Below are 136,737 nucleotides of genomic sequence, written 5' to 3'. Positions count from 1 at the left end.
GTGTTTCTGTGGGTTTCCTCCAGGTACTCTGATTTTCTCCCACGGTACTGGTAGGCTAATTGGCTTCTGGCAGGATTACCGCCTTGGTGTGAATGTATGTGTATGTGTGATGGACTGGAGTCCTGTCCGGGTCGTATCCTGCCCTGTGCCCATTGCTTGGTGGGATCAGCTCCAGATCCCCTACGACCATGTATTGATGGATTAATGGATGAAACTTTTAGAAAATGGTCGGATGGATTTAGTTCATTTTTGCACTAAGAATGTATGTATGGAAAGTTTTGATCCCATTTCAGTTTTGTCTTTGGGTTTCATCAGAAAGCAATCCAATGGCCATGCATTGTCTTTTTCTATCTTTTTAGATTCCAAAATGCTAGTATTGATCGGTATTATCAGTGTCTTTTATTGCATCAGTGGGCAGACACTGGAAAGCAAGTGGAAGGGAAACCCGCCTCGGTATATCTGCAGTGTGCCTGGGTTACCTGGACCCCCAGGACATCCAGGGTCCAATGGAGCTGCTGGACCTCATGGACGCATTGGCCTGCCAGGTCGAGATGGCAGAGATGGGCGGAAAGGAGAGAAAGGGGAAAAGGGAGACCCAGGTAGGTGCATGACAAAACAGTGGCCGTGTCATTTCTTTTGAAACTCTGGCTCTTGCTGTATTGTGATACTGCATTAAAGGATGTGCTGTTTCTCAGACACCTTTCATATCTCTTAGGATAATGGAGACATTGGTTATTCGTTGTGTTGTTGTCATCACACTATAGGAATTATAATATTCTATCAGATTAAAGAAAAAATAAATATATAAATTAACAAGGTTTAACAGGGCGGCTGCCATTGTAAGGGGAATGTGTTTGGTTATGGTGTCTAGGAGCCATATAAAGGGTTAATTGGGGGAATGGTTAATTAGAAAGACAGGGACAAATGTGTGCAGGTGAGTGTTCTCACCTGTGTGATCTTCCTGTGTGTTACCTCTTGCTACATATATCTTATAGATATGAGGATCAGCTAATGAGCATCAGCTACACCAGCGAGTTGCAAATGTGTTCACACATTTATCTCAATCCTTCTAATTAAACTTTTACACGGCTCTTAGCAGGTCTCTGAGCAGGTCTTCTTGTACCTTCTCCTTTGTCTTTCCTCCCTGTCCTTCTGTTTCAGGTCCAGGCCCAGCCTGCCCGCCCCCCCTACACACATCTATGTAGTCTCACCTCTCACTGTGTGGTAATTGACAGTTGTCTAGGCCAACAGTGTGTGACTCAGTTTTGTACTGATTGTCATCTATTGCGTAGCTTGCACTAAAAAAGTAGGAAGACATGGAAAAGGAAGGAGGACAAGGGAAGAAAAAGGGAAAAGACACATAAGAGAAAAAAACTGTGAAAACACAGGCTATTTTATACTTAACTAAACATAGCTGCCAAAATACTCTTCTACTCCCACTTCTGTCATCCACGACATTAGTACAATCTGTTTGTGTAGCTAAATTCTCAGCCTTAAAAAGGAATAAATAACATAAAGATGCTCTACATTCCTGGTAACAACATAAAAAAGCAACACTTTAACTTGTTTTGATGAAATATCTTAATCCCTTTCTACAATCAAAACTTCTTATATCTGACAGATGAATACAGTATGTGTTAAGATTTAAATATTGTAGCATTAAAAAATAATATCAGAACTTTGTTTAGAATCTGGTCTAGGTTAGTGTAAAAATGTATCCGAGAATATGCATTTTGCTGTGCTCTTTCTGTACAGTCGTACAGCTGTCATTCCAAAAAGTCAGTTTATCTCAGGAAGAAATGGAATAAATGTATTATTTTGGATTACTCATGCTTATATTGTAAAACAAGATTGATGTGTACAGGTTCAATCACTCTCCTTCTTTACAATCGTCTGCTTGAGTAATGTTTAATCCTACAAAAATGCATTATGCATAATTGATCACTAACTCAAAGAAGTACTTTTCTATTCCGACCATCTACTTTGAGAATATATACCGTATGCTCTTTTGAATTCTGCTGTAACATGATGAAAGTATTGTGAGTATATGTTATACTTTATCCAATAAATCCCTTCAGAATTTGAAAAAACTTTTATGTTTCTAGTCATATTGTAATGACTCATGACTACAGTTTGTTGGTATTCAAGTAGTACTGGGTAAAGAGACAAAGTAAAAAAGCTTTTAATTTTGACTTGAAATATACTGAGAATCGTTCAAAGCAAAATAATGGTACTTATAAAGCAACACATAAGCCTCTTATTACACAGTGACAGTCTCACTCTCTTAAACAATGATTTGGTATATGTACCCCTTAAGTGCAATTCTTTGATAAAGTAGAACAGTTTTTAAGGAGGAGATGTATTTTAACTGTATAAAGTGTCTTAATATCGCAGACAATCTGAACAATAACTCTGTTACAGGTCTCAGAGGAAAGGCAGGCCCGGCTGGAAAAATAGGAGGAAGAGGAGACAGGGGGCCTGTGGGGAAAAGAGGTCCTAATGGGACTGGTGGGGAAAAAGGCTTTGTAGGCCCAGCTGGTCCGCCAGGGGAAAAGGGAGATAAGGGCAATCGGGGAATACCCGGGAAGCCTGGCATATGTAAGTGTGGCAGCCTGGTGCCCAAGTCTGCATTTTCTGTTGGCATCACTACCAGTTACCCTGTGGAGCTGACCCCTATTAAATTTAACAAAGTTCTCTTCAATGAGGGTGAGCACTACAACCCAAACACGGGCAAGTTTATATGTGCTTATCCAGGCATTTATTACTTCTCCTATGACATCACGTTGGCCAACAAACACCTGGCAATAGGACTGGTGCAGAACGGTCAGTACCGGATAAAGACCTTTGATGCCAATACAGGAAATCATGATGTGGCTTCTGGATCTACTGTCATGTATCTGAACCCAGAGGATGAAGTCTGGCTGGAGATTTTCTTCACTGATCAGAACGGGCTGTTTTCAGATCCCAGCTGGGCTGACAGCTTGTTCTCTGGATTCTTACTCTATGCAGACACAAATTACCTGGATGCTCTTTCAGAGGATTATGCCTGAAACTTCTGATCTTCTGTCATCTATTTATCATCAACAGATTTAAAACAGCAATAAGAAAGATAGAACCAGCTGAACCCATTGGAATTGTACGGAAATTGTTTACCAGTGACTTGGTGATCTTTCCTTATACATGTTGATGTAAACCATATGCAGTTGTGTATAATGTACTGTATATACCATAGTATCAGTAGAAATACCTAAATTATAAGTGGCTATTAATATTTTTCAAGACTCTCTTGTTTACCCATAAAACATTACTCAGTTTTCGTTAATTTAATGCAGAGAATGTATGCACTAGGAAAAGGTAACCAACACCCTCTTACAACATTCTGCAGGCACAAATACTGGGATTACAATTTATACAATTGTTCATTTATGATTGTTGAGAGCGAAGCACTCCACAGGACAATGTAATGTTTTGTTTTCCTTGATTTGGAAAGTGGTCAGACAACGAGAAGATTGAACCTGCAGAGTATTACATCTAACATACCTTTACGTGTATGTAATGCATGCCATATTTAGAGATGACCATTTCACATCCAAAACACTTACAGAGGTGAACTTACAGTACAGTGCTTCTGTTTTTCTTTTGTGCTTTAACCTCTCCTGCTCAAAAGTGATTTCAGATATTCACATCATCTGAAAGGGGTTTTATCAGTACTAATATCCCTGACTTCTACTGCTCCAGCAATGGATTACCATACTTTTCATTACATATGTTGCTCTCTTTTTCATTGTTTTTCTGACACACAAAAACATCACTTTTTCTTACCCTTGGCTTCTACATGCTGATGTTGAAAATAATAGTACAGGGAATTGTCTGCCAGGAGATTGTTTGTAAATGTAAATCATTGTTTTATAGAACATTCTTTCTTGACAAATGGATAGATATGGAAGGCTGTACAGCACATGTTTTGAGTTTCAGAACTTAAACTATGTAGAGTTATTTTTTAAATTGTACTTACATCTTATTTCTTCATAAAAGTAACATTTGGAAATGAAGAATCTGTCATGATACTTTTTTTAAAATAATGACTAATTTCCAGAGGGGAAGTTAGAGCTGGAAGAGCAGACTTTCAAGGATACAAAGGTATTCTGGTATATATAATATAATCTTTGTATTAATGACAAAATCTTAGTTTAAAATGTTAAAATATTATAAATAAAACATAAAATGAAATATATATTAATTCACTTTCAGATCATAATAGAATGCTAATATATGATGGCTGAAGTTTATGTTCTGGTGTAGATTTTAACAGCTAACATCTTAACGTGGAGAGTCTTGTGCTCTTAATCTTATGTATAACTGATGCATTTTGTTATTCAGTCATATTGATTTTATAAATTGTAAGAGATAAAAAAGATGCAATAATGTTCTTATTAAATACTTTTACAGAAACAAAATCAAAAATAACAGTAGCAGATGCAGGATTCATTGAGTGTGATTGTATGTATTTGTCGACAGAGAATAGCACTGAGAGTCATATGAGACTGGAGCAACATGTGGTATTTTCAGTGCTGAGCAGCATGTGGCATTTTCAGGGTTGAAATTAAATTAATCCTCATGTTTTTAAATTGATTTGGTGTTTTTATTCAAGTAAGGTAAAAATCTATTAGAGAAGGTACAGTGGTTGAAAGTTTTAAACCTTCAAATGTTGTTTCAGGTTTTCTCTATACTCCCTCATTTTACTTGTCACATGAAACACAGTGAAAGTCAATGCTGCAGCTCGCACTCAGCAGTGAGGTGCTGATGTTTATGAGCAGTCAGTCCCTGTGCCATTTTACGCCCTTGTTATGCTGACATGTCTGCTCCAGCTTTGTGTTCCAGCTTGCAGCCCTGGTTTCCATGGCAGCATTTTGTTGATATGTTTAACACATGTTAATAGATGGACAAAGAGGAAAAGTGACTTTGAAAGTCTCACTCACACATTAAACAGATTAAAACAAAATATAATATCAGGTCTGGAGTTTTGAATTGCTGGTGTCCCTCCATTTTAATGTATTGGTATATGCCAGTTAGTTTAGGCTCTTAAAATCGGTCAAGTCATAAGTTATCATGACAGTTCATCATCCAGGTAAGACTAAGAGCCCAATATATACACATGCATAATATATATCAACAATTAAGGATCCCATTCTGACAACGAAATAGAGGATGTGATACATTATAAATAAGGATTAGCAGATGCCAACGCCAGCATGTTATACAAGTAAAATTTAACAATTATAAACCTCCTATTGTAAGAGAATAGTAAGTCACATTTTTTTTGTTACAAACTAATAACCACACCGCAAAACATTAAATTACAAAGACATTTTTATTTACAATAATACACAATGTTTCAATGACTACTTTATACAGATATTAAGAATGCTGCGAACGTTAGAACCTTACTTCTACAGATAAGGGAACACAGAACTCTACTTTGCAGCTGAGGAAAAAATAAATAAAAAATAGATAGATAGATAGATACTTTATTGATCCCGTGAGGGAAATTGCAGAAATACTACTCAGTACTAACTTTCTCTGTAAACCAGATGCTAAAAAAGGGAATCTATTTGCCTGTTCCAGATGATACATCGCTAACATAATGAGAAATTATTTTTAGCCTGGTGGATATCACAAATAAGAAATCGAAACTTTCACAAATATAACACTCTCTTGTTTAAATCCTAATGTCAATGTTTTGAGGACTGAAATTACCTGGAAGCTCTGTATCTTAGTCTATAAAGGGTGATGCTCTCTCATGGAAGTACAGTAACTCCTTCTCCTCTCACTTCTGTTTCTTCAATTTTGTTTCTGTGTGGTCTTTTATCCTGTCTTCTCCTTTGATGCTGTGAGAAGGCTGAAATTATTATTTAATTAATAAAGTAAGTATTCTTCAATTCCTTGTCCTGGATTTTTTGCTATTGTGACTGCCTCAAGGATAAAATATTTTAAAATATTTTTAGGGTAAAATAGAATTCTCACATACTCCCAGATGTTTTACATTTAAAGTCCCCCCTTCTACTGAGTGGGTATTTAAAATTCAAACCTTTGGATACTCCACAGATGTGACAATAAGTCACTGATTGCTTTCTAAAAAATGGTGATATAAAAATGTATATTGTTACTGATTATATTAAAATATAATGCAATATGTAAGTACAATGGTTAATAGTGTAATCTACATATTCAATAAACAAAGATATATAAACAGTATACATATTGTGCAAATGTATATAGAGGACATACACATTAACATGTTTAATATGAAATGTTAAATACATGTCATCTCTGTTCAGTACTAAGACATCCCTTGAAGGATAGAAATAAACCTTCTTGACTCATTTGAACTGATTCCAAAGCAGCAATACCCATATTGTAATATGGCAACCAAAACACAATATTCTAAATGAGATCCTACCAACTTATTATGTAATAGTAACATAACCTAAAAAACATGACATGCAAGTGTAGAATAGTTGTTAATAATCTTTATTCTTTACACTAAAAAACAATTTGTAAGTGCTTTACCTTCACAAGGAGGATGCTATAAACCACCATCACATTTTTTGAAGAGCACAAGTAGCTTATTGCATTGATACAGTACAAATACAGGGTTTAAGAAATGGAAGAAATATAGTGGGATAATCAAATAATTAGAATAAATAATGAAAACCCCAAATGTCAAGTGTAGATACAATATGCCAAAACACATACTCGAGCAGTTGTTATAAGGCACCTGAGCTTTTTATTCTCCTGCACAGCTCTGCCAAAGACCAAACTAGGACAGATATTATTAACAATAATAATACCTAGATGACATACAATGTTATGCACATACTGTATAACAAAAAACGCAATGCTATTTACAGAACAAGACATCACAGAGGCCTACGTTCTGACATCAAACTGCTAACCCAATAGTATTAACACTATATAATGCCTTACAGGTTAAAAAGAGAGATGAACCTACATTCTTAATAAAACATAATACCACCCAGAGCTGAGCTTCTCTTCCTGTAAACCTGGATGCCCTAAATTGAATTGGAATCTTCTTGTTCTGAAAATGCATCACTAACCTGGAGAGCACGTCTTTAGCCTCAAGATTCTATAAATACAAAATTGGAGATTCCTAATATAACAGAACAACAAGCACACTTAAAGAAGGTCCAGATACTTAACTACAAGTTAAACTTTAAGATTGGTCAGAACAAGGTCCTCTCACCTGAAACCTTTCTCTCATTCTGTTCCATTGCTTACTTCTTTTCCTCCTCTCTTCTCTCTGTCTCTCTTGTGTCTTCTTATCCTATCTTTTTCAGTGTTGAATGTTTATTCTTACTATGATTATCCAGAATAATTTCCCAGAAGGTCCCCTTTCTGATCATGATCTCTCAAACCACCTAAAGTTCAGTAAACACCATGGCTCCTGTCCGTTGCTTTTAAGCTCTAAGAACTGGAAGTGTTAGCTTTTATGACTGCTGTAACAATATGATGAGATCAGCAAAGTATGTAGTAAAGTTGAGATTATACTGTATTACTGGCTGATTTAAACTTTCCACACATAAATTGGGATATTGTGATAGGAAAGCAAGTTACTGAACCTGATATGGCTGAGATGTTTAGTTGCCGCTTTTAACATGGTTTGTAAAGGTTATAATTAGGGAAGAAGCTTTTATTGAGCTAATCTTTTCAAGCATTTAATTAAAATGAGTAGATATCATGGAACTTCCTGGGAATTGTAATCACCATATACCATATATGGTATCTTTTTATCTGCACTGTAAAAACTCAGTCTAAAATTAGAATTTTGAATTCTAGGAACTCAGAGTGTTAAGCAGATCATACAAGTAGTGAATTGGGTACAGATGCATACAGAATCACTAGAAGTGGGGACTTGAAAAACAACGTTAAAGGCTCAAAACATATTAAACCATAAAATATTTAGTAAATACAGTATACTGTATCAAGAAAATAGACAGGAGGAAGGATGCAGAGGAGAAAGAGCACAATGAGCTATATGCTCACCTGAAAAAAAACAGTATTACAATGCTAAAAGAACTGTAAAGGGGAAATATATATATATGATTTATATCAAAATTGATATCAAACTTTTGTCTAATAATTGAAGTTAATAATAGAAAATGATATACAGTAGTAAGCATGCTGAAGGAATATTTCACTGTTTTGTGCAGCAGAATGTGCCAATAATATGCCCAGTGTTATAGCTCAAGCTCCAGCACTATTGCATAATTGTAGCACAAAACTAGTTGAGACATAGATTTTAAGAATTTTTCAAACAAGAAACAAACACAGAAGATAACACTAGAGAATGATATATTTAGATTGGTACACCGTATTGGTATGTATTTTAAGCTTGTTCTGATCTATATTATTTAAATCTGACATAGTTAGCGAACTAGTTGAATTTGCCGATGTTAAAAAATAAGAGAGTGAGAAACACAGAAACAGTAAATTAGAAGGGAGTTACAAAAAGAACCAGATAAAACCACCTGACATTAGACAAATTAAAGTAAAAGTAGTAAGGACATACAGATAACATAAGGGTGATTCTAAGAAGGAGGAATCCACACAAGAAAGAGATCTGGGTGTGTACTGTATGTACAGTAGATGTTTTGTGTCCTCATCAAGTCATAGTGTGAGGAAAGCAATAAAAAAGTCTATAAAAACTCAGGCTCATAGGAAAAAAAGTGTGGTATTTAAATCCAGGGAAGTTATGCTCAAGTTTTAAAACCCACCAGTAAGACAGCATTAAGCATATAATGTTGAGTTTTGTTCACCATATTACAAAAAGAATATTATAGCCTTAATGTTGAAACAAGAGTGAGAGCTCAAGGGAACTAAATTTCTTCAGTCTATGACTCAGGAGGTTCAACCTAACGGGTATGGATAAGGACCTAGGTCAGATTTGAAAATGTGTTTAGAACAGATAATAGGAAACAATTTTTGATATAAAGAGTCAGGTTATTTGGAACAGACTTCTTAGCCACCCAGCCAGGTGGTTGAAACCCAAACTCTGGTCTCTTTTAATAAAAGTCTGGAAAGAAGTTTAGCATTTGAATACTTGCCTCTTGTTTGCAACCTGACGTGGATTGTTTTCTGAAATCAACATTTTATTAGGCTTTTGTATTGCTTTACCAAATTGTCTAAACAAGGACATTGAGGATTCAGCATAAGAAACATAATCCTTTCCACGAATTTCAAGCTTTTCACTTTTTCAGGCTCAGCGCTATTTTGTATTTAAAATATATATATATTCCTGCTGCCTCCAACTAATTCATTGCACTTGCCTACATTAGCTTTCATCTATGAAGTGCCGGCCCTAAGTCGGATGGTGTCTAAGTATTTTTGTAGTGCTTTTACTGCTTTCAAAGTGCCTTCTGCTCCCTTGCTTTTCTGTTGCCTGCAGATTTGACAGGTTTGCTGAATATTTCAGAATATAAATAAGGAGATACACTAGGCCTTGAACAGATCCCTCCACTAATTGCCTCAGCCCAGCTAGAATGTAGTCCTGCTGGATATCTACTCACTGTGTTCAATCCAGATTCAGAGGACCTATGGTACAGTCACTGAAAATTGTCTTTTAAGAAGTTGAGAAGTAGGCAAACACTTTATACTGTAAATTATGGCTTACAACGTAGATACAGTAAAAACAACAACCGTCTTTTAAAAATCTGACCTATATATACTGAAAATATGTGCTTTGTTTTCTTAGTGATATATACTTTAGCTTCAGGTTAACATTTGCAGAATGAACAAAAAATGAGGTTGTAGTAGAGAACTGTGTTTGTGGCAGTGTGGCAGCAAAGGAACAATAAAGGTTATTTCCATGCTGTGAAAAGTAGAAAGGAGAAAGACAATTAATTAACTTTTATTTGTTCCAAAACAACTGAGAGATTTTAACTACACATTTCTATAGACTGGATGCTATTTAATTGTAAGTAAGTGAAAATTAACCTTTAATTAACAAATCACAGGGGTTTAATAAGTGAAAACATAAAACGCTAAGACATTTTGTCACAGTAATGCTCTAAACTAGGCAAGTAAAAAATATCACTCACATTCTTATTACTATTGTTATTGTTATTGTTATTACTATTTGTTTCTTATTTAGTCAATGTCAGCTTTAAACACCTGACCCATTTCTGGTGAAAAAATTGAAAAATTGTGCAGTATTCCAGCAGGAGTAATAATTACAGTAGAGTTACTTTAATGGGTACTCCTTCAGTATGTGCCCATGATCCAGCTCTCTGTCAAAGCATGTGTGTTACCTGTTTTCTCAGCTTTTAATTTGAGAATTAACTTTTTATGGGCAACCTTATTAATGGTTTTCTGCAAATATAAATATATCATAACATAAGCTTTTACTGCTGTAACATTGTAACACTTGTAACCATTGCTGCAGTAGGTTGTTTCATTATAATGATAAACCAGACCGAGTATTTTCAATATGAAAATGATGTAAAACTGATTAGCCTGTAGCTTCCTGATATGCTTTTGCACCTTTTCTTATGAATGGATACACTGCAATTTGCCCAAGAGTGTGAAAGTTACATGTTTACCATCTTTCATTTTTAAATGTCAGCAGGTCCATTTGATTATTTTATTCTGAAAGCATCTAGTTCTTTAACATTTCTGCTTCTTTTATGGTAAGACTATTTTAAGCTGGAAAGGGACGTTATTTATTATTATATTGCTAGAGTAAAATAGCATTATGTGCTTTCAATTGAATTTTCTTATCTGTCTGTGGTTGTTATTCTAGATTTTTGAGTGTTGAAAATAATATAAAAAGCATTTCTCCCCGACGGTATTAATTGATCTATTAAATTATTTATGTCACCTCTTTCTGGGAATTGATTTATTACACATTGGGTTAGGTTTCCATTTTATCATGAGCATTACATTTGTCAAATATAACCATCCATTCTTAATCAGACCCTAATCAACAGGCAGTAAAGATTATCTCATTCCTTCACACTTTATGTGAAAATACAGCCCTGATTTTTTAACCATAAATTAGAGATTGTTTGAAAAAAAGTAATACAACGTTGGAGTCACAGTTCCCAAGACCTTCTATGGGAACCCTGTTCCACATATTCTGTCTGCAGTATTTAATGAGGCTCCAGCTTTCCTTAACTATCCTGAATTGGAAGAGGAGGTTAGTAAATGGATGGACTCAAAATGCTGTAACCAGACATCAAGCTGGCTGATGAGTGTCTGACCTTTATGTACTATATATAGTTGGAGCAGATTGTCCCATCAAATACTACAATGTGTGGCTTATTCTTCAGTTTTTTCCTAGGTGCACAAACGTCAGCAGTAAATACAGTTTGTGACTTATATAAACTGTCCCATAATAAACTAGTACAAAAGGGATCATGTACAGCTTGTGCTAGAAGCTTTTTTATTCTTACTATACTATAGTGAATTCTGGATTTTTTCTTGCAAACTGGGCTGAAGCAGAGCGTATCTGTTTACACTACTTACATAATACATTATACAGCAATATATAAACAACAAAATGTGTAAAATAAAGAATACATTATATTATACATTGATATGAGTCCTTTGTTTTAGAAAGAACACAATTCCTTGATTTGATATGATATCCTGTAGCATGTTCCACAAATTATTCAGGCTGTCTGTTTGCTGTTTTAACTTTTGTGGTATTCATATAATCCCAGTACCCAATGATGATGTTCATATCAGGACTTGTTCAGACCAAGGCCTTTTCAACCATTTTCAGACAAGTGGTGAGTGGCATATTTTATGATCTAAGTACTTTTTCACTACGCTGTTCGCTTGGAGTCAGTGTCATGTTGGAAGATGCATCCACGCCTAATGAAATGTGCTTCTGGGGGAATGGCATGATGGATTAGAACCTGCTGGTACTTGTTGATGGCTAGGGTAAGGTGGAGTTTTTGTAAAACTGCCACCTTGTTTTGATTCATATCCAAGGTTCTATTTAGTTGTGTTACGTGGACTATATAATGTGCTTCCTATTCATGTGGCTTTTCATGTGGCATGTGGTCAATTTTTAAAAACCAATTCCAACATGGGCTCTTTGTTTAAATAAGTCTGATAAACAAACAAACTGTGTTTAAATATGCCTGACAGCACTTTGTGCTAAAGTACTGTATATATTTCTGTTTTAAAAAACGTGCTTTACCTTGAATGCATACTGCTTGGATGTTGAGAATGAAACTTTCATATGGAGTTTTAACAAAAGCCTTCTGAAAAAATAAATCTCGTCACATGTTCTGTTTGTATTAATTAGGGCTGATACTCATGCAGTCAAACTTAAGTAGATTTCTCTTCTATGAGATCAGAGGAAACCAATGCATATGGCAAAAACCCATATACGATCAGAAAGAACAAGCAGACACCATACACACAGGTCCCCCAAGTTGGAAAGGAATCAGTTTTGAGGGAGTAGTGCTAACCACCAAGCTCACAGCGGTGTCCAAAACACCATATCCATACCAAGTTTGGAAATACTTTACCAAATATTTTTTACCCAGCAGTTTGCAATACTAGAAGTGTATGAACAAGAGAACTATATGGTGGCCATTCTGATTCCTACATTCTTATGTAGGAAGCCTGTTTCTCTATATTTATTAATTGTATAGAATCTACAATGATAGCTTTCATGTTTGAAGTTAATTGTTCTGTCTTTCAAAGGATCAACTTGCATTATGAAATGTGATTCACCAAACAAGAGATGACATGTTGTACTGTAAGTATATAGGGTATTACTACAACCTTTGAGGGACAATTCTGAAGTGCAGTATGCATATAATGGAAACTGCCAAGTGTCGAGAGAATTGGTGGGGCAGTTCCTAAGACAGTGACAGACTGCATTTTTTAATAAAATGGCATTCGTTTTGTCATTTAACTTTCTGCAAGAACCACACATTGCCATATGTTAACTATTGTCATTAGAGTTGTCCTTAGCATGTTTAGAACAACATGGTCAAGCAATTTTTGCCCAGGAACGACATTGAGTAAGAGGCCACATGGCAAGTAGCAGTTGATGGCCCAATGGGGGTGGGATAATTATGTCAATACTTGTGAGGTGAAAATCACAAGAAGCTTTAACTATTTGTGACATATTTAAATCATGGTAGATGAAGTAATAACAGTGTGACAGATGTTAATGGTATGATCATTATTTGATGAAGAGAAAATGTTTGTGAACCCCGAAGTTGTCCATTATTCTCTTATATTTTGAAGATTAAATGAAATTAGATCCTGAAAGTTCTTTGTGACAACCACTGGCACACACATCACTCTCCCCAAGAAGGATGTCACCTTTGTGTTTTGCATTTTAACGCATAATCATTTAATCTTTCAACTTTTGGACTGCCTCTGTGATCCTAGCTTTTACTTGATGTTTTGCTGTCGCACAGTCTTCCTCCTCCTTCCAGGTTTCTCTTCACTTGGTTCTACTCAACATCACTAGATCTTCCCATTTGGAACTAACTCTTCATCCTTTGTCTTCATTTGACACTAAGCACTATGCATGACTAAAATAGTCATTTGATCTTCTCATTGATTATCCAATCTCACCAGGCACATGACTAAATCCGTTTCCCAATTCTTAATCTTCACTAATTCACTAACAATCAGGCACTAGAATATTCAATTAGACTGAATCCCTGCGGCTCAATCTCAGTCTTAACTAAAATCACTTCAACAACCAGGCACTAGAGTATTCAGATTAAATGTTGACTGAATACAATGTTGACTAAATTCACTTTCACTCAATTCTTTGTGCAACACTTTCACCCCAACCCTTCACTCAATCTTCACCAAGTACCTGATCTTTACTTATAACCAATTACTCTTCTCATCACTACCTAAAGCTGTCCCTGGCCAAACAGACAAACCTCCATGTAGCCCACACTTGCAGCCTTGACGCAGCAGCAGTCTGCTTATGACTCTCTCTCTCTTCTCATAGACCACCAGTCTGTCAATTTATGAAAACCCAGGGAGTCCTCGGTACTCAACCTGTGCTAGCTAGACTACTCTCTCTCAGGAACAGGGAGATGGCATATTTCTACCTTGCCAAGCAATGCCCTACTCCAGGTGCCAAAGACTCCAGTCAGTTCTAATTAAGCAGGCTAGCTCTGTTCCCTAGCAACCGACTTCAATCCCATTGTGCCTGACAAACAAGCTATTATGCCTTAATATTGCAGTACCTTTGGTGCCAATAGAGCAAGAAACATATCTTCCTCATCTTCAGGCTTTTTGGGATAGCATTACACTGCCTCCTTCACATTCATTAATCTTTTGTGTAGTCAATCCTCTTCCTAATTACTATGCAGCACCCATCTGTCCTGCACCTACAACAGCCCAACCTATATTTTCTCAAGCATCCCTTGTTCACTGAGAACTGCAGGTCTGTAAGCCAGCTCAATTCATTACTTATGAGACCCCATAATTTCTCACTTCTCACTTGATTGAAACCTAGACACAGACTGAAATCCTTTTCCTCCTAGCTGCTCTTACAAGTCTACACTGTGCCCATCCTATCAGTTGCTTCACCTCATATGAAATCCCAGGTGTGCCTTGTTTTTAAAGTTTTGTTTACATCACCAGGTGACTTCCCCTCAAAGCCACCTCTCACTACCTTAGAATTATTATATAAAATATTAAAATAACCTAATTGCATGTATAATACAAAAATATAACATATATTTGGATTATTTAACAAAATCCATCCCTTTTCTAAATGCTTCATCCAATTCAGGTTTATGGGAGTGCCAGATGGGAAAAAGTGTACATAAAGAACATATTTCAATGGGTTAAAAATAATAAAATAGCTTGATCAGTCACTTAATTTGGATAAATTCAAAAAAGGAAAGTGGATCGATCATCTTCTCTTTTGAATGTTATATTTTAAAATAAGGAAATGTTATGGGTGGCATAGTGACGCAGTGCTGGATTCCTGGGTTTAATTCCAGACCTGCGAGTGTCACCGAGGATATTTCGGTTAAACCCCCCTCCTCCACAAAAAAACTCGACCCTAAATTGAAAGATCGGATAGAAATGGGGTGAATGGAGAAATAGTCCTAAAACACGTAACAAAAATGAAAAAGAAAGGTTGCTGTGAGATACGTTTAAATCTTGTTTTGGACTCCTTTTGAAATCTAATCGGTTTAATGAATATAGACCCTTCCGAGCCACCATAGTTAATGACCGTTCAAGCCCGCCCTCTGCCCTGATTGACAAGCAAGTTGCTGAATGAGGTGGGTGCAGAGGAGCACTGGGGTTGTTTTTACATCAAGGTATCAAGTTTAGTTGGAAAGTAGTTTCCGTCGTTACTAAGCAGCAAAACTGAACTAGTGTTACAGCCTGCGGCAGTTGATAAGGTGTATACAGCGAAAGAAAATATACTGGTATATGTCTGAATATCGAACAATGAAAGATATGCCAGATGTGACTTTGCATTGCTTTTATTTGAAATGTTACACTCACTGTTTCACAAACGGTATCATGCTTGTTTTATGAGATGTGCATAGATAAATTGCATTTAAACAATGCAAGGCACAGTATATTAGTTTACTTTTTTTATTTGTATAAATAACTTTGCTTATACTGTAGTCTGTTCAATGTGTAATTGTGTACGTACTGTATCTGCGGCTAAAGTAAATTATTTTTTAACTACAACAGCGCATTGGTGTGCTGTTGTCTGTTTATAGCACTTCTATATACTGTAAGTAGTACACCTACCAATTAGATAGTAATTATGATGCAACAGGTTTGCCCGAGGTTGTATTTTTCTTTTGGATAGCTCTAGGGCATAAGAAACAAATCCTACCTTTTATTACAGGACAAAGATTTTGAGTAACCATTAATTAGTTGCTTAAATGACTTCAGTGTTTTTTTTACAGAAATCTGAGACGGGACCCAACAATAGAAAGGAGAATTTTGAAGTGTCGACTTTTAATTGGCATCCTTTCTTGTGATGTCAAACTGCTGTGCATAAGGACATGGCTTCTTCAAGGTAGGTGGAATTATTGGTTGATGAGGCAGTCAACATTTTTTAAATAACTGGGCCATATAATTATAAGAACATAAAAAAGCTTGAAAGAGAATGGAAGCCATTTAGTCCATAGACCTGACTTTGTTTCTAGTATCTAATTGAGCTAAATGTGTCATCCAGCTGATTCTTGAAAGAAGAAAGAGTATTAGCGTATTCCAGACATCCACAATCCTTTGTGTAAAAAGTACCTCCCCCATTCTAAGTTTTAAAACCATTTCCCTTTAGTTTCTTTTCATGTCATCTAGTTCAAGTTTCACTGGCCGTATTGATAGATTTGTCTCTGCGTTTCAGGATGTTAAATGAATAAGTTAACCCTGTGGACTTCTTCAAATTCAGTGTAACTCGTGAAAATCCACTCAATCATTAGGAGAACATGCAAACTCATTAACGTTAAGGACAAAGATATCCAAAAGCATCAAACAGTTATATATTAAAGGGGGTTTACTTTTACAGCAGAGCACATCCTTAAGGTGTTAAAATCAGTTATAAGATACGAAAGCTTGTAAAGACTACCTACAGTATTAGGGTACAATATTACATAGGTGGATGCTACACATCGGTGGTGGAGGGGAGTCCCCATTACCTTCAAAGTGCTTTGAGTGGTGTGTCCCGATTATATAAAAGCACTATATAAGTGTAAGGAATCATTATTGTTTGCAGCTAGTGTTTTATTTTGATATCACTGAATTGGTATTCCAATTCTCTTTCAGTGATCTACGTGAGAAAATTAGAAAGAAGCGGAAGGCACTTCAAGAATCTTTGACAAGAGTTAAAGATGACATTGATAAACAGGTAAAATGATGATTGACTGAAGTACTGTAACTGATAATTATATGAAAATATACAGGGGGGGTAGCCGTTCAATTTGAAAAAAAGGCAGAATGGTAACTGGACTTACATGGCTCATTCTAGGCATGTTTACTGACTGATGCACTGATTTCAAACTTCCCCAAGAGGTCTCTGTATTTATTCCTGGAGTCAGATGCTTTCTGACATTAAACAGTTTTGCTGTTAATTTCCCATAGCCTATGAATCACATAAAGGAACAATAATGTTCATTATGGCACTTATGAATTTTTTTCACTTAGCAGTTACTGTGAAAGATCATATTTTCCCTGTTACTGCTGTGGGCATTGAATAAGCCCCTCAACTCCACCCATCATTTCCAAAAATTAGCATTTGTTCTACAAATGCTAGATGTATCTTCTTATCTTATTAAGAAAATAAATCTTACTGTAAATTTATATTAATCCAGTCTTTTTGGTGAAAAGTAAAACGAAAATGTGTTCAGGACTGGCTCAGTAGAATGATAGCAGGTCAGATAACTTATCAAGGCAGCTCTGTGCAAGACTCAACAGGCCCTGGAAATGAGGTTTGTAGCCCAAGGCGGGAGGAACCTACTCCTCAGAGCTCCTTTTCACCATTAAATGCTGTGTTGTTTTGCTTGCCAGGCTTTGGTCACCACAGAAATGGAAATCAGTAAGGAAACTGAACAGGCTACTGTAGAGGTTGGTGTCTGTTCAGCCTTTCAGTTTGGTATGCTGTCTCTATAGATTTCATAAGGCACATGGATTGTACCTGTCCTTTAAACTATCTTATACTTTTTTTGCTTGTCTCTTCCGGATAAAATAACAACGCTAAACAGCACTACGGTATCTTAGTATTAACTGAATTCATTTGACTTTCCTGTAGCTTTTTTAGTCTAATAGGTAATTCCAAAGTAAAAAAAAAGCATTAATATGAATGATCCCCTTATTTCTTCAATGCAAGTGTGAGCTTGTTCTCTATGGTTTTACCTGAGCAAGTACAGGATTACCTATTGTTCATGGCAATTAATCATCAGTTTTGATTTTAGGGAAAACTGTAAAATAGTGTAAAGAAATCCACAAGTCTGTCAAAACTTCTGATGGACATCTGAAAGCTATTCGTATGAACTGTCTTAAATAAATATAACAAGTTGATTGATGATTTCCCCAGGATTTAATGTGTGCACTGCATGATACCAACCTTAAATAATTTGTCTTTTTGACAAAATTCTCTGTGGTTTGGGCTTTATTTTCAGGAAGATTGAAACTTATCAACATTCTTTTTAAAGATTCTTCCTATATTCTAACTCAGGAAATCGTTGACAATGAGGAAACACAAGTGGAAAATTTAAAAAGAACTTTGAAGGCGCAGAGACAGAGGAGAAAAAAGCCAGTAAGTGTTTTTCATTAAATAGATCACACACTGTATATAATTTCAAATGTGTGATACAGATGTGTTCAGTAAAGAAAATACTTTTATTCTAGTTTCCATGTAAGTTATTGTAGATATTCAAGTATTTACTGACTTTCCTTTCTTTAAGAAATTTTTATTACATTTTTTTAAAATGGCACAAATCTATTCACACTTTTTTGCAATTTGAAGCTCTCTTTTTTTTCTAAACGGGATTTTTCATTTCCTGGTGTCACTCTGAATTCAGCATTTGCACCTCTAATTTCTTAAAACAGCTTCGAGTGTACTTGAGCATTACATTTAATGTTTACAATCATTATAATACAAAGGGATTTTGAAACACTATTTTTGAATGCTTTTTGTCATACTCCCTTGAAGATTATATTCAACCCACACCCTATTTAGTGATAGTAAATCTAAAAAGTAAGTCTTCTGACTTTTTTCTTAGTTGCAGGAGGATACAGCTGACATCATCTCTGAGGAGCCAGTGAGAGACCCAAGTGTTGTGGTTCGTGGTCAGAGAAGTAAGTGTTTACTTAAGGTTTTCACATCAGATTTGGAGGGGGGGGGTTGTTTTGTATAGTGTTTTCATCATATTTATTTCAGCTTCCCATCAAACAGAATAACATTGTCTTCAGTGCAGCACTTTGGTTTCTCCATCCTTCCATCTTTCCTTTCATTTTCTAACTGCTTCTTCCAATACAGGGTTGCAGGGGAGTGGGAGCCTATCACAGCAAGCAACAGACGCAAGGCATGGTAGTATTTTTCTATACTTCAGAAGACTATGAATGGAGTATAAATGGCGTTAACATTGAGAAGTCTTAATTCTCTTGCAGAATTTTTAATAGATGAGAGACCTGTATAACATTTTATAAATAAAATGAACTCTTAATTTAAAACATTTTAATCTTATAACTCCTTGTAAAGTACAGCAAAACACTTACTAATAACCAATAAGTTTCTTATGAGACAAAATGTTATATATACAGTATCATTTTTAAAAGATGTAGTACCTCAAACATTTTTGAAAGTTATAAAATATAACATTGAGCCATTACAAGTCTGAATTCTTACAAGGTTTTTTATTTACATTTTTCTAAGATCTGTCTCCCCATCCTGTGTCTACACCAAGTACCAGCTACGCAGAATTCTCAATGAGAGAACGCATGAGAGAGAAACTGAAAGCTGCCAGGGTAATAAAACCATTACTGATTACTCACCCTCTAAAGGAAACATTTTGAGAAGAAAAAATAATGTGAAGTGTAAAAAATATATTTTTAACTGTCTTTGCTTAATGTGTCAGAAGTCACTGAAAAGACACTAGTGGTTTACAGACACTGAATTTATGATATTGTGATTATCTGTCTGGAATATTTATACAGAAGAAACTTACATCAGCTACAATGTAAAACAGTTTTTCTTTCCATAATAAATTGCTGTGTGCAAAAACAGAAAGGAAGAAAAAATATTAATCTTTATTTTTAGAAAAATAAAATTCTGTATTGGTTATGTTTTTCATTAGTCCAAAGCAGAAAGCATTCTGCAGCAGGAAGACACTTTTGAGCCTACAGGTCGCCTGAGGAGCCTGAGAGACAGAGAGACAGTCACTAGATTTGACAAACAGGTGAATTATTGTGATACAAGTTATGAGTAATGATCAAATCTGGTCTAACCTTAACCATATGGAATCCTATTAAATTTTCTCTCCAAATGAAAATGAAATGAAATGCAGAATATACGATCCTTCTATATATGATCTTCCTCAGTAAAATAAGTACAGTAGATATGTTTTTTGTGCTAAGTTGAAAGTTGACAGGTTCTACACTTCTGTTTTTTTCTTATTCAAATAAGCTATTACAGTCCTGTTTCTTTCCCTAGGAATATAAAAATACAATTGGGGCCTGATGAATTCTACTGTTACACAGGCATGCTTTATATAAATGAAAGCAGAGGCATTTCATTATGCAGTAAACATCTTTGTTTGTGCTCTTGTTTTTTTTATTTGAAATCTGGAAATTGCTAATATACAGTTAGATGACCAAGAATTCAAGATAAACGGAGCTGATGCATCTCCTGGTGGTTCAAAAGTAAAGTTTCGAGATGTTGTGAAAAGAGTCAAGCAGAGGTCTCAGGTAACAGTATTCTTTCAGTTTGTTTTTCTTTTAGTTTTGTTTTAACATCTCTTTACAATTCAGCTGTTCCTTTCGATGCAATTCCCGAAATGAGTATGTACTGTATATACTGTATGTGTTATTCATGTTCTTATATTATTTCCCAGATATAGTATGTTACTGTAATGGTTTTGAAACGACATACCCAATATAAAGATTTAAAAGCAAAAAACCTGCCAGTGACAGTTTAAGGTTTAATAATAGTATAGGTATTTTAAGAGGATGTTTTTTCATTCTTTGCAGAGTAGAAAAATCCTCCTATAAGAACTACATGAAAACCCAGTTCATTTGGTTTTGCTAATAGTCTTACATTTCTGTTAGTGATCCCAAAGCATTTGTTAATTTATATATATATATTATTCTTATTAATGTCAACTACAGAATGCATCTAAAAAAGGAAGCCAACATGTTTTTTCTCAAACTTTTTTATTAAGTACCTTGGCTTGATTGTAGAAAGTTGCTTTTTTAATTTTAGTGCTGTCAGGTGATAAGTAATTATAACATTGCAATATAAAATAATTTAAGAGGAGGAGAGAATAATCCAAAAATGTCAAATAAAGTCGCTTGAAAATACCAAATTCTACAATACACTGCATTTACAGTGCATCTACTATCTGGTATCACAACAAATACTGTAACTTTTATGTGCACAGTAACATACTGTAGATGAAAAAAGTGGCCTTATGAGTTTTTTTTTAATATGGTTTTATGTTATGCAAGAAAATCCATTTCCCTCCATCCTGAACCACAGTTACACATGACAAAAAGCTCCATTCATTTTGTGTCCCCCCGGGTTCACTATGCTTATGTATGCTTCACATGCTTATGTTTGCAAACTTCCGCAAACTGCACTTTTATACCGGGTGGTTACTGTAGTCTGCCAATTTTATCAGGAATTAAATTCAAGTCTGCAGAACTAACCAAAAATAATGCCCAAGCATAAACAGCATTCTCTTTCCATCATGTCATCTTCATTTTCCTGTCTCTCCTGCGCAGGTGGAGACTGGTTTCCCTACAGCAGAGGAAGCCTATGACTTTTTCACCGTCACCTTTGATCCTGAACCCCAGGAAGCCCAAGAGAAGGGTGAAAAGAGGAGACAAGCCGTGGATGAAAGAGGTGGGGAAGAACAGGTGGAGGAGGAGGAGGAAGACGAGACTGGGCTGAGCAGGGACCTGCAGGGGGAAGAGGAGGCTGAAGAGAAGGTGATGAAGATGCATTGTGTAGCTGCTTGAGCTGACTTTCTCTGTTTTATAAAACTGAAAAGCATTACAAAGAGCATATAAACAAGTCAAGTTTTCCACGCTATATACTATAATATAGTTTTCAGAGGATTCATTAGATTTTATCAAAGGTGTGTATATACAAACTATTCATTCCTGCAGACTTTGACGATAAAAATGATAAATCAGCTGCTTAAAAGTTGGTTTTGTTGATGTTAAAATGAATTGTATTGCATTTATGTGTTTTCATAAGTGGTTTAGGGCTCTTGCCACACAGGGCCTAAGGATACAGACACTGGTGGGAAGTAAAGAGTGGGTAATGAGCTAGTGACATGTGAAAATGGGAAAAAACATTTGAGACCCGCTCGATCTGTACCAGTTCTAACAACAGACCTCACTGAAAAATAATAAAACAGAAATATTACTTGCTGCTTAATCTGATATTCCAAGCCAGAATACCTTATAGTGTTTACCTGAATTTTAATTTCCAGGCAATGTTGTCAATTTTTCTATGAGGTGTTCCAAAATATATTCAGTGGAAGACTAGAAATATCAATTTATCAGTATTCAGGATATCTGTACAATAATACAGTTTACAGTTATAAACTCATTTGATTGTGACACAAGTGTCCTTTCATTCCTGTCTTATTAGTTATGCATGAACTGCTAAGTAGTGATTTATTGGTAATAAGCTACTTGGAACACAGAAGTGACAGAGTGAAGGAGTGTGGGCAGCAGGTGTTTAATGAAAATGCCATCAGATGAAGGTGCCGTAAGCCAACAGACTTTTCATTGTAAAACCTTACTGTAAAAAAAACGTTCTCATTGATTACTAACAAATTCAATAACAAAAGATGAAGGAGCAATACATTGAAATTAAAGTGAGCAATATCCTTATAGATGCAATAGAAAGTTTAACAAGTTTTAAGAGGGGCTTCTTTGGGGTACGTCACCAGTATGTGTAACAGCTGAGTGAAACAGACTCACGAAACAGGTACAAACCTTGGCCTGACACAGAAAATTGTCTTTAACTTTCATGCGTGTGTAATTAGATCATGGTGAGCTGCCAGTCACAAAGTAGATGATTTAACCATGGTAGTAGTAGTCCTTTATTATTAACTGCTTACACCAACACTCCTTCTTTTCTGCAGGAAGAAGATGCACCCCTTGTAAGAGAACAGGAAGAAGACCTATTCATAATTGATCAAACAGCACTAGATTTCCTGGAAGTGAAGGCTGCACAGTATGAGAGCTACAACAGCCGCCTTCAGAAGGAGAGTAAGCTGCTTTTCACACCAAGCCTTCTTTCAGGTATTTCAGACACTATTTTGTTGATCTTCATTGGTTGTTGGAATCTACTTATGATTAAATAATTTACAGTAAAATGTTTGCTATCCAGCCTTTTACTAACCACTATAAATGACAAAATCGTCTTTAACAATCTGAGAAAATTTCTAGTTCAATCCAGCTAGAGTCTGTCACTTTCAGGAGAGTGCACTATGTTACTGTAAACATCTGCCATACAGCAGACAAAGTGTATCATCTTTGCCTAGATTTATTATTATTGATTACAGGCACTCTCCAACCTACGTGTAAGGGTTAAGTTCTATACAACTTTGTTTGCTAAACTTTATAGATAGATACTTTATTGATCCCGTGAGGGAAATTGCAGTGCAACACCAGCTTAACACAGTCAACACAGCACAGTGTAATGAAATGCTACAATAATACAATACATACAAAACAATGCATACAATACAATCAGTACAGTCTTTGAGAAGTGCACTAAGAAGAGTTACTCACAGTCCAGAATATACAAAGAACAAACACAAAAAGTTGTATTGCACAATATAAATATAAACATAAATGCAGCAAAGAGTTTACTGTTTAGTCCAAAAACAGTGTTGCCCCTGCCCAGACACAAAGTGGATGCGTTGTACAGTCTTATGGCAGAAGGCAAGAATGACCTCCTGTAGTGCTCCCTGTCACACCGTGGTTGGATCAGCCTATTGGTGAACTTGCTCTTCATTTTCACAAGCATGTCATAGAGGGGATGGGAGATGTCGTCCATGATGGCCTCTAGTTTGGACACCATTCTCCTCCCAGCCACTACCTCCAGGGGGGTCCAGGTCAGACCCAATGACAGATGAGCTTGTTCAGCCTGTTAGCATTCCCTACTCTAATCCCAGGGCCCAAGCATACCACCGCGTAAAAAATGGTGCTCGCCACAACCAACTGATAGAACATATGTACTGTAGCATCCTACTACATGCATTAAAGGACCTGAGCCTCCTCAAGAAGTAAAGTTGGCTCTGTCCCTTCTTGTAGATGGCCTCGTTGATGTGCACTCCCAGGTACTTGTATGAGTCCTCACCACTCCCATGGATGTAGACATGAGTAGGTTGGACCCTTTACCTCCTGAAATCTATCACCAGCTCCTTCGTCTTTTCCACATTCAATTGCAGGTAGTTCTCCCCACAACACTCCACAAAGCTGCTGACCAGTCCTCTATACTCTTCCTCCTGCCCACCCTTGATACATCCCACAATTGCAGAGTCATCTGAGAACTTCTGCAGGTGGCACGACTTTGAATTGAATTTGAAGTCCAAAGTAATAATTGCTCACACTTATATAGCGCTTTTCTGGACACTCCACTCAAAGTGCTTTACAGGTAATGGGGACTCCCCTCCACCACCACCAATGTGCAGCATCCACCTGGATGATGCGACAGCAGCCATAGTGCACCAGTACGCTCACCACACATCAGCTATCAGTGGGGAGGAGAGCAGAGTAATGAGGCCAATTCATAAATGGGGATTATTAGGAGGCCATAATTGGTAAAGGCCAATGGGAAATTTGGCCAGGACACCGGAGTTACACCCCTACTCTTTTCGAGAAACGCCCTGGGATTTTTAATGACCATAGAGAGTCAGGACCTTGGTTTTACGTCTCATCTGAAGGACGGCACTATACTGGGGCATTAGGACCCACAAGGACTGCAGGGTGAGCACCCCCTGCTGGGCCCACTAACACCTCTTCCAGCAGCAACCTTAGATTTTCCCAGGAGGTCTCCCATCCAGGTACTGACCAGGCTCATATCTGCTTAGTTGCAGTGGGTTGCCAGTTGTGAGTTGCAGAGTGATATGGCTGCTGGCTACAGAGGGTGAAGAGGAACGGAGAAAGAACTGTCCCCTGAGGAGCCCCTGTGTTACCCACTACCTGTTCAGACACACAGTTCTGAAGTCTCACAGATAGTCTGCCTGTCAGATAGTGATCCATGAGATCATGGAGGCACCGGCTTGCATCTTCTCCTGCTTCCTCCCTAGCAGTAAGGGCTGGATAGTATTGAAGGCAATGGAGAAATAGAAAAAATGTAATCCTCACAGTGTTGCCAGTGTGAGTAGGCCCTTTGCAGCATGTAGATGATTGCATCTTCCGCACCAACACTGGGCTGGTAGGCGAACTGTAGGGTGTCCAGTGATAAACTGGCCAGGGATCTCAGGTGGGACAAGACCAGCCTCTCCAGTGTCTTCATGACGTGAGAAGTCAGCGCAACTGGTCTGTAGTCATTGAGGACGGAGGGGCGCCCTTTCTTTGGAACCGGGACCAGGCATGATGTCTTCCAGAGCACAGGGACTCTCTCCAAGCACAGGCTCAGGTTGAACAGTTGCTGGAGCACTCTGCTCAGCTGATCAGCACAAGCCCACAAAACTCTGGGACAGACATTATCTGGTCCTGTGGCCTTACTTATGCAAGTTGGAACTCACTTCTATATGGAACATTCAATAATGATAATGATTAAGTAGTATTCCTGTACTGTAAAAACACCAAATTACATTGCACAAGTATTATAACACACTATACAGTACTTTAAAGATAAAACTGTAATGTATGCAAAGAGCATTGCAAAAATTATGTAACGCAGAACTACAGATGCAGCAGAATTTTTTTCAGGCTATACATAGAAGATACACAATGAGGAAGCACACAGCTTTTATGTGAAGTCAAAGTTATGCTTGTTGTCTGGCTTACCTGTTGAAGTTGTGGAATTTAAATAAAGAATTCTATGTGTATTTAGATATTTATATAATATATAAATATATATTAATTTAGGTCGAAGTACAATAACATTGTTTATTTTTATCTCATTGAGTGTGTAATTCTATCTTTTATTTTAAATATTCAAAACATTTCAATTTAGTGCAGGGTTAAATTCGTGTAAACATATTCTAAGTCATCATTCATAAATTTGTTTGATGTTTCTGGAATTTGAATTTGACCATTTGTCGAAAAACATTTTTTTTTAATATTACTGAAGTGGCAAATATATAGTAATAAGGTGGCCAAGAGTGGGGATTCAATTATCTGACAACTGGTAATTGATCATTTGAATATCTTCATCAGTGCCAGCCTCCACCAAGATGTCTGAGAACATGAAGCCTCGCTATCTGGAGGACGAAGGGCTGTATGTGGGAGAGAGACCTCAGGTTTCCGTGACCAACGAGAACATCCTGGAGAACAGAATATTGCAGCAAGAGGAGGTATCTTTGTTTTGTTTTTTCATTTGCCACTTACTGCCTAGGGTTAAAGGAATATTACAACACTAAGATTCACATTCACATAAGACAACATTTTGACATATGTATTGTGATATATTAAAACTATAATTAAATTAGAAATGGAGACGAGAATTGCACATAGCTGACTGTGCAGAGCTAACTCTTATACATTTCTTTACCTCTGCTTCTCTGAGCTGTGCCACATACTGTTTCATCATGCTTAATTACTAATGTTATTGGGCAGTGCGGTGGTTCTGTGGCTAAGGATCTGCGCCTGTGGCTGGAAGGTTGCCGGTTCGTATCCTGCGGTTGGCAGAGGAATCCTACTCCATTGGGCCCCTGAGCAAGGCCCTTAACCCCAACTGCTCCAGGGGCGACATATAAATGTCTGACCCTGTGCTCTGACCCCAAGGTTCTCTCCCTGTCTGTGTGTCTCATGGAGAGCAAGTTGGGGTATGCGAAAAGACAAATTGTATTTGGCCAATAAAGTGAACTTATCTATCTTATCCTTTGCTAAAACAATCTGGCATTTTCTTCTTGCTACTGTCTGAAATTAATCTTCGTGCAATGTTTCTGAAACATGTTTTCAGTGTTTATTTTTTATCATATGGCATCTCAAAAATGTGACTTTACCATGCTCACAGAATGCTACTAATGAAGAAATCTGAACTGTTTAACTTGTGTAATGACTAAGGGTGTAACTGTTTGGATGAAATTTCCTCAAGTCACTGAATCATAAGAATTTGTTTTTGTTTCCTTCTTAATACCTGAGCTCACCAATCTATATGGATAGAAACTGCTTTTTAGTGTTAGTATTTTTATAACACTATTAGGCAGAACTCAAATAAATTCATTTTCTTAAATTTTATTAGGTCTCGTTTTGAATCTCCCTCGATTATATTTTGTGTTATAAGTGTTAAAAAACAGTACTGAGCTTTAGGACTGAGAATAAACCAAAAGTGCACAAAGAAATCCAAAATCCGGGCTTTGTTGGGTATGAAACGGTGAACGTGTTGAGAAAGTTCCGTCATAAGACTTACAAAGTTTTTTTTTATCCAGTGATTTATTTTTAGATTCAAGGTTTTAATTTTACCCTGCTTTATCTATCCTTTCAGGGTAAAAAGTGGTTTGGAGATGATGGGAGAATAATAGCTTTGCCAAACCCCATCAAGGAATCCTCCACAAGGCCTCCAGTATTTTCTCTAGAAGAAGATCTAGATCCAGCTCTTGAAACACTGTACAGGAAGGTATGGCTTTTTAATATATTTGCTATGGGGATCCTCCAGTTGCAACAACCTTTACTGTCTGCGATTTCACTGTGGCCTTTTCTGATTTTGAAGTAGCAGAGGAGGTTGACTTGGAATTTCTCTGAGAACTTTTTATTGTTTACTAGCATGGCTACTTAAGGGAATGTTATGGTTGCGGTAGATCATTTGACCAATCAATAGCCTTTAATCATTGAAATCATTAAAAAGTGATTGAGTATTTAAAAAAAATACTATGCAAAAAAAATGGTTTGCAAAAAATGGAACTGCAGTTCATATATAGTGTACGGTATGTAGACCTAAAATAAGAAATACATGAAACCTGGCCTTATAATTAAATATCTTCATAAGAGAAAAAACATTCACAAAATGTATTCCATTACATTACCATGACATAAAACCAAATGTATTTTGATGGTAAGTAGTAGGCTAGATTAAAAACATTAACTGGCTGAAATTTTGTTTTTTGCTCTAGAGCTAAATTGGTTCTTTATGTTCTGACAGTGAATCTGGAAGAACTAAATTCTACAAAGAAACAATTAGAGTTTGGTTAATATTGGGCTTGCTGCTATATCTAGATATAACAGGTTATAATATTTCTGTGTGAAGTTATAACAGTTATAATATTTTAGGTAATCGGACATACTCTGTGAATTTTACTTAAACTGAATTCTAGTTTACAGCTGTGTGTGAATTTGTTCCTTCTGTGTTTGAAATGGGTACATCAATTATAACTTGCGTACTCTTTTTATTGGTGAAATGTATTTTCATAGTAGAGTCTTTTAATCTTCAGTATATTTCTTTTTTATAAGACATTCTTTTTGTAACCAACAGAGCTTGATTTTGCTGCATACACATGTGCAGAAATAAAACAAGGGACTGATGTTAATTTAAATTTATTTTGTTTACTTTCAAGATTGAAAGGTTTCATTTTAAACAAAGTTTGATGAGCATCTTGGAGAAACATAGCCAAACGTTTCTGCCATTTTTTTAAAAAGTTAGACAACGCTGTTGCTTTAATTTTGATCACATTCTGAAATGTCAAAATAAAGAGACTTAAGAAGGCTAAACCTAATTATATATTTTTTAATTTTTCCAGCAAAGAATGATTGTTTTGCATTTAAATGGCATAATTTGTCTGTTAAAATCTGTTTTTCAGTCCTCAGGCATTTATTTTGCTGTAATCCATTTTTATATTTGGATGAAATCTTGTTATTAACAGTAAAAAAAAAAACTATAAGTATTTTATGTGTTTTCTAACATACTATTTGATCAAATACAGTTTACTCACAATCATTACCTAGAAATTGGAATTCGGCTTTTTAAATATCTCCTTTTTCTCCTGCAGAATAAGTGCGAAGTAGAGTGAAAGATTTCCTTCAACTGAAAGATTGATTGTCGTTGTAGTAATTCCAGACTTTGGTGTGTTTACCTTAAAGCCAGCAAAGTCCAAGTACACGAGCCGATACATCCCAGGGGCAGGAGATCCTCAAGGGGACTTTCAGCTGGATATTGACGTCTCTGGCTTAATTTTCACTCACCACCCCCTCTTCAGCCGAGAGCATGTGCTGGCTGCCAGATTGGCCCAAATGTATGACCAGCACTTGACATGGCAGCAGAAGAATCTGACTGGCCTTCTCACTGACAAGGTCTGTGTTCTTCTTACATAGACATGTTAAACCCTTATCTCAGCAAATTGGTCTTGCTTCTCGGGGTCTTTTCTGTTTGTTTTAATAATGGTTTGAATAGTTCACGCAGATTCATTTAGCTATAGAGCTTTAAGCTGTGTGTTTTAATAATACAATGGTATTTAATCAAGATTGTTAATCATGCCCATTATGATGAAAGAGCAGTGATTGTGAAGATTATGATGCATGCAGTCTTCTCACAGATGGTCAACATGTGGAGATCATTCCTTTGAAATTCTAATGAGTTGCAGAATATTTTGATTATCTTTTTGTATAACATTTGGTATTTAATATTTCTGTTATGGAATTATTTCAGTAGATTAATTTGTTATTTATGGCGTTTCAGAAAGCCGAAATATCTGTTAATCACTTTATGAAATTAGCTAATCTGTTCAAGTAGAACTCTTTTGAAATGTGTACAGTGGAGCAAGGAGATTTGTAAAGGTAAGTGGGACAGTGGAGAACATGTTCCTGTTGACAGCCACAGTACACATCATGGGGCAAGTCGTGAGCTCTGTATGACGACTACTGATGTCTATGAGGGCTTGCTTGCTTGGAAGGGCATGGAATGCAGTGTCATCATTGTACTTGTAATAGTTTTTGCCTATGGGAATGTGTTTCCCCCGATCCCCATTTGTGTGCATACCAAAATCCTTCATTCTATGATGTTGTTTTCACAAACCATTATAAGTAATGTTATGACTTGTTGAATTCATGTAATTCATTTTTATTCTTTAGCTACGAGCTTTGAGGAATGCTGTACGCAATATCGCAGAACAACACAGGGGACAAGACCTTGATCCTGTTACACAGCACAGGATACTAGAGTATAAAAGCGAGATCAGGTGAATCTTTTAGACCTTGGCATTTTAGCTGTATTTTAAGTATAAAGTGATATTTTCAAGTCCTTGAAAACCATTAGTTTTTAGTGTTGTTTGACTATATACAAACTGTCAACATTATGTCATATCTCTTAAAGCTTCCATTCTTGAAGGTTTTGAATGAAAATAGTTCTTACATTTTTTCATTAATTTATCATCAGTTATTAATATATGATGTAATGAAAGTATTCGTTTTTAAGAAAAGGGCCAAATAAGGTATTTTTCCTCATATATCATTTTATTTAGATTAATTTTGTTTTACAGGCACACTCGCAAATTGCGTGACATGGAGCAAGAAAAGGACCGATCCTTATTGAAAAACATTGTGAAGGTCTGGAAGGAAATAAAATCCCTGAGAGAGTTTCAGAAATTCACTAATACACCACTCAAGCTCTACCTCAGAAGGTATGTTATAAAAAGTATCAATATCAATACTGTGTTTCTATTCACACCACAGATCTCTGTCCAATATGGATTTGGGTCCTTCTGACATCACCAGGTTCCAATTGAAAGTGACTCTGTAGTGTTCAAGTATTGCATATGCTTCTTTTTTGGTGCTTACATTGTAGTGTAGCATTCTCAAATTTGTTGATGGAAAATGTGTTATTATCAGCAATACAATGTTTAATTGGTGATATTTCAAACTCTTGCACATTAGATCTATATAATTTTCAAAATAGTGTGCTGACTTATAATGTGACTTTAAATGCTTGAATGAATGGCTACTTTATATCATGACTCTTTTAAAACATTCATAGTATTTTGTCTGTCTGTGGTGGTGATGGTGGTTGTGGTATCTCAGACCTTTCTAAAATGTAAGAGGACTAAAAACTGTGCCATTGATATTGGTTTGACTGCAAAGCCCTTAAATGCACTTAAACGATTTGTATTTGAGGGAGGAAGTGGTCCGGGTGGCAGATGAGCAATGTTATGAATCTGAAATTCAGGCAGAGATCTGTGAGCTCAAGGATGAGTTTGAGGAGGAATATCTGAAGAAGCTCTCTGAATATAAAACAAAATATGAGGAGTGGAAAGCCTGGAAAAAGAAGCAAGTAGGTTATAATTATAAAGAGAAAATGCTTTTAATTTTTTTTGAATGACTTTAATTTTCTAAATTAACTCATTTGGTATTATATTGTCTTAATCTGGGAATTAAGCCTCATATTGTGGACATTATTTGTTATTGTAGCACATTCTGGGTGGAGGGTGCATGTTCTTCCTGTTTTTCCTGGAAGAATCCTGTTTTTGGATACTGTAGTTTCCTCTCCTCTTCCAAAGATGCACTGGCCAAGTTAATTGGTGTCTCTGAATTGTGCTTTCTTCTTTGTGTCCTGCAATGGACTAGTGACCACTCCTTCTTGTTGCCGTGCCTTGTACTCTGTGCTTTTAGGATAGGCGCCAGATAATGACTCTTAATTAGCAACTTTATGGTAAAGCATTTTTATTTTGGACATTTGTATAGATATTATGAGTTATAAAAATGCGCTGTTGTCTCTAATCTGATTTCATGATAATTGCTTTTGAAGGTCTCAATGTGATTACATAAAAAATCTCATTGCTTTTTAAAAATGTATGAGTTCATTGATTATCATTAATCATTTTGTTTTCAAGAAAATGCTAACATTAGCTTGTGTTCAACTACAGTCTAAAGCTGAATGCATGTCAAACAGATTGAGGATCAAAAATGCACAATATGGGACTGAGAGAACCACATTTATCTTCATGCTTTATTCTGCTTGTTCAAAAGGCGAGAAAGAAAAAGAAGAAAAAACAGCAGCTACAAGATGAAGGGGAAGATGAGGGTCCTGGGCAGAGTGACATAGAGATGGGGGAAGAGCCACTAAAACCAACACTTCCTGAGCCACTTGATGAAGAGGCACTGGAGCAGCAGGTCCGGGAGAAAGCAGCCAACATCCGCAGGAAACCAGGGGAGTCTGTCCTCCTCCCTGAGCTGAGCAATACTGGCAGTGTCACACCCAATGAGCAGTGCCCAAGGTGACCACTCGTATTTCAGACTACTGCCCAGCAGAGAGACAGTCAAAAGCTTTTGTAGTCTTGTGGGTTAATAAACATGGAGGCCTGAAAATTGTTTCACTTTATTAATTTCACAAGTACCAGTTGTGGTTAATGAATTCAAGAGGTTATCTGGGAACTGTACTAAACAGCTGACAATGAATTGGCAGAACATGGATAGTGGTGGTGCATTACATCTGGATGAGGTTATGTTTTAGCTTGATCTGAATTTTGTGTATAACTGGTGTTCTTTGTCAAAGCTTTTTATGAACCTCTTGTCAGTTGCATGTTTTCTTTGGATATTGCAGGCTAGTACTTCATCTATAACGTCTGTGTATTTTGAAACTGGTTGTGTTCACATGGAAACCTTTTTTTACTTTCTAGGGGAGAAGTATCAAGAAGGGAAGATGTCCTTAAACGTTCTGTATTTGCAAAAGTTCTTTACAACAATAAGGAAGTTTCTAGGACTGCAAGCCGTGCATTAAACTCAGATTTCAGAGTTCACTTTGGGCAGATCTTTAATTTGAAAATAGTCAATTGGCCAGAAAGTGTCAAGCTGCAGGTAGGTAACAGCTTTGATATTATTAAAGTTCCAAACTTCACAGGCATGGAATAGCGAAAAAAGTAAACAACTGAATCAGACTATGGAGGGGATAGTATTAGTTTAAGAGCTTTGATTGAAACTTGTTTATTTGAACTCAAATTTAATGTTTTAATTTTGTGTTATTATAGTAGTATTATAGTAATAAACACATAAAAAATAATTATCTTATTTGAAACTAAAGCATGGTGTAATTAACATATAAATATTAAAAAGCACATCAAAATTCACTTAGGTTAATTTTAGGCACCATCTACACTGAAGCATACAATCTGATTAAGTTCGGTGTTCTTTAATTTCAACTATTACACATAGCATTTATCAGTGACTTAACATATACATAACATTAAGAAGTAAGAAGGGTTACAAATGAAAGGAGGCCTAAATAAGGATATTATTTTCAACAACGTGTCTATGTAGCTTGTTCCATTCTCCCACATGTCTCTAAATAAGTACCTCCTATTCTCGAATTTAAATGCATGTCCTTGTTTTATTTGAATGGGGCTACATAAAATGTTATGGATATATTTTTAACTTGCAAAGGAACAGATAAAGGTGTATCCCGTGCTGAAAGGAGAAGAAAAGAGACACAATGTTTTAGTTGTGGAGCCTCCACACTTGAAGAAGGCTCCACAGCCAAAATGTTGTCTCTTTTCTTTTCTTTTCAGCATGGAATAAGCCTTTACCTGTTCCTTTCAGCCTATGCATTCTGATGCAGCTACCTACTGGAACTATTTTTAACTTGTTTCATCCAAAAAACTAAATGAAAACTTTATTTGTAGTTGTTGATCTTTGCCTGTCTAATTGTTTTATTTACTTTTAATACACATTAGAACAAATTTACCAGCAGTGAATTAAAGGGTCTATCTAATGTCTTGGATAAAAAAAGTACTCATGGATAAAACTGTTAAAATGCAAAGAGATTTTCTTTAAAGCTTTTCTTAATCCATTTTTATATGTATACAGTACATAAAAACATAGAAATGACTAGCATGTCATTTGAAAAGCCATTTTCACAGTGGCATAAATAAAATGTCCTTTTTTGCTTGTTTGCTTGTTGACAGCCAACACAACAATCTTTTTGAGATTCACATATGGGTATAATGTATGGTTACATTCAGTTTTTCTTTCCTGTATTATTTATTGTGTGCCTTTTGTTTAAACTCTGTAGAGGAGATTTCGAAAAGCTCAAATATTATATATTTTCTCTTGATTTGTTTTAAACACAGGTTATTTTGTAATTCCAGAAACATTGAAGAGAAACGTATACAGATATAAAGAGAGTTTATAAACTCAAACAAAGATGCAGAAAGAGCAGTCTAAAACGAGATCTCAGAGTCTGCGCCCCAGCATTGAGGAAGAATAGCAGTGTTTCCTAAGACAGTGTGGAGAGACAGAAAGATGGTTCAGATACTTCTGAGACAGCATGGAGAGACAGAAAAGACACTAGAACAAAGACAGATGAATATGGCAGCAACAGACAGCAAAGGATGGACACTACAATTTGATCGCTGTGCAGTGGTTCTAAAATTCAATACTTAAGGTTGGCTATAACAAATGTAAATCACTATATTAATCATTTCGTACAGGTATTGCTTGCATTGTTTGAAAACATACAGTATTAATATCTATAGGTGTTTAGTCAAAGGGATTTTTGGTAAAACTTTCTATTTTAAATAGAATGAACTGTTTTGACCTTTTTCAGATTTTTGAGACAGTGGGATCCTCCCATACCTTGCTAGCAGAAGTGTTTGTTCCTGTCCCAGAGACAACAGTCCTCACAGGGAGTGCCCCCTCTGAAGAACTGGAGTTCAGCAGTAACCAGCGTGTTATGTTTGACCATGAGGGGGTAGGCAGTGGTAAGTTTTAATCATTCTCTCAGATTAAACCACAGAAAACTGGAATTCTTATTATCAAAGGGAAGCAGATTTATCTGAATAAATAAAAAAATTGTACATTGTCATGACAAAATAAAACGCTTTGTATTACCAAATGTTTTTACAAAGTTACAAGACATATTTGTGAATAAATATTGACTAAAGGAGTTATAATACCACAAAAGTGTAATTCCTGTAGAATAAGGGTTTATTGAATATTACATCTCTATATATCCTTGATGTCTGGATTTGAAATAATCATAGTTCTGGATTATGCTTTTAATATGTCACAGTATAATAATGCATAAATATATTCAATGGTACTACATTATACACCATATGTTTATCAAGAACAAAAAATAGGTATGTTTCTCCTAATTTTAAGAATATCCATAATTCTCTTGTATTCCAGATGTGCCCTTTTCATTTGAGGCTGATGGCAGTAACAAGCTGATCTTGTTGACCTCTGGTAAATTGTCCTGCAGTGTTTCTTGGGCTGTGGGAGAGAACAGTGTTCCTCTGGTCCCCCCTGTAGCCCAGCAGTCTGGGGGAGTACACAGGTATCTATGTGCTAGCTGACAAAGTATGATATATATGAGAATCAGTCAATAAATAAAGGGAATGTTGTTGTTTCTAACAGTGCATGTACTTCACACAATGTGTAATACATTGTGAGATATTTAAGTACAGTAACAAGTAGTTCTTGTCAGCTGCTTCCATATGACCCTTTAAACAGTAACAGATACAGCATGCTACGCACTATGGAGAACTATATTGAAGTTAGGTCTATTACAGTGTTGAGAGGTTCTCACAGCCATTGTTATTCTGCATCATGACCAGAGCTAGGGTTAGTGTGCAGTGCATTCTGGAGTGTGGTTCGCCCACTGACCTTACAGTCTGGAATTTGCACTGTGCCAATTTAACTTTTGGTCCAAAGAAGGTAAGAACCTTAATGATGACAAAAAGGGTCTTAGGGATTAGTCAATTGAATTTTATTAGGGGGCCATCATTATCGTTGTACAGCTCATTGCAAACTTATGAATGTGCCAGAGGACTATATTGAAAACTGAAAGTCTTCTGAACCCCTGAAGTGAATTTGTGAATAATTCACCAGTGCACTTCACTTACCGCCGTATATTTTTTTCAGTCAATTACCGTTATTTACATTAGAAGACTAGAAAGCACGTATTTGTGTAGCCTTAATATAGACAATAATGGTAAGTTTAATTGAAGTGATGGTGGGACCAGACAGGTGTAAAAGCTATTTTACTGGTTTAAAACTGAAAATGTTTGAAAAACTTAAAACATTACAGAACTACGTGTACATACTGTACCAAATATTAAGTACTATTTGAAAATTGTTTGACAGATGTTGTACTTAATTAAGCTGTTTTAGCAGATTGATTGAATTCAGTAATCTTCATAAACTGATTCTTTATCTTGCCCCAAAATTGAACTGCACTGTGAGAAAAAAGACATTTGTAGAATGAAGTGTACTTTATCCTTTAAAGTATCCTTTTTCCTTTAACATGAATGCATTACAAAATACAATGTTTATGACAAAATGCATTGGGTTCAAATGGTGTTTTTTCTCTTTGAAGTGCACTGAAGCATCTTGATGCTATTGCATGTATTGGAGCCTCTGGATTAAGTGACATGAAGAAGCTGGCAAAATGGGCAGCTGAGTCCCGTCTGGATCCAAATGACCCCAGTAATGCTGCACTTATGCAGCTTCTAACTGTAAGAGATTAAGATTTATCCTGTTATCTACCCATGTACCTGCAGTGTTAGTGAAATGAAGTTAAAGGCATGCTATCTGTCTGCTGCCAGACCTTCATAAACTCTCAGAGTCAAGTATTACATGGAAAAAAAGTATAAACTTTTGTAGAGATTAAAAAAATATATAAATAATCTGTTAGAAAAAGTGTATTTGATTTGTTGTAATGTAGAAGTGGTTTTGGAAGATATTTTATTAAGAAAAATAGTGTTGGTCACGCGTAAATATTATTCCTGCAAATTATTTTGTTTCAGCTTTCTGGAAATGTTGAGCAAGTGAAATTTACAAACAAAAAATATTGTTTTAAAACTCACAGACAACAGAACATTTTAAGAAATTTTGCAAGGTAGTTCTAAACACTAATTTAAAATGTAATTATTCTAGCTCTTCAATTTCTGTAGTTACGTTTCTATAGGTATTTTCATTAAGCAGCTCCTTGACGTGACTTATCAAACCATACAGATTAATCAGTAAGAATGTTATTCTTTCTTTCAGTATCATAGTTGTATTGTAATCTCACTACTGTTGTTGCATCCCTACTATTGTCACAGTGGTAAAATTGTGTGATTGTGTGGGATTAGATTGCCAGCAGTGGGGAGGTCCACGTGCCAGACTTCTTCCGACTGGAGCAGCTGCAGGAGGATTTTAACTTCATCTCTGAAGAGGAGTTTCAGAGATCCAAGAGGTTCAGGCTTTTGATGCTGAGGAACCAGGAAGTGACAGAGTTTCGTAACTATAAGAAAGTACCTGCATTGGACAGGGAGATCACGGATAAGGTGTTCCAGGTTAGATTTGTTTCAGCTATTTTTGTCTTTATTTTCTATATTTCTAATATATTAATATTGTGAGATATTATTTGTTAAAATGCCAAAAGCTTCAGTTCAATAATGTATTGTTAGTCCCGTTGGACATGTCGATAAGTCCCAGAATATAATAATAGTGGGCACTTCTTTTTTTAAATATAGCTCTAACATTTTAACTACATGTTTCAACCTAAGAGTAAAGTGTTAAAAATTAAAATTGCAGTTGAAAATATTTTCTTATAAAGAGGCTGAAAAAATAGAAGTCTTTAAGCGACAAAAATAGAAATGTCAGTGTCCTAAGTGAAGATTCTTAGTACCATTTGTGTAGAATTTCTGTGATAGAAAACTTTTTGCTTTCCATTCAGGAATATGAAAAAAGACTGCGTGAGGGAGAGGTCATTGATATGAAGGATCATTTGGATGCTCACAGAGCACTGGTTGCCAAATATCTGCAAAAGGTGAGAGAAGTGCATCCTCTTAAGTTTTTAAGACTGTGATTTGTACTGTTATTTCTGGGTTACAAAACACTTGTTTCTGTTACACAATTCATGTAAAATATCTAACTTATTAATATGTCTGCACTTATCATCTGTATTTTAAATCTGTGTGCCACTATAATAATCCTAAAAGATAAAAGAACTGTGAGGGGAAAAATGCACACAGTTTGGTTTTTAACTTATTTTGTGTTATGTTTAATCATTCAAAAATGACACTAGTTTTCCCCTGGTTGACAAAGGAATTTGCATGTGCCAGTTTTCTGTAGGTGTCAGTGGTAATTCATATTGTTTTTCTTCCTAGGTCAGAGAGGCTGTGATGAATAGGTTTCTGATAGCAAAGCATCATTTTATCTTGTCTGACCTGGTTGTAGAAGAGGAGGTCCCCAGTATTGGGTAAAAACAAGGATTCAAATACTTCTACTTGTATACTTGTTTGCCATTTTGCACCCAGGCCATCCCGATTGGTTCTGCATTTTCGTGGTGTATCATTTTAGTGCCCTTTATGTTTGGTATAGCAGAAGATGAAAGTATTGTGAATTGAAATACATTTTTTATTTCTGATTGAATCTTAATCTTTTCAACTTCATTAGAAATTTAGTTTCAGCTAATAGACCTGACATCTTTTGAAAGTTGTTGACTGTGTTTGCAATGTCTTATTTTACCACAGGAATTAGGTAGAGTATTTTATTTTAAGTTTTTAATATAATAGGATCCCTTTTACACAGTGCATTTGCTTTTTCCAAGATGTCATGGAATTCCCTTTCCAGTATAAATGAAATGTATATGCATAATTTTCTTGACCCAGATCTTTCGTGGACAATTGGAATCTAAGAGCAAAACATATACAAAAAGACATACAGTAACATTTAAGTTGAGTCTAAGTCCACACAAGTCAAATACTGAATCTACATATATATAGTTATACATATAAATATATAGTTTTGGAAATAATTATGGAAAAGTCTATATATAATTTTAACTGTGCTATAAAATGATTTTGTGTAAAAATAAAATTACAGTACTGAAATATTACAGTGTCATTGGTTATCAGGTAACAGGTAAAATGTCAAACATATATATAGTGCCTTGCAAAAGCATTCAGCCTCTACCAACAATATCACAGTTTGAATAATTACAAGTCATGTATAGGATCCTTTTCAAAGTTCTGACAAGTTTGTTGCAGATAGGAGAAGAACTGCAGTCATCATGCCTCACCATTAATTTTCCATTGAATTCAAGTAAGGACTTGACTGGGCCAGTCAAGGACATTCACTCTCTTCTTGACAGACAGCCTTAGTGTGGCTTTAGCCTTATAAATCTGGCCATTGCCATGCTGAAATTACCCCGGTTTAGAATACTGGGTATCTCTTGTATGTTTTCCTATGAATTCATCTGCGCTTTGCACTCTCCATTTTCCCTCCATCCTGACAATCTTTACAGTCCCTGCTTATAAGAAACATTCCTGTGTACATGATGATGCCAACACTATGCTAGACAGGTGGGATGGACTGACTGGATAATGTGCTGTGTTGGGCTTGTGTCAGACATAATGCCTTTGCATTTACACCAAAATGTTAATTTTTGTTTTGCCACATATCTGCTGTACATCTCAAAAGAGATTGAAGATGAGTCCTGTTCAGTAAAGGCATCTTTCATGTCAGTCATCATCAGAAGCCACCTTTGTATAGGGACCAGGGACCAGGATATTATCAAAATACAGTGTCAACCCTAATCTAAGCTTGCCTGGGATCATATTCAATTTAATGCTTCTTTAACCTTGTTTCAAAAGGTCTTTTTTGTCTTCATGGTTGATTTGTCATTTCATTATGTGCGTTTCTTGAAATTCAAAATCTGTCTTATGATGGAAACTTAATGAGACAGGTTTATTTACTGTGAATTCAAGTTTAACCAATTTGATTATACACAGACAGAGATTATTATACTTTTTCCTGTGAACAATCAAACTATTCTTTTGTATCTGAACCGATTGGCCATAGCCAATAGAATGATCTAATTTTCTTTAAAAGTCCAATTTATATACTATTAGCTTGTTTTATCTTTATCAGTCCTGTTTGATATGATTACAAGCTCAGAACGCCATAAAATGTGGAAACTTTGCAAGGGGTGAAATACTTTTGCATGGCACTGTAGGTATAAGCAGCTCAACGGCAATATTATCACATTTTTTAAAACTCTGCAATACTGTCATATTTATACTTTTTCAGGTTTTGAGGCAGTGTTGCACATCCTGAAGGGTTACCTGATAACTAGTGACCTTATCTACACGTCTTCCTTTGTGTCCATGACTAGATTACAGTTTTGTGAAGTGTATGTTGGCATTTCAAGTAGAAAGCCAAAAAGTATCGAACAAACACAACTACTCAAACCATATATACTGTATACAGTTTACATAATATGTTTATATTCCTAAATTAATATCGTTTATGACCTTCAGACACGTTATGCTCCTCTTCTTTTTATGTTCAGCTACTAAAATTTCCCTTTAGTTGTAAAATTCCATATTAATGTTTAGTATTAAGCAGATTTAAACATGCACAGTAAAGAGATTTTAAATGAAGAAATAATTTCACTAACAACCAGTGCACCACGGGTGCCGCCTGTCAGTTATTTTGGCCAGCTAATCACATACTGCGGTATACCGCGCTAAACTGCAGATAATTCCGTGCAGTACAGGGTTTTACCGTGCATTTAAATGGCTGCATCTGCATGGTGAGAGACTATGCACAAGTACACGTACTGTATTGAAGCGAATGCCACAGACGCTGAATGTAATATAGGAAACAACGCAACTTATTTAAAGCTTTGATTACAGACTGAAAATTCATTTTATATTACTTTAATTGATGTCTCTTCAAATACATAGTGAATCAGGATGTAGAATTTTATTTTCGCCATTTAAATTTTCTCTTTATTTGCAAATGCTACAAAACCATTTATAAATGGTATTTCCATATGAAAGAAAAGATTGATGTTGCTGTCTTTTGTTGAATAGAAGCATTCATTATGAAGTCAAATACATGCTGTTTCTCTTTTTAGTCAGCATGTGCATATATACAAAAACATTTATTTTACAAAGAATCCAGGTTTCATTTAAAATGTTTTATTCTACAGAGTGCTTTGTATTTGATGTGCTGTCTCATTTATGTCCATTCTCTTTTATTTTCCATTTTCTTGGTTTGCTTTGCCTTATGTTTTAGTGCTGAGGGATCTGGGTATGTTATGATTGTTTTTTTTTCCCCACAGTACATTTATATTTATTTCAGTGTGTTTGTCTTGTGTGTAGTTAGTGCTTCACTAATTTAGCTTTAATGGTTTGAATGTATTCTTGTGTTTGTCTTTATATAAGCTTCTTGGGAACATTAGATTGTTTTGTTTTTTTAATATTATCTTATTTGAAAATTATGTTTTGCATAAGTACAGTATAAGCAGAATAAGGTCTTTTTCCACACTCATATGGAAAGGACATGTATCTTTAACAGGAAACAAATATGTAAATTCTGAGTTTGTCTGAAGTATGAGTATTTGATAGTAGTACACTATGGAAAATAGGGTTTGGTTTAGTTTTTAATTTATGTTTGGTTTCTTGTTAGGGTTTTGGGCATCAATCTTTTCAAATTAGCAGAACCCAAGCGTCCTCTTAAGCCCAGGAGAAAGGAGAGAAAGAAGGTGACAGCACAGAACTTGTCAGATGGTGATATTAAACTGCTTGTGAATGTTGTTAGAGCCTATGATATTCCAATACGGAAACCCCAGACAAGGTAGGTGCCAAAAGAAGAAAAAAAACATTATTTAATTTTGTTCAGTACAGCCATCAAGTTATTTTATTCAAATTTGAAAAAGTAAGTAATACTGAGAAGAATCTTTTTTCTTAATCCCATGAGTCAGTTAAGAAAATAAAATATTTGCAATGACATTTACGGACAACAAGCTATTGTTGCCCACAGATAAACAAAACAGTGGAAGAAAGAAAAGTAGTCTCAATAAAATGTTAAAATGAAATAAATTGCACCACCATTTTAACATGCTCATTATTGAATGGAATTGGAATTCAGTTTTAATGTACATCATCATACCTCTCTACGGTTATTTCTCTTGCTTTTGCCTTCATTATAAACTGTGCTGACACCTTCATAATTTTTGCTTTGTTTTTTTAGTAAATCCGTAGCATCAAAATCTGCTCGGTCTTTAACAGAATCGTTTACTGGGAATCCATCACAGAGTCCTGTACAGAATAATGACTGGCCACTAAACCAGGTAAACTGTACAGGAAGCTGTAAAGTGTTCTTACGGGAGAGTTAGCATCAGCTGGAGGAAAAATACACCTCTTTCCTGATTCTTAAAGCTCATAGACATGTGACAATCCTATGGATTGCAGTTTGAGGATGCTCAGCCAATTGTATACCATAGCTTCCCACCACAGTTAGTTCATGACAGCCCCAGCTCTCCCATGAACTACAGGGCGCTGCTCTAGTTTTGCTTGTTGGATCACAAGAAATCCCCTAGTACTCTTATTTTCTGTAGATGAGTTTTATTGGAGTTCCTTGATTTACAGCTTTAGGTTTCAGACTTAAATCCAGATAAGTAAGATAAAAATTATTAAACATGATTTGAAAAGGACCATAATTATAGGTTGTTGTTATTATTTCATTACATACAATTGTATGCCAAAGTTTGGGCACCCCTGGCCAAATGACATGTTTTGTTGATTTTCTAAGTGAAAAGAAGTTGACACAACCTCTGCAGCGAACACAATTAAACTTGACATATTTCTGTAAATTTTGATGCACAGTTATCATTTATTTGCTAAATTTAACAGATTGTGTGGCATGTGCAAACGTTTGGGCACTCTATCAGTCAGTACTTGGTAACACCCCCTTTGGCAGAAATCACAGCTTCCAAATGTTTCTTGTAGCCAGCTAACAGTCTTTCTGTTCTTGCTTTAGGAATTTTTACCCACTCTTCCTTGCAGAACGGTTCTAGTTCAGAAATATTCCTACATCGTCTTGCATGCACTGCGTGTTTGAGATCTACCCACAGATTTTCAATAATATTCATTTTGGGTCTGTGAAAGCCATTCCAAAACCTTCATCTTTCATTTCTTAAAGTACTTCATGGTTGATTTTGAGGTATGTTTTGAATCATTGTCTTGTTGTAATATCCAACCTCTTTTCAGCTTCAGTTTTTTCACTGACTGTGGGACATTAGCTTCCAGGATGACACTTAGTAGAATCCATTCTTCCCTCTACCCACACAATATTTCCTGTGCCACTGGCTGCCACACAGCCCCAAAGCATAATAGATCCACCACCATTTTTAACAGTTGGCAAGGTGTTCTTTTCTTCAAATGCTTCTCCTTTTTTCTCCAAACATACCCTTGGTGATTATAGCCAAATAATTCAATTTTTACTTCATCAGACCACAGCACTTGGTTCCAAAATGCCTCTGGCTTATCTAAGTGTTGTGTTGCATACTTCAGATGTTACCTTTTGTGATGAGATCACAGGTAAGGTTTCTTTCTGATGACTCTTCCATGTAGATCATGTTTGTGCAAGCAACACTGCACTGACCAGTGCAACACTATGCCTGTGCCAGCTAAACCTTCCTGCAGGTCCTTTGCAGTGATATGGGGGTTTTGTTTTGCATTCCTGACCAGTCTACAAGCAGTTCTACAGTATTAGAGATTTTTCTTGGTTTTCCAGATCTTGTCTTGACTTCAACAGTTCCCCTTAATTTCCATTTCTTAATGACATTTCGGACAGTGGAAATCGCAAGCAGGAAGCGTTTAGATATCTTTTTATAGCCTTCCCCTGTTTTGTAAGAGTCAATTATCTTTATTTTCTGATCCTTAGTCATCTGCTTAGAGGAGACCATGGTTGTTGAGTGTAAGCACAACACCCTGAGAGGTTCGAAGAGTCAGAGAACTTATGAAGCTCTGGAATTGTCATCACCTAACTTAGATTAAGGCCTAACGAGTCAATTTAGTTCTGAGACTTACAAAAAATTACGTTAGTGGATCAAATGGAAGGGTGCCCAAACTTTTGCCCATGCCACATTTGCTGTTTTATTTTTCTCAATCTGTTAAATTTATCAAATAAATAGTAACTGTGCATTAATATTTGCAGAAACATGTCAAGTTTAATTTTGTTCGCTGCAGAGGTTGTGTTAACTTCTTTTCACTTAGAAAATCAACAAAACATGTAATTTGGTCAGGGGTACTCAAACTTTTGCACAAAACTGTACATACTTCAGACTTGATTTTTTCCCGTTTCTTTATCATAATGATTAACGATGATTTTCTTTGAGTGATGGTTTTGGAATTCAGCAAAAATCAATAACAATAACCTTTTTTAAAAAAATATTCTTTTCTACCAGGTTTTGATTAGTCCGTTTGTAGAAGTTACATTTCAGCGCACTGTGCGACAAACGACAGCAGCAGATGGGCCTAACCCAAACTGGAATGAGGAACTAGAACTACCCTTCAGGTAACTACGGCAGCAGACTGAGATCACAGCCATCCTCGGCATTAACAACTCGTGCCTTTTTTTGGGCTATTCTGATGTTAAAACGTCCGAAACCTAACTTTCATTCTTCACTCTCTCAATTACATTTGTTGTTCATTAAAAAGAAACCTTTATGCGGACCAGGTGATTTTTATTGTAGTTTTGACTGATGTTCCAGAACAAGACTGTTTCCAAACTGCCAGTAGTGTAAAACTGGCTAGCTTTTGCTATACTTCTATACTTCTATAAATGCTTCTACACCTGAAGAAGTCTCTACGGCCAAAATGTGTTTTCTTTCTTCTATTTTCAGCATGGAATAAACCTATTACTTTTTCCTACATCCTTCTATACTTCTGTTTGTGTCTTTCAGAGCCCCCAATGGGGATTACAGTACAACTAGCTTGCAGTCAATAAAGGATGATATCTTCATCAACGTCTTCGACGAAATCCTATATGATGTGGTACAGGTGGGTGGTAAAACTATGCTTGACAAATGTTGACAATATTTTCTGTTTTATTTGACTGAATATGTCAGTGCAGGTGCCGTTGACCATCAGCATCTTGATGTAATTTTTACAGGATGACCGAGAAAGAGGAAGTGAAATTCATACTCGGATTGAGAGGCACTGGCTGGGATCTGTCAGGATTCCTTTCACCACCATTTATTTACAGTCGCGGGTAAACATTGAACATAATACACCTAATTTAAGATGTATATTCTAAATACATATACTGTACAATGAAACAATTGGCAATCTATTAAACTCTAAGTCCCTTGATATAATGATAACAAAAACATATTGGAATTTGCAGCTGTAATCTGTTCATAAACTGCAGATGTGATGCAGCATTGCACCTCCATTGCACTTTCATGTTGGTTGTAGGTATTTTAACTTTGCAGTCTACTGAACAAGCAAGTAATAATTGACGATTAAGTAGCATTCTTTAAAGACATTGCACCGCAGGCATTGATTACACAGATGATTATATTGTAAGTTCTTGTTCATAGAGTAACAACATTCAACATCAGTGCACCCACCATTTTTTTTTAATTGATGAATGTTTCAATCATTACAATTGGACTGGAAAATGTAATGTGTGTTGGGCTCAAAATGTAATTTTGTCTAAATCATTCATCTGAATTGCAATATTTTTTCATTCTTTTAGGAACAAATAATTTAAAAGTGCTGTAGAAAACAGAGCATGAACTGTTGACGATCAGCATCTAGGTTCTAAATTGGCACTTTAAGCGTAAATTCAGTTTGAACTTTTGTATTTTGTGTATTTTGTATTTTTTCTGTAGATCGATGGTACTTTTAAGATTAATACACCACCAGTGCTGCTGGGATACAGCAAGGAGCACAGTCTGGCTAGTGAGGGAGGTTACGATGCAGTGAGGTGTCTGAGTGAGGGCTCTTACATTACGCTCTTCATAACCATTGAGCCCCAGCTGGTGCCTGGAGAAACAGAGAGAGAAAAGGTACATTCTGGTTGTCTTTTTGACTTCCCTACTACACTGTGTGGTCACAAGGCAATTCCTGTCCCTAGATGGGCTAGGTTCTTCCATTTATTGTTGTAAAATGGCTCTCAATTTCTAAGCTGAACTTACTGTTTGCTTATTTGATTGTCTTTCATGACTTTTGCAATTACTAATTATTACATTTCTGAAACCTGGAGGATTCCTGCTACTGAGAACTAGTGTCCTAGGCTTTTTACCCTTTGTGATGCCTTTGTGTTTACCAGTCTTTGAATGCTTGCTACAGAAGTTGCATTCTGCATACATTTTTCTTGAAAGTTTCTTGGTGCATTTTGGACATAGTCTGGTTTTTGTTCTGTTTTATTACTAACCTGCATTTACAGTATACAATAAAGTATTTTTTCTTTTTACATATGCCAGTCTTAATTTCAAATTTTAAAGTGTCCAGCTCTTAACATTTTGCTGATTTCATAGATGCATTTTTCTTTATTTTTTTTTCAGTTTTTGTTCAGTTTGCTTTGTTTTTCTTTAATTTTTGCTGCTATTCTTTAGATGAAGGAGATGAAGGTAAAGTTTCAAGATATTTGTTGTTTTTAGGAAACAGTTCCTCTTTTTGTACAAACATGTTCTTCTGTGTTGTGCAGTACACACCTGTGTAGTTTAACACATCTTCTAGCTAGTGTTATATAACTTTTAATTTTTATTCATTTAATTTTGATGCAGTGCAATTTGAAGCCTTAATTAAACATTCAGTTGAAAGTGTGATTTTAGAGGTTTTAAATGTTTCTATTGTTTTAAACATGAAGTTGTCCTGGTGTTTGTTTTATCCCTGACTGTTGAAATTCAATCAGTTTGATACCCAGGAAGAAGAGAAGCTTCTGCAAGCAGCAAACACCTTTGAGAAAGAAGCTGCTGCCAAGTTCCCCAGCCGTCAGTGCCTCACTACTGTCATTGATATCAACGGAAAGACAGTCTTTATTACGAGGTACATCAAGCCACTCAACCCTCCTCAGGAGCTGCTAGACGCCTTTCCCAATAGCCTGCAGGAGACATCTGTAAGTGTTTGGATATTCTTGTTTGGGCTTTAGGAGTCAGATTTCTATTTGTTTGTGGAGATAACACTTTTTAGTGTAATTAAAATACCATTATGAGATCATAAAGCTTACATTTTATAAGCAAATCTATTGCAGAGGTCAGAAGTGTAAAGTAACTCCACCATCCTCCTCCTGTGAGAAACACACAAGGAGACTTGGACATTTGGACAGTTTCCAGTATTTTTTCTCTGAAGGGCTCTGTGCTACTGCAACAGCTATTGCTTGATGGCTTTTGTTACTTTCATATTACAATTCGGGTTTTTTAGGTTCTATTGATATTAATGTATAACAAAATCAGACTAATGTGTATAAATGGTAATCTCAGTTGGTCAAATCTGTTGTATGCAGTATCACCAAATTCCGATTATACTGTTTTGGGCTCGATTACTTGATATTATGATTTTAAATGGTCTGTCCACTTTTTTTTTTCTAGAAATACAACCTGCCAATGTTGTATTTAATCAATATGGTACATGGCCAAATAATCTAAGAATCTCTTGCGATTGATTTTTTTTTAAGAGGTTGCTTTATTATCTCTCTTGTACATCTTCCTGTAGGAATTGGTGGCTCACTATGTGTCCCTCATCCCCTTCTTGCCTGACAGCGTTTCCTTTGCTGGCATCTGTGACCTGTGGAGCACCTGCGATGTGAGTAGCTGAACTAAGTGTTCTAATACTTACATGTATAAGAGAAACATAATCATCTTTCAGCATGAATTCAGCTGCAGGAGAGGTTTTTTTACCTTCCATGATCTGTGAACACACCCATCTTTGTGTGGGCATTTTCATTTTTAATGCACATTTTAATTGCAGGAAGTGTTCTGTTGTTTTTACTTCTTTATCAAAACAATGACAGAACCAATAAACAAGTTCACTGATATGGATTCCAATTCTTTTTGAACACCACCATTTTAACATTCCTTTGAATTCTTTTTGTTTCAAAATGTTTTTGGTTTTAATAATAATAATAATTGCTTACACTTATATAGCGCTTTTCTGGACACTCCACTCAAAGCGCTTTACAGGTAATGGGAACTCCTCTCCACCACCACCAATGTGCAGTATCCACCTGGCAGCCATAGTGCGCCAGTACGCTCACCACACATCAGCTATCAGTGGGGAGGATAGCAGAGTTATGTAGCCAATTCATAGAGGGGGATTATTAGGAGGCCAGGACTCCGGGGTTACACCCCTACTCTTTTCGAGAAACACCCTGGGATTTTTAATGACCACAGAGAGTCAGGACCTCGGTTTTACGTCTCATCCGAATGACGGCACCTGTTTTATAGTGTCCCCGTCACTATACTGGGGCATTAGAACCCACATGGACCGCAGGGTGAGCGCCCCCTGCTGGCCCCACTAACACCTCTTCCAGCAGCGACCTTAGTTTTTCCCAGGAGGTCTCCCATCCAGGTACTGACCAGGCTCACACCTTTTACATGAGTTTTAAGGAGGGTCACTACACTGAGTATGTTTGTTGAAGCTGGTATCTTACGCAGCCATACTCATTTTATTCTGAGATGGTAAACCTGATTTAATTTGTTTTAATAATAATAATAAACTTAATATTATATAGCGCCTTTAAATGTGAGTTCTCAAAGCGCAGTTTTCATTATTAACATGGATTTTACCATTTCAAAATCTATCCACCACTTCAAAATTTAGTAATTTCTCCCAGAAGAAATGTATGTTTATCTTTTTTTTTTCACAAATATTGAGCTGTCTGCTTTTGATGTGTTGTCTGTCAGATGATATCCATGTGTTTACTTCCTGCAAACAATAAAATACATAGCACACATCAGATGTGTGAATGGAAATAGAGATATTGTTCTGTGGATTCTTGAGCTGAAGGATGAATACATGTACAGTGTGCGTAATTTTTTTTGTAGCAATTCCTAGACCTTTTGGCAGGAGATGAAGAAGAGCATGCAGTCTTGCTGTGCAATTATTTTCTGGCAATGGGCAAGAAATCTTGGCTCATCATTGGAACTGCTATTCCTGAGGTAAAACAGCTGTTAGATTACTATAGGTTTTCAACATTTACAAGAAGTGCCACTTTTTGCTGGGTGGAATTTGAGTTTTTAGTTTTACTAAGTTTCTAAAATATACTATCTGAGCATTGATATTAAATGCTGATATTAAATTCATTTTAGACAACATTACTCAAGTGCACACTTATGTTTATATTTTACAAAATATTTATTTTACAAAAGTTTCTTTTTTATGAAGGTAGTAGACTATATCTTAATTACTGAATGTCTGACACCAAATTAATGGGTCATCTTACAGTCCTTTTTTGTATTTTTTAAGATCTTTGTACATTATGACCAATGACCCTTGTTTTCTTAAAGCTTTGAGTATACAGTATACAGCAGGTGCTAAAAAATTCTGTAACTATCATATTGTACATATTGTTTTGAGAAAGTACGTGCACTGTTTGTGTCATCTTTTGTTTTGTGTGCTTGTCTTATTTCTATACAGGGGACGACTGCTTATGTACTGACTTATGAACAAAGTCGATATGTTATTTGGAACCCTAGCAAAGGCCAATATTATGGTCAATTTGATACCTTCTGCCCACTGCAAAGTGTGGGGTGCCTTGTGAATGCTGACAATGTGAGTGCATATACAGGATTCTTCAGACTTGATTATTTATGAAAAGTGGTTCAGTTTTTAACTACATTATTACTTTTTTAAACTTTTTAAACTTGAAAAAAACAAAGAGTTTCTAATTTAGGAAACCGTGAATTTTATTGAGTTTTATCTCAAAAACCTTTTTTTATGTCTAAAATTTCATTTAATTAAAACGTACTGGGGCCAACACATTGAGCCTCAACCTCAGTTGAGCTCTATGATCTAGTTGTCACAGGTTTTAGCCTGACTCATGGTAAGAGCTGACAGATAAGATTTCGCAAGAGTCAGCACTCCTGTGGCCGAGCACTACTAAGGATAAGGTGGGATTAGCCGAGCAGGGCGATTTGGCTCTGGACAACATAGCAACACTTGCAGCGTTTAATAAGTGACTCATTTCATGAAAACTTTAAAGCAGGTGGTTATAGAATGTAATTCACAAACAGAAAAAGTAAAACATTGCTAATTATTCAATTTGGAATCTGTCAAAATACTTTGTTTTTAAGGTGTGGTTTAATATTCAACAATATGATGCTCCCATGAGAATAAGTTTTGACATCACTAAATCCAAATTGTGGAGGCCATTCTTTTCAAGAAGCTTTTCACATCCAGGCCTGTCCAGCATTCAGGTGAGGCATGCTGTGTGTTATATATATATAAATAACTATATCCTTACCCTAGAATAAACAAATGCACTTTTCAGTTAAGCTAATCAAATTATGCAATTTATACCTGAACAAGGGTAGAATTCTAATTTTATTCACTTGCTTTAGGGATTTTCAATACTTTGATGTGAAGAAAACTATTCTGTATATAGTAGAGGGTGACATACAGATGCAGCCATTCAAAATGAGCGGTAAAAACCCGCGGTACAGTAATCTACCCGCAGGGCACTGCGGTAAGTGATTGGCTGGCCAAAATGACCGACAGGGGCACTCGTGGTGCATTGGTTGGTAGTGAAAAGATTTAATCATTTAATGTCTTTACTGTGCACATTTTAATCCGCTTAGTTTTGAATATTTATATGGAATTTTACCACTAAAGGGAAATTTTAGTAGCTGAGCATAAAAAGAAGAGGAGCATAACGTATCTGAAGGTCATAAACGATATTAATTTAGGAACATAAACATTACTGTATGTACATAAACTGTACTGTGTATGGCTGGTCTTGATAGTTTAAAGAAAAAATACACACCAGTCTTCCATTTCTCCCTAAACATTTTAAGCATGAAAGTTTTATGAAACGGTACCCAAATATGTGATTGCTGTATAGAATGAATTTTAATTTTTAAAAATTATTTAACACGAAAATTAAGCTGTTTACATCTTCCGCCTGAGAACAGTCACCCGTTGCTACCCAACGCAGAAACACAGCCACTAACTAGCAAAGAAAGGACATTAGCTAGCCAATATGATAAAGAAATAAATGATTATTTTGTTTATTTCTTTTGCACATTCATTTGAACATTTCCATCGATTGTACAAGCACTTGGAAACTGTCCAATCCCTAGTTCATCAGGCATTTACCGGTCTGGTGCAGGTCTGTGTCTTCAAGGATATAATGCCAGCGAACTCTTGTTTTTATGTCCACTATAACTACGCTGGGCAAACGTTCCGAGGTCAAATTCTTCCAGCACGGGGGTACCTTTAAAGCGGAGACGACGGCACCGAAATTTTTTGGCGCGCCTTCTCTTTAAAGCCCTGGCCAAATATGAAGACAGTACGTAAAGTTATAATTCAAACGGAATTAAAAACTACACATCCCAGTTACCATGGTGGTGCTTGTGATCATTGCGTTTAACCAATGAAACAGGGCAAAAAATCAGTCACATGACTTTGGGGCAGAGTTTCGAAAGCTTAACCTAAAAGCAACAAAGCGAAATTTACACGATAGGCTACCTCAAACTGTCAGTTACACGACTGTGTATGTCGCTTAAGCCACTCCTATTTGGCATTTTAGTTATGGAGGCGAGAAGACGCCCCCTCCCCCCCCTCTCTGGGTGTCTGATTTGCCGCCATCTTTAACTGTTCGGTGTCCGAATCGGAGTACTGTAGCTACGCGTACGAAATAAAGTTAATCCCAACTACAAAACATATATTTTTGTGGTAAGAGGGCGCAAAACATCAGTATTTACTGCTATTAATTACTGTACGATTTATAGTTGAAATCTGAGCCTAGATATAAAGTTAGATATAAAGTTAAAATCTCGACAAAGCAATGTAGGAAATACAGAGAAAATAAATCCTTTCTGACATCTAAAATCAGTTTCGATCAAGGTCTCTAAAACGAACAAGAAAAAGAGGATTTTCGGAGGGCAATTACGCTGTGTTTATATAGAATAACTGATTTATGAGCAATCTAATTTCTTGTTCGTTTAAAACAGTGAAATGTCAGCTGCAAAAGATCGCACCAGAAACAGCACTCTCTCTGCCTGTCATAGACGTTCAGGAAAGGCTAAATGAAATCATGTCAAGTACAATAATTCGGTGATCAATAATAACAGTTGTAGGACAGTATATAAGGAGGATAAGGATTTTGAAGTTGACTCGAAATCTGATAGGTAACCAGTGCAAGGACTTGAAAACAGGTGTAATGCATCCCTGATAGGATTCTTGCTGTCATATTCTGAACATATTGAAGATTGCTCAGTGTAGATTTAATTTCCCCAGTGAACAGGATGTGCATTTATTAATTCTAGAAAAAAAAGCCTTTCTTGATTTCTCTAGTTCTTAGTTTCTCTAGTTCCCTTTAAAATAAACTATTATTCCACAATGCAGAGTATTACATGGCCAGTATTTACACATGATATTTGTGATTTAAAGAAATTAACACAAGCAGCTTTTGGAGATTTAAGTGTTGGCTGAGTTATTGCAGGATAAAAGACTAGAGATGTTGGTAAGAAGAAGATAATTTGGGGAAAGCTGAGGAATACACTTATAACAAGAACACTTCCTAATGGGGTTAGGCATACTTTTGATGAAGATGATGAAGTTAACAGACTATATGTTTACATAGATACTGAAATAAGGATTGTATTTTAGATTATGTGTAGTTGCTGGCATTGAACTATGTGTTGGATGCACATGAATTGAAGGAATGGGCAAACATAGGTGATGCGGATCCACAGAGCCAGCATATTAAGATCTTTATAATTAGAGGCAATTTGTTTAAATAACTAGGTATGGATACTGATGTGCAAGAGAGGTGGAAAGGCTGTTTCCTTAAGCCAGCACTATAAATTATTTTATTCTCAGTGAGATGCTGCCATTTCATAGTGGGTTTCTAACACTGTGTATAGTTCCATCCACACAGTGCCTTTACTTCCATCCATTTCTAATCTCTTTATCCAGTACAGAGGATTTGGAGCCTATCCCAGTAAGCAACGGACACAAGGCAGAATACACCCTGGACATAGCGCCAGTCCATCACAGGACAGACAGACACAAACACACACACACCAGGGCCAGTTTTCACATAAACCAATTAACTTACCAGTATGTTTTGGAGTGCGAGAGGGAGTCATATCACACATATGGAGAAAAACCATGTAACCCAGAGAGAACATGTAAACCCCACACACACAGGATCGCAGGAATTGAACCTAGGACCCCAGTGCTGCAAGATAGCAATGCTAACCACTTCGCCACCATTATAAATGGATGGATATCTTAGTTATCTTTCTAGTTCACAGGTTTGCATGCATAATTTAATTTTGAAAGCCACTGAGACATCAGGTACTACTGTTGTATTTTTGAAAAAGAAACAAAACAAAAAACATACTAACAACTGTGCCATCCTACTCCTTAGTTAATACATTTTATTATTCATAAACAGTTAACATTGTTAGCAAAATATTTTGAATTATATTTAACCCTATTTTTTCTTTAGTTTTGTATTTAACTTATTATATGATAGTCAGACTTAATGTATATTTGAACAATGAAAATATATTTTTACAAGATGCGGGGGAAAGTGCAACAACTTATTACAGTGCTAAATTTAATATTATTGATTGCTAATCGTTTACGCTAACACCTAACTTTCTTAATTAGATGTATTTAAAACAGTGAACTAAGTGTAACATACTATTCAGAAATACAATCGAAAATAGTTTTGTGGTGTTTTTATGGATGAAACGTTTCTAAAATGTATAACGTAACAAAATTAAAGACGATTAAAATCTGTAATCTTTCCACTTGTAATGTCATTAGACAGAACAACACGTTTCTGGTTTGACTAAGGATGGTATCAAAATCCACCCCTTTAATTAAGGGACTTAAAAGTAAAAAGAGATGCTTCATATTGCTTGATTAATTTTAAAAACTAAGTTATAAATGCAGACGCAATTGCTGCCATAAGCGCTCCAGGCAGCAGAATGTTCGTTCGGTACTGCTGAGCTCCGCGCCTCCTCCCTCTCTGTAAAATCCTGGGTTTGGTAAAATGTTTCAGGCATTGATGTGAAGGACAACAGAGCTTTCACTGGCCGATTATCATTATTATCATTATAATCATTATTATTAATAATGATATTAATTTAAGGGTCTAAATATCTAAACATATGTATCTGTATAGCAGGTAGTATCACTGTATTCCACTTTCTTTGTAAACACGGAAAAACAGATTCACAACGCAAAGCTGTATCGCTGTGTAAAAAATCCCGGTCTGTAATGAGCTGCTGAGCTAAGAATAGGAATGTTCCTGCTGGCAGAGGGGGTGGAAAGTGCCTGCGGTCATTTAATTAGTATTGCAATTCGCACTGATTCCCTTGCAAAGATATGGACTTAAGAATATTCGTGCCTGGTCAAAAAATGGCATTAAGCACTTAAAATTAATATGGTTAATAATAGTAAACTGTAACATGCTGTAACAAGATCGGCTAAACTGCGAAGAAAATGCTTTCAGAGAAAATGTTTCAGGTGTGAAGAACATAGATCTCCAATGCAATTTCAACCAAACCTGTTCCCACACACCCTGCCCCCACTACCATTAGAATATACACAAAGCACTCAAATCTTTCGAGCTAATGATCAGGTGACCCGAGAGAGAGCGAGAGAAACACCAAGGGGTGCGGAACCAGGGAACTATTTACATGGAAAACGGGCGATCTCCCCAGACTGTCTGCCCGTTTCACTGTTACCTGGATACCTCTTTATTTAGAACTCACTAACACTGATTTTTAGTTTAGAAGGATTCAAGTAGGGTTTTAAATGAAAGGCAGCGACCTTAATCAAGCCCAAATCATAATTGAACCCATTCAGAGCCTACATTACATTTTAGCGTTTCATTCTGAGCAGAAGACCCTCACACCTGAAGAAGGCTTGCGTTTTCTCTCTTCTCTTTTAAGCATGTGTACAATGTGTAATACAATTACAATGTGTAATTACAATGCTATAATACAATTTGAATAGTATGAGGGGGGGGGGGGGGGTGTCTTTCGCTGGAAATCTAGCCTGCTTCTACTTTACGAGTACAACCCCCTCTCTGCCAGAGTGCTGGCTGTGACGAATTAAACCGGTTTCACAGGTATTTTCAAAGTAGGAAGTACAGTGTTAACTGGTAGCTGGTTCAAAACGCGATTCAAATCAATATAAATGTTTATTTTGTAACGCATAGGTGACTATTCATTGTTATTAAAAAGACTTAAATTCGATCATGTTGTGATATTTAGAAATATAAATTTGTTTGGTGCAATGAGGTTTTATTTAATCTCTGACCAAGGGAAACGTTTCATTTTTTCAAAGAAATGTTTGTTAAAAAATAAAGTCATAGTTCCATGGGATTCAATCACAGACCATGTGACATGGGAGTCAGGAAACTAACACACAGCGCCACAGGATTTAATAACGCTATAAAAACGCTATAAAATAATGTGACTAGGCACAGAACAAGTTTACAGCACGGTACAATAATAAATGCTGACCATGACTTTAGAAGTATAAATTACTTAAAATCAATTTAAACACAAGCTGTCTTTAGCCCTCTAAGCTGGTTCATACAGAAATGTAGAGATCCAGGCTCAGAACACACAGCTTCATTAGCGAATACATATGCAGGACAACTAGAGAAGACGTTTTACAGAGGATGGATTTTTAGAAACATCCCATCAGTGACATCACTGAAGTCAATTCCTAGGTACTGTAACTGTCGTGTGGATAGTTTCACAAGAATCAGACAAAGGTTTAAGTATCGCTTGTTCTAGATAAATTTGCAAAAAAAACAAAACAACAACCCATAATGTACTTCTTTGCGGCTCTGTTTGCCCAAATCATATATTCACAACGTGAAATCTAGAAAATAATATTACATAACCAAAATCCGCAATATGGAAACAGAACCTGTGTAATTGTTGATAGATGATGTACTTGTAACATTTTTACAAGACGAACTACAACATTTAAAAAATGACTTGTATGTACTTGATATCTCTAATCAATCCACGGCGACATTGTTAAAAGCAGAGTCCCAGCACAAAACGAAACTAAAACGCATACCGTTTCGCGCTTCTTATTAGTTGCTCAAAAGTAATTTGACCGTATGAAATGCATAATATAAACCTAGAAACATATACGTGAGCAGTATTTACGCACTGTAGTATCGGTGTTAAGACATACCTCTCAAATACTGTAAATCAAGTTAAAAATATCTCAAGACCGATTCTGGTCATAATGAAACCATGTTTCGTGTATGTTTTCTTTAAAGTACCGAGACCAGCCATATACTGTATGTTAATGTTCCAAAATTAATATCGTTTATGGCCTTCACACGCGTTGCAGTATGCTCCTATTCTTTTTATGCTCAGCTACTAAGATTTCCCTTCAGTGGTAAAATTAGATATGAATATTCAATACTTAAACGGGCACAGTTAAGACATTAAATATACATATACAGTACATACTGTATACAGTACAGTTTTCATACGGTAATATGTTTATGTTCCTAAATCAATCTCTTTAATGAGCATGTGAAAGGCATGGTGAATCGATTCTCAAAAATTACTGTACTTTGCATGATTGGAAACAAATGCGTGATTGCGAAATGCTGTGGTGTTACTTTTACAAAGACGGTCAATGAAAAAAAGAATGTTGACCAGGGCAATACTTTGAGTTTACACTTACAGCGTGTCCAAGGTCATTCATTATTAATACTGTAACGCAACGGGGGCTCAGGCGGGCGCCCTTGCCGCATTAGGTTGGCCCCCCACCGTCGGGGGCTCGAACCCGGGACTCCCGCGTCTCTCTGCAGTAACCCAGCCCCGGTGAGCCAAAGAGAGATCTCTCTACAGCCCAGTAGCTGTAGTCCTGCTATCACAGGGAAGGGCGGTGACGTCACCTGCTCTGGTACGCCGGCTCTTACACAGTGCCTGTCGGCCGTAAGCGTTACACTCTCCCCCGCTTAAATCGCCGTCCCCGGCGAAGGGCTATCCCATCCCACTCTGACACCAATGTAACGCAACGGGGGCTCAGGCGGGCGCCCTTGCCGCATTAGGTCGGCCCCCCACCATCGGGGGCTCGAACCCGGGACTCCCGCGTCTCTCTGCAGTGACCCAGCCCCGTGAGCTAAAGAGAGATCTCTCCACAGCCCAGTGGCTGTAGTCCTGCTATCACAGGGAAGGGCGGTGACATCACCTGCTCTGGTACGCCGGCTCTTACACAGTGCCTGTCGGCCGTAAGCGTTACAATACTATTAGTAATATCTTCGTTAAAGACTTTGATGGCCACAGCTCAAACATGAGAGGTTGAGCTTTATTAGCTCCACCTTCCGGAAATTCCGGATACTATTATTTTGCTTGTCGTATTATAGGAGAATTTATGGTAACTCGCGGTATTTACTTCCGACTGTAGACTGCGTACAGCGTACCGGAAAATAATGCGGTATCGCCCGCGCATTTTGAATGGCTGCATCTGTAGCATAGTAAGTCATTGGACTCCCACAAGTGACAGGTTGTGTGTTGTAGTCCCTGCTGTACATACTGTCATTGTACATTTGATGGAGGTTCTTTATACCAGTTGTTCCAGTTGTATAAGTGAGGACCAGCATTGCTGGGAGGTAATCCCTATGATGGACTGGTATGTCTTCCAGAGGGGAGTCATGTGCTCTCTAGTCAGCTTCACACTACAGAAATTAGGATGAACTCTGAGCTGCTGCTTGTCTAGTATGGAGTTTTCCTTTTTACTCTGTATTCAGAATTCAACATGAATACATCATTTTACAATTATTTTCTTCACACTGAGCACTGAAATTGGGCAAATGTTTTATATGTTTGTAGATGAGGGTCTAACTGACAAATGGCATCTTAGAATCCCTGGGAAGTCCATTCATCCATTTTCAATTATTCCTTCATTCATAGAGGGGACAGTATGCGCTGGCAGCAATAGGATTAGAAAAAATGAGCAACCAGTCAGATTTTCAGTTAAACTAAACATAGTACAGTGGCTATATTTTACATAAAAATGCAAACATATACCGTATATTCCTTAAAACAACTCTTTAAATTTGTGCTTTTAGATTTACTAGAGAGGTAGTAGGCACACTATCTACAGTATGTTTTTTAACTTTACTGCTTTCTTTGAATAGCCTGAGGAACTTGTATATCACAAGGCAGACAAAGCTGCTGCAGCAGAACTGCAAGACCGGTAAGCCCTGCATAACAAAAATCTTTTTTTTTATCAAGCATTTTTGACAAAAAAACTCACTTAAGCTGCCCTTTACAGGATTGAGAAGATTCTGAGAGAAAAGATAATGGAGTGGCGTCCACGACAGCCGACTCGTTGGAACAGGTATTGCACCTCCACACTGAGGCACTTCCTGCCCAAACTGGAGCTGAGTGGAGGTAAAGATGTGGGTGACGAGCACAGGATGGAACTGCAGAGCCTGTTGGGAGACTATAGGGTGAGTCAAGCCCCATCTTTAGAAAGTTGTATGGTTTTCAATAAAAAATACAGAGTTCTACAGCACTTCCCTTTAGCTTAGTCTGAACTACATTAGCTGACTGACCAGAAATTTCCAAGTAGTGGTGCTCATCTGGTTAAGTTCTCTGTATTTGGTGCAATAGAGAGCTGTTGAAATTCTGGGGCAGATGGAGGCTGTGGAGAGATGTGCTGCTCCCCCATACAGCCCAAACTCTTCCAGCCTGTCTAATGAAGTATAGCCTTGATGGACTCTCATTATTCCAACAATTACAGTACAATAATTCAAATAACTGCAATTCAGCATGCAGCATTTTGTTCTAATAAAACCTGTCCTTGCTTAAATGTCAGGATTTAAAAATAACTTTTACATACATACATATGTATACATACAAATTGAATTATTTTCATATAAAGCTAAAACTTTTCTTGTTTTGTTTTAGATATCTGGATTTCCAGTGCACATGCCCTTCTCTGAAATAAGACCCATAATTGAAGCTGTATATAGTACTGGAGTTCATAACATTGAAGTATCAAATGTGGAATTTGCTTTGGCTGTTTATGTCCATCCGTATCCAAACAACGTCCTCTCGGTGTGGGTGTATGTTGCTTCTCTTATCCGGACCAGATAGTTTTCTAAAGATTCCACTCTGTACTAATTCATGGGATTTAATGAGAAATTAATGCACTTTTTATCCAAAGACTGTTGTATGCATTTTTTGAATGATGTGAAAAACATGTTTAAAGTCAAATTTTAGATTTAAGATTAAAAATGATGGGAGGAATTATATCCGATTAATATTCTGAAATTACAGCATTCTTTTAAAGCTGTGCTAAAGCATATACTGTACTGTACGTACATTCCTATGAAATAATAATCAGTATTAATTCCACAAAATAAACCTTTTCTTTTGATGTGCTGAAGACAATGGTGGACCAAAGTAAGACCATACCTTTTTTTTTTTTACATCAATGTGAATGAAGGTGTACTGTAGCTGAGGGCAATGATACTGTAAATGGTCAGCAGCAACTCGGCCCACACCTGATAAGCCAGGATCATTTTGAAAGTGCTGACAATTGCATCTTGAAAGATGACAGCCTACCCTGTCATTCAGTTCAGTGTTTTCTTTCACATTAGGAGAAGGTATTTTCTTTTATTTTGCCCGATTGTCCTTTCGATAAAGTATTGTCAAGAAAAGATTAATGTATTTGGTGACATTCCTAATTGTTGATGTGTACTTGAGCCTTGATAGTGGGTTAGACACAGTATAACTGACCGTTCTTGGCTACAGCTGAATTTCTATCCTCACATTTAAAAATGATAGGAGTATTTTGCTCCTACACTAATTTCTAATTTTTGAAACTGCTTTTTCTAAAAACATCATATTAAGGAAAATAAAATGTTGTATTGATTTTCTTCAGATTTTATTTTCAAGTATTTTAAGATCAGTAGAAAAATCCATCACTACTTTTTTTTACAATATAGAAAAGTGTGAATGTCAGGCTGCAAATTTACAAAGCTTTCATTCATTTTAAGATATTTTTAAGATGAATTCATTTTTATTAACATTTTGTTTATTTTATATCTAAATAATAATTTTATATATATAAAAACATTTTTTGATCAACTCAGTAATTTCAAGAGATCGTAAGTGTTATCTGGACACATTCAATTTAAGTAAATTTATCTGCATTAAATATGTGGTTCACTGTGCTAAAACGTTCTGTATAGTATGCTTAAGGTCTGATAGAACATATTTGAGTGCATTAATGTCCAATTTCAGTTCAGTAGCAACACTTGCTTAAAACTGCTATTGTATTTAAAAGCCACTAGGCCTATACATGCAAAATTCTTAAGCCGTCATCAAAAATTATTCAATGCAGCACCTTTGAAGGCACAATGCACTGGAAGTACATGAAAACATTTCAGTCCACCTCCAAAAGAAGTTATGGATTATCACTTTCAATAATTTAAAGACTTGCCTCAAAACATAGTCCAAGAATAAAAGCCTTGGGTGATATTTTCAGTAGGATGATAGCCAAGAAGTCTGTTACACTAGTTTCTGTATAACTACTTGAAAATGGTTACTATTCTTTTCACTTTCATATAACCTACATAAAATAGCTTTTAGCATGACAGTATACTGCTTGAATGTAAACATCAAAATAACTCTGAAATAATTTTAAGAAAATATATTTTATAAATGATTTTGTATAAATGAAACATCAACCTGTAACACTATTGTCACTTTCATGTTTAAAGTCCTTGGATATATTGGTCTTAAATTTCAATGGGTAGTAGAAGAATCTAAACTATCATCTTATGTAAGAAGTTCAAGTAGGTAGCTGTATCAAACAGGTTTCTTCCGTGCTGAAAAGAAAAAGAGGCACAAAGTTTTGTCTGTGGAGCCTTCTTCAGGTGTCAGGTGTTGTTCCTTGACTTCCTCACGTCTGGAAATGAGTCATCTATCAAAAATCAACACAGAAGACAGTACACAGAGATCCTTAACCAAGCCTCAGTTTTACTCATTTCTGGATTAAATTACACTCAACAGAAATCATCATGCAAAATATTTCAAAGGATTCCAACAAATGTGTGCTAATTATTTTGAATTGTGAAATACTGGGCTCCTACCACACAAATGAAATTCAAATTAGAGTTTCAGTACTTTTTTTTAAAGCATACAGTCCTCAAGTTAGATAAGAAACTAATTTTCCCATCACTTTATATGTCAATTCTGCAATACCAGTTGTGGGCTTCGGGAATCAGCCACTAAAGCTTTGAATAATTACATGGATTACTTTAAAGCTTTATTTAAAATTTTACTTTAGTGGACAAACTGTTCAGGCTTTATAATTCTTCTGAACTCAATTTGTAGAATTTAGACTTTCATTCAAACATGACTTTTTCACCAATATAATCGGCTTTTCTGAAAGATTAAAAAAAACAAAATCCATGTGCTGCAACTGAAAAAACCTCCCTATAAAATTGTAAGCAACAACAAAGAAGCAACAGTGAAATCTACATTTTTCCAAATGAACTTCAACTGCTGTAGTTTCTGGAAATTAAAAATGTTTAATTATAACAATTGAACAGAATAATTCTTATCTAAAAAAAACTGTTTTGGAAAAGAAATACTACCCAGATTCATCAACAATCCAACTCATATTTCTCTTGGTAAGGTGATTTTTCTTTATTGAATAAATATTCAGATAAATCAAATTTTGTCTGATGAACCTTAATTACCAGGCAATGTACATGTGCAAAAATGTATTCCCTCTTTATAGCAGGTCTTGCATTAGGATACCATCTGAGAATAATGGAGAAGTTCTCATTTTTCCTAAATAAATGCTACTGTAAGGAATGTGAAAATGTAAAATATAAGAATAATATTTCTAATCCACAAGATGTGACTAGGTAGAGAATGTATAAACTTATTTCTAGTTGCCAGATATGATTTAAATAAATTTGTGCCCTTTACTTTGGTAATGAACTGGTAAGACATCTAGTTATTAGTCATCTACATACTTTAATAGACGTCAATAACCAACTGCTATACTTTTCAAACTAAGACAGTAAATGTAAGTATCCTAAACGGTTTCAGATTTAACAGTTCATTTAAGCAGAAACACATACCATTATTATAAAATGTATTTCCTCAAAGTCACAAAGCTTTGACTTTCCCAACCAATTGGGAATCACCTGTTTTTTTGGGGGTTTTTTTAAAGAGAACTTTAAAACTTTTAGTGGCTATGAATCACATACTGCATGAGAACTGTAAATAGTACCCCATGCAGTAAGGGATACCTCCATCACTTGACATCACTGCAAGCATGAGGGTGCCCAGCCAGTCACAGGTGTCACTTTTATCAAAGGGACTATGAGTGTCCTGGCTGACTAAAATTGACCATATGCTGTCAGTACTCTTGCACATCATGGTTTGAGGAGCTGTGGTAACAGCTAATGATATGCCTTAGGCACAAAACATCAACATCCTATGGCCCCTGGCAGCAAAGGTTCATTTCTAACCCAAAGGGATAAATGAGGATATACCTTGTGAGAACAAAGACATCTGTCATGCCCTTTACATGTGAGCTGAAATAAACATAAGACCTCAAGTAACTAATCATTTTTCTAAATATATTTTTCAAAACAGAGCTGGAATAGCTCTACTTTGAAGTGATTTGAGGCTATTTGAGGATAACCCTTTTCATGTATCAATATAAAACAATTACGGTAAAAGAAGGTACAATGATTTGTATTCCTAATGTAAAGTGCAGGTAGGGAAGCAGGCTCAGCTACACAAAGCATACAGTTAGGAAGGGCAAGAGTGAGTTTACTCTCCAGAACGACAGCATGCCCTGAAACCACACTGCAGATTCTGACATCCACTTGCAGTATCAGCGTGGGGACCTGGGAAAGACACAAAAGGTAGATCATGATTTTAATACAATCATGCAGTTCCCTTCTCTACTAATCCTGAAGTAATGTTTGTTTTAAAAAAATCCCCATCTGGCTTGCATAAACACCAGTCACTTTCTTCAGGCATAAGATAATTATATATATATATCTAATTTACCCAACATCAATGGATATTAACCACTTTTAGCATTTTAACTTCAATATTATATTGCTTGAACATCTATAATGTTCCATACAAGAAGAAAAACACTGAATATCGGTTTTGATAAATCAAACATTAGGAACAGTATAATAAGGGGCAATGGAAATTTTCCCCATGCAGTTAAGAGCCTTATTAGAGATACCATCATGATTCAGACTACAAAATAGTATGAACACACTATAGTTTATGAACAGAGTACTAAAGTTATTTGGTACTTATGTGTAATACAAAATAAATTTGATGTAATATTTCATAAAAATACTGTCTATGCAAGGATAGAAAATAATATGCAGCCCTTCCCCAATGCCTATAAAATTAAAGTACTCAGTACAGACTGATTTGTTTATTCAACTTTAAAGCATTGTTGCTTTTGCCATCTTACAATATTATGAAACAAATTATTCTGTCACAAAATTTTGAGGGCATTTTAAGAAAGTGTAAATACAAACTAATTGAATTACCATGATATCCAAGCACACCAAGTCTAGTAAATAACCTGGAAACAGTTCCAACAGTTTCATTTTCCAAAAATAACACGTAACTCAGTACAAATATATCGTGATAATAAATAACCCTGACCCATAGTGTTAACCTTAGTTGTGAGAAAAAAAAATTGTGAACCCTTTGGAATTCAGCTAAGTCATAATAAATAAAGAGTCTTATTTAACAAACACATACAACATTTTACATTTTCATATCTTTATTGAACAAATAAATAAACAAATCAAGGTAACTGATGGAAAAAGTATGTGAACCTCTTGGACAATGACATCTAGAAAAGAGGGTAATTGGAGTTCGGTATTCCAATCAATGAGTCAGGTGTTCCAATCAATTCAGGTGTTCACAAACGTTTTCTCACAACTGTCTGTATATGGGATTATCATCTCACTCTTGCCTATTACTACTTACCTTAAATCTTCAGGGTTACAGGTCTTCAAATGGGTTCTTAAATAAGGCACTTAGGTTTATATTGTAGAAATAAACTTGTACAAAGGAATGAGTGAAGTTAGCAGAAGGACAAATTAAACATTTAAAGCTTTTTTTATCTAGTATTAAAATAGCATCAATCATTACACTGTTATGAAATTAAAGATTATTAACAATATTTCAGTTTTCATTAATGCAAGTAATTCACATCTATAGTTAGAAAAAAGGAATGCTAAAGTAATGAGTTTTGACTTGCACAATCTATTTAGTTTACTAAATTATATTGCAGTCCACAGATGAAGTATACAACACCGATATCATCCAACTGCTTTAGCAAAGTACTACATATTTCTCTGTGCTTAGCACTGGTATATGAATAATACTATGAGGGGCTTCACATGAAACCTTGAAAAATATTTTTGTTAAATATGTTAATGTTAATATTGTATCTCCAAAATTAAGTGCTTCCATGTTGTTACAAGGCTGTAAAACAAGTGCTCTTTCAAAAGATTTAAAAACTATTTAGATGCTACTTAATGAAAATAATTCCAAACATTAATGCTATTCTGGTCCTACAAACAAAACACAGGGTGTTTTTTTCTTCCAAAACGTAAATAATACAACCAGTGCCGGATTCTAGGACCTACAAAAGTTTTAGTTTCACTAGTGACTCACGAAAAATGAGCTGAAACAAAATGCTTGCTCCAAATCAACAATCATACACTATCTAGCGGCTGTTCTAGAAACTAGAAGTATCAAAGTGATGGTCGCTCGACTCCATCATGTGGTTTAGCATTAGAACAGTTTAGAGTGCTACATGTCAATCGACGCAATTCAATGGGCATTTACCCCCCTTTTTTTTGCACATTTCGGAGTGAACGTGCCCAAGGCCTACGAACACCAAACTCTGGCCCTGAAAGCAACCATATTAAAACAAAAGCCTCTGAACCTGCTTTGCAAAGTAAAGATAAAAATTGCTCTAACTGGCTGCTTACCGTTAATGTTGTCACAATAGTAAAAATGCTCATCATTCAGAGAGGGGCAGGCTGACACGAGATCTTGCAGTCCCACCTCAGTGATGAAGAGGCAACCAGAGAGGTTAAGATGCTCAAGACGAGGGAGGCCTCCACGCAGAGAGAGCACTCTGAAAAAGCCAGAGACCACTGTGTTTATACAGCTAATCGTTAACCTTCATTTGATGAATCTCTATAATATTTGACATTTGTCCTGAAGATGTAAAATGCAATGATGCTCCATTTACAGATGGAGAGGAGCTGTAGAAAACAGCTTTTGAATTGCTTTCAAAAGCTACATGACTCCCACGTGGGAGACTCCTAATGCACCACACTCCGAGTGTTTCTAGTGGCTGAATCAGATGTAGAACAGCTGGCCTTACACTGGCAATGCTCTGTACTGTCAGCTCTACTCAGCTTTCTTGAAAGACATTTTCAGAGCTGCTGAGGTTTTGTCTTTCCTTAAACTGTGAGATTTACAGGCCCAAAGTCTAAGCCAAAGATTTGCCACCCTCTCATTTCTCAGGGAGAAGGAGAGGACCCCACATGTTCTTGGCAGCTGCAATAGCTCCTAATAAATAACACTGCTGGGAATGTTCAAATTACAAAAATTTGAAATATGACTGAACTGTGTTTCAAATTATAAAGATAACTGCTTTACAGAATCCCCGACCTGTGACTAACTTGAGCAAATTCTAATAAATATAACTGAAAAATGAAGACAAAAAAACAGTGAGCTCCAGTTTTAATTTCATGTGGTTATAATGTCTTAACCCTACATTATAAGATAAGATCACTTTTTTGGCCATATACAGTTTCTTGTATTAGGAATTTGTCTAAGTGCTGTCACTTTTCATAACGAAATATTCCTTAAAATAAGTGCATAACTAATCCCTGATTTTATACTCTGGATTAACTCCTACTCCTGATCAGCAAAGAGATTATAACTTCATAGAATGTAAATAAAAACAGAGCACAGAAGATTAAACAGAATGAGAAAACTGAAACTGAGAAAGAAAGGCAGAAAATTCCACCAATAACAATTTTAAAAGGATCCTTTTCACAGAATAATTTGTTGACTAAAAACATTAATGACAAAAAAATATTCAGAGAAACTTTTAGAAAACACCAGGGAAAGGCCCCCCAACAGCTTTAAACATCACATGATAACATTCATTTTATTCCGAACACTACAAATAATAGAAAAAGTGGATAGTTTTTTTTTTTATGTTGCCAACGGAATTGCCTTTTAACATTTTCAATAACCATTTATCCAATTTGCTGTTGCCCAGAGCCTGTCCCAGGGAGTACTGGGCACAAGGCCCAACACCAGAATCCAATGATTTATCCATAATTCAGTGATTCAAACATAAATTAAAATTTGTCCTTAAAGTGCAAAACTGTAGTAGCGAAGGATCTACTAAATTTGCAATGTGTCGCACATTTTCTGGCAATGTTAAGTACCATATTACCCTCAATTTCAAAAGATTAGCAAAATGCTTATTTTAGTTTCTGCCTTTATATATAATCGGATGATAACATTCTAAAAGGCATTTCGACTTTAAACTGAGCTAGAAATATGGACCATAACTATAAATTATACCGTAACTATAATGAAATATAGTGAAAACTATAGTGACAGCCTTCCAACTGAAAAAATGGGTAAGAAATGAGGAAAAGGGTAACATTTTTGCACCGGGATCTTGACAGAGTTCCCAGCAGCAACGTTACACGCTGTATTCTGTTGTTCTTGTACTGGTGAAATCCAGAAAAAAAAAATCATAAACTCACTGCAGGGGCACATCACTTAGGAATCTCAAAGGATTAAACAAATGGCAGCTGTAAGGTCTCATGTCTCTGACAGCCAAAAAAAACAAGCAACAGTGACACTGCTTAAAGGCAGTGTAGAAAGTAAGTGAAACATTTGAATTAGTAGGGGTTGTTAATGCTGCCAACATACCATTAAAGAATATAGACAATGTAAAACCATGCTAATAATTAGAGAAAAACATGGCAGATGGTGGTATTTTTACATTGTGCAAAGAAAAGATGCACAAAATACACAGAGATAATTGCAATAGGTCTTCAGTCTATTAAATTGACACTGGAGGAATCTTATGCAGTTATAGACAAGATAATGGATACCCATAAAAATATGTTTACCATATTTTATTCATATGTGGTTTCTGGAAAAATAGAGATGTTAGATTTTCTCTATGTAGCTCAACTCTAATCTGTATGGTAGAACTATGAATTATGGTTTTGACTTCAGCCACGCTACATAGAATGCAGTTTACCTTTCTTGCAAATCCCCATCTTTAGCTAGAGATGTCTGATGCAAACATTTCTTCAAAGTTTATAATCTGGTGTCAGCGCACAAATAAATAGTGTCTGGCATTGTCCTGTACAAAAACTATGATACCAGGAGCTGACAATGATTCAAAGTGGCAATGGTGTAGCGTCACAGCATTCTGAATCAGTGATTACTAGGTTGTATAAGTGGTTTCATGCAGTTACCTACTTTACCAAAATGGGACGCTACAAGTGCACTAGGCACAGTCTTTGCTTAAGCTAAATTATCTTTAAGAACAGATTAAGAGGAACAACTGGTATCTGTGACTGAGAATACAGCTTCTAACATGGTGTGAATGGCAGAAATAAAAATTCTTCCAAAGTACATTCTAAGATCGACAATCTCATAAATTCATTAAAGGACATGACATTACAAGGACTTTCAGATAAACTGGCTGACAATAACGGCAGAGTCTGCGCTCATCAATAAGTACAAAATGCAAGCTATACTACTGTTCAGCTGAAGCCAAAGTGTTTTAAAGAGCCAGTTGTCTGCTTTATTAGATCCATTTGCATTTTGTCTTTGATCAAGACAACCACAACTCTTTCATTTTTATTGAGCACTTCTAAAAGTTACTTAGATATGAAATGGACTATTTCTCAATATAGGTCCCTGTTATAAGAAACTTTACTGGCATAGGCACTTTACCTAAAATAAGCAAAATGAAAGTTACTTGAAGGTAAAGAATTTCCCTTTTCATAAATGTCACATTTCAAAAGATAGAGTTTGTAGTAGAAGCACTGTTAAAATACTCATCATTTACTCTTATTCCCAACATTTTAAAGATTGAAAGTATAGGTTAATGAGTGTGGCTCATCTAGCTCATTTCTGTTTAAGATCTCTAGTTTTCATGGACATCTAGGAAAAACAAAAATTTGCATGTAATTTAAAAACATTGAGATTAAATATTTAAATCCTCACACAACAATTTGCTTTCTCATATTCTACCGTTTCCTTGCTTGTTCACCTGTTTCAACAGAGTTCACACTTTACCTTAAGCCAAGGTCTGTGACCTGATAGCATCCTGACAGACTGAGAAATCTCAGTCTTCGACAAGCCTCAAGCTGATCAGTCCTTTTTTCACTCCCAGAGCAAATCAAGTCCTTATCCCCCGTCTGTCTAGTCCTTAACAGTGCAGAGGGTTCTGGGAATGTCCCAGTAGTCCTTAGAGCTATTTCATTGCAGCAGAAGGAGTGACCGCAATGAGCCTCAGAAGAAGAGGAAGTATACTGCTGCCAATAGGCACTAGTCCTTAAGCCATACTTGCTTCTTCTGCAGCAACAAGAGATGTTTGATGGCTGACTCTCCACAAAACCAAGTCCATCACTGCTTTTTTGCTTCCATTCTGCTGCATCTTCAATATCAACCAAATCCACAGGATCCAACACCCAGACATGGGACGGAGTGCTTGCTTGTTCTCCAGTTTTCCTCTTGAAAATTAGAGCTTGACGACCACAGGACTGGAGACTACAGTCATCGCTGGTCCGCACACTAACCAACTGTTGTTCCTGTAAAGTCTTTATACACTTGTTTTGACAATTTTTGTGAAGTCTTTCTTTCTCCTTTAGTGAAGTAAGGTCTCCAAGAGCCAGAGAGAGCTTCTTCAAAGTCATGTCAGTAATCTTCTCACAGCCAGAAAGGTCAAGATGTTCAAGTGTCTGGCAGCTCCCAAGAAATGACCAGCTACAGACACAAAAGGGGAAAGGAAGAAAGATGCTGGATAAAGCTCTAATGTGTTGAAAATATCAATAATAGCAATGAATTAAAATTTCACTTTTCATTAGTTATGAAATATAAATTTAAGAATAAGTAAAAGGTTTATTACATGCTGAAAAGAGTAGGAAAAACATGTTTCAGCTGTGAAGCCTTCTTTGGTTGTCAACGGGTATATAAACCTTTATTTGTTCCTTTGCAGCCTACGCATACACAGCTACCTACTTGAACTAATTTAAATTCTCAATCAAATATAAAGACATTTATGCTCAAATCTTTCTGAAACAGATCTCAAAAACAAAATAATTGGTCTCCAAATCAAATTTTATTAGCTTTCCTAATTTTGTAAAAAAAAAAACTATCAAAAAGCAAAAGATGCAACTGTTGTGCAAACCAGGAGTAAAAAAAGATGATACACAATAATTAGGATCTGTGGGATAATCCCCAGGGTTTTGTGATTACCTTTAAAAAAACAAACAGGATTACCTGTCAAAAGCTGAGTCAGTGATGTCCGTCTGGGTGAGATCCAAGTGTGTTAAGTTGGGACACAGACTGAGCATTTGTCTTACCTGTGAAAGTATGATGGAGAAAAATTAGATTTCAATATTTAATTGCGATGGAAATGACATCCATCAAAATAATTTCTTATTTCATACCATTTTGCTGGAGACAGTCGAACTGTAAGCCAAAACGAGAGACTTCACAGATGGTCCGACAACTGGAAGCAGATGCTGAACCATTCCATACAGTAAGCTCTTCTCTTTCTGCACTACATTAACAGCTGGGGAGTTTTCCCAACCTTCCTCTACAAAAGAATCAGATCACAATTTAGCAGAAGAAAAAGTTAAACATTCTGAACCAACATCCCCTTATTATTTCAGGAATACAGCACAACATACAATAAGAAATTACTACCAACCAGATTCATCGATATCTGCATCTTCATCCCATTCCTGGTAAGCTTTATTTTCATCTTCCCTGCTCTTCCTCCACTCATCATCTGGCTCCTGATCCAGGTCTCCTGGAGGTCCTCTGTTAAAATTACCTGAGCAGGGGAAAAGGTTTTAGGATAGGTCAGAACAAACACATTACACACTCTTATAAGACTCAACTATATTAAGCCCTGTATTTGAATATACAACAACTGCAGACATAGGTATGGGTCCCCCTTCCCAAATGAGCAATTATAATTGTATGAACTCTGATAAAACAGAGATCAGAACAATTTAAAAAGGCTTTAGGCTTTTTGAGTGGAGTTTAGTTCAATATAAACAATCTTAATGTTACAGATGTATGGCATTAATACCTTACATCTAGCAATACAGAATAGTCTTTTCATAAGCCCACAGACAAAACAGTTTCATTTACGAAAGTAATATACACTGATGTGCCATTAATCCAAAAAAAACATTACATAACATCTGGTACAACATTAAGAACTACTGTTTGCTGCTTTAAATTTTTACATCTACATAATTACACTGAGATCACTGGAACTTTCTATACAAAGTTCTAAAAAAGGCAACAAAGGTACTAAAGGCATGACATCAAACTTCATTTTCACACCCTTCAGTTGTCTGCAACATCAAACTATTCTGACTAATCTAAATGCAAATGCTCAACTTTATGGGTAAAATTGTTAATTAAACCCGAGCTTGCGTGTTAAAGCATGATTAACAGGAGATAGCAAAATGTAATCCGAGAACTAGCTATTCCTCACCTCTAGCCCAGTCCACTGGATACAGGTGTTTCCAGAGTGATCCAGTTTTAACCACCTGTGACCAAGATGAGCAGACTCGACTGCAGCGGCACAGATCCTCCGGACTGAGATGCCTGAAGACCTTCAAAAGGACCTCAGGTGGAAGGTGGGAAATATTGATTGAACTTGTATTCTTTTCAAAACCTGTAAGAAAAATATAAAGAAAAAGACACTACTTTATATTGCCTATTTTCCCAGTAAATGAAATCACACAAAGAAACATGCATGGATGTTTACAAACACTTTCAGTAAGTCATGGTTGCTTCCAACTATTCCAAGTTATTTACCCAATACCCATTTATAAGAGATATACAAGGTGTGACAGCCTAAATATCTGATATTTTATAAATCTTTGTTGCATCATAACAATGCCACAGCACAAATTACTTGTGAATGTAATGGATTACATTTTAAAACCAAGCAAGTTTACTATGCAGTTTATTTTAATACTTATGACTGTATACTCTTATCTTAACATTGACTATTTTTACACTTACTTTTAGTCTATAAACTAGTTTTCTCAGTTCATGTTCCTTTAGATTAGTGGAAAAATCACCTATGTATTATGTATATTTAATTTGACAAAAAACTGCTTTTAAAATGTTTTAGCAGCCAGAAATTGTGCATCTTTGCATAGCTTTTTTTTCTATTCTTCATTGCCACGTTCCAAGTTTCATTTTTATTCATTTTCAAATTTAAATTAGGTTACATGACTCATTCCTAACGCCCTGGATGTTACAATTAACAGTGAAAGTGAAATTTAATTGAGTGTGTTCAGAAATTCATGATGCAAACTCTAATCATTCCAGATCTTAATGTGATGAGATAAAAATACACAGAAAAAGACTGCAATGGTATTTATATTTTGATCTGGAACCTTATTAAGTGAAGACTTCATACTATCCCCATCAGTCATACCGACATCTGAGAAAATTATATTCTCATTGCTCTTTTACCAAGGTTCACATCTCTAGCAAACTAAAGTACAACATCGTTTTTATAATATCCTTTAATATCCGGACCTTGTAAGTAACTGATGTAAAACTTCTTCACTGTAGATAAAGACGATAAACCCTGTCTGGACAGGAACTCCCAAGAGCACGGACTGGCAATCCACTAGGTCAAATTTGTCTGTGAATGACTGGCATACTGTATAGTAACATTCAATATAAAGTAGTACTATTGCACTACTGATGTATTGTGAAACACCAGAATATACCTGTGTGATTTATATGTTTTTGTGGTAAAAACAGCAGTAAGAGGAAGTGAGATTAAAAAAAAAAAGTCATAATTTGCAAACAGAGCCTCCGATGTCAAAAAAATAAAATGTATTAAGTGCATGGGTAGAACATATTTTGCAACATACAGTTAACTGTCATTAGAACTTCCAACTTCCCTTCAAATTTTAGGAATGCTATTAAAAACTTAACAGAATGAGAAATGATGCACATACCAGTCCTGATTGCTGAGAAGTTTAAAAATAGAGATCATTTGAACACAATGTTACTAAATACCAGTTTAGTCACAGTGGTCCAAAACTGCTCCAAATTACTCACCCTCATCCACCTTTTCATGCACAGAGTATTTGAAGGCTTTATGCAGTTCTGCCTGGTTCCATAGGCTCAGCCCCTTCAAAACCTCCATTGTATCCCAGCACCTTTGTGAGTAATGCTGTGCTATCACCTTTTTCCTAATGTCCTTCAGTTCCTCATAGGTGAAGTACTCCATTAGCATCGGCTGGAACACCTTGAATGTGCATTTTAAAGCATTATATCACAAGTTGCCACAAAGCTTTACATCTTTATTACAGGATTATTAATAGTTCTATAAACCTTCTGGGTTATTTATTAATGTTGTACTGTTATCCTGTAGGTTATATGCTCTTCAGCAGAATTGAATTTTGAGGCCTTAAAAAAGTAATTTTAATGACTAAAAGTAATGAGGTTGTAAGCCAAGTACACAAAACGTTATTATTTTCCTTCTTCTGTAATGGCAATCAAACCATAGCACTGAAAATGGCAGCTTTGACAGTGGAACATATCTGCAGAGACATAATAATTTAAGGGAAAAAAAGCACTGTATATTGGCACCTACCTCCTCCTCTTCTTTCATATGAGGAAGGAAATCCTGTGTAAAAGCCTCCAGTCTTTCTTTCAGCTGTTGTGCATAGTTCAGCTGTTCATATTCATTCTAAACCCAAAATAAAATGCACACTATAAGCTTTCAATCTAAAAAATATGTATTCTAAATGTTCACAGTATTAACAGAAGTGTAGTAAAATAAATGTTAAATGCCACTATCAGCCAACTTGGTACACCAAGTCCTTGGACAAATAATTTCTTTTTGTTAACATTGTCCAACACAACATTCAAGAGCCTAGTACATCTAATAAAAGGTTCTCCAATTTAAAATTGTAATTGACACCTAAACTTTACGTCATGGTACTTATATATAACATAATGATAGACAAACACTTCAGTACCACCTGGAGCAAGGAGTAAAGTATTTTTAATGGACCACTTATAAAATGTTCCTCTTGTGCCCGATTGTAAACCTTCTGGATACCGTCCATACACACAAAGAAATGCAGATTTCCTCATTCTTTCTCGGCAGCAGTCTTACCAACTTTCCTGTTGGCAAATTCTAGAGGAACACAACAGATGGTGCAACAGTAGATTTCTCTACTTCTCTGGACTTTCAGTATTAGGTGTGGTATGAAATGCAGACTCATGCTGAGGAACCAGAACTCATCACCTAGATGGTCATTAAATCACATCACTTTAGACCACCTATACTTTTCCTTAATCCCACTGTGTTAAGAACAGGATTCAGAAACTGCAGTGTGAGATGCTGCTACTTAAGGTATTTTCTAAATATTCCAAAAATGTATGTCATAATTACAGGTCTCAACTCATATGTAGAATGTAACAGTATGACGTTACTACAGATTTCCTAAGCAGTGGTAAACAGAATTCATAAATGATTTGCTTCCATTACATTTTCTTCTTAATCATGATCCACCACATATCTTTCCCTTGACATATGGTGAGTCTTCTGGTAACCTAATATTGTATTTTCACTTTTCCCAGAATGGGAACCAAACAAAAGGACTCACTTCCATTTAGAAGAAATCAACAAAAACTGAATTAAAAAAAAATTACAAAAGCTAAAAAGAACATTTTATTCAAATTTCCCTGGTATATTTCACCCTGTACTATGCTTTGTACATGTTTTTGGTAATGGGTTTATGATGAAATTTTTGGTGGACTGATGAAATATTTTACAGTAAAACCTTTCATCTTACAGTTTTTTGGAATGGAGACAAGACCTAGGAAATTTAAGAAGTGGCTGTTCTTTTACTTTACTCTAACAAATACAGCTCTTGTTATTAACCATTTTTTTCTATCTTGGACCTTTAAAACAGCACATCTAAGATATGACTGAACAATACCACTTAATCTTAACCACTGTCAAACATTTACAAAGTCCCATTACCAGTAAGAAATTAAACTTAACTCCATATAAAACCATTTCATAGCTGAAATTGTTAAAACAGCTATATCAAACAGGTCAGGTGATAAAGCAGCAGAGGGCAGATTATAAGTGTTGAAACCCAGCCCAGGGCACACACTCCTACAGTAAAACATCCACTTAATAAAACTACACATTAGCTGGGAACTCATGCAACCATGTATGGCCAGCAGCCATATCACCCTGCAACTCACAACTGGTAGCCCACTGAAGCTAAGCAGGTGTGAGCCTGGTCAGTACCTAGATGGGAGACGACCTGGGAAAAACTAAGGATGCTGCTGGAAGCTGTGTTAGTGGGGCCAGCAGGGGGCGCTCACCCCATAGTCTGTGTGGGTCCTAATGCCCCAGTATAGTGACGGGGACACTATACTGTAAACAGGTGCCGTCCTTCGGATGGGATATAAAAACCGAGGTCCTGACTCTCTATGGTGGATGCTGCACATTGGTGGTGGTGGAGGGGAGTCTCCATTACCTGTAAAGTGCTTTGAGTGGAGTGTCCAGAAAAACGCTATATAAGTGTAATCAATTATTATTATTAATGTTTCTCAAGATTCATAAGTATGGAATGGACACGATCTTAAGAGAGGAACCAGGGGAAATTGATACCAGGGACAACAAGGTATCATTTTCATATATTTTTTTAGATTAGAGCAACACTAAAACTTTTTGTAGGATTAATTTAAAATATAAGAAAGGAATTAAAATCACAATACATAGACACCAAAAATAGAATTTAGAAAGTGCTAGGTTCCATAGGCAGTTATTGAAAAGTATATTGAAACATATACAGTAAATACATGTGTTGCCCAGTGCAAACTATCCTCACTTCTAAAAGAAGCACAGTAAACCGGAGAGATCACATTCCACTATAAATACAAAGAATACTTTGTCTTAATGGAGTGATTAAATGCACTGAAACATCTCTTTGCATTCACTCTATAAATTATTTCTCTGAGAATTTTCCCGTTTTTTTAGTAAATTTAGGGCCTGTCAACATAATCTCACTTTTTTAGATTTTTATGTAATCCTAACTGAACTGCTTTACCAATATATTTTTCTAATCTTACAGTAGAGACTATTTGAAGATTATTATTTTGCTAATAGAATGATAGTGTAACTTAAAGAAGTTGTTTATGGCATTGTTTAGGCAAGTTGAATTCTTTCATATATACACTATGGTTCTCTAATATCCGATTCCATTAAACGTGTATGGTGTATTTTGTTGCATAACCTTTTATAACAAATATAAAATTTGTATATATTCTACATATAATAATGACAGTTTTTTAATAAATATTAAAAGGATCTTACATTTCTTGTAATGACCCGATTGTTATTAACATTTACTACAATAATGTAAATGGTGTTTTTTATTAAAGCATGACCATATTTAATGAAATCATGTAAAAGCATTATTTTATACATTTGTATAGCAAAGAAATCATGCCTTTTGTATAGATATACATGTATAAAATTCTCTCTTCCTGTTTATAAACCAAAAAATAAAAAAGCACCACTGATACTCTGAGATAATGTTCTTGTTACTGCGAAGAGTAACGTATACTATTCCACAGTTCTAGACTAATGTTTAAGTACTCATGTTCCTTGTTCACGGAGAAGGAGTGGAAAAACACACGCACTATCACTTTGCCTCATCTACTGCCTAAGCCAACATGGGGTTTAGTACAACTCTTTGTAAATATTACAGAAACAATTATTTACCTTAACATTTCTGAGCCCCTTCTCAAAGAGACTGAGCATCTCTGATAGCTTGTTGTCTGAATGCACATTATAGACAGTTTGGCTCCGCTGCTGGAGTAATCCAATGATGTATTCATTCTCAATTTGCTCATGCATTTTAAATTCCTTGAAGGTAGCACATAGTGACTGGAGAAAAGAGCGGAAGTCGTTGTTGTTGGAGAAGTTGGTCTTCGACAGCTGAAAAAGAACAGTGAAAGGGATTATTAGCCCTAATATGTATAAATAATGAAATGCACACCCAATCCTAATTGCTAAATACCCACCAAGAGGAAAGCTGTATTGCATGTCACAAGATAATCTAAGGGTTTAACATTCTGGGCTGCTAAAATGTTAGTTCTTAAAGAGCTTATTTACATATAAAGCAAAATGTTGAATACTTTTACAGTATTAAACACTGAAAATTAAGGGAACGCTACTGTGCTCAGGCTTTATAAGCCACACAACTCAACAACATACTTGTATGTAGTTTAGCATTATTGCCTCGTAGCACTGGGACCCTGGGTTCAGTTCCTGACCTGGCATGCTGGAGTTTGTATGCTCCAAACGAGTTTCCTTCAGGTGCCGTTTTCCTCCCACAGTCCAAATACATACTGGTACAGTATGTTGACTGGCTTCTGGGAAAATTAACCCTGGTGTGAGTGTGTGTCTATCTGCGTTTGTGTCTGCCTTGCGATGGGCTGGCATCCCATCCATTGTGTGTCCTGCCTTGCACTCATTGCTTGCCAGGCTAGGCTCTGGCTTCCCCATGACCCTGAATTGGATGAAGTTGTTAGAAAATGAATGGATGGATAGTCCCATTAACCTTACCCTTGATATTGCATTATTGTAAATTAATACAATATCTGCAGCAGTATCACAGTGTAACATGAATAGTGAATTATTCTTAAGATGCACATAACTAATAAATGGAAAAGTTTAAGATTTAGAGCACCTTACATATCACATTGAACTGTTCACACAGGTGACATTCTAGGTTTGATGTACAATAGCTTTCTGTTAATTAGAACTCTAAACCTGCCTGGGAGGGCAAAAAACTAAACACAGACCTATTTTTTAAGTAATTGCTTTATGTACTTATTATTGACTGACAAAACTAGAAGATGTCACTGAATTTTCAACTTAATATTTTTTTGCATAATGACACCTAAAAACATTAGAATTGAAGGATTACTAATAAAATATGGTACGTAAGCCACATTTAAGTACTTATGTACTTAAGATACTAAGATCTGGACTGCAGCTAATCTGCGTTTTCTAATCCATCCATCCATTTTCTATACACTTACTCCTGGTGAAGGCTGTTGTGGAAGGCTGAGTAGGGCAGACCAGACTTCTCCGATATAATCCCTCCAGCGTGTCCTGAATTTGCCCCGGGGTTTCTTTTCAATGGGTCATGCCCAGTACATCTCTAGCACCCACTTGATCCAGAGGAGCAGCAACCGTACTCCAAGATCCTCCCTTATGCCCGAGCTTACTCACAGAGTAAACCCAGTACCCCTACAGAGTAATCTCACTTCCATATCCCCATCTCATTCTTTCCGTCACTATCCACAGCTTGTGACCATAGACGAGAATGGGGCCGTCCGAAAACTCATATCCCACTTCACCACCATGGTTCAGTACTGTAGCCTCAGCACCGATCCGCTGGTCAATCTCATGATCCCCTCTGCCCTCATTCATGGCCAAGACCCCAGGGTATTTAAACTTCTCCACTTGGGGCAGCTGTTAGCCCCCTCACCTGGAGAGAGCAAGTCAAGCCCTTCCTGGAGAAAACCCATGACCTCAAATTTGTGGAGTTGCTGACCCTCATTCCGACTGTGTCCCACTTTCCAGCGTGTACTGGAGATCACAGTCAGATGAGGCAAAGAGGACAACATCAGCAAACAACAGACAAGGTTTATCATTCAAGATCTGCTGATATTCCAAGAACCAACAAAAAAAAAAAAACAAGAGGACACAATGTACATTACATTTGTTTCCTAGAGTAGCTCAGATCGCAGGAAAGATGTATAGTTTCCATAACAATCTGACCTTGTAGTCTCAAATTCAAGTGTGAAAAGGGGTGGAAGGTGTGGTTTGCTAAACAGTAGTGGAAACAGACAACTTGTCTTAGGCTTTCTGTACTGTGGTATATTATAATGCCCACGTCACAGAAGTCAGACCACAAACAGCTTTACCCAGGATATCGCATTTTAATGAATCACCGATTTCATTATTAGGGTCAAATGCGAACGGTATTTTAATGAAACAATCTCGGTGAAGTACTTTGCTCAAGGATACAACAGTACCGTCTCACTGTGAGTTTTAACGCACTACACACACCCCTCCCCCGAGTCCAAAGACCTAACGACTTAATGGTAGCACTTAATGCATTAAATACATTAAGTAGAAAAATAATAGAAACACTTTCAAATGACTACAAATAATTTTAAAAACAGCTTATGAAAGTGTGAGGTGCGTACTCCACTAAAAACTAGCACAAGATGTTTTCACAATAATACTTCCCTCCGTTTGGACAGCTTTTAACAATAATGTGACAAAGTATACAGTTGTATATGAATAACGTTACTCGGTGCTTGCGGTCTTTCTGCACCCAAGTTTTTACAATGAGGCAAACTGAAAAATGTTAAATTTGAGGAGTTAACACACAGCTGTTAAGACATATTACACCTCAGGTCCTCTGATCAAGAGGCCAGTTACACAGTATCAAAAAAAAATTTGTTCATAAACATTAAGAAACAAAAACAGTGTTTAATTTTGTTGCAATGGTATAGGTTCAAAACAAACCCCAGAATTTCCTAATGCGTAGCAGAGAAGTGAACAAACACTCCCTTGTCTGAGGTAGCTTCGCCTGTCACGTATGTCTTTTTTTAAAACCTCCAGCAGAGCTACAGAAAGAAAAGGCGATCTCACCTTGTCGCAATACAAACCCACCAGCTGCTTCATCCGCCAGTGTGGGCCTGTAAAGACATCTACCTCTTCTGGGAAAGGAGACATTTTCACTCCATGGAAACAGCGGAACCAGATAACTGCGCTTTGAGTCCAGCGGACCTTAGACAGGTGAGGCAGCGCAGGAAGGAACCATGCTGGTTCCCCTCTCACGTGATGAGGGTGAGACTGAGCCTACGTGACCTGCTGTGCGTACTGGAGAAAGAGCGACTGCCAGTGTGCTAATTTATAGTCAACACTAACAGTGACTCATTCGGCGAGTACGTAAAACAGTACTCAAGCAGAATGCTGACATTCCACTGCTATAAGCCTAGATGCTAATCAGCGCCAACCAGTGCTGGTAATGGTTTGTTCATAGTCATAAATTACAAGTGATTAAAACATACGCTTTGTAACAAAATCAATCAGAAACCTGACTGCTGCCAATTGTAAATATATATTAATTTTGTGATGTGTTTTTATGTAATTAATTTGTTTGAAAGCTATTTTGGGAAATAGGATAACTATTTAGGATAGAGATAGGATAACTAAGCAAATAAGCATTATTGCAGGGATAACATAAATTTGCACAAAAATCTAAACATTTGTATATAAAGTTGCAGTACAGTACTTTTGTTTCTATACCTCACATCCTATTTCAGTTCGATATATGTTCCAGGACTCCTGAGAACAGAAGGCACCACTTTTCAAAAAGAGATGTGGGAGTCTGGATCAAGGAACTTTGATGTGGTTTAATTTTTATCTTTTTATCTAACTGAAGGCATTTTGTTCCACTATTGAGGGCAATGTTCCTTTTTTACAAATTTGCTCCCATTTGGCATTCCACAAAGCTCTGGTCTTGGTCCACTTCTTTTTAATGTGTAACCAGTGGATTGAACTTTTCATAGGTGTGGCATCAGCAAATTATTAGTGCATTTATAACATCAAAGCTGGATTTCTGCAGCTCTTTGCTCAACTCTTTGTTGGTTCCCCCAACACTCTTCTCAAAAAGTTGCAGTGGGTCCAAAACTCTGCAGCTAGACTACGAACTCACACCAGACCCTGGCATCATATCACTCCTACACTTAAATCTCTACATTTGTTGCCTTTTAAGTCATGTATGCCTTACTTTTAAGACTTTTTAAAATCTTGCTCCATTGTTCCACACCATCATGAGCTCTTTTATGTCATCATTCTATCTGTATGAACCTGGATGTTCTCGTTTGTGTTCTGGTGTTTTTTTTATTTTACATTTTGTTGTACTTTTTTGTCTTATTCTTTATCACTATGTACCATATCCTTGGCTTTGGAAAGGTGCTTTATAAATAAAATGATTATTATTAAGGATGGTACCCAACTTTATGTTCACAGGACACCTCATATTAATCCCACACTATCTGTCTCGTCACACTGCTTATAAAAACATTTTACATCTGAACTCTGACAAGACCAAACATTAACTGCTTGTCTCTCCTTATTAACTCAATACATTTGACTACTCATCATCCTAGATGGAGTCCAACTCATTGATTCAACTACTTCTTCAGATGAGACATAAAACCGAGGTCCTGACTCTCTATGGTCATTAAAAATCCCAGGGTGTTTCTCGAAAAGAGTAGGGGTGTAACCTGGATTCGGCATCCTGGCCAAATTGGCCCTGACCAATCATGGCCTCCTAATAATCCCCATCCAGGAATTGGCTTCATTACTCTGCTCTCTTCCCCACTGGCGCACTATGGCTGCTGTCGCATCATCCAGGTGGATGCTGCACATTGGTGGTGGTGGAGAGGAGTCCCCATTACCTGTAAAGCACTTTGAGTGCAGTGTCCAGAAAAGCGCTATATAAGTGTAAGCAATTATTATTATTACTCGGGTGGCAAATCTTCTGTTCATTTTTGACACAAGTCTTACACTTCAAAGTGAAAGTTATAATAATGTTTTTTTATTTTATTTTCATGACTTAACAGGCTTGAGTATTGTATTACAGTGCTTGCTTGTCTATCCAAACATGGCCTTCACTATGTTCAGACCTCAGATGGGTAGATTTCATCCAAAACTAAAATGCATCAACATACTGTACTGTATATCACCCATTTTAGCTTATTTGCACTTGAACTGCTGTAAATTAAAAATACTTTAAAAAGTAGCTCACCTTTAAGGGCTTGAAAGGTTTGTCTCCTGACTACATCGGTGAGCTGTCAATTCCCTAGATATCTAAATCGTTTTTGCACACTTTGCACTCTGGTCTTCATTCAGTGTCCAAAACAAGGCTCTGAACACTGGGTGACCAGTGTTTGTTTTGTTGTTCCTTCTTGCATCACTTTCATCCTCTTCCTTTAATGACTGAGCTACCTAAAAGCAAATTATGGATTAATGGACTGAATGGACTGAAAATACCTCCCCTCATTCTCCTGAACTGCAAAGAATAACGATAATTTGCTTTCCGTATTTTTATTTATTTGTGCGTAAAGAGGGCAGCTTGCGTATCTCAACATTAAATGATGGTCAGCTTACCCACAGGAAATCAGGCTACTTACAGTATGTCAACAAATCAATGAAAAAAATGTTTGAGTGTGAATGGAGATACTTGCGATTTATATTTTGGCGAACAATGAGGAAGGTTAGGCAAATTCATGTGCTTCTCTTGCCTTCGACCTATTAATCTTTTAACAAGACACTGATACACAGTTGGAGGTGCAGCATCAGTTGGAGGAAAGGCGCATTACTCATGGTAAATGCATGTAGTCTTGGAGGTCACAGGGGCATTCTGTTCCTAACATAGCCTTGACCAAATGAGTCCTGGTCATCTGAGCCCATCCAATCAGTAGGCCAAAGAAAAATCAATGTGTTTATTTATGGATATCTATTTCTAATGCCAGTCAGTGTCCACAGCGCCATTACTGACTACTGTTCTTAAAAATCATGCAACACTCAAATCCAGAGGACAAAAAAAATTGTTGATCCAATGTAATTTAACTAGAACAATTTAAGTTATCAAGAGATCTAGCAAAATGTGGCTGGAGTCCTTGAAGATGAAGGCTGGGATCTTTGAGATGAGTGTTACACTTCAAAATCTTACAGACAGGGTCTGCAGTCTGTGTCAGATCTTGTAGTAGACCCTATGCAATGCAGTAAGAGCTGGAGGAAAAAGGCGGCGTGGTATGGGAAAACACACAGGGGTTTAATGGTGCACAAAATAACAGTGACAGTCCATGAGACAGTGAGCAGGGGAGACAAAGAGTGGCGTCCAAATCTGAGCAGGTCTGAAGGAGGGTCAGGGCACATTCCAAGAGTCCATTGACCATAGATCCATCCTGAGACCTGATGAGGTTAAAATCCCAAGGAATGAGGAAAACACAAACAGACAACCGACATGGACATCCTGGGATAACGGGGCAAGGTCCTCCAGACCCCGGGCTCAGAACACAGGAGGTGTTGGGGATGAGGTCTTTGCCCTCAGGAGACGGACATGCTAGGTAGGCTAGGTAGGCCTTGTGACATCCGTACCCTAAAGTTGAGCCCTGAGCTGTGAAGGAGCTCAGAATAAATAGGGGGAGACACAACAAGGCACACCTGGAACATGTATAAATGATCACAGAGATCTTTTGACAGGAGTAAAATGGAGCACCATCTAGGGGAGGGATGTCAACCGTAACAGAACAATTCACACTAATATACAGATGGAAATGCAAAGGAACAAGTAATAGGTTTATTCCATGCTGAAAAAAAGAAGAAAGAGAACACAACGTTTCGGCCATGGAGCCTTCTTCAGGTGTGAGAGAGACAGGGCAGTAGGCAAAGGTAATGTAGCGGGAGAACAAAGGTTCGGAGGGAGGAGGAGTGAGAGGCGGGAGCAGGGGACAGAAAGAGAGGTCAATCAAGAGGTGTGAAGTCAGAATGGGTGCAGAGAAGTGTGAAATGAAACTTCCAATGAATGGAGAAAATTTAAAAGAACAGTAGTCTGTCGTTAAGGGAAGGGAGAATGTGTGATCCTAGCTGCAGAATAATTTTAGTTTCGGTGGTCTTTCTGATGTATGAGTTCGGAAAACCATCTTTGAGAACACAGATGGAGAGATTAGAGTGGTCGTGGCCGTCAGAGGTGAAATGAGAAACAATGGGCTTGGAGAGATCTTTAATCTTCACAGCCCTGATGTGTTCTCTGAAGCGGTCTCCGAGTCTCCTTCCTGTTCCTCCAATGTAGATGGCTGGGCATTTACTGCAAGAGATACAGTAAATAAGGTTGCATGTGTAAGAATTTCATCACATCATCCACTAGAGGTCATCTGAAAGCAATGTATTAGTGATCTTAATACTATCATTACATGTTGAGTTGTTGTTACAGGTTGAGTCTAATCTATGTGAATTGTTTTAGGACACTAAAAGAATTAATGGATTGAGGTGAAAATAGCACCTATGGTCCTAATTATGATCCTCATTTCTTTTTGATGAAAATTGGATGTAAATGAACTGGAGTAAAAGAAGAATTTAAAATCTCATTTGAATTGTTAAATTGAAGCGTAAATAGACCAGAGTCTCATGGAATGCAGATGTACTGTATGCTATGGCTTAAAGATATTAGTCCTATGAGGAGGGCACTGAGCTAAATTCCCCAGAAAGATAAGTTTGTTTACAGCAAAATGTGTACCTTATGGCAGTTTTTGTGTCTGTTTTCAGGAGACTTCTGAAAAAAATCCACCTATTGAAAAGACATGGCACATATGATGAGGGAGGTGGCAATAGTTTGTGGTCTTGGAACAACACACTCTTGTGGCCTTTTAGTGAAAAGTGTGAGTATTTTTTGGGGATAAAAAAATGGACTAAGAATTCCAGAACTCCATTCTGGTTAAAGACAGGAGGCAAGAAACACCTTCCTGAAGTAAAAAAATATTGAACTTTTTGATGACAGATGTGTTTTTTTAGAAGGAAGCCTTAGAATAATGTCCTCATACCTAATGAGAGCCTTTGAAACTAGACAGAGAAAGTCTATAAGATAAGAGTGGAATAAGAAATGGCTTCAGATTGCACCAGAGGGGCACCTTTGTGTTTTCACTGTGAATATTATGCACCTGACTGCTTTCATGAAGGAGAAAGATGAGGTCCAAGATGAGGGACCCAGTCTAGAGCTTTTACAAGGAAGTCTGAGGAAGAGAAAAGAAACTACAACAAGCAATTGATTGGGAGAAAGTCCATCAGGAGTACACCATATGGGCTAATTAGCTGGAGGAGAAGAGTGAAGCCTTGCAAGCTGAGAAGCAGCAGAGAAACAAGATGGCTATCTGTATGACTGTAAGAAACAACCACTATTACAGTGTACATGTCACAGTTGTAGTCCCTCCCCCTTAAGGGCGTTCCGGCTTTTTCACATTTGAGTTGATTTTGCGCACCTGCTCCCGGTTCCCACCTCCCTACTTAAGCCAGACGCTCACTCTGTTCCAGTACCAGCCGAGTCCAGGACCTGGAGCGCTTGGTCCCATTCCCCCATTTTCCCCCCGACTCTCTGCTGGATCCCACTCCGGTTTTTAACTCCGTTTGTCTTCTTCTTCATCTGGACATTTGCCTTGTCAAGGATTTCCCTATGGACACTTTTTGGACTGTGTTGCCTTGGACTCACCCCCCAGAACACCAGTGCACCATGGACACGCCCCCTGTTTTCCTTCCAGCCCCCTTGCATGCTTTTTCCCCCGTGTTTTCCTCACTCTTCCCCGGATTGTGTTGTTTGCATAGGGTCCTGAAAGAAACCTTTCGTTACAGTACACACATTACAAAACAAATCTGGATGAAACGTGTTATGAAACGTGGATGAGAAAGAAGTGCTTTTAAAGACTCCTAAGTGGCCAGAATAGGTAACACCAATGGAGCTGCAGAGTGAGGGGGCTGTTGATGTTGACTAATGCTAGAAGAAAGGGTGGCTGCAAGACCTGGAAATACAATGGGCCCATGACCCACCCTCCCTATTTTTGCTATCATTCTGTGGAAGAAGTGGCTGTTTCTCAAGTCGGGCGAGGGTCTCCCACCTGAAATGGCTTCTCTGAAATGAACCACATTCTGCAAAAAACTTTCTAAAAGGTCACTTGACTACCCAAGGCTTTATCTTGAAGGATTCTGCCCCGAACCAATTATTAATGTCCTACATGGTGTTTTGCCATATCCATTCAGCACCCATAGTAATTGCTTAGGTTTGCCCATACATGTTGTGCAAGGAAGCTTTAACTTTAATGTTATTCAGTTGTTTTCTAAAATTTAAAAAGCCCATCAGGATTTTATTTTTTGGTATGATACAAAGGTTCCTTATACATGATGTGTAGTTGTGTAGTTGTGTTTTGATCTCAATATGCTCTAAATATAAGCTGTATTTCCAGTCTTGTCTGATGTGCAATCCCCAAGTTGGTATATTATTGTTATATTGAAGTTTTCAAATAGATGGCTGCTAAGGAACAGATAAAGGTTCATTCCATGCTGAAAGGCAAAGAAAAGAAACTCAGCTGCGGAGTTTCACAATTGTGAAATAGCTGTGGAGCCTTCTTGGGGTGTGAGGGAGGAAGGGAAAGTAGTAAAATAAATAAGGCATAGGAGAACAAAAGAGTGTGTAAGAAGGGGGTGGGGAGCAATGAGGAAATTGGCAGGTGATATTGAACATCTTAACTCAGGGAGAACAGAAGGAGAGGTGTAGAAAGCTGAAATCTGCAAATGAATAGAGAGGATTAAGGAGGACGTGAGGAGCTGTCATTGAGCAAAGGAGGAAAGTGTGATCCTGGTTTGATTCCTGATATCTTTCTGCAATAGGAGTTCCAAGACCCGACCGTGAGGATGCAGACAGAGAGATCAGAGAGATCATGGCCATTAGAGGTGGAATGGGGAACTGTTGATTTAAGGACATCTTTGATTCTCACAGCTCTGGAATGTTCCCTGTCTGTCAGTCTTCCTCCTGTCTCACCAATGTAAATGGCTGGGAAGTTTCTGCATGAGATGCAGAAAATGAGGATGCTGGAAATACATGGTGTCATCTGTCTGACATGAACTGTCCAGAGAGATGTTGAAGGTGTCAGGAAAAAGAGTGCTCTGAAGAATTGCAAAAAAAGGAGAGAGTTTGTAGTACATGTGGGGCACAGGAGATAGCTACTGTATGTGAATCAGTAATAGACTGATATAGACAAAAGGTCATAGACAAAAGGTGAGAATTCTGGATGGTTAAAGGAAAGATTTATTTCCAAAAACAGAAGAGTAGTGGAAGATATGTTAACTGTAAACATAAGGGGTGGGTTAAAGTTGTTAGATTGTGCACTGACCACTGTTCAAGCATAATATCTTTCTTGAAAATTCATTATATCTCTACTTCTGGTTATACATTTAAACATAGGATTTTAGTTTGTTGAACAGATTAAAATTCCATTCAGACAGTAGCTTCATTATATCACATCTTCTCTGTTTATTCAAAGTTCCTGTTATTACACCCTGTCCCCAGGTATGTCACAATATACTGCATAGTTCAAGATCCAATAAATTACTTCAGCATAACAGAGAAAAACTAAGCCTAGATCAAAGTCATCTTCACACTTAAGTGAACTTACAGAAAATAATAATGCCAGAATTGTAGAAGTGTTTTTGGTACAGCAGGTTTCAAATTTAGTCATGGTTATTTTTATTTCCCTTTGTCCTTCCCAACATGTTTCTTCCTCATTGAAGCTTTTCACTTCAGGTTTTCAGTTTCTAGTGAGAGCAGTTATGAATACTACAGTTCTGAATATTTTCTCATGTACATGGTTGCATGGGAGCCAGAGCCTATCCCAGCAAGTCACAGAAGCACGGCTGGATACTGTACATCCTGAATGAGGTGATAGTCCAATGCAGACACATTCACCCCATGACCAATTTTCCCAGCAGTCAGTTAACCTGCAAGGTTGGACTGTGGGAGGAAACCCAGGCAAACACAAGGAGAATATATAAACTCCATGCAGACAGCACTCAAGGTCGGGAATTGAACCTGGGGCCTCAGTACTGTGAGGCAGCAATGCTAAACACTGTGTCACCATTCTGACCAAGTTATGAATATTCTTTATATTAAATGGGGTGGTTTTATCCTATACTTTAACTGGAGGGGCATAAGTTCCCTCAAGCCTTGTCAAACAACTCTGTGTGTTTACGAAAGTTATTATTCAGTCAGCTGTCAAAGGGAATGCTTATCACCTAAAGTCATGCACTTTTTTACAGAACATATTGAGTATATTACTGCTTTTTATCACTGGGAATTGTTTTATTTTAATGAAAATATCAAAATGGTCACAGAGGAGGGGGATATAATATTGCAGCTTCATGATGTGCAGAAACTATGGCTATAACTATGGCTATGCATAAATGTAGCTGACACAAAAAAAAGAAAGACAGAATAACAGGATGTTTTTTAAACTTCAAGCGTGCATATTTTCAATCCGGCTTTTGAGTTCCCGCATAGTCGCATGATTCCAAATAATGCTTATACCGATTCCCTAAAATTATATTCCTACGATTCAGCAAAAACATTACAATTTCAGCCAAAACCATACCTTAACTCTTAAGTTGATGTAAACCTACTGCTCTAATTTTAAACCCTAAACTTAGTTCTACAATACTAGGAGAATGCCAGTTACCATGGCCACAGAATGTTTTACAGCACAATAGAATAAATAAATTGGCACGGCTAGCTCTGTTGGTAGAGCATGAGACTCCTAATCTCAGGGTAGTGGGTTTGTGTCCCATGTCAGGGTGCCAGGACCTCCATGTTGGAGGCTGGGCACAAGGCTAACAACCCCTAAAAAAATAGTGTTACGGAAACAGCAACATCCATATTAAATAAATTGTACCATATGACTAGTACATTGGCATTTGTATATTTAACTGATTCCATAGCTTAATTGATCTAATTAGGTTAATTAGGGGTTCAGTTTTGTGACAGAGCTCAGCTGGCAAAAAATAACCCTTTGTAAGCCTTCCTTCTTATAAAAAAGCCTTTTAGCCAACAGAAATTTCTACTTTGTCATTTTTTAAATTCCTTTCATCCAAGGTATATTTCCTTCCTCACTCAACACACTGGTCACTGCTTAATCATCTTCTCAATCGTGCTGGAATAGATTGGACAAGAGGTCTGTATTTATTCCCAGGATTGGCAGAATATAGTCTTTCTCCCAAACATTTCTAGAAAGTTCTAGAAACAGCAGTTTATCTTTGACTAACATTTCTAGAAAATTGAAAAATTGAAATTTTTGAAAATAAATACATTTGTGACCTGCTGAATCAGCCATCCTTGTCCATTTTGATTTGATTTTGTTTTTGAGTGTTTTCTTGTATGGCTGTCTACAGTATGTGCCATATATGTGTTAATGCGTCAATTTCTATCACAGGACTCATCATATGTAATGGTTGCTGTTTATTTATTATGCGGTGGCTTTTGGTCACTGTGGATTGGGTGCTCAGAGGAGTTGTTGCCATAGAGTATAGAGGGTGTGAGTGTCTTTAATCAGTCTGCTGTTAACATTATTATCCATGGTTCCCAAGGACATAGTAAATCCATTGTATTAACTGTCCGTCTTTTAGGCATTGTGCTTCTGCATTCTTGTTTGTGCTATAAAAATCAGGCCTTTCAATATGTGCTTGAGATAGTAGTCTGAATTAAGAGTTAGGCAGAAAATGCTTGATGGATGTTATGCCATACTGTCTCTACCTTATCAGCATTAAGAAAATTCCACCTCACCACAGTTGAATATAGGCTATGAATATAGGAGTGAATTACGCGATGGGGTCTTAGTCTGCAAAGATTTCAATTTCAGACGGTCTATAGACCCGGAAGGAAACAAGGAAATGTAGACGCCCTCTCCCGAATGCACTGTTTGTTTTTTTCTAGATCGCCCGAGGTCGGGGCTGATCTCAGGGGGAGGGAATGTAAGAGGACCCGGGGAAGGGTCATCTCTAACAGGTATTTCCGAAACGAAACACTGAAAATGCTAGAGATTGACCTTAGCAAGATGGCGGACAAAAAGAATCAGCTGACCAGTAGATGGAAAGGGTCTACCTTAAGAAACAACGAGACACAGCTGAGACGCATCAGGAACCGGAATATAAGTGGCCCGGAGGCAGTGAACAGGGCGGAAGCCGGTAAGGTGAATGCGTTTTGGAGGAAAAGAGTGGAAAGAGGTGGATGTTAAGGATCGGGCTAACGAACGACTGCAAGGAGAAAGGTTTATGATTTTGGATTACGGACACTGGTTTAGGATACATCGCGGATTGTCTTTATTACGAACTTTTGGAACTCGGAACGAATCAGGACAAAGGGAACGGATTACGGACTGTATTAGGAAGACAGTTGTTGGAAGAAACGCCACAGATCGGAGGACAGTAAAGTGTGGTGTAAGTACGACCTTCGTTTACATAAACTATTCCCCCGGAGACACCACTATTCGTTTGAGAGTCAAAGAGCAAGTTTTTTTTTCTTTTTTGGTGTGTGTGCGGGTTTCGCTTTGCGCGGGTGAAGAAACGCTATGGAAGAATTAATACAGCAGTTGTCCCAGGCCACCCTCGCCCAATTCCAGGCATTAAAAGGACAACGAGAAGCTATTGAAGCGCAACTGGAGGCGAACCAAATCCAAAAAGAAACTAACGAACGAATTATAGAGGAGCAAAGATTAGTACGCGCCTAATTGCACAGATTAGGGGAAGAAATCCGTCAGGCCCCGGTAGCGGGGAGCGGCACCGGCCAGGCGGAACAAATTACGCTAGAAAAGATGACTGAGCTTGATGATGTGGAAGCTTATTTAACCACCTTTGAAAGAACGGCCGCTGGAAATGCATGGCCCAAAGAACAATGGGCTGGGAGAGTAGCCCCTTATTTAATTGGAGAAGCCCAAAAGGCATATTATGATTTAAAGGAGGAAGATGCAGAGAATTATGAAACTCTGAAAAAGGAGATATTGGCAAGACTAGGGGTAACCATGGCAATACGAGCAGTCCGGTTCCACAATTGGAGCTACCAGATGAACAAGCCTACGAGGTCTCAGATGTTTGACCTGGTACATCTGGCAAAGAAATGGCTCCAGCCAGAAGAATTAAACCCAGGACAGGTGGTAGAACGGGTGGTGTTGGATCATTTTGTAAGGAGTCTGCCTGTGCACCTAAAAAGGAAAGTAAGTGAAGGGGATCCCCAGACACTAGATCAGGCCGTGGACTTGGTGGACAGACACCATGCCACAGAGGCCCTGATTAGGGAGGAAAAGGGGGATTTTCAGAAGGAGGAGAGAAGAAGCCCCAGGAGTCTGGAAACCGGAATGAAGTATCGGCCAATGAAGTATAGTGATTACCCGGAACTTTTACAATTTAAAAAACCCCTTCGGGGGAGGTCTGACTCGAGGCCCCGGCCATGGAAAGAAACCCGGCGATGTTTTAATTGTCAGGAAGAAGGGCATTTGGCCAGCTATTGCCCCGGCCTGTCCGAACCCATGCAGGTAGACCCCAAAGGTGAAACCCAATGCAACTACCTTACAGCACGGGTCCCGACCCGCGAGGATCCCCATCTTACGAAAATTGAGATAGGGGGAGAACCCGTCGAGGCCTTATTGGACTCTGGCAGTGCTGTGACCCTAGTGACCCCTACAATACTTCCAGGAGAACTAGAGATTCCGAGAACAGAGGGAATACCTATTACTTGCATCCACGGGGACACCAAGGACTATCCGACGGTCGAATTAAGCATCTCTACAGAACAGGGGACCTACCGCTCAAAGGTAGGAGTAGTTGAGCAGTTGCCATACCCTGTCATACTTGGACGAGACTGTCCCCATTTCCTCCAGATTTGGAACACGGTCCAATCAGTTAGGCTAAGACCAATCCCCTGCCCGGAAGACCGTGGTGACGCCCCTACCGACGATCCGGATGAGACGGACCCCCAAGAAGGCGGAACTGAACTTGGAGTTGAGTTTGAAAATATGGAACTACCGAACTGGGAACCCCCTGAACGTCGTGGTAAGTTTGGGACGGCCCAACTAGAAGATGGGAACTTGAGACATGCGTGGGGGCATGTCAAGAAAATTGACGGGGAGTGGTGTACTGATCCTAATACAGTGAGTTACCCATATTTTATGACTAAGAATAACCTCCTCTATCAGGTGCAGCAGAAGGGACAGGAAGAAGTGGAACAACTCCTCATTCCCCGGGCCTACCAGATGAAGCTCCTCAACTTGGCCCATAGCCACCTCCTGGGTGGACACCTGGGGGTAAAGAAGACATCCGAGAGACTCCTCTCTAGGTTCTTTTGGCCAGGGATCTATAAGGCCATTGAGAAGTACTGTCGGGAATGCCCCGAGTGTCAGAAAAGTGCGCCACAACCGTATTATAAAAACCCTTTGATTCCCCTCCCAATTATTGAAACCCCCTTTGAGCGGATTGGGATGGATTTGGTGGGGCCCCTGATCAGAACCACCAAAGGTCACCAGTATATTTTAGTAATAGTGGACTATGCTACCAGGTACCCCGAAGCCATTCCGTTGAGAGCTGCCACCGCCAAAAACATAGCTAGGGAGCTAGTACAACTGTTCGCTCGAGTCGGAATCCCTAAAGAGATCCTAACTGATCAAGGAACACCGTTTATGTCTAAAGTCATGCGAGACTTATGTAAGCTACTGGGTATACAGCAGATCCGAACCTCTGTTTATCACCCTCAAACCGATGGTCTAGTAGAACGTTTTAATAAGACCCTGAAAAGCATGCTTAGGAAGACGATGCAAAAGGATGGGAAAAATTGGGATCAACTGCTCCCGTATCTCATGTTTGCAGTTCGGGAAGTGCCACAGGCTTCAACTGGATTTTCCCCCTTTGAATTATTATACTCTCGGAAACCACGGGGCCTATCGGACGTGGTCAAAGAATCGTGGGAACATCAACCTTCCCCTCTACAAACTATCATTGAGCACGTGGAACAGATGAGAGAAAGAATAAATGTTATTGTTCCCTTAGTGAAAGAAAACCTGGAGAAAGCCCAGGCTCAACAACAACAAATTTATAATAGGGGAGCAGTTGCGAGGGAATTTCAGATTGGGGACAGAGTACTGGTTCTAGTTCCAACCCCAGAGTGTAAATTCTTGGCATCCTGGCAGGGACCTTATGAAGTAGTGGAAAAGGTGGGGCCAGTCAACTATAAGGTCAAGCAACATGACAGAAGACGGCAGCATCAAATCTACCACGTCAATTTGCTGAAAAAATGGCATGGCTCCGAAGTTCTGCTCACCCACTTTTCCCCAGACCCTCTGGAAGAAGAAACGGGTGCGGTAGCAGTGGGAGACCTGGCTCCGGCACAGAAGCAGGAAATACAAGAATTCCTATCCCAAAACAAAAATGTTTTTTCCCAGACACCTGGTCGAACCCACCTTATACAACATAAGATTGTCACGGAACCGGGGAGAAAGGTAAGGCTACCCCCGTATAGAGTACCAGAAGCCAAAAGGAAATTGATTAAAGAAGAGGTAGGAAAAATGCTGGAGATGGGAATAATCGAGGAATCCCATAGTGAGTGGGCTAGCCCGATAGTACTGATCCCCAAGCCGGATGGAACTATTCGATTTTGCAACAATTTCAAGAGGTTAAATGAGATCTCGCGGTTTGATGCATACCCCATGCCCCGTATAGATGAACTAATTGAGCGATTAGGTAACGTTCGATACATCAGCACCCTTGATCTTACGAAGGGATATTGGCAAGTGCCACTGGCCAAAGAAGATAAAGCCAAGACCGCGTTTGCCACACCTGAGGGACTATATCAGTATAGGGTCCTACCCTTCGGTTTGCATGGCGCTCCCGCAACATTTCAAAGATTGATGGACCGAATTCTGAGACCGTATCGGGATTTTGCGGCTGCCTACTTGGATGACGTTGTAATCCACAGCACGACCTGGGAACAACATCTACAACACCTGGAAGCAGTAACTGGAGCGTTGCGAGCAGCAGGATTAACGGCCAACCCAAGTAAATGTTGTCTGGGGGCTAGGGAAGCCAATTACCTGGGTTATACGATCGGGAGAGGATTGATCATGCCCCAAGATCAGAAGGTATACTTAATCAAGAACTGGCCCAAACCAGCTACCAAGAAGCAAATTCGAACGTTTTTGGGACTGGCAAGTTACTATCGACGTTTCATACCAGGGTTTGCAGCCATGGCCGCCCCTCTACACGATCTGACGAAGATGAGCTGTCCGGAGAAAATAAAATGGACCGACTTGGAAGAGAGGGCTTTCCGAGACCTAAAAACAACTCTCGCTTCTCAACCCGTCTTACAGGTACCAGACTTCAATAAGCCTTTCATGGTACAAACTGATGCTTCAGACACTGGGATTGGAGCCATACTGTCGCAAGAAATTGAAGGACTGGAGCATCCTATTCTCTATATCAGCCGTAAGTTGAATCCGGCCAAAAAACACTATTCCACGATAGAGAAAGAATGTCTAGCAACCAAATGGGCCCTAGACTATTTGAAATATTATTTATTGGGAAGACGATTTATATTATACACAGATCATGCGCCGTTAACATGGATGTTGCAAAATATGGATAAAAATGATAGAATTACACGATGGGGTCTTAGTCTGCAAAGATTTCAATTTCAGACGGTCTATAGACCCGGAAGGAAACAAGGAAATGTAGACGCCCTCTCCCGAATGCACTGTTTGTTTTTTTCTAGATCGCCCGAGGTCTGGGCTGATCTCAGGGGGAGGGAATGTAAGAGGACCCGGGGAAGGGTCATCTCTAACAGGTATTTCCGAAACGAAACACTGAAAATGCTAGAGATTGACCTTAGCAAGATGGCGGACAAAAAGAATCAGCTGACCAGTAGATGGAAAGGGTCTACCTTAAGAAACAACGAGACACAGCTGAGACGCATCAGGAACCGGAATATAAGTGGCCCGGAGGCAGTGAACAGGGCGGAAGCCGGTAAGGTGAATGCGTTTTGGAGGAAAAGAGTGGAAAGAGGTGGATGTTAAGGATCGGGCTAACGAACGACTGCAAGGAGAAAGGTTTATGATTTTGGATTACAGACACTGGTTTAGGATACATCGCGGATTGTCTTTATTACGAACTTTTGGAACTCGGAATGAATCAGGACTAAGGGAACGGATTACGGACTGTATTAGGAAGACAGTTGTTGGAAGAAACGCCACGGATCGGAGGACAGTAAAGTGTGGTGTAAGTACGACCTTCGTTTACATAAACTATTCCCCCGGAGACACCACAACCTCTGTTCTGATTCTGAGCCAAACCTAATGATCGGTTGGATCCCTGTCTCCCTGCTGTTACACGGCCACAGATGGCATCGTTAGTAACCTAACTGTATTGCCTGATTGTGCTCTGCAGCTTTCTTGTTCTGTTTTCCTTCTGTCTATGTCTGCCTAGCTCTGCCTGTCTGCCTGGGGCATTCTCCTCCTCACCTGTCTGCTTACCTCCACCAGGACCTAGCGAGTGGATTCCTTAGCCTGTCTGTAGACAGGTATTCTCCAAGTCAGGATCATGTTGTAACACCGAACAATGTCATTAACAAAGAACATTCTTGCTTAGTACAGTACATTAATTAAATATCCACTCCTTTATGATTTTTAAAAACATTTCTATTATCTTCACTCCATTAGTTTTGTAAAGATTGAGTATTAGTATTAATTTATTTTTATTGTTTAAATGAAAAAGAAAACAAAATCGACTGTAGCGATAGGGGAGAAAGGTGCATGATATTTTCTGCCCTTTGCAGCCAAGTGAAGATTTGTGTTCACTGGAGACAACATTTACTGTACACTTTTTAGGGAAATGCTTTTTCTTATTTTATCCTGTTTTTAAAATGATCTGCTTATGTCACAGAGAAAAAAATGCATGCACTTTACAGAAGTGAAAACGTTTTTCTATTCTTTTAACATTTTCCTTAATACGGATAACATGTAAATGATCCATGATTATTGTAATGAAGCGTTCTTTCAGGACCCTACGCGGATAACACAATCCAGGGAGGAGTGAGGAAAACACGGGGAAAAAGGCATGCAAGGGGCTGGAAAGAAAATAGGGGGGCGTGTCCATGGTGGACTGGTGTTATGGGGAGGTGTGGCCGAGGCAAACAGTCCAAAGGAGTGCGAGGCAAATCCATTTTTTTTTGTAAAAGTAGAATTTTTTTACACTTGTTTTACAATCGAGAGACTTTCTGTAAGTAAGAATTCCATTGTACCAGTACCGGCTACATATGGCAATAAAGTTCAAGTTCAAGTTTAAATGAAGACAGAATAAGGAAAGTTGAGGTGTGAACACTTGTAGTATATAGTATATAATATACTCAAGTATACAGGTGGATTTGAAATAAAAATGTTTGCAATTTCAGGAACAAAGACTGAATATAACAGTTTAGGACAGGTAAAATGGGGATAGATATGGAATTGTAATCTTCATTGGAAACCCCAAAACTTAACCTCACCTTTTAGGCAGGGATACAGACAAGTGCAGACAGAAGTATAGTGGTTAGAATTGGTGATTTATTATTTGAAGTAATTTACTTTGATAATTTGATTACTAAATTCACAGGGTACTTTTATGGCTGATAGGAATAGTTCAGTACAATTAGCAATGTACACATGCCCATCCCAATAATATAAGATTACAATTGTATTACAATAGAGTAAGACAATTTAGCAATTAAACTAATTGGACATACAGTATAAATCCTCTTTGAACTACAGTACATACTGAGAAACATAGGGACATTACAGTATATCAGGGTGGTGTCAGTATGGTTCCGATTCATGATGGCTGATTTGGTCTCATTAATAAACAATTCTAAAGGATCTGGTCCAGAGGTATTAACCAGCTCTTGGATTAATTTCCAAGCCCAGAGAAACATTATTATCTTAAGCTTTTAAACAATTGATTCTGATGAAGTAATCTAACGTCTATTTCAAAACACTATGAAAGAAACTGTATTACTTCTCCAAAATATAGGGCAAGAAAAAGTCTTCAAATTTCCCATTCTGGATGATCCCCTACTCTTCTCCCTCCCTGAAGAAGAGACTAAACTATATAAATTTAGTACTTCCTGAGTAGACTATCTGGGCCCTCAACCTAATGGCCTAGTTTTCCTTTAACCGTCTTCCAGACATTCCCAAAACACCATGTATCCAAAACACCATGGTAATTATAAACCTTCCTGAGCACCCCAGATTGTACCGACATTTGTGTTTCTTCTTATTTCATCACCTGAGTATATGTAGTGGACATATTTTGGCCGATGTCTCGTTTTGATGTGATGTATCACCACACTTGCCAGATTAAACCTTTAATCGTATTCAGGAAACACAACACCCCACCACTGAACCAACAACACATCAATCCAGTTGGTTCTGTTGTTCCACACTCAGCCCTTCCCCCTGCAAAAAATAAAGGTACATTTCGTTTTGTACACATTTCTCACTCTGCATGCCCATGTACCTCAACCTTAATCACTTGTACCTTAAGCACTTTGAGAAGCCACCTTTAAAGGCACTATATAAAATAAAGTTTATAATAATAATAATAATTATTATTATTATTATTATTATTATTATTATTATTATTATTATTATTATTTTCATCAACCACCCCTGGTTGCATCTCAGACAAATATCAAGTTCCAAACATCTACAATATCTGTTACAACTACAGAATCAGAATACAAAACTTCTTTACTTGAACCGGTACTTTTTTGCATAGCTATCCAGATTGTACACCCTACTTCACACCTACTGTAACATCTCAAGAAACAGGCTCTACCAACACACAACATAACCGCCGTACTGCACCTGACATAATATATAATATGTACACGTGCTCAGTTAACTCTTCCACCCTTTGAAATTATTGACATCAATGTTGCAATTAATCACATACCACTTAAACACCTTTTCATTGGATCCTGTACCTGCACTCTGTGACATACAGTACATAGATACCACAGAGCCTTTTTCCTATTCACCATATGAGCTTTCAGTTTCCCCAGGTGCTGCAAACTTTCTTGTCTTTGGTGGAAAACATAGCTCTAACACGAGATTATTACATTTGTCCCATGCAACCACTTATCGATTTCTAGGGTCAATAGGAGGGTTACTGTTAAATATATCCTTTATAATAATCCTCACTGGCTCGGTCCCCTCTGAACGCTGTCTCAGACTTCCTTTGTTTAATTCTGAGTAAGCTGATTCGGAACCTCCTGTGACATTCGTATAAGATAACAGTAATAAGAATTATTTCTTCCCACAAATGGAATGAATTTTTCATGGCACATGTGGCCAATGACAACCAGACTCTTCCTTGCCTCCAACCATCAACCTAGTTTCCAATTTCCTCTTTTAATACAGCTTTAAAAGCTTCAAAAGCAGGGTCTTTTCTCTCTCGTCACTGTAACTCCTGCAGGAGTGAGGAGATTGGAGTGAGGAGTATCGTAAAACACTAAAAATGACATTTGAGAAACTAAGACACGACATTTGAAAGCTCTGGAATTTAAAATAATGTACATGCATATGTATATGTATACAGTATGTCTATGTATATGTACACGTATATGTATATGGACATCTGAGCAAGTATGTGTACTATATAGGTCAACCTTCTAAGCAAGGTTTGTAATACAGTATGCTCCTTGTCTGTAACTTGATCAGGTCCCAAGACAGAAGTACTGTTGCCATAGAAAAAAGAGTTCAGTCTCTGCCAAGTGACGGATCACAAACCATACAATTGTTTTGCAGCTCAGAACATGTCACAAAAAACAAGGCCTAAACCTTTTGAAGGAACTTCTATTGAAATCTTACAGCAAACATGAAGAGTGGTGGGGAATACGTTTTCTGCTGAATTTCAATGGGCCGTAGAAAAAGAAAGTACAGTAGGTGTGAAATGCAGCAACACCATTCCCCATCTTGTAAAAAACATTGCTGTAAACTGGAAGTCTGCATAATCCTATAAGGCATCCCATTCAGTGGAAAACTGTAGTCCCCTGTTACCTGATTAACTTTAATTTTATTTTTGCTCCCGACCTTAGAGAAAGACTGTAACCTCCCAGGGAACATTTAGCAACAAATTAAGCTTTCATAGTATACCTCTTGTACTAGGGAATGCTGTCACATCAAGATCATTAGCCTGCTACATACAAGTAGTCTAAAAAAGCTTTTGCTTCACTTGAATTCAGACAGTTCTGCATGTACTTAAACTCTACTGTTCAGCAGGTGAAGGCAATATCTGAAGACTTTTGTTTTGAAAAACATGTCAAGCATTTCACTTTTTGTTGAATGGTTTTGCTTTTTTCAAGTCTCAGTACAGCATTTTGTGACATGGTAAGTCGAGAGGTTAGCACATCAGTTTATCTGTCTGAGTTTATTAATCTGTTCTGCTGTAAAAGATCAAAACAGCTTTTTTTGTCTAAATTGGTGCTCATTTAATGATAGTTATTATTGTATCACAAGGTAACAAATGTTTTTATATTTCAGACTTTAGACTCTGTAGTTTAGTTTAAGTTTGTCACTCGAATGCAGCTAAATGAAAAGTTTATTCAGATGCATAGTTTATTTTAACAAACTTTCATTGTTTACCATGAAAAACTCATCAGGATTTATCATGTTTGTTAAGATAGGGTTTGGAATTGAATTCATGATAAAATATATAACTGAACCATGTTCTACCCTTTTTTACAAGTCAGTATTTAAGCTCACTGTATGTAAAATGATCTGTTTTCTGTCGTTATGAGTTAGAAAGGGTTTCTGTACATTTCAGTGAGCATAGGGAAAATCATAATTGAAACTTAGTTAAGAATATATTGGCAAAAATGAAACATTTTATATATAAATGGTACATACTATATATGTGTGGTCATTTGAAAAGCAGGGATTCCCTGCTGGAGTGAATGTGTAAGTGTTTATTTAAAATGTTTTATCCAAAGCCAGATACAGTACATATGTAAATATAATTTTGAGTTCTGACTTCAAATGCACACCATTTTCAGTAATGGGAATATTTCGCCTGTTTGGCCAATTTCATGAGTTCTAACATGACATGTTGTAATGGAGCAGCTGTCTCTGGGAAGTCAGCTGGAAATCCCCAATCTAGCAAGTCTTGTAGGTCGCAATTTCACAGCAAAAACATGGAACATGGTGTCTTTTAAAAATACATATTTCAGAGATTATTTACGACTAAAATCTAAGTACTCTTCAGCAATCAAAGACTAGTTTTCTCATTGAACAGATTAATGACAGGTGTAAACAGTGAACCTATAAGACTAACTGTACTGGGGCTATCCAGGACCAGAATTGGAGACCCCTGCTCTAGGGAGGAAATAAGTACAAACATTCACATGTGGTTGCAATAGAAGTATACTGTATAATGCAGTTAGTTTCCATTAGATTTCACTATAAACAGGTAGAGGATCCAGGAAAAGATCGCGATGAGATCAGACTAGCTGTATTACTGTATATACAGTAGTCTAGTCTCATGGTGAGACCTAACCTTTTGGTTAGGTTTTTTCAAATGTTGGCACCAAGGTGAGCCAGTGAGGAAGTTCAGCACTTACGCATTGACTCTGGGTTAGTAAGATGAAGTATACCATATGGTAATGTACATGGCACTTCCCACCATTAGGGAAACAGTGGGCTCTCATTTTGCACATTTCTTTTTCTTTTAGCCTGCCAGTGTAGAATATGACCATTTCAATATGCCTTGAATTGAAATTCCAGGTCAGTCTACATTGGATTTCCATAGTTAAAATACATTTCTTGAAATGTAGTTACCAAAGTTGTATATATTATTTTAAATGAGATCTTACAACTACGTAGAAATTGAACAATTTTAACATTAGATTGCTTGCGTTTAAAAAGAAAGCCAGGGATTCCCAGTTCTGGTCCTTGAAAACCCTTGTTCCATCCAAGCCCTGGTTAATGGAATCAAATCCACTATAGATCTAATAAATAATATGCTTAATTTACAGTATGTTCTTTGATTGTTTTGAGCTTGTAAACCTTTTCCTTTTCCTTTTCTACAATTAAATATTTGTAAGTACTTTAATATTTAAGTCTCCAGTTATACTTATATAAGTTATATAAGGAGAGTTATACTTTCAATTAAAGATTCAAGTAAATAATTTAGAGCTGGGCAGGAATAAAACCAGGACCTGTGAGGGTCCTGAGAACAGGGAATTTGGAATTCTTGCTTGGACTTGAATGGTGAAATCTGTGTTTAGAGGCCTAAAACACCACCAAATACAGAACATTGCAAATACAAAATACAGTTGTAAAACTGTTTTTTCATGGTGAACAAAATGCTTGTGCTTCTAAGTTTGTACTTTCTTCACTTTCAATTGTTTTCTCTAAGAATGATGCATTTTATTCTTGTAAATATCTTAACCATATTGTTTATATTGGTTTTTCCTGACATGTGTTACTGTGGGGTAAGTGCTGCTAAAAAGCATCCTCATCCCATCTCCCTTTTCCTCCCCATCATATGTTTCCTTTTCTGCTGAGCTCCTCTTTCCATACTTGTCTCAATCTGTCCTTGTCATTTCTTCTCCCCTGTTAACTTAGAAATCTGCTTCACACCCTCTCACTCTGCACAGCTTTAATTTGTTTCAAAGTCAGATAGTAAAACTATGGAATGTCTATGAATATCTATATTTGCCATTGTTTTTTATTGAGACTGGCTGACACTGAAGAATTGCAGAGCAGTTGTTTAATCTCACTTCCTTTTTGACTTTTGTGTCAGATAGGAGCTAGATGCCCTGAACAATTTCAGGTACAGCTGATCTAATCTTCTTATTGCCTTTGGGAAGGTCGGATGGTGGCAGCAGGACTCGGGGAAATCAGCTCTGAATGTTGCTAAATAAGCTGCTGGGGAAAATATCTACAGTACATTTCAATATTAGACTATACATGTGGTTCTCTGATAGTTGTCATAACATTAAAAAATGTCAAAACCTTTCATTGGTAAGTTTGAACTTTTTTATCTTTAAAATAATTTATAACAAAATGTTTTTTTTCATTGTGCATTCATAATGGTACATTTGTTAACTACTTTATATGCATCATTTGCTAGTTATACAGTATGTTCGAATAATTAGTAGTTAAAGCTGTAATATTTTGGCTTGAGACTATCTCTGTTACAGTACCATTTTATTGTTTGGGTTTACATTCTGAATTTGTTGTATTTTTTCTAGGTGTTGTGATTCTGCTGTTTCTCTTTTCTGGGAAGTCTAGAACTGACAAGGGGACAACCCAGAACATAAAAGAAATAATTATTGGAAGATGTTACAGTTATGTGAAAATTGTTCATCCAAGTTCTAGGTAAAGTGATTCAGTAGTAAGAAACACAAATAAATTCAAGTAATTCAAGTAGGACACTGTTGTTAATATAATCAGATTAGCTTCAGTATAAATAAAAACAAGAAAACTAAACAGAATAAGAGCCTGAGACCATACTATATCTTTTCTTAGAATTAGTGGTTCACATGTGCAAGGCATTTACCACAGAAATGATTTTCCATGCCTTTGCAAGACAGACACCAAGAAGTTGCCGTTACAAAAATAAGAAACACCTCATTCATAACTCCTGATCCTGGTTGATGATTTAATTTTGGAATTGAGTTGTTAGTTCAAACTAAAAAAATAATGAGAAAGCTCAAAATTGTATTTTTAAACCGTGTTTTTTAAAAAAATACTGTAAACACTGATAGTTTAGTTCATATAAAAATAAAGCTAAAGAGGTCTCCTTTCATGAAGAAATGGCTCTGAAAATGTACTGAAAATATTAGACTACTTTCTTACTCCACATACAGTAGATCCAGTCAGTAATATTAAAAAAAAACAACAATTCTATGCTTAATTAAAAGAGCAACTTATAATAATGGCCAATACTTTCTAAATAAAAGAGAGGAATATTTCCATTTGCAAAGCAAAAATGTGTGGTTGATCCATTTCTGAAAGCAACGAGTAAGTAAGAACCTAATGAAGGTCATAAAAGAGAGAAGGTCACTCGTCCCATTTGACTTCTTTTGGTAGTTATTAACTAATTGATCCAAGGTTCTCATGAAGCCGTGTCTTGAAAGGAGCCAAGTTATTAGCTTCTGCGACAGTGGGAAGTGGGAGGCGCTGCGGCGTGCACCAGTAAAAGGTCAACGTCCTGGGTGAGGGGACAGAAGCACCGGTGTGAGGTTAGCAGGGACCAAACATAACACAAAAAGAGGTGAAAAAATAAACCATAAGCAAAACAAAGTGTACCGCTGTGCCTCGCGACCTCCAAGCTGAGCTAATCCTATTTAACGGGGTCCAGCCTGGGAAAAAAAAGAATCACTAGCACAGCGGTGACCAGACTGGACTTACCCTATTTAGTGGGATCCAGTCTGGTAGAGCAAAAACATGGCAAAAACAAAACAAAAACTCAGTGCGTGAAAAATGTGTGCCTGCCCCAGTGAAAACATGTGATAGGACAGGGGAAAAAGAACGCTTTACGTGGGTGCAATCCCCTCTGGGACTGTCAGAGTAAAAACTCCCCCTGCCAGGGGTGTCCAGTGTGCCTTAATAGGACCTGCCCAGCTGTGGCTCATCATCCAGAAGCCGAGACAGCTGGGACTACTAAGGCGAGGCTCCGCCCTTCTACCAGGGCTCCGCCTCCACACTGGGTATGCCCCCACATAATGCCACACTTCCAATGTTCCATTTCCAATGTCTCCTGTTTTTAGTTTTAAATTCAGTTCCATACAGCCTTCACTTGTGTCCTCTGGTTCATGTTTCACTGTTCATTCTGAAGAAATGCCCTGGACTTCCCTGGTTTTTGTCAGTTTCTTTGAGGTTTTATATTTATCTCAGATCCTCTCGTAGTTGTCTTTATTCAAGACTGAAAAGGTTCAGTTCCTCCAGCCTGTCAGTATAGGACATTCCTTTAAGCCCTAGAGTATTTCTGGTTACTCTTTTCAGAACTGAATCAAGGGCAGCAATATCTGTTCTGTAATGTGATGACCAAACTTAAATACAATATTCCAAACAAGGCCTTACTGTGGCTTGGGCGGAGCAGTGGTTCTGTGGCTAAGGCTCTGTGGCTGTGGCTGGAAGGTTGCTGGTTCATAACCTGTGGCTGGCAGGGGAATCCTACTCCATTGGGCCCCTGAGCCTGAACCACTACAGGGGTGTTGTATAAATGCGCTCTGACCCCAAGCTTCTCTCCCTGTGTGTGTCTCATGGAGAGCAAGTTGGGGTATGTGAAAAAGACAAAATCCTAATACAAGCAATTGTATATGGCCAATAAAGTGATCTTGTTTCATTATGCATCCCTACATTTTGTTTGCCTTTTAAATGTTTCCACAATTAATCTCCTGATTACATACTGTAGAAGGTAAGGCCCACCACGACTCACACCAAAGGTATGTATTGTGCTAGGCATTCATGCGTGAGTCCTGTGAAACTGGCTTATAATGCTTAAGCACATACCATATACAGCATATTGAGAGAGATAAACCTTTATTCTAATTGTACAGTATGAAACTCTAGGTACTATTTTGTGTGTTATTTACAAATAGGTACAACTGTGAAGAAATATGGAGAGATTTTCAGGATGCTGTTCTAAATAAAGGTCCTTGCAATGTCCACGTAGAGGACTATGACAAATTGTTCCAAACAACAAAGCAGACTTTGCCCTGCAATAAGGTATGTGTAACAACCTCATTATGTAATCTAAAAGTGATTGTCTAGAAAAAAGAGTAGGCATTTTTTCTGAGTTGTTACTAAAAAAGAAGATTCAAAGTTCTCCACAGTATGAATGTGCACACATTTTTTTCTCTGAAATTGATTAAGGAATTAAATCATATAATACATTTTGAAGGTAAGTTCTAATATAATGGGTTGTTAGAGTACATACTGGGATAGAACTAGGACATAATAATGTTAAAAAAAAACTTGTATAAACTCTGAGCTATTTTGTGCAATGAAATATGTCCGATTTAATAATTTCTGATTTAAGGGACTGAGAACTGTGAATGAAATTAATTATATTATGAAAGAAAAGAAGCAATAAACATTGTCTCTAATTTTTGTAAACTAAGCGCAAAACGGTGCTCTTTTTTTTCTTACACTAAATTCATACAAAAAAGTTTGCAGTTGTAAGAACGTAAAGAGGAGGCTTGTTTGGTAGTTAGTTGCTAATTATTTCATTTTTTCCCATCAGTTTTAAATGCACTTTCACATAGCCTGGATCTTTCTACAGACACACTAAGCTATAAGGTTTTGTCTCCCATGTGCAAAGCAAAGCACTAACCAAAGTATCTTTTTGTTTCAGCTTTTTCAAATTCAGAATAAAAAAATCATTAACACAGTTCTTACTCTTAAATAATTTGCAGCGCACAATTTGGCAAAGACAACATAGTTTGTTACACTTGTGTTAAATGTTTAGTCTATAGTACTGAGCATAAAATCTGAGCATTAAATCTCCACATATCATCTGACAGCAAAAGTTAGAGGCTAATAAAAATAAGGAGTTTGGCTACACAGCAGAGCATTGTTACTGTGAATGATGCTATGGGACTTCTTTTCAGTCAGGAAGTTTGAAACTAGTTTGGTACACATTACTTGTTTTGAAATAAAGGGTCCTTTGTCCTTCTATGTTTCTGTTTTCTTTTCCTTATGTCATTGCATGAACATTGGATCACTAGATCATAATTAACACTTTCAGTGATGTTAAAAATATTCTTCCAAGTGACTTTCTAAATATCATTTCTAATGTCAGCATCACTTGTATTTTCTTAGTAATTTAACTTTTAAGTTCAGAAAGAGCCATGTTAGATATGTCTTTTGACAGTTATTGTCATCTTGTCTTTTTTAATGGAGCTGCTGTTCTGGAGCCAGACTCATGAGTTTGTTCACAGCCTCTCTGCTGTTACTCACCTTTTTATAACTTTGGAAGACACCCTCATTGGTTACATGTTTAATGACTTGACTTGGTGTGGACAAACAAACCACACAGGTATGTTTCAGTTATCCAAGATAATGATATTTTTAAAAGCTCAAAGACAACAGTATTAGCAGATACAACTTTCATGTATTTATAATCAACGCTTTATAATAAGGTCTTATCTAACGTGTTAGTTAGTTTACACATAACATATAATATATGAATAAAAAATAACACAACATGTTTTAGATGTTATGGATTATAAAAAAAGAGTGAACATAGCAGGTTTCATAGCTCTACAGAATAAGCATATAGTTAAGGACCTGGTACACTGTATTATGTTTAGATACTGTCTGAATTTGTTTCATAGTGTAATTTCTTAAATGGATAACACTATCTATTTAAACGATTGATCAAATCTATTTTCAGGGTTTGACTTTAACTCCTGTCCAGAGTGGTCAACCTGTGAACACCACCCCGTGTCTTCATTATGGAAAAAAGCCTCCGAATATGTAAGTTTGTATAGAATTTGATAAGAGTTATCAAAAATATTAGATTAATGCATAATATATATTAGATACACATCTAAATCTAGATACACAGAATCTATTTAGCAAAAATTTGCCACAATACTGCCGTTCACAAGTACTATAACAGATAAATAATTCAACAGTCACATGTTTCTCAGCTTTGCTGACTTTCAGCAGGTGTTTATACTGCATGTGTTTCAAAAACAAGAAAGCTTTGCCAATTCATTGTAAGTTGACAAGCCAAAACCAACTGACTATTGATTCATTATTGCTAGTTTGTACATGATTGTTTTCCTCAAATATGAGATGGAATTGAATATCTTTCAAAGGCTTCTTTCTTACCTTCTTATAAGAAAGAGTAAATCTGTTTAAAATACAGCATTTGACCATTTGCTAGGCCAACTGCCCACTGAAACATGAGTAACAAAAGTGTTTTTTTTTGTTCCAACAGCATGAATAGCATGTAAAATGACTATGGCAAACTACGGTATTAGTATTTCACAAGGAAAAGAACAGTTGTGCATGAAATAATGTTGTGTAATAAAAATTCAACTGGCCCTGTAAGCAGAAAGAAAAGTTCTGCAGACTGTGTTCTTGGCAATTATGTAAAGAGACATTGTTCTCATGCAGCTCTTCACTTCTTTCCTTAGAAACAGCTACTTTTTTCCTTGGCTCCAATGCTGTATTTATTTGCTCTTGAATCAATCTTTTAAGCTCCCAAATGTCTCGCAGCAAAAGCGTGAGATCACTTTTAACTCCCACTGTACGAAGGAAAATTGTTGACTTACATACCATTCATAAACAGAAAGACAGTCAGAACATACTTTTATTCATAAGTCAACCTTATGAATATTTATGCTCCTGTTCAAAACTGTGATCTTTGAATATACGCTAATTTCTTTGCAAAAGAACCTCTGGCACAAACCCATACTTCAAGGAAATAAGGTGTAAGTGCTTTCATTCCTTAAACATCTGCAAACCATTGTTATTTTTATGCTGTCAAAGTTACAAACTGGGAATTGTTAATAAATCCTTCAAACATTTTATAAAAAAAACACTATATGAAAGTAGTAGTAATATTAAACAATAACTTTGTCCTATTTCAATGGAGCAGCTAATAAAGACTAAATATGTGAAGATTTATTGAATTTAAGTTTGAAAAACCCTTTTATTAGAAACTAAAGCTCATGTTTAATCCTTGTTAATTAGTTTGCTTATTCATCATGTGGCAACATCACTGTGATGCTGAATGGATCCATAGAAAAGGCCTTCAATAAAGAAAGGTAAAACAGAAATGATCTTATACATTGTCCAGTGAAAGAATCTTCTCATTGTAGAAACCGAGAGTTTAGATCCTGAAGTATCTGTTCCTCAAGCCAAGTTTATTGTATAAGTGGGGAGTAGGGCGATAATAGTTCAGACAGGTACTGGGGTGCCAAGCCATGCAGAGCCTTATAGGTGAGCATGAGGATTTTAAAGTCTACATGGAATTTGACCAGAAGCCAGTGCAAGGACTCCAGGACAGGAGTAATGTGAACACTTGCACTAGACCTGGTCAGGATTCTGGCTGCTGAATTTTGGACATACTGCAGTTTGTTCAGAGTAGATTTAGATACCCCAGTGAGTAGAGCATTACAGTAGTCAATTCGAGAGAACACAAATGTGTTGATCAGCTTTTCAGCCACAGTTAGTGATAGTCTAGCGATTTATCTGAGGCGAAAAAAAGATGTTTTGAAAGCATGCTGCACATGTGGATCGAATGTTAAGCCAGAATCGAGTATATCCCCAAGGTTTTTCAATTTTGATTGAAGCTCAAGTACAGAACCATCTACAGATGGGGTTACAGGACTGGCTTTACAAAGTTGATGGGGGGTGCCAATAAGCATGACTTCAGTCTTGTCGCAGTTAAAATCAAGTAAATTTTGAGTCATCCAAATTTTTATGTCAGAGATGCAATTAGAATAGAGACAGCCACATCAGTGTCAGGTTTGGTATGGATGTATATTTGAGTATCGTCAGTGTAAAAATGAACGTTGAGGCCATGTGATCTTAAAAGCTGACCAAGTGGAAACATGTAAATGCTGAAGAGTAAGGTGCCCAGTATTGAACTCTGAGGAACACCAGACTTAACAAGACCAATTTCAGACCTGTACCCATTAAGAGAGACAAAGTGACAGCGATCAGTGAGGTAAGATTTGAACCATTTGAGAGCAGTGTCAGAAAGTCCAAACACAGTCTCAAGATGAGAAAGTAAGATGTTATGGTCAACAGTGTCAAAAGCAGCACTGAGAAGGATCAAGAAGGATGAGTATAGAAAGAGAACCAGAACCAGAAGCTATTAGAAGATTGTTAGTGACTTTGACCAGGGCAGTTTCTGTGCTGTGAAGTTGACAGAAGCCGGATTGGAGGGGTTCGAAAAGGTTGTTTGATATGAGGTGGTTATGTAACTGAAGTGTGACAGCATGTTCTAGAATCTTAGCAAGAAAGGGTAAGTTGGAGATGGGGCGAAAATTGTTAAGATTGTCGAGAGCCATGTTAGGCATGGGGGTAATGGCAGCAGTTTTGAGGACTGCTGGTACAATGCCAGTGCTCATGGATTCATGTATAATATTGAGGACAATGGGACAGAGAGAAGAGAAACAGGACTGAAGTAAAGTGGTGGGAATGGGATCTAAAATAGATGTGGTGGGTTTCATGCGTGTAACTAGTTTATTGAGGGATGCTGAGTCAAGAAGAGAGAAGGTGGAGAGAAGGGAACCAGAGACGTTGGATGAGGAGCGAAGAGGTATGGAAATGATGGAGAGAATGTGATGCCAGATGTTGTCAATCTTAGAATTAAAGAAATCTAAGAATGTGTTGCAAAGTTTAGAAGAGGCAGGTAATGTGGTGGGGCAGTTTGGCTTGAGCAATCTGTTGATGGTGGAGAAAAGATGTCTGGGGTTGTTTTGGTGATTTTCAATGATGTGAGAGAAGTAGGTAGATCTAGCAGACTCAGACACTTAAAACATTCCTTCCTTATCAGGAGTTTAGTACAAAAGATGGGAGTTGAGTACAGGGAGGGAGAAGCATCTGTGCTTAAGCAAGCATGAAGGTTAGAGTTTAACATGTGAATTTAGCAGGAGTTCACAGCTCCTACCACTATATGGGTACAGAGTAACATGCAGATCCTGCTAGCAGGCTCCATCATCATATTGTACATATATTTTGACTTTGGGTTTTTCAATATTAGTCCATACAGTAATATTTTATATACCATAATACTGTAATCTTGCTAGACCTACTGTACTTTATCCTCAAGAAATTAATTAGTGCCACCCTTGTTGTTTGAACAGCTCTTGTTTAAACAAGGCCAGGTTTTAACTGTGGGTATCCAGCCCTTGCAACTAAGAGGAAGCTAGTAGTTGCTCCAAGGATCTCATCCAGCTTTTTCTGAAAGAAGTTAAAGAAGCCAGTGTAACAGTTTGAAAACATGCCCCCAGATGCCTTTTCTAGACACCCACAACACTTTGTGAAAAAGTGCCTCTTGTTCTCAATTTTATTTGTGCTTTCTGATAGTTTCCACAGTTTATTGCTGAGTCTTTTTCGTAGGTAGCTTCTACAAGCGCATTCTGTCCCACCTTATACTAGCAGTTTAAGACCTTGCTGTCTGTACGTGACACTTTGTAATTGTCTACTTAAAATTATTTTGTCAAAAATAACAAAACCTAAACAAAATTTAAGTGTTTTGAAATTTATCTTAATATTTTATCATCTTTTTGCAGCTTTCATGGTGTTTTCTAATTTGCCTATATAAGTATCATACATAAAGGGGTATGAGTACTCCTTTAATGACCATTTAAACATTCACTCCTTTATAACCATTAATAATTTATATAAATCTATTAAAATACTCCACATGCATTAACTGCAATACCTACTGCTTTGAATTTAATTCTCTTTTCCTCTTGACTCTCTCAGTCAGTCTCTCAGATTCTTGACACAATATATTCTCCTTCTCTACAAATAACCAATAAGAGAAGCACCTTCCACTTCTATTTTAATCACACGTCTTCTATAGTATTCTTTTGCTAGTGTAATTCCCTCTTTGTTGTCTTTCCTGCCAACACTATCTGCCTGTTTCAACTCATGCAGATTTCTGCAGCTCATCTTTTTTCATGTTACAGTACACATTTATTCCAATCCCTCAACTGGCTCCCTGTTGTATTTCAAATTTGTAACTCTAAGCGATTATTTTATTACTATAAACCAGTATAATTAGAGAACCAAAGGAAATATCAGTATTAGATATACAGTATAGATACTTTATTGATCCCGTGAGGGAAATTGCAATGCAACAGCAGCTTAACACGGACAAGACAGCCACAGTGTAACAAATGATACAATAATAATAATAATAATAATAATAATAATAATAATAATACAATACATACAATACAATCAGTACAGTGAGGGGTGCACTAAAAGAGTTACTCACAGTCCGGACACACAAAGAACAAACTAGAACAGAACAGAACACAGAAAAATCGTATCACAGATATGAATATAAATATAGATGTAAATATAGATATAGATATAAATATAGATATAAATGTATTGCACAGGTCCCTGGCATATATTGCACAAAAGGTAACCTAATTGCTTCATGTTAACATTACTTTTAAAAGAATGAGAAGAGTTTCCACCAACAAGGTGGAAACCAAAGAAATATGATGTTCAGAAGGGGCATATAACATAACATTTCAGTATGGAGTTATTTACATGTAATTATTCCATTTTTGTACATTATTACTTTTAACAATACCTGTTGAGCCCCTGCTAAATTCATTTAATCTGACTGATGGTTTAGGTACTTTTATTTCCTTTAAAATAATTACATATACACAATGCGTACTTCATATTGTTACAACTTTAGGTGACTGAGAAGTGTCTCTGTGACACTGGGAAGAGTTAAACAATTCTAGCTTCAAAGCAGAGAGGATGTTTGCTGAGTTCTGGGGGTCTCCTGAGTGAGCAGAAACAATAGTAAAGTTTATCTTGGTATGCCTAGGCAAGTTGTGGATTAATGGTTTCAGAGGAGCAGGGCAGAAAGACACAGTATACAGTAAGTTCACCTTAAGGAGAAAGAGAGAAAAAGGAGGAGAGACAGGAGGAAGAAGCAAGGAGAAGCAAGGAGAAGAGAGAGGAGTCCGGAGGAGTTGGGGCTTGAAGCTTGCGCTAGGCGAGAGCTCCTACTTCATGATCATCCAAACAATACCTGACGTGAACTAAGTATTTAAACCTTGTTAAAGAGGTACCTTAGAAATTAGACATGTCTTTCCTGATTAGGGTGAATTTTACGGATAGGGATATAGGCTCCCATTTATTTTGTGGCATCCAGGGTGCAGAGAGAGAGAGATTTAACTGCAGGTTACTTTTTATTTAGTTAGAAGGCAGCTCATCTCTTGCGTGGCCTCTCTAGGCAAATTAAGAGTTTAGTGCTGGGGTTTTCTGGGTGACCAGAATTTCAGGCTTCTAAAACGCCTAGTCTGTAAATACTGTTTATAATGTAACAATATAACAATGTTTTGTTGTTTGTTGTGTCATTGTTTTAAAATATCTGTCCAGCCCTATTTGTAACAATATAATGTAACTTGGTGTGTTATATGTTTTGTGTCTTAATGTGTTTATTGTAATATTTGTTTTAGCCAGGATTATTACTCCTCTCAACAAAGCTGTGGCAGAGAAAAAATAATTCATGTGGCTGTAATTGTACCAGCTGCTCAGGTATAAAAATCACTTACAAGTTGGGGGTTATAGTATGAATAATTATTTCACTGATTGACTAAACCGCTCGGTCAATTCCTGATTTTCACCAGTTTCGTAACCCCCCATTTGTAACAATATTTTATAAAAATAGTTTCTTGTTGTTGATTATATTTCTTGTTGTTTAAAGTATGTTTGGAAGTGTTGAGATCAACAGCCTGGATCCAAGGAAAATCAACCATGTCAACATTAAGGTGATTGACGACTTGGAGGGACCATTCAGGTATGTATAGTGGGTAAAGTAATAGCATGCAACACTTTCAGCAGAGCTTTTTATACATTCTCATGATATCTAAAAGGAAACTGTGCTACCATTAAAACCTTTAATGGTATAAAACTTTTTAATGTATAACCAAAAACCAGTAATGCAATGGTGGATTGAAGCTTATGGTTAAATATAATTAATCTGTTGAAAGTATACTAAAATGTATGTATATTTTCAGAATCATAAAATATAGCAGTTTCTGGTTTCTAATGTGATTTTATCATCAGGAAACTATTTGATTTATGTTACTTTTGTATAGGTCATTGTTAAACTGGCTCCAGTAGGTGTTTGCATGGCTGCTGTACAAATACCCATTGGAACTACTGCATATTCATTTTTAAAAAATGTCTTACAGAAGTATTCACCCCTTTCCAATGATGTCCTGCCTACCTGGATTACAAATAATGAAAAAAACATTTTTAAAGTGAGTGTAAACATGAATGCTCATACTGAACACTTTTGTGATGTAAAGAAGTTCAATGTATTTGATCCATCCATTGTCCCCTCAGTCTCAACCAGCTCCCCAGTCCTAATGAGAAGCAGCCAAAACATAATGCTGCCATGACCATGCTTGACAGTAGGAATGGTGCTGAGGGGCTGATGTTCTGTGTTGGCTTTGTACCAGAGGCTTGTATAGAGATACCAGGATATGGTTGACCAGTCCACTTTAATGTACAGTTTCCCCTATCTAAGTCACTGATTACAGCATCTCAAATAAAGTTCTCCTTGCCCAGTTACTCAGTTTGTAGGGACAGCTTGATCTATGCAGTGTCCGTGTGGTGTGCTGTATTGCACTTTATGATGATTGGGTTCACCATGTCCAAAGGAATATTCATTGTCTTGACTTTTTCTACCCTTCTCATGACCTCTGCCTTTCTACACCTTCATCCTGCAGTTGTTTTGAAAGTCCCTTAGTCTTCATGGTTGAAACCATGGAAGATAACAGAGACACATCACAGGTGTATTTATTCTGAAATCAGGCAAACCACTGATATTGTACATAGTCAGTTAATTGTATGACTTGTCAAAGTAATTTTGTGTCCCTGAACTAATTTAGGTAGCAAAAGAAGTGGAAAGTTATGCAATCAACCTATTTTATGGTTTGGATTTTTCTTTGCAGTTTTTCCTGACTTTTATTTTGTTTCACTGCCCATAAAATAAAGTTCAAGCAATCAAGTTTTTAACACCCGTCCATTTATTTTCTAACTGCTTTTTCCAATTCAAGTTCAAGCCCAAGCCTATCTGCACATGGCAGGGTACACCACTCAATCAAATGCAGACAGACACAAACACCAAAGCCAATTTTTCCAGCAGCCAATTAATCTACCAGTATGTCTTTAGACCATGAAGGGAAACCAGAACACCCTACGGAAATCCTCACAAACATGGGGAGAACATACAAACTCTACACAGATAGCACCCCAGGTCTGGATTTGAACCCAGGACCCCCCTGCTGTGAGTTGGGAACACTAACCACTGCACCATTGTGCATTAAGATATTCACTTAAAAAAATGTATGCATCATTAGTAAATAAACAATAGAGAAGCAAAATGATTGGAAAGGAGTGAATATGTTTGAAAGGCACTATATATGACATTGATAGGCAGCATGCTATACAGTATGTAGACACATGTATTTTTTTCTTTTCAAGAGAGTCCTGTACTAGTGGTTCTATTCTGGATTTAATAAAGATCTTACAGAACAGAGGGTTTCAATGGACTTGTACTGAAAATGAAATGTAAGTTATTATTTTTAAATCAGTTTCATTTAATGTAAGATGAAACCTGACTATATGCCAGTGCACTGGCTGAGCAGAGGCGACAAAAGTAAAATTGTGGTTTAAAAATGATTTATATAAGAATATAATAAAGGTTATCACCAAGAGGAAGCTATTTGACTCATCTAGAGCATTTGCCTGCCTGTCACCAAAGATCTATAATAGGAGTTTGTAGAAAGAAGACAATAACATGGCTGAGTAGCTTCTTATGGACTCCCAACCCTTAGTGTTAGACAGTTGCCCTTTCCTGTAGTTTCCACTTGTGCACTTGTGCTCTCTGGTTCTTACTTTGCTCTTAACTTTGTAGACACCTATTGGGTTAACTTTGTCAGTCCCTTTGAAGATACTGAATACATTAATCAGGTCCTCTCAGAGTCTTCTCTCTCACAATTCTCTTGCACACATTTTATAGAAAGAGTAAATAAACACCTTATCCTTGTTCATAGCTAGCTGCTATGAGCTCAGTTTCAGATCTTGTTCTGACACTTGCACTTGTGCAAATTACAAGTAATTTGCCAAATGTATTTTGTTTCTAAATCTTCTAGATTTTCTTTTGTTGCTTTTATAGTGTTTGCTAATCCTCCAATTTTCATATCATCTCCAAACTTGATTGTCTTACTACATACTGCACACCAATATAAAGGTCACTGATCAAGATCAAGTTCTAACAGAGGTTCTTCCAGTGTACTCCACTAATTCTATCACCACCATTTCAGCATTTAACCCTTTACAATTTGAGAATGTATGAATGTATGAAGAACATCAGCTGAAAATTCTTATTAAAATCTAAATAAGCAATATAATGTAAATGTTTTGTATGTTCAAAGAACTCCCAACACTATATTGACTACTTAATCCCACTGTAACATAGATGATCCTTTTAATTAGTTATAATTGTGGTTTCAATAACCTTACATGTAATAGAAATGATTTTTGGTCCACTGGTCTGTAATTGTACAGTATATACATAGTGATATACATATACAGTATCTTAATGTTGAGTTTAACAGTGTGTACTATCATACCACAGGCTTTTACTTTTAAGTTGATTATAAAATGAGATATTTCAAAATATTTAATTTGCATAAAAAAGCCTTTGACTTTGTTTTTGTTTCAACAGGTCATTTATGCACATACAGTGTGTTAAAAATCCAAGCATACCATTATGCGGGATCTGCAAACCCACCCAGCTTTAAAAGGATACATAGAAATAGTATTTGTTTATCAAAATAATGTATTAATTCTAACATAGATATACTGTATTTGTTTTGGTTATAATGATGTTAGTTTCCATCTAACTGTTATGTTATGATACATTATGATATCTATGATTATTATTTAACCAGGTAAATGATGATTGTTATGTGCTGTAACTTACAGTTATTTTATTTTTAATATTGTTTCAAATATATGGGGAATTTTCAGACAAAGACAGTAAATAATTACAGTGTATCATGATGAATCGGAAAATAAATAACTTTGTATTATTTATGAGTCCACAAGTAAAAGTAATTCATTCTGTTTCATTTTGAGACAGCAGATTTGTTTTGTTTTGCCCTTTCTCTCAGGACTGTTTGAACTATCGTGAAGACTGCCCTTGGCTCACTGTGTCCCTACCACGGGCTAAAATTGCTGAAAGAGTGGGATAAAATTCCGAAGTCCAGGTGTGCAAGGTTGATAGAGACTTATTCACGAAGACTTACTTCTGTAATTAATGCAAAAGGTGCTTCCACAAAGTATTAGTTGGGTGGTGTGCACACTTATGCAACAAGGGTGTTGTAGGTTTTTTCATTTCATTATTTTTCCTAATTATTATCTGTTTGTTTTTCTCTTGAATTTTGTTGGTTGCAAGGTCACATTAAAGAAGGAAAACTGTCTGACACAATTTATCTTGATTTCTGGCTTTACATCACAAAAACCTGCAATTTCAATAAGGGTGTGTAGACTTTTTATATCCACTGTAGGTTTAAAAAAATGTAAAAAGTTTAGAATAATAATGTTCAGAAGAATAAAGCAATAGAATTGTTCAATTGTGTACCTGCAGTCTGAAGCTGTTGACATGAGTGTAGAGGTCTCTTTCAAAACCTCAGCCTTGATCAAAATGGATCTTAAATGGAGCTGCAAAACATGCATACAGAATATACAGAATTAAGTCATACATGGTGACAAATGTAGTATTGGCCCAGTCATCTGCATGGACGTCCATTTACCAGTATCTGTACTGGATGTCAAGAGCAGAAAACCCAGTGACTTCTCCCAAGGTGTCCAGGCATTCCTTAATCTTGAGTGCGTATACAGTATGTCATCCGACGTCAGTTTGTTCATCTGGTGGTAATCTAATGATCATCTGACCTCTTTATTTTTCTGAAAAAAAAAAACAAAGCACAATAAATTCAAGTAAGTAGCTGCATCAGCATATGTAGGCTGCAAAGGAACAGGTAAAAAACAGGCTGAAAGGAAGAGAAAAGAGACAACATTTTGGCTGCGGAGCCTTCTTCAGGTGTGTTGACCCACACGACATGCCCACTTGATGTCTCTGGCTAGTGAATGTAGTTTCTGTGCTTTCAAAGCATGGTGCATCTTTTTTGGTGTGGCATGAATTGCGTATCTACAGTGTCAATAATGTTTCAAGTGGTGGAGAAATGTCTGTTAGAGACATTCCAATGAGTAGCTTGCTCCAGACAGCTTTTATAAACTCAAATGTGCTCAAATCATAGAGTTTTGGGTGTTTTTCTTTGTTTTTCATACAGTATATAGTATATACAGAACAGTAAAAAAATACTTCCCTTTTGTGCTAGCATTTTGGGCCAGACAATGTCTACTTTCTAGTTGATTCTGTAAATTATTTTAAGAGTAAATGGGGGGGTATAGCCAAGCAATAAACAAGAAAGCAAGAAGATTTAAAGATTACAAATAAGTTTTACAGTATGCCATATAAGGGATGTTCTTCTCTATTTCAGATTTATTTAAATATGCCTGTATAAGAGCATTCTGAAATATGCTAAATATTTTTGATTGCCTTTCACCTTGAACTACTGTCTGTTATTTCTGCTCGTCAAAAGATATATTTTCCTTTTCTCATGCCTTCACTAGCTTACTAGTTTAGTATGGGCCTGTGTTTGGAGCTGTGTACTAACCATTGGATCATCACTAGTTACACTGTTTTCATCACTCATCACTTTTTTCGTTCATTCGTCCATTTTTGATAAGATCACTTAATTGGCAGTATACAATTCCTTGTATTTTGGAATTTGTCATTTTCTACCTGCCTCTTCCAGTTCATGATTGTGGGGAGCTGGAACCCATCCTGGCAAGCAATAGACGCAAGGTAGGGTACACCATGGGTGGGACACCAGTCCATCGCAGGGCACACACAGACACAGACTACAACACACTCACTGGATGTATATGCTTGACTGGGGAACAAGTGGTGCAAAGTTACCATCTTTGGGACTGCAGTATGACTGAATGTCAGAGTCAGAATCCCCCCTAAAAGGAATTTTCCCAGAAGTCAATTAATTTACCAGTATGCCGTTAGACTGTATGAGGAAACCGAAGCAACCAGATAAAACCCACATAAAAACAGGAAGAACATACAAACTCCACACAGACAGTAATCCAGTGTAAGTTGGAAATAGTGTATTGTATATGTATAATATACATGGAAATAAAATTTAACACAGATGATAAAATATCAACATAACACAACCACTAGGAACAGACATTAAGTCTGTTAGATAAACCGAGTTTTAATTGTTTTAACCGCCTGCCTGACTTTATTCTCAATGTAACTTCTACTTTGACCTAATTTTAAAATGTTTTTGTGTAGCATAACATTCAGCTTTTTTTTTTACATTTTTGCTTTAGTATCCCGCATTGTAGTGGGTTCTGATTAATTAATAAATAATAAAATAACTAATACAAAAATAAGAACGTATTGTACGAAGAATGAGAGGTAATGTTAAATTAAAAAAGATGAGATTTAAAGCATATTCAAAACCACTCAGTTTCAAGTATTTCTGTAATGCCGAAAACATGTTCTGAATTACAAAAGTATATATTTTTTCATTTTGCAATTATGACAATGAACTACGAAAAGCTGTACTAATTTGATAGTAAATTCCAATGTGTAAAATATTGCAGTAAGCAACCCCATGCACTGTAAAGACTTCCTCTCGCAATGAAGACTGTCAGCAGATTGTGGCGCTACTTTCCCTTTCATCTTTGACATTCAACTTTTTTATAGGCGTATCAGGTTCCGCTTGTTTTAAACGCTAGATAAGCCAGATTTTTACTTTGCTTACTTCATTGCCCCCATAGAGGTCTGTGACTGCAACGCTGTGAATGGGAACAGCTGAAAGGGGTATGGCGATGGAACGACAGGGTTGCTGTGCTATCCTAAACACAAAACGCGTTACAGTAATAATCTGTGTATTAATTATTTTAACACTGGCCATTGCTGGTTTCGCCGTGTTAATTAGGACTACAGAAACTGGAGGAAGCCTTAAATATGTCTTTATTACAAGATGTAAAGAATATTTGGAAACCCATGACGAAGTTAGAGTGTAAGTAGTTTCACTTTATGAAAAATATATTTATTTATACAGTATATTCTGTGTTGTATGCAAAATTCATAAGAATGCTTAACATTTCGAAGCGCGTTGAATTTAAATATATGACTAATAGATCATTTTTTAAAATTAGTTCCAGCTTCATTCTGATTTTAATGTCTTATTAGCGTTGTTCTTAATATTGGTGTTTGTGGCGTCTTGGTTTAGTTAGGGGACATATTTATTTGACTCTTTTACTGCCCTGTTTAGGATACTCCACACGTGCATTGTTCTGTCTATCCATTATCCATATAAAACAACTGGGCTCGGAAATCCCTCTTCGTTTCCAAGACAGTTTTGTACTGTAATACTTAAGTACTGGATAAAGATTCAAATTCAAATTATACTTTGCTGAACAGATACACTCTAGCCCTTTAAGATTTTGGAAACAGCTTAAACTTCAATAGTGATCCTACAAAATGTTATTATTAGTTTAATTTCATGCTTCTTCCGTTTAATGTCTTATGACGAATCAGTATTAATTTTTTTAAAACAAACACATCCCTATTTTACGATATGATGGTAAAAAAAAACGTAACAATTTATTTAACTAGATTTACAAATACCTTTCTGTGTGGTAATGAATTAAGAGTATTATTTATGTTTTAAAACTCATTTTATGAAAAATAAATTTATTGTTTGAGTACTATGGTTCATTAATTTGAATCACAACAATACGTTTAACACATTACAGTGCTTGTGGTAAGTAAAACAAAAGTACTAATATACAGTTTGTATAAATGTGTTCTCTAAAACCTATATTACATGTGTTTTTTGTAAAGAAAATCATTTTTAACTTATTTTATTGAAACACTTATGTTGCATATCTCCTATTCTCTTTAAGTGGTATTGACTGCAATGAAGTTTGGGATGCATTCCAGAGTTCATTTGTAGGCAAAGACCCATGTAAGATCTCAGTAGAGGCTTATGATGGTCTCATGAACACAGCAAAACAAAAGGTACCCTGCAATGAGGTAAGAATGCATTTTCAGTCTTCTGTTGTCAAGTATTTAGGTGCTCAATTAACATACAATTATTACATACATACAATTAACGTGATATGGCCAGCAGCCATATCACCCTGCATCTCAGAACTGGCAGCCCACTGAAGTACCTGGATGGGAGACGTCCTGGGAAAAACTAAGGTTGCTGTTGGAAGTGGTGTTAGTGGGGCCAGCAGGGGGCCCTCACCCTGCGGTCCATGTGGTGTCACTGACGTCCAAAGGGACTAACCGTGGGGAGCAGGAGAGTGGAAAAAGACCCATATGCGTAGCGGCGAGACGGGAAAAAGGCCCGGGCTCATTAGTGCAAAGAGTTCAGGAATGCCGTATAGAAACCTATGCCCTCAGGGAGCGGACGTGGGGCGCCCTGGTGCTAGGCGGGTCTCAGGACATCCGAACGTCAATGCTGAGCGAGGACAGAGTGCAAGACCCGGAAATATATAGCCCAAGGGAAAGAGAGGGACAGGAAGGACAGCAGACCGGAAACTAGGGACAGGACAGAGAAGGAGCGCCCTCTGGCTGCAGAGGGCGTGACATGTGGGTCCTAATGCCCCAGTATAGTGACGGGGACACTATAATTTATAATAATAATTGCTTACACTTATATAGCGCTTTTCTGGACACTCCACTCAAAGCACTTTACAGGTAATGGGGACTCCCCTCCACCACCACCAATGTGCAGCATCCACCTGGATGATGCGACGACAGCCATAGTGCGCCAGAACGCTCGCCACACACCACACTATGCTGTAAACAGGTCCTGTCCTTCGGATGAGATGTAAAAACCAAGGTACTGACTCTCTGTGGTCATTAAAATTCCCAGGGTGTTTCTCGAAAAGAATAGGGGTGTAACCCCGGTGTCCTGGCCAAATTTCCCATTGGCCCTTACCAATTATGGCCTCCTAATAATCCCCATCTATGAATTGGCGTCATCACTCTGCTCTCCTCCCCACTAATAGCTGATGTGTGGTGAGCGTTCTGGCGCACTATGGCTGCCGTCGCATCATCCAGGTGGATACTGCACATTGGTGGCGGGAGGGGAGTCCCCATTACCTGTAAAAGCGCTTTGAGCGGAGTGTCCAGAAAAGTGCTATATAATTGTAAGCAATTATTATTAATTATTATACACACCTAATCATTCACTCATGAATCACAGTTGTGGAACTTGATGATTGCTGGCCCCATTACAATTTTTTTTGTGGTCACTCTCCCCCACCTCCCCTGACATAACAACTTAGCAACACCATAATAAAATAAAGTAGCTTTCTCATTCATTTGAAATTCCCCCTCTAAGACAAAGTTGTTTTACACTCCGGATAGTCCTGGAGTCCTGTGATGTGGTATTCCTCTTTACCTTTCCAATTGTTAACCTTTCAGTAAGATTTCTTCTGTTGGTCAGATACTGTAAATGTCACCTGACTCCAGGTCAGTGCCAGAGATCACTGGTGTGGTGAATTGCTCATCATTTCATCATTTCTTTCCCAATCTCCACGGGAGAATTGTGCAAATGTTGGTAGCAAACATTGAGCTTGAGTTTACATTGGCTTTGTGAATGTCCTCTTTGTCAGTTGTGTCCCTGAAAAAGATCTCTATTTTAGTCATTCTGGTTGTCATCTCAGATGTATCTCTCTTTCATACTTCTTTAGCACAGTTAATGTAGTATGACTTTAGGTGTTGTGGTGATGACCTGGGCTCGTTCTTAAAATTATCACTCACTTTGTTTTTGTTCTTCCTGTATTTTTCCCATAAAATTGTGTTTTCTACTTAGCATATTTAAATACCACAATCAATACATTTTCCTACATTTGCAACATTTTGCATGGTTGCACAATGTTAGTCTTGTGAGTTAAATAAGTTTGATAAGGAAGTTTTAAATACATTTGTACATTAACACAACAATCCCAGATATAAGCCTGACCTTAGCCAGATTGTATTAAAAAAAACAATGCTTCAAGCAAATGATAAGACCATGAAGGTGCCAGTTAGGGAAGGAGACATTCAGTGTTAGTGGTATAAATACAAGTGAGCTATATTCAGAGCACTGATGAGGGTGGTGCAGTGGTTAGCAGTGGTGACTTGCAGTGCTGGGGCCTTGGGTTCAATTCCAGACCTAGGGTTCTGTCTGTTTGGAGTTTGTATGTTCTTCCCATGTTCATGTCTGTTTCCTTCAGGTGCTCTAGTTTCTTACCAAGTTTCAAAAACATGCTGCTAGGTTAATTGACCACACCAAGATTTGCCCTGGTGTGAATAAGTGCTTGTTTCTATCTGTCCTGCGATGGACTGTCATCCTATACAGAGTGTAACCTGCCTTGCACCTGTTGCTCGCCTAAATGGAATGAATTCTAGCTGCACTGCATCCCTGAATTGGATGAAGGTTACAAAATAGGTGGATGGATGAAGTGATAATAGAATAATTCTTCTTAAACGTACAGTATTTAATTCAATATGTCATAGTATAAGTTAAAAGTGGGCCCATGTTTAGATGAGGGGTGGCGCACTTGTGGGCCTTAGTGCAGTTACCCAGTCCATACCACCTAAAGCTGTGCTAATCCATTCAAGTTTAGTGAGACTGGGAAGTAGCCACAGCTTAGCAGTTGCTTTTTTGGCCATAAGGAGAAACAATATTTTTTTTATCAATTGCAACAGATCCTTTAATTTCTCAGATGGGTTATTAAATCTTGGTTACAAAATGATTGGTGATATTGCAAAACTCTACGAATTCTGAATTAAATACAAAACTTGCAATGAATGAGCAAATAAGTACTGGTTGTACAGCAGACATTTAATCGTAGAAATGCTCCAGTGTGATCTGCATGCAGAGTTAACAAGTTTGTTGGCAAAACTGTCAAAGTCAAAGTCGAGAACAATATTTCTGTTAGATTAAATGTGATGTATTCATTCACAAACCAGCTCACTCTGCAGCTCACAACTGGCAACCCACTGAAGCTAACCAGGTGTGAGCCTGGTCAGTACCTGCATGGGAGACCTCCTGGGAAAAACTAAGGTTGCTGCTGGAAGAGGTGTTAGTGGGGCCTGCAGGGGGCGCTCACCCTGTGGTCCATGTGGGTCCTGATGCCCCAATATAGTGATGGGGACACTAACGCTCACTACACACCACACTATACTGTAAACAGGTGCCGTCCTTCGGATGAGACGTAAAACTGAGGTCCTGACTCTCTGTGGTCATTAAAAATACCAGGGCATTTCTTGAAAAGAATAGGGGTGTAACCCCGGTGTCCTGGCCAAAAGTCCCATTGGCCCTTACAAATCATGGCCTCCTAATAATCCCCATCTATGAATTGGAGTTCTGGCGCACTATGGCTGGCGTCGCATCATCCAGGTGGATGCTGCACATTGGTGGTGGTGTAAGAGAGTCCCCATTACCTGTAAAGTGCTTTGAGTGGAGTGTCCAGAAAAGCGCTATATTAGTGTAACCAATTATAATTATTATTATTATTACTCTGCTCTCCTCCCCACTGATAGCTGATGTGTGGTGAGCAGTCTGGCGCACTATGGCTGCCGTCGCATCATCCAGGTGGATGCTGCACATTGGTGGTAGTGGAGGGGAATCCCCATTACCTGTAAAGCGCTTTGAGTGGAGTGTCCAGAAAAGCGTTATATAAGTGTAAGGAATTATTATTATTATTATTATTATAAGCCTGCTTCTTTACAGTGTAATAGGGCCACTTCACATCCCTGGAAGTTTTGTTGCCTCATTCTGAATCACAGAATACAGAACTACACATACCTAGAAGTTTAATCTATTTTGTGATGTAAACTGGATGATTTACAAGTTACATTTTACTTTCACTGTGGCTTGAAATGCACTCATCAATGCTGATTCTTGCTGACCCCAAAATATAAAAATAGGTTTGCAGTTCCCCCTTAAACATTCACGTGAACCAAATTGATCTTTAATATTTTGTTTCATATTTAATCTTTGTTTCATAACAAAATCTTTAATATTTTGTTGAACTGACAGTAATACTGATAGGAATTAGGATCAAATTAATATACTTTCTTATTTTCAAGAAATGTATGATTGTCTTAAGGAGAAAGAGGCCAGCTTTCATCATATTCTGTGACCACAAGAGATCCCAGACCTTATTTCTGCTGTGAATTGGTCGAATGTGCAGTTCACTCCTGCTATTCCGCTACCTTCACATCCTCAGTGGGTGGTGATCTTGAAAGACTGGAAGTGTACAGGGCTGCACATTTTTCAGGTTGTTCCAACTGTTCTTCCTGCTCTCTGAGGACCATGCTTTTTGGTGTGAATTCTTGTTACTTTGAGTGGATGTTTTATTTCTGTACCTACCATATCTTATTTTGGATAATAACCTCAAAGCTGTATAGTTGATCTTAAACTAACAATAATACTTTATAAGTGTACAGTGATGCTAGAAAGTTTGTAAGCCCTTTAGAATTTTCTGAATGTCTGCACAACTTTGCCCTAAAATGTGATCAGATCTTCATCTAAGTCATCAAAATAGATAAAGAGAACCCAATAAAAGAAATAACACACAAAAGGATATACTTTTTCATTCATTTATTGATCAAAATGAACAAACATTAAATGTCTTTGTCTGAAAAAGTATGTGAACCTATGCTTTCAGTAACTGGTGTGACCCCCTTGAGCAGCAATGACTTCAACCAAACGTTTATGGTAACCGTTGATCAGTCCTGCACATTGTTTTGGAGGAATTTTGGCCTTACAGAACTGTCACGGATGTCGGAAGGGACAAACTGTGGAGAGGCAGGAGAGCGGAAAAAGACCCATATGCATAGTGGCGGAACGGGGGGTTAGCCCAGGCTCATCAGTTCATGAGTCGTATATAACCAATGCCCTCAGGCAGCGGATGTGGGGCGACCTGGATGCTAGGCGGGTCTCAGGACATCTGAACGTCAATGCTGAGCGCATGAGAGTAAGTGACCCGGAAATATATAGCCCCAGAGAGAGAGACACCAGAGAGCAAAGCACAGGAAACAAGGGACAGGACAGAGTAGGAACTCACCCCCCCCCTTCATGGACGGGTCCTGACGCCCATACAAATAAGTGAGCTGCACAGCACTGGGGGGAGGAAAAACAGCCCCAAACCATGATACTGCCACCACCGTGTTTCCCGGTTGGGATGAGGTTTTTATGTTGGAATGCAGTATTTGGTTTTTCTCATTTAAGACAAAAAGTTATATTTTCGATTCATTCTTCCACAGAACATTCTTCCAGTAGTCTTCTGGCTCATCCAGGTGGTCTTTAGCAAACTTTAAATGAGCAGCAATGTTCTTCTTGGAGAGTAGTGGCTTCTTCCTTGCTATCCTCCCATGCACACTATTCTTGTTCAGTGTTTGCCTGATGGTGGACTGATGAACACTGACATTGGCCAGTGCAAGAGAGTCCTGCAGATCCTTAGATGTTACCCTGGGGTTCTTTGTGATCTCCCGGAATATTTTACACCTTGCTCTTGGAGTGATCTCCTGGATAGAGTAACAATGGTGTTGAATTTTCTCCATTTGTACACTATCTGCCTGACAGTGGATTGGTGAAGACCCAAAGTCTTTAGAAATCGTTTTGTAACCTTTTCCAGTCTGACGAGCATCGACAACTCTTTTCTGAGGTCCTCAGAAATCTCCTTTGACCGAGACATGGCATACGTTCACAAACCTGTGTAGTGAAGACTCAGGTTTATGTTTTTTAAATAGGGTAGGGCCACCCAAACACACACCTGATTGTCATCCCATTGATTGACACTCCTGACTAAAATTATCCCCTTAACTGAACTGATAATCCTAGAGGTTCATATACTTTTTCTGACAAAGACATTTAATTTTGGATAATTGTGATCAATAAATGAATGAAAAAGTACATCCTTTTGTGTGTTATTCTTTTTATTGTGTTCCTTCATTTATTTTTATGACTTAGATGATGATCTGATCACATTTAAGGTCAAATTTACGCAGAAATTCAGAAATTTCTAAAGGGTTTACAAACTTTCTAGCACCGTAAATGCTTTGCTCATGTGAGAAAGCTCTAATATTTGGCCACAAGTTATTACATTAATTTTATAAATAGATTTTTTTGTTGAGCTGTGTTCTCATTTACCTTTTAAAGATCACATATACTATATGCTTAAATAACCTTTCTACAAAAAGAAGGGTTGTAGAAATGGTGTCATTACTGTATAGTACACAAAAACAGATTTCTGAATGGACCTGTTCATTCACGGTGGCAGTTTAGGCAGAAAGTCTGAATTGTTGCTTCTTAAAAATCTCATTAGGAAGAAGACTCATGCTGTGTTTACTAAGCTCATAAAACATCAAAGACATACTTTTGTCTTTGAATTTTCAGGGACTTTGCAGGGATATTGAAGTTATTGTATTAAAACATGGTGAGAATTTGAAGGGAAACAATTTTTTTTTTATTTGTTATTTAATCTTAATGTATACAATAGATGCTTGCAGTGTTCAAGACCATCTTGAACATGGAAAATGTGTGGGTTTCTGTGACCACAGGCCATTGGGACATTCTTGGAATTTCTGTATTTGTTTTCCAGATGGTGTTCTGGAGCAAAACCAAGCAGATGGCTCACAAGTTCACACAAGCTAAAAAATGCTTTATGACTCTTGAAGACACCTTACTTGGGTTTATTATGGATGGACTGACTTGGTGTGGCAGTCAAGATGGCAATGGTATAACTTGAAAGCGAAGTAATAATTTAAATCAAAATATTGTCTGCAATCAGTTTTACAGTATTGTATGATGTTATGGACAAAATTAAGAAATGGGTAGTAGGAAAATTACAAAGTGAAGAGCCTTATGATCAGTTGGAATACTAATTACAAATTGTTAACGTCTACACAGTGTTCACTGTAAAAGAAATGTCTATAGATTATTCATCACTGAACAAAGTAGAACATCCCTGGAGGGGTGTGAAGTTGTGAGTGGTACTGTATAGAAGGGGTTAGAACAGGGAGCAGCGTCAGTGTGATTAAAGAAACAAGGTTTTATAACTCCTGCACATACTTACCTCACCTTGTGTTTGCCACATCCTGTCCTCTTTCTGTCATATCTACTTTTTCCTGTCTCCCGTCATACCTTCCTCCAGAGAAAATCTGAAGTTGTCTTAACTCTGTTTTTCGGCATAGTTTTAAATTCCACTAGATCTTATGTTTACAGTACATGTACACTCCAAAAGCATCTGGAAGATCAATTTTGGATGGAGATTGTGGTCTGTTACTCCCTGTACATCTTGGGTATTCAACAAAATGTGTTGTAATTCTAATAAATTGGTGATTAGCTTAGCTTGGAAGTAACCAGCCAATGTTACAATACATCTATCCTTTTATAGAACTTGATTGTGCCTGTGAACTTGATTCATTTTGTATATCATTCTTATATATATATTTTATTTTCTGAAAAAAAGCAGAATGAAGCAAAAGAACAGTACAACACAATTTATTTCAGGATACACTGCTTGAAAAATACAAAATGCTTGTATTCGGAAAAAATAGATTTAAATTGTCTCTGTTCACGAACATTTTTAGCTAATTAAAACCAAACTTGGTAATTATCAGGCAGGGGTAAATACAATTAAAATATGCTAAAGTGATATGTCTCTTTAACCAAAGAGTGATTGTTTGACTACTACATTATTTAAAAAAAATGGTTTTAAATGGATTAGATTGTAAGTTTGTATGTTTGCAGGTATACTGTGCACAGTACAATTCTTTGTTGAATTGATTTAAGCATAACTTGTGGAGAACCCTGCTGCTTCTGAAAACGTAGTAATGAATTACCGTACATTATTAGCTCTAATTACAACAATTATTATTAATAATGTGTGATATCATTTACTGTAAGAACAGTTATATATTGAGTCTTTGCTTCTCTCTGATAGTTATTTTAAATTGAAACATAGCAGCCTTTTAGAATAAAAAAAGGCATTTCTTCCCTGTTACACGTTTTTGAAACAGGTATCCATTTATATAGTGTATACCTTTATATGTAACCAATATCTTACACGTACAGCAGAATTTTTTGATTGGACCAGTGATAGTGTGGGGAGCTGTGTGTGTTGGCTGAATGTAAAGGTTAATACCATGCTGAAAATTAGAAAGGAGAAACAAAATTTTGGCTGTTCAACCTTCAGGTGTGCACTATTTTAAAGGTAGTGTAGTTAATGTTGTTACACATTAGTTCAATACTGCATTTTTTCTAAGGCTGTTATTAGTGTCCCTGGCTCGAGGCAAACTACTTATTTTTATTAGTAGATTCTTCTTTCAAGTCTTTTCAACTTGAAGGCTAAACAACACTTGATTTGACCTACAAATGACAATCAGACATCAGTGATTGCTGTAAAAACAAAAATTCATATACATTCATCTTTACAGCTTCCATTCATTTTATAGAAGCAAAAAAGCAAGCAGGGATTAATTCCATGTTGAAACAAAATTTCAGCAGTAGATTCTTCTTCATCCTTTTTAGAGTGGTATTACATTGTTTTTGCTCTATCACAGCTTGCACATTAATACAGGTTTCCACTCAACTCTTTAAACTGTTGATACTGTTGATACCTAACGGGATTTGCTACTAATATTGTGATTGTATTTCATAATATTTCATATTCCATATTCATATTCCATAGATAGAAGATAGAAATAATTCTTATGCATTATCTTATTTCAACAACTATCCTCCACCATCCATAATATTATGACCACATTGTTTTCCTGTAGCGTTTCCTAATACTCAGCCTGTTTAGAAGATGCTTACAGTTCCTTTTTAAAATTCTAATGTGTTGTAGATACATACACTTCTGGTTGTCCAAACTGGAATACATGTGAACAAAATCCTGTCAGATCATTTTGGAGCAGAGCTTCAGCACATGTAAGTACAAATAGATATTCCACAAACAACAAATGTAAAGAAAACACATTGTCTTACATTTTATGGTTTATATTCTGTAAGTGAAGTATTTACATGAGTTACTGTATGAATTAAAAAAACAATATAAAGAAAAATAAATGAAAATGATATTAGTGGCTTGTAATGTGTGTTAGTGCAGAGTTTAAAGGGATTTCTTAATATTTACTTTTTAAATGTACTTTGGAATGTTGGGAAATTTGGCAGGAATGTTTTAAATATGGTGGGTCTTTGACTGTGTGCAGTGTTTAAAGACAAAACTGTAAGGAGTTCAGTAGCCAAGATCTGTGTCAGCACAGATCTGTTTTGATTAGGACCCTGTGGTCCTAATTATTGTGCTGCTGCTCTGTTGCTGTATACAATTTCTATACTGTATATAATAGAAATCAATGGTAAAATTAGTATTGTAACAGTTTTTTATGTATACACGTACTGTAGCCATACTGCCACAATTACAAAAATACAATTCTGCACTCAGAAATACCCATGGGTGTTTTATGTTTATATGCAGGTTATTACTGGTGTATGAAATAGTCCAGTCCCTTGCAATTTATGTCATTTTCTATTTTTAAATTGTAGTGTCTAAAAAAACACCCAAAGCTGAGCTTAATAAAACTGCTTTAAATTAATTTGGTTACCGACTCTTTAGAAGATGTGTTGATGCAATTGAAGTTCCCAAGCAAAAAATTTCATTACCCCAAAATTTGCCACAATAAGAAGCACTCTGTCAATGAAAAAAATGTTCACTTTCTGTTTAATGATGCTGGTAAATACTGTATATGCATGTGTGTGTAGTAAATACCACCATGAAAACAAATCATTCACACCATTTTGTAATCAACCCCCCAGTGCAAATTAGCTACTGTATGCTGCTGATTTATAGGTGCATATACTCCTGAGTGTGGAAATTCAGGAATCGAAGAAACGCAGAGGTTTTAACATTTTATAATATCGCAATACAGTTAACCATGGTTTAAGGGGAAGTTGAAAAGTCTAGAAACGGGCACTATGATGTTGTGATGCAATGGTAGGAAGTATCCATACTTCACCACTGCACACCAGGGAAGTATCTTAACACAATTTTAATATGACTCTGTGAATCTCTGTTTTAGTTGTTCAATTAAGTGAATTAATTGAAGTTGTCAATTAAGGATTTCGTAAGTGTCATATTTTAGATGTATAACATTCTGGTATTTAAGCCGATACACTTGCTTCTTTCAAAAAAGGGCTTGGATTCTTGATTATTAGCTTCAGAATGGTCTGGAAGGGAGGAACAGCATCCATATTTTTATGCTACTTTGCAAAGTAGTGAAATGTGTATATTCTTCTATTTTGCAGTTTGCAGAGTCGGCATGTGGCAATGTCACAGCAATGCTGAACGGCTCTATCGATAAACCTTTTAGTGCAAAAAGGTACGTAGACACTTGATAATTATTTTTTATTCAATTCAACTTTATTGTCATTAAACTTACACAGGTGCATAGTATAATGAAAAGTGTTTCTCATTACTCACTCAGGTGCAGTATATAAATAGGACAGAAGATAAGACAATAGACAGTAACACATTAGCAATAACCGTATAATAACAACATAAATAACATGTAATCAAGTAATCAAAACTGTGCAAAATTCTGCAAACAGAGAAAATATAACAGGACAAAAACAGTGCAAGGTAATTCTTGGAACAGTGCAAAAATAGTATGGTTAAAAATTGTATGGTTAATTAATAAATATTAAATATTATTACGACCGGTACAGTTTTACTGGGCTATCAAGGGGACAGTAGAATTTCGGCTTACATGTGTGTGTAGTGGTGTAGGAGTACAGTCATTGTGGGTACAGGAAGATGTTAGGAGAGATCATAATATGATGGGAGGGAGTGGGGGCGTCACCAACTTGACAGCTCTGGGGAAGAAGCTATTTTGGAGTCTAGTTGTGTGTGACTGGAGTGACTGGAACCTTCTGCCAGATGGTATGGGAACAAACAAGTTATGACTGGGGTGAGTGTGGTCAGACATAATTTTGGTGGCTTTTTTCAGACTCCTGGTGTTGTATATTTCCTGGATGGATGGTAAGGCACTGCCGATGATGTGTTGGGCAGCTTTGACCACCCGCTGTAGTGCCTTACGGTCAGATGCGGTGCAGTTGCTGTACCAGACTGTGATGCAGCTGGTCAGTATGCTCTCCACCGTACATCTGTAGAAGTTGGAAAGGATCTGTGGATGTAGCTGTATTTTCTTCAGCCTTCTCAGGAAGTACAACCGCTGTTGTGCCTTCTTGATGAGACTGGAGGTGTTCAGTGTCCATGTAAGGTCCTGAGAGATGTGAACACCTAGGAATTTGAAGTTATGCCCTGGTATCACCAGTCAAACTTTGGGCCCCAACATGGAATCCCACATTTGAAACTTTTAACTTTCATATAGAGAGTTAAACGCTGTTTTAGAGAAATAGTTATTTATTTTTTATCCTTACTATGATTCATTTGGACTGATACCACTAATATTGAAAGTTTGTCCCACACATGGAACTTTTTAAATATTTTCTTGTCATTTAGTCGATGATTAAACAATCTGATTAATGTCAGAGCTAGATCTGGGGTTGGGCGCTTATATATAAAATGTTATTTAAACTTAATCAACCAATGTCTGATTGACATGACTTCAAAGGTCTGTCTGAAGTATATTGCTGGTGATATTTAAATATACTAATTACAAAATAAAGCTTTATGGGGAAAAAGGAAGAACAAAAAAGGAAAGAGGTGGCAGATTAAAAAAATTAACCATGTGTCATGATCACATTATGTTACCTATGCAACAGAAGTGTAAAAGTGGTATTCTCGAACGAAAAACCAAAGAGAGCCGTTTGAGACAGCAATCAAACTGACTAAAATGTACTTTTTTGGACTGTAACTGACAGTGTCAGAGCATGACCCCGTTAACTCTGGCTGAGCGCTTGCTCAGACACTCCGCGCAGACTTCCTGTAGAGACTGCAGAGGACACGGTGAGACACAGACTCATGAGGAGGAATTCACCTCACCTCAGTGGTCATCTCCAGCCACTACATACAGTAGCAGCGAAATGGAGTCAGGTGATGTTTATTTAACTGATAAGACATTTTACTAAAAAATATTATTGATGGACATGTAAAGTCATGTGTAATATCAGAAGGCACTTGTAGGCCTTCCACCAGAGACATTAGCCAAGACAATTGTTTTTCTGTCCAGAGGATGAATTTCAAATGTGTTAGAAGGTAGCTTTATATTATTATGGTGTGCTATTGTGTTGTTAGGAGAAGGGACCTTTAATTTATTTTTTGCAATGCGGCCCATGATGGACTATCACTGCAACTGTTAGCTATTATTAATGTGGTGTGAAGTTACAGTAGGTACTGTATCATGCCAGGGGAAAAGTAGAAACTCACACAAACCATTGAAGCTGGCAGGGTAGCTGTGTGTGGTTAGAGTGGCCTCTGCTGGTAAGAAGCAGAAAAATAGGAGTTAAGTAAAAGTACTGCCTGCTTGTGAACTGGATCTGATAAGATTGTGAGCTTCTACGGTAGCACTGTGGCAATCTCAGTGTCACAGGTTTGTACACCAGAAAATGTACATACTGTATACCTCAACCAATCCACCAAGAAGGCAGCCTCTACAGCACTTCAAAGAGCATTCAAGCGACAGAGACAAACAACCTATAGATGAACTAATTTTAACTTATTTCACCTGAACTTCATTTAGTCAGTGGCTGATTTTTTTAAATCAAAAAGACAACTCTAGTTGTTTCTGTAGTTCACTGAGAGGGTGTTTTTCCAACACTGTGATGCCTGTGTTGGAAATAAGGAATCTGTAGCAATTTAAATTGTTTGACAAATATAGGAACCTTGGTTTTTGCTTGTTTTTGACACCTTCTTGCCCCTGATCTTTACATATCCCTTTGATAAATCATCTCTATTATCTCCTTCTCTGTGAAACTAGGTGTTTCCCCATTACTAACCTGAAAGACTGTTCTTTTTATTTGTAATACAATACAAGGTTTGCTCTTTTGTTAGAGCTTTACACTGCTTCTCAACATTAAATATTGATTTATGTATGGACTCTTTGGTATTTAAAAAGTACACATTTCTGTTTGTGCTGGAATGTTTTTTATGGAATTGAAACTTTGGTACAAAATGATCTGCCTAGAAAAACAATAAACAGGTTTAGGATCAAGTTGAATACGTTTTTTTGAGCATATACATAATTTCACAAGGGACAAGAACATTCAAGAATTAGATGCTTTGTGAAAGTTTGGAAAACTGAGAGATGTCTGTGTTTGATATATATAATTTCTGTAATGATGGTGATTAGGAACAGCTGTATGAGATTGACTTGTCATCATTATCCCTCCAAAACTTCTATTGAAATCTACAGTAAGAGGAGCGAGACTCTGTCCCTTTTATTTCATAGTGTATGATATTTTTATATAACTGAGCATGTATTTAAATATTTTATAATGGTAATGATTTATAATACTTGTTGCAAATACCTTTATGTAAAACAATTACATGCAGGAATAAATACAGGAATTAGAACTATACCATTTCTAGTATGTATTTTGCCTAAAAATATTCTTCTTGGTAATTAGATCACAGGGCAACTGTACAAAATATTAAACCTTTTGTATTTTAAATTTCAATTTTCTCAATAGTGGTTCCATTGATTGTATTTATAGTATTATTCGGTTTATCAGTTCTTTATGTCTGTTTTTTGTATGTTTTTTTTTTCCAACAGTATATTTGGCAGCGTCGAAATCAAGAAGTTTAACCCAATGAAAATTAATTACGTGAATGTTGTACTGATTGGCAGGGAAAATTACCCGTAAGTAGTATAAACCTCTGTGTTTTGAATAGGTTCTTCATGAAAGAGTCAAGGTAAAATGGAAAATATTTGGAGTAAAATCTAGAGTATTATTTAGAGTTGGCATTCAGAATATTTCTGCTAAATGGATTACTGTAGAAAATAATAATTGGGGAGAAAGTATGTATACTATTATACTTAGTATAATAAAATAATTACATTTCTTTTAAGTAATGTTGATTTCTGAAGAAAACAGCATGGTTCTACAGTATTGCAAAGTAATACTGCACATTACAGTAGGTCTTACATAAAACAATGTGTTGTACAAAGATTTAGAGGACAGGTTACTTAATTGAACTTCATCTTGAAATATAGGTTTTCTTATTTGTTTTTTTTGTGAAGGATGTCCTGTAAGAATGATTCTTTACAAGAGTTAGAAAAGACTTTGATCCCTAAATTCAAATATACCTGTACAACAGTTCAGTTGTAAGTACTTGTTACTTTGTTATATTGTTTAATTTGAACATCTTACAATACAAATGGCCCATTTGATTCTTTCAAGAAATTCTAACAATTTTTCTCATCTATCAGGTCAACAATCCTGAAGTGTTTGGAAGATCCCCAGAAACCATGTGGTCCTTGCTGGGAATAAAACATTTGCAGTCAAAAATGTGAATATTCAGAGACTCATCTGGTAAAGTCTTTTAAGTGGCCTTACAACCCACAGATGGTTGGTTCAAATCCAGACTGCGCCAGAAGTGCCAGTTTCATTTCAGCTAGTTGGAAACCTGCGAATGTGAATGTTGCGAATAAATAGCAACTTATTTTCATCTGCTGTGCTTACACACAACCCATTTCAAGCAGTTCTTCTCACAAGACAATTTTATACATGATTTCTGTACATGATAAGAGGGCTCTTCGATTGGACGGAATTTTGTCAGCATAAAACAAAGTCAGAAATACTGACCTTGTAGGACTAGGGCTTCTCTTTCTCTTACTTTACGATTTACATTTGCTTATATTGTTTATTCCCCTGTACATTTCTGACTTTACGTTACATTTTATGTTACATTTAAGCCAATTCAATTATAAAAAGTATTAAATCATTTATCATAAAGTATGACGTATATACTGTATATAACATCAGTATTGATTTCTTAATACTGTACATATCAAGGGTTATAATTAATGATTTTATCACAACTGTTTTCTTAGAGGGTTTTTAAGACTGGTATAGAATTTTTTAAATATATATTTGACATAAAAATGGACAAATGGTAGAATTATTTTTCCACTCTTTTTATACTGTTCTTTGCCCTTTGTGTACTAAAATACAATACAAAATCTGGAGAATAACCAGAAGTATAAGTGATCCCATTTTATAAATTTTGAATGACTGTTGCACACAAACAGTGGAATTTGATTGCAATATCCACAGGTTTCCTTGCAGTTATGAATTCAAGAAATAACTTCCTTCTTCATGATTTACAGATAACCGATTTCAAACAACATGACATTTTTTGCCTGTTTGATTTTGGGGTAAATGGTCTTTGCTCATTTATATTTTTTGAAGTAGAAGTGGAGGACAAAGCTGGTATTTTTGACAAATAAATGATCAAAAGACAAACATACTGTACATACATGGGGTGGTGTGGTGGTCTGTGGCTAAGGATCTGCACCTGTGGCTGGAAGATTGCTGGTTCATATCCTGCTGCTGGCAAAGGAATCTGACTCCGTTGGACCCCTGAGCAAGGCACTTAACCCCAACTTCTCCAGGGGCGCCATATAAATGGCTAACCCTCGCTATGACCCCAAGCTTCTTTCCCTGTTTGTGTGTCACGAATTCCTAATACAAGATACAAGAAATGTGTGTGTGGCCAATAAAGCGATCTTATCTTATCTTATACAGGTGGGTTTCCTATTAGTAATCTTTAGATTTGAAAGAACATCTCTTTGTTATCATAGTGATCACATTTGTTGGTCTTGAAAAATGGTAATGCTGTTTGCCAAGAATATAATGCAGGACTGCTGATCTCATTTGCACAACATGTAAGTGCAGGACTGCTGTATGTAAAACAAAGAGCAGCATCATACAAGTACCATCCCTGTCATACTGTACATCATTCCAGGGAATGTTGAATTTATCTAAATCTGTTCTTAGTTACTGCTCTGATCATTGTAATCTTTACTTCAGTTTTAGTTGTGAGAAATGTTTTTTTTTCCCCAACTTTGTTTCTTATACTGTGTATAATAAATGCAAAATGTGGGGAGGGATTTTTTAAAATAGCTGCAACAAATGTAGTTTTTTCACTTGTGAAATTGTACATCTTAAGCAAGCAAGGGACTTACTTTAAACCAGTTTATGGTTATTAGTATTTCTTTTTAAACAACATATAATAATAATAATGGCCTATAATTATTAATATTTTTACAGTACACTAGGATAAATAGAAAAAATAAAAAGGAAGTGTTCCAAATATTCATCGCTGTCATGGGAATGTCTAACATCAGGATTGAATGGTGAACAAAGTAGAGAATTTTTTCAAGGGTTTAAGTCAGGGGTGTCCAAGCCTAGTCATGTGCCCGTTACTTTTCTAGCTTTAAAACACTTGAGGAAGACGGGAGAAGTTGTTGAAGTGGTCCTGTTAAGCCCATAACCAGCTTGTTAAGAGCTGATTTGGAATGAAAACCCACAGAAACACCAGTGTACAACCATTATTATACTGTACACTCCTGCTTTTAATGGGAATCTATTAGTAAACCTTATTTTTTCATCTATAAAATATGACAAGGCTATGTTTCCATGTGGTTAAAAGCTTGTGTTGCTATGCAAATGCCACCAACCCTGTACTTAAAGTGCATTCACTCTTAAACAAAACTGTCATTGCTTCTCCAGGTTAGCATGTGGCTCCTGGTTGCTTTTGTCACCATGGAAAAGCAGCATGACACTAGGTGTCCTGAAAGAGTACTTTTTCTGAGTACTGTATGCAATTTACCAGAGAAAGGAAATGGAAAGCATATCCAAAAATAAGAGAATTATGATTTTTTCAGACTCAGGATATGGCAACACAGGTTTAGCTTCACCCTAGTTCAACTTATCTTGGTTTTTAGAATATTTGTTCACATTTAAATGTTAAGTAACTATTATTGCTACATACTTATATAATTGTTTGTTGCATAAAGCTAAATATAATTTGACAATTCATCAGTTTTGTTCTGCTTTTAATTTAATAATGAGCAGTAAAATAATTATAAATAATAAACACAATTTGACAATTTTCTTTTAGTTTTTATGTTTTCCAGCCTATGTAGTCTCATCACTATCAGCTTTTCGGAACTCAAGCTAGTAATGACAGGACTCAGTAGAGTGTTCACTCAAAGTTTCATTCCATAAATTCAGATTAGTGTTCTTGCTTGAACTTACAGTAATTTGCCACTAGGTGGCTCTGAGGCACCCCTAGGGATATGGAATTAAAGGCGAGTTGAACAAGATTACAACAGCTGCCCACAGACAGCTGGAACCTTGGAAATCACTGCTGCATAGAACATATTTTACGTTTTTTCACAAAGGACTCTTTTTGACCAACTTCATGGTGATAGTATTTTAAGTATGAGACATAAATTAGTATCTAAATTGTCCTTAAACACTGGAATACAATTTTTATGTTAGATGGGGTTCAGTAAGACTTCCTGGTCACCCCATAATATTGATTATCTTTGCACATATAAATTGTTAACTTCTATGTATGATTGTATCAGTTGCATGCATGCATTATGAAAGTTAAATATGACAAAATTGTATAGATAAAATCGCGAGACTGAGTTGATGGTGTGAAGATTGTAAAGGTCTGGGGCCTGTGGATGCACACTCGTCATCTGTGTGTACTCTGAAATGTTTTGTCTTCGCGGTGGATGGTCAATGGCATTAGTGACCCCAAAAGCTAGGAATTAACATTTTGAGACCCGTGTGCCTTCCTATATCCAGTGTGTCAGTGGGATCAAGAAGGCCAGTGGTCTGAGTTTCAAGCCCATTCTCAATGAAGGTCTGGATCCAGATTTGCCCTTTCCAGCAGTCCGCTTGTTCGACTTTCTGAATCTACATCTTCTTCTGTTCACTGTACAATAAAGCACTTTAAAGACATGGACACAGAACAGGACTACT

General features: G+C 37.0%; 5 protein-coding genes across 14 annotated transcripts in view; 4 read left to right on the top strand and 1 right to left on the bottom strand.

Annotated features, from left to right (window-relative positions):
- The window catches only part of c1qtnf7 (C1q and TNF related 7), a 14,147-nt gene extending 8,208 nt beyond the window's left edge, over nt 1-5,939 (top strand). For both annotated transcript variants that reach the window (XM_088628327.1, XM_088628337.1), the window contains exons 2-3: nt 360-599; nt 2,422-5,939. In XM_088628327.1, the coding sequence (XP_088484453.1) occupies nt 368-599; nt 2,422-3,050 (861 nt within the window). In that variant the 5' untranslated portion in view covers nt 360-367 and the 3' untranslated portion in view covers nt 3,051-5,939. The remainder of the gene's footprint in view (nt 1-359; nt 600-2,421) is intronic.
- Nucleotides 5,940-15,331: 9,392 nt separating this feature from the next.
- cc2d2a (coiled-coil and C2 domain containing 2A) lies at nt 15,332-59,717 on the top strand. 4 transcript variants are annotated; one of them, XM_088628297.1, is made up of 40 exons: nt 15,332-15,431; nt 15,954-16,066; nt 16,816-16,897; nt 17,557-17,613; nt 18,224-18,304; nt 18,771-18,846; nt 19,028-19,078; nt 19,424-19,515; nt 19,845-19,946; nt 20,353-20,454; nt 21,490-21,696; nt 22,866-23,025; nt 26,119-26,255; nt 27,389-27,520; nt 28,978-29,187; nt 29,965-30,071; nt 30,372-30,512; nt 31,003-31,159; nt 31,855-32,102; nt 32,505-32,682; nt 34,427-34,580; nt 35,011-35,158; nt 36,200-36,338; nt 36,957-37,160; nt 37,544-37,636; nt 37,977-38,068; nt 41,287-41,454; nt 41,851-41,950; nt 44,069-44,178; nt 44,567-44,663; nt 44,776-44,874; nt 45,500-45,676; nt 46,525-46,728; nt 47,325-47,414; nt 48,656-48,769; nt 49,248-49,382; nt 49,904-50,026; nt 57,973-58,031; nt 58,110-58,287; nt 58,748-59,717. In XM_088628297.1, the coding sequence occupies exons 2-40, from the start codon at nt 16,053-16,055 to the stop codon at nt 58,934-58,936; spliced, it is 5,007 nt and encodes a 1,668-aa protein (XP_088484423.1). In that variant the 5' UTR covers nt 15,332-15,431; nt 15,954-16,052; the 3' UTR covers nt 58,937-59,717. The 4 variants fall into 4 exon arrangements, with proteins under 4 accessions (XP_088484423.1, XP_088484432.1, XP_088484415.1 ...); XM_088628306.1 differs by having other exon boundaries at nt 15,332-15,458; nt 46,537-46,728; XM_088628289.1 differs by having other exon boundaries at nt 15,332-15,458.
- A 1,089-nt stretch (nt 59,718-60,806) lies between these two features.
- On the bottom strand, nt 60,807-79,099 carry fbxl5 (F-box and leucine-rich repeat protein 5). The gene is made up of 11 exons (XM_088628278.1): nt 78,900-79,099; nt 75,948-76,163; nt 72,789-72,884; nt 72,251-72,440; nt 70,656-70,838; nt 69,855-69,980; nt 69,592-69,740; nt 69,422-69,504; nt 68,216-68,905; nt 64,852-65,000; nt 60,807-62,718 (listed from the first exon to the last, which is right to left on the bottom strand). Exons 1-11 carry the CDS (start codon nt 78,981-78,983, stop codon nt 62,642-62,644), a joined length of 2,043 nt encoding a protein of 680 aa, XP_088484404.1. The 5' UTR covers nt 78,984-79,099; the 3' UTR covers nt 60,807-62,641.
- A 17,456-nt stretch (nt 79,100-96,555) lies between these two features.
- Nucleotides 96,556-114,602, top strand: LOC148677927 (ADP-ribosyl cyclase/cyclic ADP-ribose hydrolase 1-like). Of its 4 annotated transcripts, XM_088628240.1 has the most exons (10): nt 96,556-98,254; nt 100,735-100,888; nt 101,119-101,245; nt 103,474-103,600; nt 104,777-104,912; nt 105,270-105,352; nt 106,580-106,653; nt 111,303-111,395; nt 113,090-113,176; nt 114,336-114,602. In XM_088628240.1, the coding sequence occupies exons 2-10, from the start codon at nt 100,870-100,872 to the stop codon at nt 114,409-114,411; spliced, it is 822 nt and encodes a 273-aa protein (XP_088484366.1). In that variant the 5' UTR covers nt 96,556-98,254; nt 100,735-100,869; the 3' UTR covers nt 114,412-114,602. The 4 variants fall into 4 exon arrangements, with proteins under 4 accessions (XP_088484366.1, XP_088484383.1, XP_088484391.1 ...); XM_088628257.1 differs by lacking the exon at nt 113,090-113,176; XM_088628265.1 differs by lacking the exons at nt 113,090-113,176; nt 114,336-114,602 and adding an exon at nt 111,793-112,613.
- A 2,820-nt stretch (nt 114,603-117,422) lies between these two features.
- Nucleotides 117,423-135,056, top strand: LOC148677926 (ADP-ribosyl cyclase/cyclic ADP-ribose hydrolase 1-like). Of its 3 annotated transcripts, none has more exons than XM_088628211.1 (8): nt 117,426-117,780; nt 118,670-118,799; nt 125,375-125,510; nt 127,625-127,707; nt 129,082-129,155; nt 132,510-132,596; nt 132,978-133,061; nt 133,167-135,056. In XM_088628211.1, exons 1-8 carry the CDS (start codon nt 117,560-117,562, stop codon nt 133,225-133,227), a joined length of 876 nt encoding a protein of 291 aa, XP_088484337.1. In that variant the 5' UTR covers nt 117,426-117,559; the 3' UTR covers nt 133,228-135,056. The 3 variants fall into 3 exon arrangements, with proteins under 3 accessions (XP_088484347.1, XP_088484337.1, XP_088484357.1); XM_088628231.1 differs by having other exon boundaries at nt 117,427-117,578; XM_088628221.1 differs by lacking the exon at nt 132,978-133,061 and having other exon boundaries at nt 117,423-117,780.
- The last annotated feature ends 1,681 nt before the right edge of the window (nt 135,057-136,737 follow it).

The sequence above is a fragment of the Lepisosteus platostomus genome, chromosome 1 (assembly GCF_059453375.1).
Source record: "Lepisosteus platostomus isolate fLepPlt1 chromosome 1, fLepPlt1.hap1, whole genome shotgun sequence".
In the NCBI taxonomy this organism is placed as follows: Eukaryota; Metazoa; Chordata; class Actinopteri; order Semionotiformes; family Lepisosteidae; genus Lepisosteus; species Lepisosteus platostomus.
This window is presented reverse-complemented; position numbering and strand designations above follow the sequence as displayed.

Coding starts and splice junctions, on each gene's coding strand:
- cc2d2a (XM_088628297.1), top strand. Junction 44,179..44,566: donor GAACTAGAACTACCCTTCAG/GTAACTACGGCA, acceptor TGTGTCTTTCAG/AGCCCCCAATGGGGATTACA. Junction 45,677..46,524: donor GAGAAACAGAGAGAGAAAAG/GTACATTCTGGT, acceptor AAATTCAATCAG/TTTGATACCCAGGAAGAAGA.
- LOC148677927 (XM_088628240.1), top strand. Junction 103,601..104,776: donor AGACTTTGCCCTGCAATAAG/GTATGTGTAACA, acceptor TTTTTAATGGAG/CTGCTGTTCTGGAGCCAGAC. Junction 105,353..106,579: donor GGAAAAAAGCCTCCGAATAT/GTAAGTTTGTAT, acceptor CTTGTTAATTAG/TTTGCTTATTCATCATGTGG.
- fbxl5 (XM_088628278.1), bottom strand. CDS start 78,983: ATGTCTCCTTTCCCAGAAGAGGTAGATGTCTTTACAGGCCCACACTGG. Junction 72,441..72,788: donor ATATGAAAGAAGAGGAGGAG/GTAGGTGCCAAT, acceptor TGCACATTCAAG/GTGTTCCAGCCGATGCTAAT. Junction 62,719..64,851: donor CTATTGTGACAACATTAACG/GTAAGCAGCCAG, acceptor TGTCTTTCCCAG/GTCCCCACGCTGATACTGCA.
- LOC148677926 (XM_088628211.1), top strand. CDS start 117,560: ATGGGAACAGCTGAAAGGGGTATGGCGATGGAACGACAGGGTTGCTGT. Junction 117,781..118,669: donor ACCCATGACGAAGTTAGAGT/GTAAGTAGTTTC, acceptor ATTCTCTTTAAG/TGGTATTGACTGCAATGAAG. Junction 125,511..127,624: donor TGGCAGTCAAGATGGCAATG/GTATAACTTGAA, acceptor AATGTGTTGTAG/ATACATACACTTCTGGTTGT.